The 139,118-nt window shown below is 43.7% G+C and overlaps 1 protein-coding gene and 2 pseudogenes across 12 annotated transcripts; 1 reads left to right on the top strand and 2 right to left on the bottom strand.

The window, feature by feature from the left end:
• The first annotated feature begins 3,540 nt into the window (after positions 1–3,540).
• On the top strand, positions 3,541–110,825 carry Rnf38 (ring finger protein 38). 12 transcript variants are annotated; one of them, XM_013119675.3, is made up of 13 exons: positions 3,747–3,829; positions 50,689–50,759; positions 80,720–80,869; positions 87,618–87,811; positions 90,463–90,676; positions 92,818–92,985; positions 94,004–94,174; positions 95,773–95,934; positions 96,711–96,817; positions 98,633–98,717; positions 101,949–102,070; positions 105,634–105,733; positions 107,405–110,825. In XM_013119675.3, exons 4-13 carry the CDS (start codon positions 87,705–87,707, stop codon positions 107,465–107,467), a joined length of 1,299 nt encoding a protein of 432 aa, XP_012975129.1. In that variant the 5' UTR covers positions 3,747–3,829; positions 50,689–50,759; positions 80,720–80,869; positions 87,618–87,704; the 3' UTR covers positions 107,468–110,825. The 12 variants fall into 12 exon arrangements, with proteins under 12 accessions (XP_012975133.2, XP_012975129.1, XP_021087951.1 ...); XM_013119679.3 differs by lacking the exon at positions 80,720–80,869 and having other exon boundaries at positions 3,541–3,829; XM_005078761.4 differs by lacking the exons at positions 3,747–3,829; positions 50,689–50,759 and adding an exon at positions 70,139–70,302.
• On the bottom strand, positions 65,882–66,469 carry LOC121137206 (annotated as a pseudogene).
• A 22,044-nt stretch (positions 110,826–132,869) lies between the features above and the next one.
• Positions 132,870–134,333, bottom strand: LOC101833346 (annotated as a pseudogene).
• Between the last annotated feature and the right edge of the window lie 4,785 nt (positions 134,334–139,118).

The raw sequence follows: 139,118 nt of genomic DNA on the forward strand, positions 1-139,118 counted from the left end.
TCTGAAAGAGCAGGCAAGTGAGACGCCTTAGCAGATAGAGGCACCACCACCATTCAGCAGCCATAACAGCTTGAGTTAGATCTTTGACACTGAGGAGGGGGAGCTAATTCCAGCAAAGTCATCCTCCTCTGGCCTAAACACACACACACACACACACACACACACACACACACACACACACACACACACGTGCACACGCGCAAGAATAAATAAAGAACAGTGCTCTTAACTGCTGAGTCATTTTTCTGGTCCCACCTGCCCTGTTGACTCTGCCCCTTCTGTCTGTCTAATCCTACCATCTGTCTTCAATTTGGATTTTCCTCACCTTTTGCCTAAAAGTTTTGTAGCCTGTTTTCTTGCTTGTCTTTTTGTTTCCTTCCAACCTAACTCCTAGATAGCAGCCAGAGTGTTTCCAAAGTATATCTTAATGATGGTGACTCTAACAAACTCCTTCACTTATTTTATAAGTAAGCTCAAAGGCCTCCTCAATATGGCACTCAAGACTTCATAATCTGACCTTATCTTTTAAACACATATTAATTATATATACTAATGGGGTATGATATACAAATTAGCCATATACAAATTAGCACAATCAAATTCAACCACCTATTTCCCACCCTTCCCAATGTCCAGTAATCACTATTGTATTTGCCTGTTGATTTTTAAGATCATTTTTATTTATATATTTACAATTTTAATTAATTTACTTATTTGTGCACAAAGTACAAGTTCTCTTTATGTAGCTCAGACTTCGTTCAAATCTGCACTGCCTTTGCCTCTTCTTTCCCAGGGCTAGCTAGGATTATAGGCATGGATTTCTCTCAGGTCTTTTATTTTTCTTTTTTCTTTTTTGAGACAGAGTTTCCCTGTGTGGGCCTGACTGTCTTGGAACTCACTCTGTAGATCAGGCTGGCCTCAAACTCACAGAGATCCCCCTGCCTCTGTCTCCCAAGTGCTGGGATTAAAGGCGTGCACAGCTGCCACCACCACCGGGCCTACTTTTTTTTTAATTAAAAAATTATTATTCTGGCCAGGCGTTGGTGGCACAGCCTTTAATCCCAGCACTCAGGAGGCAGAGGCAGGTGGATCTCTATGAGTTCGAGGTCAGCATGGTCTACAGAGTGAGCTCCAGGACAGGCTCCAAAGCTACACAGAGAAACCCTGTCTTGAAAAACCAATATATATATTTATATATTTGTGTGTGTGTGTGTGTGCCCGTGCTTGCACACCACAGAGTTTGTGTGGAAGTCAGAGGATCAGTTGGCTTGCACGAGTCAATTCTCTTCTTCCTCCTTGTGGGTCCTCAGATGGAGCTTTGGTTTTCAGACTTGGCCACAGGTGTCTTCACCTGCTGAGCCATCTCAATCGCCTATCAGGTCGACTTTGCAAAAATTCTCACACGCGAGAGAAACATGCAGTACTTGTCTTAACATAATATTTTTCAGTTCTACATATTTGGCTGCAAATGATGAGCTTTCCTCGTTCTTCACAGATGAATAACAGTGCCTGTGTAAGTATACCACAGTCCGCGTCCCAGTTTGAGCTCTCTGATCTCTGAATCGCCTCGGTTATGCTCCAACCCTATCACACCTGTGCTTTTCCTGCTCCCACGTTTGTCTCTCCTATTAACACCAATGGGGGACGGAAACTGAAGCGATCAGGGCTACAGCAGACAGGACCTGGCCGGGGCTCTCATTTGCATGTCTTGGGGTGTGGGCACTGGAATGTGGTTCTGGGCTATGCTGGCCCCTCTTCCTTATTTCGTTCCGGTCTCAAGGCATCCTTTGGAGGGTGCTTTGGGCTGACTACATTAAACTTCTGGTCTGCTCCTTTTCTTTTTAGGGCTGCCAGTTAAGGTCTTTGCAGTAATTTCGAGTTGTAAGAGCTGAAACTGGGGTGTGGACTCTGGGGATAAAAAGGGACTGAACTTTGCTCAAGACTGCGGAGACTCAGGACAGGAAAGATGTTCCTGAACAGCGGTTTACAGATGTTCTTCGGTGGGCATTGGGATGGAGGCCCCAGCCTGAAAACACGTTACCTGACTCCCCTGGAACAAGAAATTTATGGCGGGAATTCAGGTCCTTTGGTCAAACTCTCCCTGTGTTCCAGTACAGCTTTTCCCGGTCAGTCCTACCTGGTGAAAGAGATTTGTTTTGTGTTTTGAGATAGGTTCTGTGTAGCTCAGAAGTTTACGTGACCTTGAAGACCTGTGATTCAGCTTTCATCCTTAACTTGTAAGACTCTCTGACCTCCTAGCTCTTTGAAGGCCTGGACAATGTCTTCATTACCATCGTTTCTGCATTTCTGACGGTGCATCATGTAGTGTCAACATGGAGTGGAAATGTCTCTTTTCAACTGCAGTTGCCCAAGATCGTCCTCTTTGCCCTCCTCTCTTTGCTTTGCACGATGCAGGGAAAGGTTGAAGATAACATTTTATTAAAATAACCTAGCCAGCAGCTTAGCTGCACCCTTCCCCACATGCCTGTACTTGGAGGCACTCAGCACATGGTTGAGTTTATTTTGCTCTTCCATGGATAACGAGAGCCAGAGAAGGATGGAAAGGAAATGGGTTCAGTCGCCAACATCACATTTGCGAAAAAGGGGCAGGCAGGGAGAGGGGGAGACTCCGAATCCGTAGAATTCTTCCCCAAATCATAGGAAAGCTGTCGGTACAACCCCAAGTGTTTCCTCAGGTCAGAGCCTCTCCCTCTTCTGAGATTAGGCCCAGTTGCCGGGACGGCTTCCTGTCAGGGCTTCACCAACAAGGACTTTTAAAGTGAGAAAGAGGAAGAGAAAAAGGGGTGAGGGTCAGGGCTGAGCCCCACTGGGTTTTGCTGGGAATACAAAATGTGTCTCCAGGACCCAGGAAAGGGCGCGCATCTCCAACTTCTGTGTCTCCGCCTCTGCGGTCCTCTGGGGGTCCGCAGAGACGGATCTGTCACCAATCAGCCTCAGAAGCGAAGGGAGAGTTTCTTTCCTAAGTGTCTCAAAGGCACAAACTTTGAGGAAACAGCTGAGAGGGAGGACCGACGTGCAGGGGGCAGCAGCAGGAAGCAGACGGCGCAGCGCAGGCCGTGCCACGCCGGGCGGGCCGAGGCTAACCGGGACGGACCCGGGCACACTCCCCGGCGCAGACACCGCCCGAGGCGGCCGAGCGGCAGGGCCTGCGCAGCGGTCTGCCTGGGCCCTGAGGCCCGCGGCCGCGCCCCGGGGGCGGGCCGGGGGCGGGGCGGCGCGGGGTGGGGAGCGCGGATGCAGAGGGCTTCGGTCGGGGCCTCCCCGCCTGGGCGGGCCGCGGCGGCCGAGGATCCCCCTGGACGCCGCCCGGGAGCCGCGGCCCGGAGTCTGGCGCTCATTGGCGGCGCGGCGCGGCCTCCCCGCCCCCCGGCGTCCCCGCCCCCTCCGCCGCCGCCGCGGCCGGGCTCCGCCTTCTGGCCCGCCGGGAGCCGCCTCCGTCGCCGCCACAGCCTCCTTCGCCGCCGGCCCGGGCCCAGCCAGCGCCCGCCGTGCCGGAGTCGAGTCGCAGCCCGAGCTGCTGCCCGCGGCCCCGCCATGAGCGGAAGCGCCGCCGCCGCGGTCGCGGTCGCCGCCGCCGCCTCAGCTGCCGCCGCCGCCGCCGCCGCGCACTTCCAGCCACGGCCGTCGTCTCCCAGGCCGGGCCCCGCCGAGCTCGGGCCCCCGCGCCGCCCGCGCCCCCCGCCACCGCCACCGCCGCCGCCGCCCCGGCCCGAGCCTGCCGCCGCCGACCGCCTTAGCCCTCCGGGCCACGGGCCTCTCCGGACTGGGGCGCAGGGTGGCGGCGCCTGCGGCAGAGCGCCCGGAGCAGGTACGGGGTCCGCCGGCGGGGCGGGGCGGGGCGGGCCGGGCTTGCGGGGAGGGGCGAGGGTCAGTCCGGGGCAGGGGTCCCGCGGAGAGGGAGGAGCCTTGTCCGCCGCAGCTTTGTCCAGCCCGGGAGTCCCCGGGAGCCCCGGCGCCTCTGCCGAGCAGAGCGCCTCACAAAGCGTTTTCGCACCCGCTGGGCAGCCCCCTCCTGCGGGGTGGGCAGGGCAGGACCTCGGGAGGAATCGGCGAGGCCGGGGAGGAAACTGAGGCTTACCGGGGGAAATGACTTGCCCAAGGTCACAAAGCCAGCTAGAGTCGTGTCTTGGCCGGGAACCAGGGCCACCCTGGAGCTGGCGCGGGCCGCCAGCCGAGGGGGCTGGGAGGAGGCAGAGTCCTTAGCCCCTGAGAACTCGAGTGCTTGGGAGGAGGGGGCCGGGGCCTGCGCCTGCCTGGCACACCCACCGGGGTAGCTAGCCCATTTGGGGCCGACCAGGAGGGGTGGGAGGGGAAACGGGAGCTGCCTTGGGGAGCTTGGTGCCCTGGGAAGCTGATTTGGGCAGCTGGAGGAGAAAGACTCCTGCCGGGGGTGGGGTGAGGGGTGTATGTGCTCTGAGAGGGTTTTATTGAGGTGGTGGAGAAGAGCTTTGGAAACTTATCTCAGGGAGCATTGGTCCCCTCCAGGTCATCCTTCACATCGCTGCCCAGGCGAAGCCAGCCCAGCGGGAATGGGGAAGGAGGCCTGCTCATAGGGTGTCTCTTCCAGGAAATTGCCCGAGTTTTGTTCATGCCCCGAACAGAAATACATACCTGGCCCTGCTAAAAGCACGCATGCCGTAGAAGGCCATACGAGTTTTTTTTCCGATGGTCTAGACTTACCACGCTTAGAGAATTCCCAGAGGAAGAGCAGTTGTCCCAGGCCTGAAGGGGGAAGGAAGTTGGGAGGGTTGGGACAAGTCACTCTCCTGCCTGCTATACAATGCAGGAGAAATCCGTTTTCACTTGGGGTGAGTCGGTGAGTTGCTTTTACTTTGAGAGCATTTTAGAAAAGGAGGGAGGATGTCAGTTCCAGAGGCGAGGGAGAAGGCAACAAACGGATAGCAGGCAATGAGGAAAGGCCAATAGCAGCCGTGGAATGGGGAAAAGGAGAGGGTATGTAGTCAGTGTGGGGGAAGGGAGATAAAGGGATTGCTGAAGGGGAGGGAGGAGGGCATCTGGCTTGGAGAAAAAGATTGCGATGCTTCAAAGAGGGAGCAAAATATGATAAGTTTGAAACGAGTCTCTGCAAGCTGGATGCTGTCTACAATGTAGACTTTACCTATCGGTCTGACATAATTTCATGTTCTTTGAGTAAGGACAGTTGTAGTATTTTTATAGACGCATTCTGGCCTTAGCATCAACTACCCCTCCTCATTCTCACCCGTAAGGATACAGGCCCTGAAGTGCCTACGGTATTGTCTTGGAAGTACGGCTTGACAAAAGAGGGAAGAGAAAGACTAATTAGCAAACGAATTAATTAAGGCCTTTGTCCGGATTGACTACTTAAAGTCAGCTGTTTCTTTGCTGTCCTGCACTGTCCCTGAGCTTTCCATCTTGGCTGCTGCTGGACGGGTGCTTTGGGCTTGTAATCCCAGCGTAGGAAGACTGCTGTAGAGGATCAAGAGGCCCAGACCTGCTGGCCACCACAGCAAGTTTGAAGCGTGGCCAATTTAGGAAGATTCTGGGGTTTTGGTGTGTGTGTGTGTTTAAATATTTTTGTGTGTGATTATTTTGTGTACAGGTATGTATGTGCATCACGTGTGTGTCGTGCCCATGGAGGGCAGAGCAAAGTGTCAGATATTCTGGAACTGGAATTAGAGGCTGCTGTGAGCCTTCATGTGGGTGCTGGGATCTGAACCTAGGTCTTGTACCAGAGCAGGCAGTGATCTTAACTGCTGAGCCATCTCTCCAGTCTCAAGATCCTGTTCTGAAATGCAGTATGTCTGACATACTTCAGGCCCTGGGCTCAATTTTAATAGCACAAAGAAACCATGACTGTAAGAAACGTATTTAGCAGATATGTACACACACACACACACACACACACACACACACACACACACACACAGGAAAATTTATTTGTCAAAGACTTGTCCAGTCTGCATTTGTGTATTACAGCAGTACATGCCATTTCATACCTGTCAGCCAGACTGAAGGCAATGCTCTGATAAGTAATAGTAAGAGTAGGGATACACTTTTGTTGCTTTGTTGTTCTCATGCTGGGGATAGACCCCAGAGCCTCCCACATGCTACGCAAGCACTCCAGCACAAAACTATGCCTCCAGCTCTGGAGAAACACTTTTTTTAAAGACAGGATCTCACTATGTAGTCCTGGCTGGCCTGGAACTTGCTATGTAGACCCAAGTTGGTCTTGAATTTAACAGAGACCTTCCCGTCTTTCTGATTTCTGGGATTAAGGAACTGTTTACTTTTATATAGTGTTAGTGGGAATGTAAGTGGGTACAGCCACCTTGGAGAGTAGTAGCATAACAAATACCTAGTTAAAAGCTGGTTGACATACCTACCATCTAAAATGTGTATAGACAGTAATAAATAAAAAGAAGCGCTGGAATTCTATTCCAGCTCTGTGTGGAGGGCACCCATGGGGCCACACATAACTTTTTCCAAAGAGCCTTTCCTGCACAGACTGAGGAGATGGCTTTCTAGGTAAAGTGCTTACCTTGACAGTACTGAGACTCTTGCCGGGCGTTGGTGGCTCACGCCTTTAATCCCAGCACTCAGGAGGCAGAGGCAGGAGGATCTCTGTGAGTTCGAGACCAGCCTGGTCTACAAGAGCTAGTTCCAGGACTGCCTCCAAAGCCACAGAGAAACCCTGTCTCGAAAAACCAAAAAAAAAAAAAAAAAAAGTACTGAGACCCAACTTTGGATTGTAAAAGCCAGTTGGGGCAGTGTTTGCCTGCAACCCTAGTATGGTGGGGGGGCAGAGTGGAGAGAGAGGTACCCTGAGGGTTTAATGGCTAGCCAGCCTAGGGATAGATTCAGTGAGAGACTCTGCCTCAAAAATATGGTGGACAGTGGTAGAGAGATATCCAAACTGCCTGTAGCTCTGACATGAGCATGCATAGGCAGGAGTACCTGCAAATACACTCGCATCCACTCATACACCGAATACACACACCCAAGGCACCGCAAACGGCATTACATCGCTTCGAGAAAATGAATAAAGCAGCAATGGTGTCACATGCCTATAATTCTAGTACTCTGGAGGTAGAACAAGTTCAAGGCCAGCATAGGCTACTTAAAAACTGTCTCAACCCTCCACCCCAGTAAATTGTAGCTAATGCATTAAAAATGGATATATCACAGAAACTTGGTATGGATTGGAAAAACAAATCCCAGAAGAATATTTGCAGAATTTTTCCACTTGTATATATTGAAAACTCAGGACTATTTGTGGCTATACACATATATAGTAATGGAAGTACATGCCTAGGAACTACAACAATTCACAAGTGGTACTTATCTTTGGATAGAGAAGATGAGGTGTGGGATAAGACGGGTACTCAAGAGCTTTAATTATACTTGGTATTACTTAAATTCAAATCAGGTAATTTCAGATTAAGACTGGTTAATGTTGGACAAGGGGTATAGAGATTAAGTACATTATTCTAAATATTTTTCAGATGTCTGAAATATTTCTCGTATGAAAAGCAATGTTTATAGAACACAAAGTTTTATCCCATAACACTGGGGCTGTAACTGCAGCTTCTAGTCCAGCATCGTGTGGCAGGTGCTGGGGCTGCTGCTCCTTTTTTACCTATTCTGACCTGTAACCTATTTTTGCCATGAGTAACTTAAAAAAAAAGGCTTTAAAATGATTTTTAGTTTAAAAAATGTAAGTGTGGATGCTTTGCCTGCATGTGTGGCTGTGTAGCGCTGCAGGCCTGGTGCTTGAGGAGGCTGGAGGAGGGTCTTGGATCCCCTGGAACTGCAGCAACAGTTGTGAGCAGCTGTGCGAGCGCTGGGAAGGGTGGCCGGTGCTCAGCCGCTCCGCCGTTTCTTTCCAATTGCTGATGGACGTGGAGGATTTTCTGGTTTCTCTAAATTTTCTAGTGAACCTAGATCAGCAGTTTGAACTTCGTCAAAATGTAACTGCTGTTGCACACTCTGACCCACCAGGTAAAAGATGGGCCAGACACCTGACTCTGGTGCTCACTAGAGCTTAGGACTTGTTTTAGATTTGCTAGCGAACAGTCTCCAGGCTCTTCCTCAGTGTGCACTTTTTTCCTGCTTCATGTCTGCGTATGATTTGAACTATGCAGCACAGGCCAGCCTTCCACTCCTGAGTGCAGGCGTAGGCCACCGAAATGATTGCTAGCCCTGTGGAGTATGGGGAATGACTAGATAGCCCTGGGAGATGGTTCATGGTAACGTACTTGCTGAGCACTGTGAGTGCCAGAGTTCAGACTCCCAGCACCAAGCAAATGCTGGGCAGCTGCCGTAATCACAGTGTGTGGGCACAGGGAAGAGCACTGATTCCCAAGTAAGCTGGCTCGCCAGCCTAGCTAAATTGGCAAGTTCTAGATTGTTCAAGGGAGAGACCCAAGGTGGAGAATCATCTAAGAAGACACGAACCTGTGACTGCATTCACACCTGGACACACATGCATTCCCAACATGTGAACATGTATGTGTGGGCTTACATACTACACACATATACTCATTAAAAAATGTGCTAATGGTAGGATTGTATGCCATTATCCATACCCTGTTTTTCTTTCTTTTTTTTTTTGGTTTTTCGAGACAGGGTTTCTCTGTATTGTTTTGGAGGCTATCGGTCCAGCCCAGCCTCGAACTCACAGAGATCCGCCTGCCTCTGCCTCCCGAGTGCTGGGATTAAAGGCGTGCGCCACCACCGCCCGGCCCATACCCTGTTTTTCAACCACTTCCTACTAGAGGTAGTCTCATGTGTTTCAGGCTAGGATGACCCTGGACTTCTGATCTTTTTCTCACCTAATGGGAATGCTAGGATTGTATATAGGCCTGCACCTCCAAACCCATTTTGTGCTGTGTTGGGGTTTGGTGCATGCTAGGCTAAGCTTAAGTCCTTAACTAAGTTATGTCCCCAGTATTCTTTCTAGTTTTTTGAGTTTGCCAATTCCTCTTAGGCAGGTAGCCGAGGGGTTCACTTAAGACATTTTATTAGAATTTACAGGCTTCTACCTCATTGTCAACTATGTCACTTTATAGTTGGGAGAAGAACAAAAAGAAGTCTAACAGAAAGCAAACCCCAAAAGGTTAAATGTGCAGGTGTTTGGGCTGGGGCTCGGTCTCAGAGCCTTGTCCATGCTAGTAAGCATGGGCTCCACTGAGCTGTACTCCCGGCCCTCATGCCTGCCTTGTCTCTTCACACCTATTCATTCATTCATTCATTCATTCATTCATTCATTCATTATCTATTTATTTATTTTGTGTTGGGTGTAGATGCAGAGGTCAGAGGACAACATCATTTTCTCCCTCATGACGCAGGTTCCAAGGGTTGAACTCAGGTCATCACATGTGGCCACAAGTATCTGTACCTGGCGAGCCATCTCAAGTCTCCCTCACCCCTCTCTTAAGAGAAAAGTGCGGTTGATGGAGATTGTTGTAGCATTTCAGCTTATTATCAACACCTGAGCTTCAGCCATCTAAAACCATTAGAGTAGTGTTAGATATTAGGAAGCGACTACTTATTCCTTGAGTTGGAAGCTTCCTTTCCCAAATTCACAAGTTTTTCTTAGACATTATACTTTTGGTCTTGATCCACTTAAGAATTTTATATTAGCCAGGCATGGTGGTGCATGCCTTTAATCCCAGCACTATACAGAGAAACCCTGTCTTGAAAAACCAAACCAAACCAAACAAAAAACATTTTGTCAGGATGAGCACCCAGGGGCTTGCAAAAACGGTTCTAGTGGATAAAGTTATTTGTCACCAAATTTGGTGACCCGAGTTTGACCCTTGAGACACATGTGATCGAAGGAGAGAACCTACCCCTGCAAGCTCTTCTCTGGTTTCCACATACATACCAGGACATGCTCCCTCACTAAATGTATTTTAAGAGATGGGCACCTCATGCCCTCAGAAGGGCACCTATTTCCCAGTCTCACAAAAGTGAAGTGTCGCCTGGCCTGACCTGCCAGCTTTGGGCCTCTGGACTCTGTCACCCACACTTACTGTGGTTCTGTACTGAAGACTGTAAAGTGTGAGTTTTTCTTGTTTGTTTGCTGTTTTGAGACAGGCTGTCTGTCATGTATCTCAGGCTGGTCTCAGACTTGTCATTTGGCCTGGTCTGGCCTTGAACTTCTGACCCTCCTGCCTCCAGTGCCTGAGTGCTGGGAGTACGGTTCTCTTGTACTTGGTGCTGAACATCAAATGCAGGGCTTGTGCATGCTAGGCAGGTACTCTGGTTACATCCCCAATCCTTTCCTTGTAGCACTGAGAGTTGAGCCTAGCATCTCAATAAATGGTGAGTGAGCGCCTCACGGCTGATGTATATTCCCAGCTCTGCACCTGGATTTGTCATTAGAAGGATTTCAGTCCTGGCTTTTTAACACTACATGAACCTGAATCAAAGAATTCAGCTATATGTTGTAAACTATTATGAGACTAGAGAAATAAAAACAGAAAAAGCAAGAAAATGGTTTATGGAAGAACAGAATGAGAGAAATCCATAAGAAAGACAAAGGTGTTGGAAAAATGAAAGTGAGGAAGTAGCTGTGTACCATATTTGTGCTATAGTCACTTGTGGGGGATATAATGTTATTTTTCTACCTCTATTTCCTATCCATGCTATTGTAGCATTTCCGAATCTCTGAGACCTTAGGCTTTTTAGCCAATTAAAAAAATACTTACCCATTTATATTTTCCATTAAGTTGTTGTTTATGCTATCCGCTGTTTCATTTTTTTTTGTTGGAGAGAGAGGAAGGAGGAGTATGTCCCAAGGATGGACCGGACTTCCTACCGCTCCTGAAAATGATGGCAGAGTGTTTTTCACAACAGTTGTCATGGTCAAGTGATATTCCTGGTGGCTCAAGGGAGGAGAGCTGTATGTGAAATGGGTTCTGTTGACTTTTTTATTATTTTAGAACATGATTGAGATGGTGGATAGAGAAGTCCATTCTGCCTTTGTTAATGTCTGCAAGGAATTTTTGAAGAAATTATATGTAAATAGAAATGCTGAGGGGTGGAGAGATGGCTCTGCAGTTAAGAGCACTGACTGTTCTTCCAGAGGTCCTGAGTTCAATTCCCAGCAACCACATGGTGGCTCATAACCACCTTGAATGAGATCCGGTGCCCCCTAGTGGCACGCAGGCAGAAGACTGTATACATAAAAAAAAAAAGAAATGCTTAATGAAAATAAAATGGCCTTGTGCCCACATAAGGAGAATAGACAGATCTTAATTGTAGACCCCATCCAAAATTATTTAACTTTTTCTTTCTTGTTTTTCTTAACTGGATGTTAGTGCTGTTTTGGGAGAGAGCAGAAATTGGAGTGATGTTGGGTAGGTGTAGGGAGATGGGGCTTCACTGAATCTCTGTCAAGTCCTGATACAGAGAGCTATTTCTGCATTTTTCAATTTTGTGGTAAAATATAAGTGAGATAAAGGAGTGAGAATGTGTGTGTTTTCCTGAATGTAATAATTTGATTTGTTCAGACAAATGCAGAAAAGTAGTAAGAGGAAGAGATGTGTGTTTGAGGGAAAGAGTTGCTAGGTGGTAGGGTGCTCTGTGTAGGGTTTGGTGTGCTCCTGCAGTTGAAGAGAAGGTGCCTTTCCCATTCCGCAGTAGCACGCGGTAGCACTCCTTTCCAAGCAAGCTAAGGTCGGGTAGGCTGGAGGTAAAACAAATTTCATTTCATAGTTGCCTTCACAAATATCAAGGGGCTGAGATGCTTGTGATTGACGAGTGTTTTGTTTGGTTGGTTTATTGTAAGCTGTCTTGCTTATCAGAAAAAACTAGGTTTGTGTCCCTCTTGGGTTCTGATTGCTGCCCAGTATGTGTCTGAGCATCTCCCAGTAGTGACTGTAAAGCACAGTCTGAGCACTGGTCCCCTGGAGTGAGGGCCTTCATGTCAGCCAGTGCTGAGGTTCTGGGATGGGCACTTGGGGCAGGTTGCTTGCCTTTCCCTCCTCATTTGACTCCCTGAACTTCTGGGTTTAGTGATTGTGCCTATCTGTCAGGATGGGCTGACAGGATTCTTGATGGTCACCCACAAGAAAAACCCCCAAAGGCTGAGGATGATTGAAACAGGAGGATTGCTGGGAGTTTGAGGCCAGCCTGGACTGAATAGTATTATCAGGCCAACCAGAGTTACCTTGCAAGACTTTGTCTCTAAAAGAAAGAGAATGAGGGGTGGGGGCTGAGAAAAGAAAGCCCCTACAGACACTATCAAACCAGAACCAAGACCACCGTAGCAGATCCAGTTCTTCTTACTCCATTCCTGTTGGCCTGGAAAGCACACCCTTCCCGAAAACATACAAAAGAGGCTTTGTGCTTTGCGGATGTTCTGAGAGGCGGGATCACTGTGATTATAATTCCCTAAGCACAGCCGAGTAATGGGGGCAGGCAGGGTAAGATGGTATCCAAGTTCTTGTTGGTAAGGAAAAGTCAGGCGGGGATTAAAAATTATCTGGAGACAGCATCCAAAAGTGGATAATGGAGCGTTGTTGTAATGCTGACAAGAGTGAATCTAAGTGAATATATTTCAGAGTTTTAAATCTACTACTTGTAAGATACTTGAAGCTTTAAAAAGCACAAGACTGTGCCTGGGATATTTTTTCTGTTCTGAAATTATAATTGAAAAGTACTTCAGAAATGTGTGAGTATCTGTGTTTGTTTACCTTTCTGTTTTTATTGCTAGAGTGATTGTTCTAGAAAGCTGTATCTTGCCTATTAGAGATACTCCCACTAATTTAGTTTTAAAAATATTTATTGCTTTATTGTTTTTGTGTATGTGTATATGAATGTATTATACTTGTGAGCATGCCCATGGATGACAGAACAGGGCTTTGGAGTTAGCAGGTGATGGCCCTGAGCTGCCTGGGAACTGAACCTAGGTCCTTTGCAAGGACAGCAAGTGCTTATAACCACTGAGCCATCTCTCTCTCCAGCCCCTCTAGTGGAGTTTTGTTTGCTTTGTTGGAAATAGGCTTTCACTGTGTCATCCAGCCAGGCTTTGAATTTATGGTCATTCTGCCTCAGTCCCCTGAATTTTAGAACTACAGCCCTTTACCAACCAGCCTGACTTTCAGTTTTGTGGGCTTTTATTGTTTGTTTGTAGGCAGAGAAGTTGATTTTGTATTTTTACCACTAGAAAAAAATTAGCTAGTCTGGGATATGTGTTAATAAGTTGTTTTAAATTAATCAAGTATTTCTTTAAAAATATGTTTTGAGCTGGGGAAGGGTGGTGGTGGTGGTGGTGGTGGTGGTGGTGCATGCCTTTAATCCCAGCACCCAGGGTGGCAGAGGCAGGTTGCTCTCCATGAGTTCGAGCCCAGCCTGATCTACAGAGTGAGTTCTAGGACAACTACACAAAGAAACCCTGTCTCCAAAAACCAGAATTTTTTTTTAACCACTAGATAGAGACTCTGTGTAGCCCAGGCTTGCCTCAGATTTGCTGTGTAGCTAAGAGTGTGTGAACTTTGTGACCCTTCTGCCTGCACCTCCTCAGAGCTGAGATTATGTGATTGTGTTACCATGCCCGTTTAGGGCAGGTATTCTAACAGAGCCAGCCACAGCCCACAGCCTTGTTCTTTAACATCTCTTTTGTGTATGTGTGTGCATATACATCTGGATGTCAGATGACAAGTTTGGGAATTGGTCCTTTCCATCATATGGATTTCAGGGATTTAATTCAGGTCATCAGGCTTGGTGGCAAATGCCTTTTAGCCATAGAGCTGTCTCACTTGCCCCAGGTATAAACTCATTAGCCACCACTCAATTTCCTCATGGGCTTCTAAGCTTTGTTGTTAGTCATTTGGTGAAAATGACTTCTTTTTCCTTTTTAAACGTTGTTTCCTGACTATCTGCCTTTCCTTTAAAAGTGTTTTTGTTTTTTTTTAAATTATTTTATGTGTATGGTTGCTTTTCCTGCACCTATGTCTGTGCTCCATAGGTGTGCAGTGCCCAAGGACTCTAGAAGAGGGCACTGGATTCCCTTGGAACTGGAGTTACAGGTGGTTGTTAGATGCCCCCATGTTGCTAAGTTAGTGCTCTGAGCCATCTCTGCAGCCGCACCCCCGCCCCCTTTAAAACAGTCTACCCACCTACGTACCTACTCGAGACAGGGTTTCACTGTGTTGTACTGGGACTTACATGTGGGCCAGGCTGACCCTGAAATAGCAAAGCTTGTCTCAGCCTTCTGAAGGGGGGGGCGTGTGTGTTTGTGTGTGTGTGTGTGTGTGTGTGTGTGTGTGTGTGTGTGTGTGTGTGTGTGTGTCTATCCAAAAGAAGGCTTCGGATCCCCTGGCGCTGGAGTTCTGGGTAGCCATGAACCTGCCAGAAGTGGGTGCTGGGAATGGAACTCCAGGCCTGTGCAACAGCAACACATGCTCCCAAAACCAAGACATTTCTCCAGTCCCCGTCCCCCACCCTTTTTCCTTTTCTCTTTTAGAGTCTCACCATGTAGCCCAGACTTATCTTGAACTCTGAAACTTTCAAAACTCCTGAGTGCTGGGGTTATAGAAAACACTACCATATCCAGCCTGGTTTTTCTCAGCATGTAAGCAGTCACTGTATTACTTACTACTAGTATCTCAAACACATTGCTTTTAAGAAGAGAGAAAGGAATGCACCAAACACTTGTTTGTAGAGGTGAACTCAGTTGGTGGAATGGCTGCCTAGCATGTGGTAGCCCTTGGTTCTGTTCTTAGCACCCTATACACTGGGTGTGGTACGACACCCTGTAATCTCAGCACCTGGGAAAGGGAGGCAGGAGGCATTGAAGGTCACCCTTGACTATGGGAGTTGGAGACTAGCTTGATTACACGGGACTGTACTACCTAAAATGAAACAAAACAAAGGAAGCAAACCACTCCCGACAAGCAGCGCAATGGGCCACGGTAGTTTTAGGGAGAGAGTAGAGAGCCTGTCTGTCATTTGTACTGACATCTTTCTGTACAGGTTGGTAGCATGTACCTTATGAAAATGTACAGCTCTAAGCTGGCCCATGTTATTCCTGGAGTCAGATTCACAGTTGGACTCTGATTCTTGCTTTCAACATGATGAAAGGAAGCCCACCTTAAACTTACATCCACACAAATACTGCTGGTATTCCATTATTTATGAAGAGCCTGTCAAGGACCCACGACTGTAGCTCCGTTGGGAGAGTACTTCCTCAGCAAGCTTGAAGCTATAGGTTCAATTCCCAGTAAGACCCTGTCCACACAATCCTTGGAAAAGTTGGTATTGGCACACTCATAATTTCTGTCTCTCATGGGATGATTCCCTATGCCACCAAGGCACTCTGTCAGCAAGAAGGATATCATGAAATGCATCCCTTTAACCTTTGACCCCCCCAACCATCAGCCCAAATGAAAAAAATTCTTTTTTTTTTTTTCTGAAACAGGGTTTCTCTGTGTAGCCCTTGTTGCCCTGGAACTCACTGTAGACCAGGCTGGCCTCAGAACTCACAGAGATCCACCTGTCTCTACCTCCCAAGTGCTGGGGTTAAAGGTGTGCTCCACCACTGCCCTACTTAAATCCTCCACTGTTATCTAGACTGTTTCATTTATAAATATATGTTTCTTTTGAAAAATTACTTCTTGGCTGCTTCACTGCAGTCTGGCCATTAAAAGTGATGATTTGGGAGAATAGTGAGTTTATGGTGCAGTAGAGGGAGCTAGGGTTCCAGAGATGGTGTGGACATGCAGTAGCTCTTCTTTGATGGGGTCTGATAGTGGGCTAGCATCAGAACACATGTGTTTTAGGGGGCAGGACAAAAGTTACACTAATAGTAGTGACATGGCTGTCTGTGGTGGTGCAACCTCATGACCCCCACACTTGAGGGTAGAGGCAGGAGAATCGGGTTGCCCTTATAAATGGACTTTTAGGCTGCCCTCTACTACAGGAGGCCCTGTTTAAAAAACAAGCAGACAAGCAAACAAAATATGTACATTATGATAACCCTGATGATTAATCTTTTTAAAGCACATGATCTTATCACCAGAGATGGCTCAGGGGTTAAAGCACTTGCCACACAAGTGTGAGGACCAGAGCTTGAATATACCAGCACCCACATGAGTGCCGGTGGGTGTGGTAGCCCCCTGCAATCAATCCAGTGCTCAGGATTCTCAGAGCTAGCTAGTCAGCTAGATTAGACTAGCCTTAACATTGAGGTCTGGATTCGGTGGAGAGACCCTGCCTCAGTGAGTAGTAAGGTTGAAAGCAATTGAGGAAGACTCCTGATGTCAGCCGTGGGCCTCCACACTGATGTGCATACCACATGCCCCTGCACACATGTATCGTGCCCGTGTGAATATATGTACACATGCAGACATGCATGGCCACATGTGCTTATACAAGAGGGAGGATACTTATTTGAAAAAGCTTGGTTGGGATCAGGAGAGATGGCCCAGTGCTTAAGAGCACTGGCCAGCACCCACACGGCATCTCGCAATTGTTTGGAATCCAGTCCCAGGAGATCTGATGCCCTCATATGGCCTTCTCAGGTGTCAGTCATGAGTACAATGTACATATGTATATACTAACAAAACACCCATACACATAAAATAAAACAATAAAAGTTGGGGCCAGTCAGATGGCTTAGCAGGTAGAGGCTCCTGCCCCCAGCTTGTCAGCCTGAGTTCAGTCCTTGGAACCCACATGGTTCCTGCAAGTTGTCCTCTGACCTCCACACATGCATCTTGGTGCCCACTCCCCCAAATAAGTCAAAATAGAGTGAAAAGGCTGACTTTGTTGTCTGGTATTTAAGGTAGTATAGGTTCTACTATGCTTGTTTCACTTGGCATGCGTATTCCCTCTCACCTGATTTTCCAGTCTTCTTACCCCGCCCCCCCCCCCAGGTGTCATTCCTTAGGTGCCATCCACGGTGAATTTTGAGACGAGATCACATTGGCCTGGGCCTTGTAGATTAGGCTAGACTGACTGCATCAGCCTTTCCAGCTCTTTGATTATAAAACAGCCCTGAGTTAGTGTCCTGCATACTAGAATTGCAGGCTCGGGCCACCATGCCCATCATATTCTTAATTTCTGGGTAACACCGGCCAGTTAAAGTGTGCTTATGCTGTGAGACTCTATTGTAAGTAACTTACGTGGATTAATTAATTAATCCTTGTCGTAGTCCTTTAAGGTATATCCACTGTCATACATATTATACAGATGAAGAAACTGGAGCATGGAGTGGGTAAATACCAGTAGATACACACAGCTCTTAGCAGCGTTGTCTGTGGAACTGGGGATGTGGCTGAGTGGTAGAGTATTTGCCTAGCATGCACAGGGTCCTGGGTTGAAGTCCAGTGCAGCCCTCTATAAAAGTGTCATCTGGGACAGGACCAAGGCCACTGCCTTCTAGAATCTGTTCTTGCCTGGTATGCTTCATTGCATACCACTTATAGTAATTAGTTTTTGGTAACAAGACAGTGAACATGAATAAAAGTAAGGTATTTGAGCCGGGCGTTGGTGGCGCACACCTTTAATCCCAGCACTCGGGAGGCAGAGGCAGGCAGATCTCTGTGAGTTCGAGGCCAGCCTGGTCTACAAAGTGAGTTCCAGGACAGCCTCCAAAGCCACAGAGAAACCCTGTCTCGAAAAACCAAAAAAAAAAAAAAAAAAAAAAAAAGTAAGGTATTTGATATTTTGAGTCAGGGATCCTTTAGTTTCTGACTCTCCAGGGGATTACAAGTGTATACCACTGAACCCAGCAAGAATTTGAAGTCTTTATTTTATTTTTGTCCCTCCTAAAATTATATATATATATTTATATATAATTAAAGTTCTAAATTACACACGTTGAGATGTATGATTTTTCACTTCTCCTCTTCCCTGTTCCTCCCCCTTCTCTTCTCTTCCTCTCCCTCCTAATTTTCCTTTTTTTCCTCTTCCTCTTTTTCCTCCTTTCCTCTTCCTCTCCCCTACTCTTGCTCCTCTCCTCTCCTCCTCCTCCTCCTCCTCCTTCCACTCCTCCTCTGCCTTCTTCACTTTCTTTTTCTTGGAGATGGTCTTGCTGTGTGACTTAGGCTGCCAGGCTGCTTTGAACTCTTGATCTCCCTGAGGTACAGAGGTGGGTCTAACTTCATTATTTTAGAAGTGGGAATTGTGTATATGCCTGGAGTAAAATCAATTTGAATTAGGCATATTAAAATTGCTTTAAAAATTACTGGGAATTAAACTCAGGGCCTTGAACATGCTAGGACTGAGCTATGTAAGTCCTGAGATATCTTTATAAAGTCTCTCACATTCTGTGCTTACAGAGTTTTGTTTTGTCTCTACATAGTTCTGGCTGTTCTAGAGCTCATTATGTAGACGAGGCTAGCCTAGAAATCACTATATAGCTCTGGCTATCCTAGAACTCACTATGTAGACCAGGTTGGCCTCGAACTCACAGAGATCCACCTGCCTCTGCCTCCCGAGTGCTGGGATTAAAGGCGTGTGAGAGCATGCCCCACCTTGGTTCTCGAATCTTAACCAGGTGCGTGTTTGTCTACTTAAGCAAACTTGTGAAAGAAAAATGTGACTCTGCTTGTATGACCTTATGAGTGCTTTTTGTAATTACAGTACTCTAGTCATTGTGTGTCCCCTCCCCCGTTTGTGGTTTTTAACCCCAATTCCCAGTCCGGTGAAATAGCTTAGTGGGTAAAAGTTCTTGGCATACAGGATTCCTGGAAGTCACATAAAAACCTGGACCTGGTAGTGCATACCTGTGATCCTAGCTCTTCTATGAGATACTGGAATTGGAGACAGAATTGTCGGCAGACTTGCAGGCCACCTAGCCTGGAGTATACTGCAGGGCAACAGGACCAAAGAGGCCTTGCCTTGGAACAGGGTGGCAGGTGAGACCTTGACCACTCTATACACGTACACAAACCTCTTTAATTTCTCTGGTTAATTCTGGTTTGCATATGTTCAAGTACAAACATATTCCTTAATTTAGCAGCATAAGACTATGAAAATCTCAAGCATTAATTAGTTGGAGATCCTGGGATTGTATTCATATTTTAGACAGTGGGTTATTTGAGGAAGATAATCTAGCATAGTGTTTCCCAAATTGCTTGGAATGTTTGTTCATTCTCTATCAGTAGTTAGGTTATCAATGGTCTGATATAGGATTCTAGCATAAGTAAGTCTCCTTCTAAGTGGTTACACGCTGTGTTTGGAATAAGCTCCTAGGCAGTGGTAGGACATACTAGGAAACCATTTAGAAAATGTTCTGTGGAATTTATGGTCCAATTTAGGTGAAATACTTACAGACTTTTAGAAAAATGGCCCACTTTTGAGTTTTGAATTACCAACTCATCTTTTTACCCTAGTTTACTTGTGGATACTTATGAAAAATGAATCCTGCCTTTCAAAATTGCTGAATAATATGGAATTAATTCATACAAGGAAGGCCTTTCTCTTTGTATAGGTGGGGTGAGATATGATTAATGCAAATAATTGAGAACAATTGGAGGATACAAACTCATAACTGGTTTGAGTTTCTTAATAAACCTAGCCTCAGAATGCATCTAGAGCAGTGGTTTTCAACCTGTAGGTTGAGAACCCCCTTTGAGGTTCAAATGACCCTTTCACAGGGGTCGCCTAAAACCATTAGAAAACACAGATGTTTACATTACAGTTCACAGCACTAGCAAAATTGCAGATATGAAGCAGCAACAAAATAATTCTATGGTTGGGAGTCACAACATGAGGAACTGTATTAGTTCCCAAAGCTGCCACATTCGGAACGCTGAGAGTCACTGCTCTAGAGTGTACTGTTTGCACGTTCTTTTTTATTTTGTTTTGTTTTTGAGACAGGGTTTCTCTGTGTGTCCTTGGCTGTCCTGGAACTCAGAGAGATCTGCCTGCCTCTGCCTCTGCCTCCCATGTGCTGAGACTAAAAGGCCTGCATCAATACCACCCAGCTTGTTTGCAGGCTCTTAAGGACGAGGTTGTTGACTTTTTTAATAGCAAGGACATGAGCTAAGAACTCATGTGACCTTATTACTCAAGGCTTAAAGCTTTAAGACCACATGTATTATTGGGAGCAGTTAGAAATTATTATTGTTCAGAACAGGCAGGCAGATCTCTGTGAGTTTGAGGCCATCCTGGTCTACAGAGTGAGTTCCAGGACAAACAGGACTATAGAGAAACCTTGTCTCAAAAAACAAAACAAAATAAATGGTTATTGGTATGTAATGATGTCTGTAAGATTTAGATAAAAGCTGTACTAACTAAGAAAGAAAAACTCCGAATCCAAGACCAGCATGGTAACAAGTCAAAAACTTTGACTTGTTAAAATATTTCTGTAACTCTGTGGACTTGGTTTTGAGATCAAAACTGAAGTGAACATAGACTGTCAGTGATAGAGCATTTGGCTAGCATGTGAGTCCCCACCCCAAACAACAACGCCTCTCAAGTTAGAATTTGATCTGGAATGTTCAGGCAATGCTGTACATACTTTGAGTCTAAGTTTTGGTAGAACAAAATATTTCAAAATGAATTCTGAGCCAGTGTGGTGGCACATGTCTGTAATCCTAGCTCCTGGGAGGCAGACACAGGATGATTAGAAGTTCAAGGCCAGCTTTGGTTACATATCAAGTATGAGGCCAGTCTAGACTACATGAGACCTGTCCCCTCTAGCTACCCCTCCCCCAACCAAGAGAAGAATTCTTGTTTTAGCTTAATTGGCAGGCCTGGTAACACACATATTCATATGTTGAAGGCCAAGGCTGATGGCTGTCTTCCTGTCACTTTCCACCTTACCTTTTGAGAAAGGTTTCTGCCCCCCCCCCAGTGCTGAGATCACAGGTGTGCCCTTGCAGCTGACTGTTTATGTGGGTGCTGGGGACCCAAATGCATAGTGCACTCTTTACCCACTGGACCATTTCCTCAGTTCTGATTTTGTGATTTTTTTTGAGATAAAGTTTTACCAGTAGCCCAGGCTAGCTTCAAACTCAACATCTTTCTGCTTTTGCCTCCCCTGTGCTGGAATTACAGGTGTCTACTATTTGTACCTGCTTACAGATTTTTTTTTTTCTGAGACAGGGTTTCTCTATGTAGTTCTGGCTGTCCAGGAACTCTCTATGTAGACCATGCTGGCCTCAAACTCACGGAGATCCTCCTGCCTCTGCTTCCTGAGGGTTGGGATTAAACATGTGTGCCATCATGCCCTCTGTAACAAATATTATTTTTGTTTTGTTTTGTTTTTGTTTTTTGAGACAGGGTTTCTCTGTGTAGCTTTAGATCCTGTTCTGGAACTTGCTTTGTAGACCAGGCTGGCCTTGAATTCACAGAGATCTGCCTGTTTCTGCCTCCCGAGTGCTGGGATTAAAGGCAAGCACTAGCACCACCCAGCTAACAAATGTGACTTTTACAGTTTATTTTATTTTTTATTAAATTAGGACAGTAAGAGAGATGCTGGTGGGTAAAGGCACTGGACATGAAGCTTAGTGACATGCGTTTGATCCTTGGAACCCGCGCCGTGGAAGGAGAGAACCAACTCCTGCCAGTTGTTCTCTGACCTTTACATGAGAGTCTGCACACATACAGAAGCAAGAGCTGCAATCATAACGTTTAGAAGTTAGTGTGCGTGTGTGTGTGTGTGAGTGTGTGTGTGTGCGCGCGTGTGTGTGTGCGTGTATGTGTGTGCATGCTCGCGCATGTGTGTAGTGAATGTGTTACAGTGTTTGTGGTCAGAGAACAGCTGTGCAGAATCTGTTCTCCTTCCATCTCTCTGTGGGCTCTGGGGATGGAATCAGGTTGCCAGGCTTTCCTGCCAAGTGCCTTCGCCTGCTGAGCTTTTTCACCGGCCCCAGAAGGAATCTTGACAAACTATTCTGGAGCTGTTGGGGAAGTTTAAAGGGGTAAGACGTGGGTAGGAAGGAACTGCCATACCAGAATATTTTTATTTTTAATTCCATCCATCCATCTGTATATGTGTGTACCTGAGTTAGAGGATAGCCTGTGCCATGTGGGTCCCCAGGAGCAAACTCAGGCTTGGTGGCAAGTGCCTGTACCTAGGGAGTCATCTCACCAGCCCCATACCAAAATTATTTAATAACACAGTCGAGATATGAACATGTTTCCTTTTGAGATAAAGTCATTTGATAAATTGTTATTATTTTTCTTAATATTATGTAATTAAAAACAAAAGGCCCAAATTCATTTTAAGAGTATTAAACTCCTTTGTTTTATATGGAAGAAAGATTTAGAGATTTTAATTCTTAAGGTTGCTTTAAAAAGGGAGATGCAAATCAATTTGGGCCTGGGCCCCACAGTTTGCTTCCTGTGCCTGGGAAGCAGAGAGGGCCGCGCTGGGGTGGGGCAGGGCCTGCTGGGGCTGGAAGTGAGACTATGAGTGCTTCAGAAACAGGGTTAGTGCGGCGGGGCTGTACTTTGAAGCTGTGTGAGTGTGTCTTGAGCACAAGTGTGTATGTGGTTCACCCGCGGTCTTCTCAGAAAGTGTTTTGCATAGAGCATATTTGAGAGCATGGAGGAAATGTGGGAGGCAAAGGGAAAGATGGGGGGAGCTCAGGGTGCAGGTTTTGAGACAGCAAGAAATTAAAGGTAGAATGTGGTGGATCTTTGTCTGTAAGGGGGTGAGTAATACTTGGTGTTTTGGGAAAGTATGCTTCCAGCACAGAGGTTCCATCTCCATTGTTTAAGATGATAGGTTCCCAATACAACGTGAATTAGACCTGTTGGTTTTGTTATATTTGGAATTAAAGTCAGAATTCTCTTATTTTAAAAGAAAAATAACTTCTGATATAATGTTGTCAACCAAGAGGAATACATTTCCAAGGTGGCTGTCACACATGTGGCACAGCTGGCGTGCTCTAACTAGGGCGTGAGTGCTTCTGTCTTCCCAAAGGACTAGTGGTGGTAGGCTCACATTCAGAGACTAGACAGCTTCTGTCTTCCCTAAAGACTAGTGGTGGTAGGCTCACATTCAGAGATTAGACAGCTTCTGTCTTCCCTAAGGACTAGTGGTGGTAGGCTCACATTCAGAGACTAGACAGCTTCTGTCTTCCCTAAAGACTAGTGGTGGTAGGCTCACATTCAGAGATTAGACAGCTGCTCTTTTTAGCCTCACCCATTGCTTGTCCCCAGAAGCCTCTCGTAATCTCTGTGTGGCGGATGAAGGTCATAGGGATGGTGTTAGGGTTGTAGCTGAGTTAAGCCAGTGCCTCTCACCTTTACTTCCTCAAAATATGAAGAACTTGGGAACATTGCAAGGACCCTGGGCAGCAGGTGCAGTGGTTACGAATCATCAGGACTAGGGATGTGCTCGATTGGAGACTGAGAAGAGCCGGGCTGTGTAGGTAGGACTTTATGTATTTATTTGAGACGGGGGCCTGTGTATCCCAGGCTGCCCTGAACGCCATATTGTAATTCTAGTACTCCTGCATTCACCTTCCCGGTGCTGAGATTGCGTGTCCCACCATGCTGGTTTCTTGGACTTTGTGCGCTGGAGCAGGCACTCCACCAGCTCAGCCGCATCTCTACCAGGGCTTCCGTGTAGAGTTTCCTTCTGCTCATTCACTTGTCTCTGTTGTTTGTCCCCTCCTAGTCCAACCCAGAGCTTCACCAGGACGGGCAAGCACCCACCATGGAGACACTTCAGTCCTGTACTCTTTTTTTAAACATCTGTGTGTGTGAAGTACATATGTGAGTGCCACTGTACAATCATGCCACAGAACGTGTGGAGTTCAGAGGACACTAGTAGGAGTTCTTTCTTTCACCATGAGGGTCCTGGGGATTGAATTTGGGTTGTTGGCCTTGTGACCAAAACTTTACCTACAGATTGTCCTCTGCTTCCACACATGTGCCATGCTAGGCAGGAAATCTAGTAACTAAGCTACACTCCCAGATCATTGAAAGAAATGATTAACGCTTTCTCCTTACCGAGTCTTTTGCCTAGTGCCATGATTTCTTTATGTATTTTTGACATGCCATAGTGTACTATGGAAGGTTCGTAGTTTAATTCACATTTGTTAATTTTCTAATACTTCTACTGTTGGCTTTTGGTTTTTTGAGACAGGGTCTCTGTGTAACAGCTCTGATTGTCCTGGTACTTGCTCTGTAGACCAGGCTGGCCTCGAACGCCTCAGTTCTGGGATTAAAGGTGTGTGTCTGGTAGAAGAGGGAGTCGTCCCCACTGAGGATGGATTTACAGGTCTAAGTGAGCTGCCTGATGTGGGCGCTGGGAACAGAAGGGCATCCTCTGAGAGCATCTCCCCAATCCAGTCCTGAGGCAATTCTCAGCCAGGCCTGGTGGCTCCTTTAATCACAGCGTGAGGCAGAGGCTGGCAATTCTCTGTGAGTTTGCGGCCAGCCTGGTTTGCATAGTGAATTCCAGCATAGACCCTACCTCAAAAAACAAAATGAAACAAAAACAGAAGACAAAGACTTGAGACACTTCTCATGCCCAGCCTTCCAGGAGCTGGAATTATAGACATGCACCTGGTTGCTCTTTTGATAGCTACCCTAAGATGTGCTTGTGAGCACGGCAGAGTGTCATGGTGGGGAGGGTTTGGCAGTGTAGAGCAGCTCACGTGGCCACCGGACAGTAGAGCAGAGTCATATCACTATTTTTTAAATAACTACCTTTACTAATTAAAAATGATTTTAGGTGTGTTTGTGGATCTCTGTGCCTTTGATTATGCCATGGTTTGAGTGGGGACTCAGAGGACAGCTTGTAGGAGTCAGGTTTTTTTCTTTCACCATTTGAGTCCTGAAGATCAAGGTCAGGTCCTCAGGCTTGGTGGCAAATCCCTGTACCCACTGAACCATCTTGTTGCCCCCTAAATGATTATCTTTAAAGAATTTATTCTTTTTTTTTTTTTTGTTTGTTTGCTTTTTCGAGACAGGGTTTCTCTGTGGCTTTGGAGGCTGTCCTGGAACTAGCTCTTGTAGACCAGGCTCGTCTCAGAGATCCACCTGCCTCTACCTCCCGAGTGCTGGGATTAAAGGCGTGTGCCACCAACGCCTGGCTAAAGAATTTATTCTTATGATGCACCCCTTTAGTTCCAGCACTTGGGAGGCAGAGGCAGTCAGATCTTTGATTTCAAGGCCAGCCTGGTTTTAATAGCTAATTTCAGGCCAGCCAAGACCACATAGTCGGATTGTTTCTCAAAAAAGAAAGAAGAAAAAGAAGAGTCTGTTCTTGGCTGAGATTATGGCTCAGTGGCAGAGTGATAACCTAGAATGCCCAAAGCCCTTCATGTGTGCCCCATACAGCAAGACCCAACAAAATGACCCCAAACAAAACCCAACCAAATGACAGAAGCCTGCTCTTGAATCATTTCTATATTTCTGTTTACCAATTCATAATTTCTATTCTCATCCTTATTAAATTCCTTCACTATGCCTTCTTAAAAGTTTTTTAAGGTAGCACACCTTTAATTTTTAGCACTAGGAAGAGGCAAGCAGATCTCTGTGAGTTCAAGGCAAGCTTAGTCTAAATAATCCAAGGTAGCCAAGGCTACATAGTCAGACCCTGTCTCAAAACAAACAAACAAAAAAAGAGTCTATTCTTGGAGCTGGGAGTGTGGCTCAGTGGTAGTGTGCCTTCTTGGAACCCATGAGGGCTGCTGAGATAGTAGGTATTTCAATTTCTTTTGTGATAAAACACTCTGACCTGCACACACATGCGTGTAGATACACATACACGAATGCACAGTGGCATGCACACACCAGCAGCACTCACACACATAAAGTTTATTAAATGTATGCATTTGTTAAGCCAGGTGTGGTGGCGTATTCCTTTAATCTCAGTATTCAGGAAGCAGAGGCAAGTGAATCTCGAGTTCTAGGCCAGCCTGGGTCTACAACATAAGTTCCAGGACAGTCAGGGCTACACAGAAAAACCCTGTCTCAAAACAAACAAAAGGTATACATTTGTTGTCTTCTGGCTATAAAAATTAATATTGTCAAAAATTCTGACATCTGTAACATGGAAAACATTCTGTAGCAATCAGTAAGAATGGTTGTGTGAATATTCATGTAGTGCTGTTTTTGTAAACTCTGTGTGTGCAAGTTTACAAAAAAAATGGGGCCATACTATATTTGTTTGTGCTTAGGCTTGTGCTCAAGGCCTTCTGTATGCTAAGCAGGCACCATGCCATTGAGCCCAGTCTTGCATGTTGTTTTGAAATTCCCCTTCATATTTTTAAAAATCTTTTCCCAGGTTAATCTAGTTATCTGTCTAGTTACTCTTTTTAAAAATTAAAAAAAATACCTATTTTTATTTTGTGTGCATTAGTGTTTTGCCATGGGTGTCGGTTCTCCTGGAGCTGGAGTTACAAACAGTTGTGAGCTTTCATGTGTGTGCTGGGAATTGAACCAGGGTCCTCTGGAAGAGCAGCCAGTGCTTTTAACCACTGAGTCATCTCTTCAGCCCCTTTAAGAAGAGTGCTTCTTAAAAATCTTTGTTGCATGTATAACATATGCTTAGAAACATTGGCATTTTCCAAGTTTGCAACTCAGTAAGTCACCACAACGAGTAACCAAGCAAACAAACAAACGGAAAGTTAAAAGTACCTTAGAAGCTTCCCTCTGTGCACTGCCTCACTCTTAAAGTACTTAGTACTTGGGCCAGGTGTGGTGGCACATTTTTATAATCCTGACACTCAGAGGTTGAGGTTGGAGGATTTTGGGTTCTAGGTATACAAGTCCCTGTCTCAAAAAGCAGACAAAATGCAACAAACCAGTGTGCAAACAGTAGACTTTACCTTGGGCTCTCAGCCCCCACACCACACAGTTCACGTAGGTCGAGTGGGATTCGGGGTTGGTGTACTTGAAGTTTCTATACCTGTCACCCTGTCTAATTAGAACACATTTTCGCTGCCCAAAGAAGCTCCTTACCTAGCAGCTCTCGCTTCCCACTAGGGGCCGTCCTAGGCTGTCCTTAGGTTTGCCTATTCCATCCCTTCTGTGTAAATGGGGTCAGAAAAATATTCACTTTTATGAACAGTGTCAGTGCTTTATTCTTTATTAATGACCAGACAAAATTCATTATATGTACAAATCACATTTTATGCAGCACCCATCAGTTAACGGACATAGAGGTCACAGCACTGTTGGACTCTGGTGAATAATGCTACTGCAAGCATTTGTGTGGAAGGTTTACATGAATGTATGTTTTATTTTTTGTGTGTTCCTGTACAACCTACCTGGCAGTAAAGCTACTAGGTCAAGGTAATGATATTTAACCCGAGGAGCTGCCGGACTCTGTCAGCACATTTGTGCAATGTGCACTTCCCTTAGCAGCACATGAAGGTTCTGTTTCTCTTTCTTCTCAGTTTTCTGAGACAGGGTTTTCTGTGTGGCTCTGGCTGTCGCTCTGTAGACCAGGCTGGTCTCGAACTCACAGAGATCCACCTGTCTCCGCCTCCCAAGTGCTGGGATTAAAGGTGTGTGCCACCGCTGCCCCACTATGCCCCCACCCCCACCCCCACGCTACCACCTGGCTTTGTATTCTTTAATGACTAATGATGTTGAGGGTCTCGCCTTCGTTATTAGTTTACTTAGATGAAGGCTTTCTAAGTTTTTGTCATTGTTGGGAGCAGAGCTGAAAGTAATATTTTTATTCTTCATAATTTCAAGACAAGTGTTTTAGTGCGTCTCTATTTCTTTACTGTCTTTTATTTTTTTCCCTTTGTAAATATCATTTGGAGTTTTTATTTATCTTGTTTTTTTATGTTACATATGCTTTTTTTTTTGAAGATGAATTTTTAAATGCCTTGCAGCAGTATGTAGCCAGATTTACAAGTATTTGGATTCAAATGTATTTTAATTTGTTTTGATATTTCCTTTCATTCTTTTTTGTTTGTTTTTTTCAAGACAGGGTTTCTCTGTGTAGCTCTGGCTGTTCTGCAACTCACTCTGTAGACCAGGCTGGCCTTAGACTTACAGAAATCCTCCTGCCTCTGTTCCTCCCACCTTCCCTCTCTCCTTCAAGATAGAGCCAATGCAAAGCAGTCCATTTGGTAAGTACTGCATTTTCCAGGATCTGGCTTTCACAGAATCTTTATAATGGGTTACATGAAGAGTGATCTGTGTGACTCATAATCCAATGCAAAACGATCCCAAAGATATTATTAAGATTTGTATTTCAACCAGGTGTGATGGTGCCTACCTATAATCTCAGCTCTCCGGAGGTAGAGGCAGGTGAATCTCTTGAGTTTGCGGCTAGCCTGATCTTCATATTGAGTCCCAGGGCATCCAGATCTACACAGCAAGTCCCTATCGCAAAAAGATTTGTGTTTCAGTGACATAATTGAAAACATCAGTTTCTCATAATTTGGTGTTACAAGTTAACATAGTTTTTGCATGGTTGCCCTTGGAAGAACAGACCAAGAAAGGCCATTTGTAGTGAATGACTTTATGTGTTTCTTGGTGACTGGAGGGAGAACAAGGTTATGCAATTGGAAAGAACACCCAATCCCAAAGCATTAGCACATTTGCTTTTGTTCTGATAGAATGTGAATAAACCATGGCTAGGGATGGAGTGTAGCCAGGGAGAGTGCTTTTACCCAGCGTAAATATGGCCCTGGATTGGAGAATACTGTTTGAAGCATGAGGCTTGGTAGAACATGGCCGAGGTGAGATTATCTACCTGCTTCTTGGCTAAAGCTGGGGGGAAAATTGGCTAGGTCAGAAATAGGCTGTTCATAGTCTTCAGCCCTTTCTACTTCCCTGAAACTGCTCATTCAATGACTGCGAGTCACCAACTGAAGGAAACTAGTCCATTTCTCGCTGGATCTCCTGTCTGTCTGTCTGTCTGTCTGTCTGTCTGTCTGTCTGTCTGTCTGTCTGTCTGTCGTGTTTCAGGGTTCCTCTGTGTAATAGCCCTGGGTGTCCTGGAACTTGATTTGTAGTTTAGACTGACCTAGACTTCATGGAGACCTACCTGCCTCTGTCTCTCAAGTGCTGGGATTAAAAGTGTGTGCTACCACGCTATCTGTATGTATGCACACGTGTGCGTGTGCATGCGGAGATTAGATGAGAAGTTGCCGGAGTCAGAGCTTCCCACCATGGAGGTTCTGGGGATTAAATCCAAGCCATCAGGCTTGGTGGAAGACTGTTCCTACTCTTCGGACTCAACCTTTAATTGCCCTTATCCTCCCAAGTGCTGGTGTCAGAGGTGTTTCCCACCACATTCAGTCACTCTCTCCTTCTGTGTAAACTTTTTGATGGTCTCTTTCCCTAGTGCTTCGTCATCCTTAGGACTTGGACCTGTGCCTTCATCTCTTTTCTGTGTTCTTTTTCTAGAATATAGCATTTGTTTCCAGGGATATAAATGCCACTTATATGTTGAGAATTTTAAAATTTGTATTTTACAAGAAATTCATACTTAACATGTCCCAAACTATTATTATCCAGGCAGACTACCTACTTCCTAGTGTTTTTCATCAGAAAATGGCACTCGGTTGCTTAAGCTAGGAATCTGGGGATCGGTTTTGGCAACTACAATTTTCTTGTCTACCTGTCCTCATCATAGCATTCTCCAGTCCTTTTCATTCTACTTCCAAAATGCACCTCACAAGCCAGCAGGATGGCTTAGTGGGTAGAGGTGCTTGTCCCTAACCTGATGGCTTCTGTTGGATACCTGTGAACCTGTTGTGGTCGGAGAGAACTGACTGCCAACAAGCTGTCCTTAGACCTTTACAGGCACACATACAAGAGTAAACACCCAAGGGCTTGGTGATGTGCGCCTGCAGTCCCAGCTGGGAATGCCAAGGCAGGGAGATGGTATGATCCAGGTCAGCCAGAATTCCATGGAGACACAAAGTGTCTGTGTCCTTCCATTTCTTCCCATTGAAGCCATTCCATCTCTCTTTCTCTCTCTGAACTACTGTAGTTACCTTTTAACTGGTCCACACACCACTCCTCCCTGGGTTCTCTCTGCAGATAGCCAGGGAAAGCTTTTAAAAGAATGGGTCACATGCCTACTTAAGGGGTTCCCCATTGCATTTGAACTTAGCTAGTATTTTTCTGTTGTTCTGATTTGAGACCTTGGCTCTTGCTCATTCTTGAGCTCTTACCAGACCTCTCAAGACCCCTTTCCCCTTGCCCACCTCCCCACTTCCCTCCTCCTTGTGGTTCTGCGGATTGAATCCAGTGTCTTCTTGCCTGCTAGACTATGCTCTGCCACTGCTCTACACCCCTCGTCCTCATGTTTTCCCCTTTTCTTCTTAAGCAAGCAGTGCCTGGGAGAGCAGCGTATGCTCTTAAACACAGAGGCATTTCCCCGGCCCCTGGTTTTGTTGGATGGAAACGTGGTTTTTGTTAACCAGCATAAATAGAAGTTCTTGTTTCCTTTCCTGTTTCTGTGGTAAAATACCTTGATAAGGCAACGGAAGGGAAAAAGTTTATTAGGCCCACAGTTCCAGGGTACAGCCTGTGACGGTGGGAAGTCGAGGCAGGCAGCGGGAACTGAAGACTCTGGGCGTGCCCTGTTCACAGTCGGAAGCAGAGCAGAGTGAATTAATGCGCGCATGCACTTTCCTCACTACAAACTTCAGGATTCTGAGCCCCAGGGCATGGTGGTACTTAGAGTGGACACATGTTTCCACAGCCCCTTCTGAGGTCCTCTTCCTAGTTGTTTCAAGTTGACAAACAAAACATCGCAATATGCAATATGTAGATAGAGGATTTAAGACCAATATATAATAGCCAGAGATGGGTAGCAGATGTCTGTAATTGTAGGTTGAGGCAGAAGAATCCTGAACTGGAAGGAGAGCCCTCTTTCTCTCATCCTAAACTAGAAGGATAGAGCCCCCCCCCCGCCCCCCATACACACAGGGTGGGGAGTATTGATCTTTTATAAGGCATGAAGTTTTCCTGAGGAGTTGGTGAAATGCCCAAAAGGGTGAAGCTTCCTGCTGCTAAGCTGGAGGATCTGAGTTCAATCCCAGGACCTCTGGCCTGCGCCTGTGTCTCATGACATGCACACCTGCACTCACTGACACATAAGTACACGTGCCAGATAAATAAAATATACTAAACGTTATACCATGTCACTCATCTAGAAATATCTCAGTGAGTGTCTCTAAGAGCATATACTTGGCTATTGTGCTGTCACACTAAAAACATTTGTATGGCTGTAAAAGACAGACTAGTGTTAGCAAAGACAGAGTGAAATCGAAGCATTCAAGCTGCCTGTAGTGAGTGAAGTGACACAGCCACTTTGGGAAGCAGTTCAGAGTTCCTCAAGAAGTTAACAGTTACGGTATGACCCAGTAATTCAGCTCATAGGTGTGTACACAAGAAAATTGAAAGTGCAATATCATGTAAAAACAAATGTTTGCAGGATCATTCATTATTCATAATAGCCCAGATGTCTGTTAGCTAGTGACTGGGTACACAAGATATAATATGTCTGTACCATGGAATATTATTTATAAAACAAGACCTTTGATACATGCTATAGTATGGATGAATTTTAAAACTTGCTAAATGGAGGAAACTAGGCACAAAGACCCCTCTATCTTGTGTGCTTTTCTTAATATAAATAGTCTCAAATAGGCAAATCTGCTGTGGCAGGAATATCTGCTGGTTCACCCACAGCTGCTGGAGAAGGCAGAGAAGAGGTTGGGTGACTGCTAATGGGGTGTGACACTTCTTCTTGGGGTGATGAAAATAGCCTTAAATTAGCAAAGGGCCAGTTACAGACATGCACTGCTGTCCTGACTTACGTCGGCGCTGCAAGTCCAGACTGAGGCCCTCGTGCTTGAGCGGTAAGCACTTTACACATAGAGCCGTCTTCAGACTCAGTCGTTAGCGTTATTAGTGCATACATGTGCTTTATTTTTTATTTTTTCCTTTTTTAAAAATTTAAATTAGAAACACGCTTGTTTTATGATGTGCTTTGTTTTCATAGTACTGGGGAATGAATGCAAGGCCTTGCCCATGTTAGGCAGGTGCTGACCACTGCACTGTACCTCCGTACTTGTATTTACTATGCAAAGGATTTCCATACATTCATGGCTGTACTTTGATCCTCTCTACCCCTAGTTCCTTTCCCCTTCTCCCAGTCCCCAAGTAGTTCCCTCTTTACACTCATGGCCTTTAAAACACACATTCTTCATTTCACGTATGAGAGCAAATATATTTCTCTGAGGTTGTCTTATTTTGCTTAATATAATGATCTTCAGGTCCATCCATTTCCCCCAAATTAAATGATTTTTGATTAGGACTCCATGTGTGTGTATGCTTGTGGTTCCAAGGTTTACCTTGGGAGCCACCTGTTACTGGCTGGCTGGAAAGCTAATTCCAGGAATCGCCTTGTCTTTACCTCCTTGGTGTTACCCTCCACCGGTGTTACCTGGTGATAGATAGGATCTGGGAGTCAGACTTGGTCTTTAGATTTTTGCAGCAAGCACTTTACCAACTGAACTATCTCCTCACCTGTTTGGCCTTTGGGAATGATGTTAACTTTGTAGCCCATGCTGGCCTTGAACTTGAAGCAGAGAATACAAGTATAGGCCAACACACCTAGCAGTCTCACTCCATAACCCAGACTGGTCTTGAACACATGGAATCATCATGCCCTAGCTTTCCAAATGCTGGGCGTATAGGCAGGGCCCACCATGCCTAGTTTGTTTTTTGTGTTCTTGAGAATAGCCTTTGTGACTGGGGTGAGTTGGAATCTGAGTGTCATATTTTGAGGTCCTTTGTTTCTTGAAACAGGGTCTAATGATTGCCCAGGTTGACCTTGAGCTTCTAATTCTCCAGCCTCAGCTTCACCAGGCATGGATTCCAGGTGTGTGCTACCTTGTCTTGTTCCCAGTGAAGGCTTTGAGACGGGATCCTAGCTGCCTCAGTCTGGCCTTGACCTCTGGTCCTCTTGCTTCTATCTTCATAGTGGGGCTATGACAAGCAAGTGACACTGTGCCCAGTTTATACGGTGGAGTTCAAACATAGGGCTTTGTGCAACTAGACAAGCACACTGCCAATTTAACTACATCCCAGCCCTCAGCAGTTTGTTTGTTTATTTATTACATTACGATCCCAGTTCCCCATCTCTCCTCTCATCCTGCTCTCCCCTCCTTCCATCCCACCTCCTATCTGCTGCTCAGAGAGGGTAAGGCCTCCCCTAGGATGTCAACTCTGTCCCATCATCTCGTTGAGGCAGGACCAAGGCACCCCTCCCCATGTCTAGGCTGAGCAAGGTGTCTCTCCATAGAGAATGGGCCCCACTAAGTCAGTTTGTGCATTAGTGTTAGATCTTGGACACACTGCCAGTGGCTTATATACTGCCCAAGCCACGTCACTGTCACCTGTATTCAGGGGTCCCAGTGGTAGTTACAGATCTCCACATCTGCTTCCTTCTGTTTCTGGAAGAGGGGTCTAGCTTCCCTGGGGTTGTGGATTGTAGGTCCTTGGTGTAGTTTTTTTTTTTTTTTTGAAACTGTCCTGGAACTCGCTCTGTAGACCAGGCTGGCCTCGAACTCACAGAGATCAGCCTGCCTTTGCCTCCCGAGTGCTGGGATTAAAGGCTTGTGTGTGTCATCACCACCCAGCTGTGAATTGATTTTCCTGCGGTGAGGGATAGGAATCTAGTTTCCGTTTTCTTTGTATTAGTTTTCCCGCACTGTATTGAAGAGTCTTCCTTCCCGTGTATGTTTTTGCCCCTTCTGTTTAGAGTCCGTTGGCTATAGCTGTGTGGATTTATTTCTACTCCATTGATCCATGTGTCACCTTTTGTGCCTGTTCCATGCTGTGCTTACAGTTCTGTGATAAAATTGGAAATAAAGGTATTGCGTTTCTTCCAGCATGTTCTTTCTGCTCATGGTTGTTTGGATATTTGGAGTCATGTGTGCTAAATTATATGAATTTAAAGCTAAAAATTTAAAAAGCTGTCATGAAACAGACAGATCTAGATAAATAATTTTCCTGCTAAAGAAATACTTTAGAGTTGGACATATCTGTTATTCCAGCTTTTGGGAGAAGGATTTTGAATTTGAGGCCAGTTTGGGCTACATAACAATAACCTATATCAGCCTGGCGTTGGTGCACAACTTTAATCCCAGTACCCCAGAGGCAGAGGCAGGCGGATCTCTGTGAGTTCGAGACCAGCCTGGTCTACAGAGTGAGATCCAGGACAGCCAGGCTACACTAAGAAACCCTGACTCAAACCACAAAAATAAAAACAAACAAATCCCCCCCCCCCAACAAACCAACAAGCAATAAGCTATCCCAACAAAACAGAGGAATGGTGGTGTGTGCCCATAGGTTCAGCCTTTGGGTAAGAGGCAGAAGATGACGATGAAGGCCAGCCGCCCCACCCAAAACAAAACAAAAGCAAAGCAGAAAGGGCTCAGTGGTAGAACACTGATTAAGCAGACAACCCCTGGAATCAATCCCCAGTTAACTACCCCAATCCCTAAAACATTGGGATCATTTGGTACTAGACTAACACTTGTTAATTTTGATGATTATTAAGTCAGTGACATAGTCACTAGTTTATATTCCTTTTCTTTAAACATTTCCCCTAACTTCATTTGCTTAAAGTTTGTATGAGTTTAGTTATTAGTCTCTATTTTTATGTTATTCTCTTTATTTGCTCTGATGGTACTTGGAGTGAACCACATACTGCGCGGTCACTGTACTGCCGACGCATGTCCCAGCTTGTCACCATACTTACTGTAGGCTTTTGGAGGGAGCTGAAGGTTTCAGTCTGTAGCTGGTGTTACTATTCTAACTTTTTAGCAAAGGTAACACTGCCTGTGCGCCCTACCAGTCATGGGTAGCTATGACATTCTTTTGCCACCTGGTGGCAGCATATCATAGCTTGAAGTCTTTTGAAACTATTTTTTACTTAAAAAAGGACATTGTTAAGGAGAGAAGTTATTGAATGACACAGGTTTTCTGTGTGGGGTAATGAAAATGCTTTGAAAATAGCAGTGCAGCTGTTCACACACATGGATATAATTATACCCCTGTGTTATGCATTTTCAGTGATTAAAACGGTGAAGTTGATGTTATATGGTGTCACAATTTAAAAACAGGTACATAACAATGTTTGATAGCATATAAATACATGAGAGGATTGAATAGTGTGGCCTTGGTGAAAAGAAATAACATGTCTACTTCTATGTACTGTCCAGGGAGGAAAACAGACCAGGCTTTTCGTCAGTGACTTTCCCAGTATCCCTAACAGACGAACCCTTGTACATACAGCATGGCCATATGAGCATCCCTCTGACACAGTGAGAAGTTTGGAAAACTTATTGGCTGAGTAACTCCAGTCCACAGTAGGACGCATCCTAAATGTTTTGAACCATAAGTAGTTTCAGCAGCAGCAGCAGCAACAGCCATTTCTCTTTTGGTCCTGTCCCCCTCTTCCACATCACGTAAAGAATATATAGTGTTTCCTTATTTTATGTGTATGGGAGTTTTGCCTGCATGTATGCCTGTGCATACTAAATATACATATTAGTGCTAGGTTCGTCAAAGAAGTCTTCCATTAATATAAACACTCATTCATACTCCCTTCGTGTGAAGGGAATGTTCTTTGCACTATTGGGTGTTTAGTGGTGTACCCGACTGACTCATTCGCTAGAGAACAGGAGCATCCAGGTATGACAACCATGATGTTCCTAGGATGTAGCCCAACATAAATCATATCTATCTAATCACCTGATTGAAAATGATTTTCAAGGGCTGGAAGAGAGCTCAGCAGGTCAGGGAGTCTGCTACTAAGCCCAAAAACCTGACTTTAATCCCCATAGGGTGGAAAGAGAGAGCTAGAACTGACTCCACTGACTCCAGGTTATCCTCTGACCTCTACATGTACAGTACAGTGTGTGTGCATGTGTGTGTGTGTGTATATGTGTGTGTGTGTGCGTGTGTGTGTGTGCTGCATTTATATTTCTATTTGAAAATCAATACACAAATTACATGAATTGTTCATTTCTCTTCGTTAAAAATTTATGGCATAGAAATTCAGATTTGTGGGAGCCTTGAACACATTAATAAACTTTCCATTGACTTGCTTTACTCTGTGTTAAGTGAAATGTTCTTGTCTGGTAAGGCATATGTTGTTCTTTGACCTCCACACACGTGCTGAAGCATGTGCATGTCCTCCCATTGGAAATGCACGATAATTGTGAATAAAATAAAAAAACTGGTTAGTAAGTTCAGTAGAGTGATTTTTTAAACTTTGTTCTAAATATAGCTAATTTTTTTGCAGTGTTAAAAATCTGAGGCTTAGCAAAATGAAGGAGGCGCTGTAATGAATGGAGAAAGGGACTGGAAAGACACGTTCTTTGATTTCTCTCTGATTATGGATGTGATGGGACCCGCTGCTTCCCACCGTGATAGGTAGAATCACCTTTGAACTGTGAGGCAGAACAAACTCTAGTCTCCTTGCGTTTTCATAGTATTTTACCACAGCCTCAGAAAAGTAACTGAGGGGATGGAGTAACTGAGATCGCTTCTATTTAAGATTTGTTTTTAAGGTTCTCAATTGCATATGTAAGCGTGTGGGGGTCAGAGAATAACTTGCTGGAATTGTTTCTCTTTCCACCAAGTGTGTGCCAGGGACTGAACTCAGGTTGTCAGACATTAGCAACAAGTACCTTTACCATCGCAGCCATCTTGCTGGCCCTGGCAGCACCTGTCTAGGCAGGCTGTTAGTTAATGGGCATTTACTAGTGTTACATAGTTTCTCATGCCCGTATATTTAGGCCTTGAAATGCATAGCCATTGCTGCTTTTTTCAGGTTTCAGAAATAGTGTTTTGTTTTGATCTTCTAGCCACATATAACCACAAGAACTTAATCCGCATAACTTGACGTGTACTTAAACTTAGTAAACAATTAGCTTTCAGATTTTGATGTATTCATATTTTTTAATGTTGTTTTTCGAGAGTCTTGTATAGCTCAGACTGGCTTTGAATTCGTGATTCCCCTGCCTTGGCCCCCAGGGTTCTGTGAGTACAGATTTGTGCCACCATGCCTGGCTTTAATTATTTAGTGAGCTGGTGTTCGCGGTTACGGGGCTACAACACTTCACAAGGATCCAAGCGAAGGGCTAAGGACGTAAATGAAGGCAGAGACAGCAGCTCATTCTTACAAGGAGAAGGGCGTTTATTTTTGCAAGAGTGGAGCCTTATGTACCAGTGGCAGGCATCAAGGTCAGAAGCCTACTTCCCAGGGCCCTCCCGCAAAGGGTGGGCCAAAAACCCGAATTAGCATTTAGACCATAGGGATGGACAGAAAACAAGAACTTGCTTGCCTTACTGGGAGGAGGGAACGAGGTGTTTTGCTAAAAGTTCCTAGTCACAAGCTGGTCAGCAGACCTCCATGGGGAAAGGGTGCAACAAATTTTTAAGTATAATCTAAGAAAATTATTTTGTGCATGTGTGGATTCATGCATGGACGACTATGTGGATGCCTGTGTGGACGCGTGTGTGCTCGGGCACCTGTGGCAGTCAGAGTCTTGATGGAGCTGGTTCTTTCTTTCATCTGTGTTTTTCTGTCTCACTCAGGCTGTCAGGCTTGAGTTTTTACCAGCTGAGTTATCTGGCTGGCCCCAGCTTTTTGTTTGTTTATTTGTTTTTCAAGACAGGATTTCTCTATGTAATACCCTTGGTTGTCCAGGATCTTGTTCTGTAGACCAGGCTGGACTGGAACTCACAGCTTGCCTCTGTCTCCTGAGTGCTGAGATTAGTCATGCACCGTCACTGCCCCGCTCCTAACTGTTGTTTTTTAATTATTTACCTATTTTTACTTTATGTGCTTTGGTGTTTTACTTGCATGTATGTTTGTGTGAATGTGTACGATCACTTTGAACTGGATTCCAGACAGCTGTGAGCTGCCATGAGGGTTCTGGGAATGGAGCCTGGGTTCTCTGGAAGAGCAGCCAGTGCTCTTAACACTGAGTTGTCTCTCCAGCCCACACTTTTGTTTGTTTCGAGACAGGGTTTCTCTGTGTAGTCTTGGCTGTCCTGGAACTCACTCTATAGACCAGGCTGACCTCGAACTCACTGAGATCCTCTTGCCCCTGCCTCCTGAGTGCTGGGATTAAAGATGTGCGCCACCAACACCTGGCGTATTGTGCTACTGTTCACTGACTTTGTATCTAATATTTGTCATGGCGTGGGGTGCACCTCCTTGAGGCGTACTCTTGGAATAACGATGCCCTCTTGTGTTCCCTTAGTCAGTGTGAAATGACTGTATTTTCTCACTACTTTTGGTTGGAAGTCTGTTTTGTCAGAGGCTGAAAGACTGACGTCTGCTTGTTTACTTGGTCCATTTACTTGGAACTTTTTCCATTCTTTCCCCCAAAGGTGTGATACCTGCCTTTTGTAGTGACATCTGTTTCTTAGAGGCAGCAATAGATGGTTTCTGTTTTTTGATGGAATCTACTAGTCTGTGCCCCTTTTACCAAAGATTTATTCTTATTTTTAATTGTGTGTGCCCATGCCTACACGCTTACGTGTAGGTTTGTGCATGTGATTGAGGTGCTCGAGGGGCTCAGTGGGGGAGCCATGCATTTTGGTGGGGAATTGAGACCACCAATACTCAGTTATTGTTGCAAAGTATGTATTAATTTCTGCCAGTTGTTGATTTTGTAGTTTTTTCCTTTTTCCTCTCTTGCTTAACTATTATTCTCGTGTGATTTATTCTTTTCTGTGGATTTGTGGATGGATTTGTTGTTCTGTTTAGTCCAAAAGATTCCTGTATTTTCTGTGGCGCTGACTTAGTGGTCATGCATTCCTTTAGCCTATTTTTGTCGTAGGAAGTTTTTATTTTTCTTTCAGTTACTACAGACTGTTTTGCTGGGTTAGCAGTCAAGTCAGAATGTGAAATACATCTGCCCAGGCCCTCCTGGCTTCTAAACTTTCAGTTGAATAGTCTGCTCTTGTCTCATCAGGGCTGCTTATGGGACATGGTGTTACTTGCTGATGTTGAGATGCCATCTCTGTTCTGTGTGTTTAGTGTTCTAATTGTGACGAAGGCTAATTCTGTCTCTTGTTCTGACTCACTCTGTAGACCAGGCTGGTCTCTGCCTCCTGAGTGCTGGGATTAAAGGTGTGTGCTGCCGCCACCACGGCCAGTGCTCACTTTTTAAAATTTGTTTTCCTTTTTGCATGTATTGTTTTGGTGGCAAACATTTATTTATTTGCATTTATTGTTTGGATGCAGGTGAGAGGACAACTTGCAGTCTGTTCTCTCTTTCTACCATTGGATCTGGGACTGAAACTCAGGTTGTTGGACTTGGGAGCAACTGTGGTAACCGCTGAAATATCTCAACAGCCAAGAATAGTTTTTAAGGTTACAGTATGAAATGATGCTAAGTTTTCAGGTTAGGAAAAAGCACCAACAGCATTTGAAGGGGATGAAATTTCTTTGTTAATTCAGATCTTATTCTTTAGCTTTTAAACTTTTTTGTCCTGAAAAATGCAAGGAGCAGCTGTAGTGTTCTAAAGCCAGGGTGAATTTGATGTTTTAACTGGGACATATAGATGGCTTTGTTGCTGCAAGAATTTCTGAGCTAGAGGTTCCTTGAGTCCCCAGTGGCTGTGTACTGCAGGACTGTATTACAAAGTAGCAGCCTGTTGGCAGTCTCTTGTCAGCCCTTTAGTGATCGCTGACCAGCTGGTAAATCTCAGCGTTGTTAGTCACTCATCTCTCGATGCCCTCTTCCTTAGCTTGGGTGAGCTGTCTCGTCCTGACTGTTGGCTTGTGTCCCTTCTCTCTTGGGTTTTCTTTTTGTATGTTGAGCAGTGGCACAACTGGTAGTCATGTTTGCACATGTCTTATTTGGCGATCAGAGTATTTTGAAAATGTAGTTTATGGTAGTTGCTAATAATAAAAATGTAGTAACTCATGAAATATTTTGGGGAAAGGACCTGACTGTATTGGTGTCAGTGACCAGGGACACACACACACACACACACACACACACACACACTTGCTTGGCTTGATCGGTGTACTTCACTCATTTGTTAACCAGGTTAATTTTGTCTGTGTGCATGTTAGTTTATAGCCTGTCCTCTCTGTCAGTCATAGGTTCTGATGCAGGACCTTTCTCTCCATTCACTCTTCCTGAACATCTCTTCCCTGTGGAGCGAGACGTGGGTGCCGAGGCTGACTCTGCATGCTGGCTTCTCCTCCCTCATTCTCCCAAGTGCTGGGGTTTCATGCAGGTGCTTGTCACTGTGGGACCAGCTGCTTTTGTAGGTTTTTTTCTTCCAGTTTAGAGATCGTCTGACTTTCATTGTTGTATTTCTGTCATTCTTTCTGTTGCTTTCTGGTTTATCTGGCTTGATGGCTTGAAATATTTTTTAATTTACTTTTTATTTTATATGCTTTGGTGTTTTGCCTGCATGTGTGTCTGTGTGACGGTGTCAGATCTTGGAATTACAGACGGTTGTGAGCTGCCTCGTGGGGGCTGCGACTGAACCTGGGTCCTCTGGAAGAGCAGCCAGTGAGTGCTTTTAACCCACAGTCATCTTTTCAGCCCCAGCTCCTGCTTGAAAGAATTGTGTAGCAGTGTATGTTAATTAAGACTACCTACTTACAGTGAATTCCTAATTGTTACTTGAGTCTTAATGTGTCTCTGGAACTAAGTGGCTATTGTATTTTGTGTATAAATGATAGAGACAGACTTGCTTTGTTTCCCTTTTGATTGTGAACATGTACCGGCATTGGCATTTCCTCACACTGGGGACTCTTCCATTGCGTCCTCTCTCCTGGGGTTTGTTGTGTCTCACCCTTCACCCTGTTGCTGTCATTTGCTAGAGCTCCGCACACGAATATTTTTCCTGCCCTGCACCTCAGGTCATCGGGATTTTAGCATCTGGCTCATCTTTATCCCCACCCCCACCTCCCAGCCGCACCTGCTGCTCACCTTTGTGCCTGTGGACACTCCATTAATAGTCCACCTGATTGCAGCTTAACATGCACTTGGATTTAACGAACATAGGGAGCGAAACAGCCCAAACTTAAATAAAAGCATTAGATACCCCTCGGAAGCCCACGTTTGAAAATGGCTCGTCAGTGACAGAGCTGTTTTGTGAATGCAGATGCTCTTTTCTCCGTGTGTCCTCTCAGAGGGACTTAACTTCTTATATTTCCTTAGCCTTTCTCTGACTGGGGGCAAAGTGATTAATGGTAGAGAATTTGGGCTAGGAACTAAGCAGGGCTTAGCCCAGTCCAAGTGTCAGAATTTTTTCTAGGAACAGACTGCTGTGTGAGTGTCTGGTTTTCCAACTCTGACTGCTGGTGAATTTGTTTAATTCTACAGTGAATTTTTAGGACACCATTATTATAATGCATTTAAATTGGATTTCAAAAATATGTATTTAATAAATTTGGCAGTTTGACAACCATCTATTTGGTGGGTTTTTAGGGTCATAGTCTATTCCTTTTGTTGCTTTTTGTCTCTCTCTCTCTCTCTCTCTCTCTCTCTCTCTCTCTCTCTCTGTGTCTCTGTCTCTGTCTCTCTGTCTCTGTCTCTGTCTCTCTGTCTCTCTGTCTCTCTGTCTCTCTGTCTCTCTGTCTCTCTGTCTCTCTGTCTCTCTGTCTCTCTCTCTCTCTCTCTCTCTCTCTCTCTCTCTCTCTCTCTCTCTCTCTCTCTCTCTCTCTCTCTCTGTGTCTTTGTCTCTCTTTCTCTTCCAAGAGGACCAGAGTTTCCAGAACCCGTATCAGGCCTCATATAACTACTCGTATCTCCAGCTACGGGGTATCCAACACTGTCTTCTAGACTTAGAGGGTACCCACGCCTGTGGTATACATACATATAGACAAGCGTGCACACACATCTCTAAAGAGACTTCTACCTGTGCCTCCTGAGTACTGTGATCACAGCCCGTGCTACTATGCCTGGGCTTTTGGTAGTTATATGAATGAAGAAGTATCTAGTGAAATAACATAGGTTGGAACAGTTAGTTTTGGAATTAATCTGAAGTGAGGCATTCAATACTGAAGACATAATTGGCAGAGTGATTTAGTGACCCCGAACAGGTAAAATGCCTGTGAAACGTAGTGACTTACATTTAATGTATGAGATGATTTTCATGGGAAGCTTGGCTCTTGCACTTAGATAGTTGAAGTCACAATAGATGTCTTCCAGGCTGAGCAAGGATGGATCATTTTATAACCATAGCAGTGCCGACCACATAGAGAAAGGTGTGCTTTTCCCACTGAGCCTTCCCTCTGCCCCCTTGCGGTCCCGTTCTTGGGCATATGGGCAGTGTCCATCACAGCGCTATGCCACTAGCTCTCTGCAATGTGTTTCCTCTCCCGTTTCCCTCCCGCAGCTGGGCTCCCTCATCTAGCCGCTATGGCCTTGGCTGGTAGAACCAAAATTGCCTGCTGTGGGGTTTTCAAGGTGCTCAGATCATGAGGTAGGAAGGTTAAATTAGTGTCTAAGGTTACATAAGTATAATTATGCAATTAATATTTAAGGTTATATGATTTAGCTTTAATTGTATAAGAATAATATTCTTTTGTTATGTCCAGTTTTGTCTGTCTCTGTTTCTTTCTCTGGATGTGGGTGTGGTTGTGCCGTGGCAAGGGTGTGGAGGACAGCCTGGAGAATCTGTCTACACCTTGTTTAGGCAGTGTCTTTCCATTGATCTGCTGTGTGCTGCGCACACGGGCTAGCCGGCCTCAAGCTTAGGACAGTTGTGCTGTCATCAGCCTTGTCCCCCGCGGGATGGGTCTCTTCCATCCTTCTCAGTGACTGACGACACAAGTCAATCGTATGGTTACAAAATAGGAAACTACTACAGAGGGCTGGAGAGACGGCTCAGAGGTCCTGAGTTCAATTCCCAGCAACCACATGGTGGCTCCCAACCATCCACAATGAGATCTGGTGCCCTCTGCTGGCCTGCAGGCAGAATACTGCATACATAATAAATAAATAAACAGTGATTAAAATAATACTATAGAAGCATGTTGCTGTCCCATTACCCTTTTAAGGATAACGATAGTTACTTATCCTTAAATAGTTTGTATTTTCAATTTGTATGCTTTTTTTTTTCCTGAGGCAGGGTGTCTCTATGTAGTCCTGGCTATCCTGGAACTTGTTTAGACCAGCCTGGCCTCAAACTCACAGAAATCCTCCTGCCTTTGCCTCCCAGGTACTAAGATTAAAGGCATGCCCAGCTTGATTGTTAGTATATTTATTGTTTTGAAGTTTGCCTTTTTTTTTAAACTTAGTAGTCTATTTTGGTGGATTTTCCACACCAGTAGTTTTCGGGGGAGCTGTAAATAGTCCATAGGAGGGAACAGAGTTGCATTCAACCATTCTTCTGTTGATGATACCAGAAAGCTTTTCCTGGGAACAAACATGGCAGTTTTGGGAAACGTGGAGAAAGGATGTTGGTACTGCTAACTTTCTCCGTTGATACAGGAGTGACGCCGTGGGGCTGGGAGATGGCTCAGTGGGTAGGAACACGGGCTGTGTAGCGAAGTCTAACTTCAAATCCTCAGAGGAAAAACATCCTTAATAAAAAGCCTGGCATGGACCTGTAACCCTGTGCTGTGGGTGTAGACAGGAGGCATGCTGGCCACTAGACTAGTGCAAATCCTTGTGTCTCGGGGAGAGGGCCGAGAGTGATAAACATCCCTCTTGCATGTGTGCATGGAATGAGCACTGGCACCCACCCCCAGTAACTATTTGACTATTTCCATGCTAGACAGTGCTAAATTTTTACCTCATGCAAACTGTGTGACAACCTGTGCTGGAGGTAACATACCTTGTGTAGTATGTTGTATTGCTTATGTGTCATGCACATGTTACTAGAAGTGTTCTGTAACTTTCACTTAAGCTGATAATGTTACTCCCATTTTCCAGTGAGAGAGGCATGCCGTTTGTTGAGTGACTTTCCTATGCTTACACAGTCTGCAAATCTCCAACCTGCGTTTTGATAGGACTCCAAAGTGGGCTGTTCTCCAGAAGCAATTGAAAAAACCCTTCTGTATCGTGCTGGGATTGTAAAATGATACAGTCACTTTGGCAACTGATAGTTCCTCATGAGGTTGAATCGAGGTGTCATATGACCTTGTTTAACTGTGCCAACATGAAGAAAAGCATTTTGAGGAGAACTGTATCATCTGGACAGATATTAGCACTGTAGTAGGTCAAGAAAGATGGGTGTTCAGAATTGACCATTGGGTTTGCACTCAGCAGTCTCTGAACATGACTGCTCTGATGGCATCTGTACTTTGTGTTCCTATGTAATCCATGGATGAAAAGGCCGTCTGACGTTGACACCGGCTCTCCTGTCATTTTTCAGCTCTGACTTATTTGTGTTCTGCTCCTTCTCCCCTGGATTTTACACCTCTTTGAGGTCCTGGGAGTTGAAGGAGGTAGGCCCCATGACTGATAGACAGGTGCCTGAGTGATGAGCTGCAGCCCAACCCCCTTCACATGCTTTCTTTTTCCTATTTTTTATTTAAAAATTGATTTTTCATTTTACATACCAACACTAGTTCCCTCTCCCTCTCCTTCTTACACTGTCTTGCTCTTTACAAAATGCCATTTGCCTTTTCTCCTGCAGTGCCTCTGATCCAGGTTGTTCCTGTGGTCCCATCACCTGCTGCTTTCCAAGATGGGATTGTGTGTATTTGTACCTTTGACTCCTTTGGTTAAGCTTAAGAATGCTTGCTCTGCAGGCATGAGAACCTGAGTTCGAATCCCTAGTACCTACATAAAAAGCCAGACGATGCTTCACTGGCCTGAAACCCCACACAGCCCTCGGGTGGGGGGCTGGGGAGTGGGGGTGCAGAGACAGGCAGGTCCTGAGATCTCTGTGGCCAGGCAGGGCAGTAGAAACCAAGACCTCTGGTTCAGCAGTGATGTGAGGCAGTAAAGGAAGATGCCTGGCATCATGTGCATTCCCCAAATACACACAAGGAAAAAATTACAGTGTGTGTGTGTGTGTGTGTGTGTGTGGCCAAATGAGTGTCTGGAGGCCAGAGAGTGACTTCTTTTTTTAAAAGATTTATTTATTGTATGTATGTGAGTGCTCTATCTGCATGTGAGAAACGGGCCCCAGCTCTCATTACAGATGGTTGTGAGCCACCATGTGGTTGTTGGGAATTGAAGTCAGAACCTCTGGAAGAGCAACCAGTGCTCTTAGCTACTGAGCCATCTCTCCAGCCCGAGAGTGACTTATTAATTGTTCTCTACCTCAGTATTTGAGACAGGGCCTTTCATTGACTTGGACTTAGCATTTCTGCTACTCTGGGCAGGCAATGTCCCCAGCCAGCCCACCCATCCATTTCTGTTCTCTCGGTGCTAGGGTTACTAATGTGTGCTGCCTTGCATGGCTTTTATGCGGGTGCTGGGGATCTGAACTTGCATCTTCATGTTTGTTCTGCAAACACTTTACGTACTGAGCCTTCTCCCAGCCCTCAGAATAGTCACTCATCCACAATGAATTAGTTTTTTTTTGTGACAGATATAAGGTTTATGTCCAGGTTTGTTCTTACTTATTTTTGCATGTGAATCTCTGTTTGCTAGTTTGTTTATTCAGTGCTGTGGATCCAACCCAGGACCTCACACATGCTAGGCAAATACTTGAGCACTGAGCTATAACCACGGCCTTAATTCCATCTCAGTTTTTAGAAACAGGATCTCACTAAATTGCCCAAGGTGGCCACAAACTTCTGGGCTCAAGTGACCCTCTTACCTTAACATCTGGAGTAGCCCAGGTTGCCTTGAACTTTCTTTCTATTGGCGTGTGTGTGTGTGTGTGTGTGTGTGTGTGTGTGTGTGTGTTGCAGACATGGTTGTATGTGGAGTTCAGAGGGCAGCCTTAGGTGCTAGTTCTTGCCTTCTACCTTGAGATAGGGGTTCTTTGTTTTTCCTCTGGCCCATGAGCTTCTGGGTTCTCCTGTCTCTGCATCCCATCTCTATAGGAGTGTACTGTTACAGATGCTAGTGCTCCTTATCTGGTTTTTATGTGGGTTCTGGGAATTCCACTTCAGGTCCTCATGCTTGAGTGTCAAGCACTTTCGCCCACTAAACCATTTCCCAGCTCTGACTTTTAATTTTCAATATTCCTGTCTTATCCTCCCAACTGTCAGAATTCCAGCCTAGTTTTGTTGTTATTTTAATACGCTCTTTTAGATGAGATTTTCTAAATCACCTGTTTGAAGTTTTCATTTTCTTCAGGACTGATGGAGCTGAGGTTGTGCTGATGGCCCAGTTACAGTCATTAGACAGTGTTCCGCAAGGAGCTTCCAGCCATGTCCGATCTTTCTGTCAGGTTAAATACAGGAGATGAACTGTTGTCTGTCTGTTTTCTTTTTGAAACTACTTGGTGTGTGTGCTCATAACTGTCAGTTCTTACAGTTTTTTTTCCAGGCTAACAATATTCTGTTAATAAGAAACCAGGTGCAGGAGTGTGACTTAATAGTATTTGTTTGGTGTGAGGGGTGTTGGTGTGAGGAGTGTGTGAGGGTGTTGGTGTGAGGGTGTTGGTGTGGGGGTGTTGGTGTGAGGGTGTTGGTGTGAGGGTGTTGGTATGAGGGGTGTGAGGGTGTTGATATGAGGGGTGTTGGTGTGAGGAGTGTGTGAGGATGTTGGTGTGAGAGTGTTGGTATGAGGGTGTTGGTGTGAGGGTGTTGGTGTGAGGGTGTTGGTGTGGGGGTGTTGGTGTGAGGGTGTTGGTGTGAGGGTGTTGGTATGAGGGGTGTGAGGGTGTTGATATGAGGGGTGTTGGTGTGAGGAGTGTGTGAGGATGTTGGTGTGAGAGTGTTGGTATGAGGGTGTTGGTGTGAGGGTGTTGGTGTGAGGGTGTTGGTGTGGGGGTGTTGGTGTGGGGGTGTAGGTGTGGGGGTGTTGGTGTGGGGGTGTAGGTGTGAGGGTGTTGGTATGAGGGGTGTGAGGGTGTTGGTGTGGGGTGTTGGTGTGAGGGTGTTGGTGTGAGGGTGTTGGTGTGAGGGTGTTGGTGTGGGGTGTTGGTGTGAGGGTGTTGGTGTAGGGGTGTTGGTATGGGGGTGTTGGTGTGAGGGTGTAGGTGTGAGGGTGTTGGTGTGGAGTTGTTGGTGTGAGGGTGTTGGTGTGAGGGTGTTGGTGTAAGGGTGTTGGTGTGAGGGTGTTGGTGTGGGGTGTTGTTATGAGGGTGTTGGTGTGGGGGTGTTGGTGTGGGGGTGTTGGTGTGAGGGTGTTGGTGTGAGGGTGTTGGTGTGAGGGTGTAGGTGTGAGGGTGTTGGTGTGGAGTTGTTGGTGCGGAGTTGTTGGTGTGAGGGTGTTGGTGTGGGGGTGTTGGTGTGAGGGTGTTGGTGTGGGGGTGTTGGTGTGGGGGTGTTGGTGTGAGGGTGTAGGTATGAGGGTGTAGGTGTGAGGGTGTTGGTGTGGGGTGTTGGTGTGAGGGTGTTGGTGTGAAGGTGTTGGTGTGAGGGTGTTGGTGTGGAGTTGTTGGTGTGAGGGTGTTGGTGTGGAGTTGTTGGTGTGAGGGTGTTGGTGTGAGGGTGTTGGTGTGGAGTTGTTGGTGTGAGGGTGTTGGTGTGAGGGTGTAGGTGTGAGGGTGTTGGTGTGGAGTTGTTGGTGTGAGGGTGTTGGTGTGAGGGTGTTGGTGTGAGGGTGTTGGTGTGAGGGTGTTGGTGTGGGGTGTTGTTATGAGGGTGTTGGTGTGGGGGTGTTGGTGTGGGGGTGTTGGTGTGAGGGTGTTGGTGTGAGGGTGTTGGTGTGAGGGTGTAGGTGTGAGGGTGTTGGTGCGGAGTTGTTGGTGCGGAGTTGTTGGTGTGAGGGTGTTGGTGTGGGGGTGTTGGTGTGAGGGTGTTGGTGTGGGGGTGTTGGTGTGAGGGTGTAGGTATGAGGGTGTAGGTGTGAGGGTGTTGGTGTGGGGTGTTGGTGTGAGGGTGTTGGTGTGAAGGTGTTGGTGTGAGGGTGTTGGTGTGGAGTTGTTGGTGTGAGGGTGTTGGTGTGGAGTTGTTGGTGTGAGGGTGTTGGTGTGAGGGTGTTGGTGTGGAGTTGTTGGTGTGAGGGTGTTGGTGTGAGGGTGTTGGTGTGGAGTTGTTGGTGTGAGGGTGTTGGTGTGAGGGTGTAGGTGTGGAGTTGTTGGTGTGAGGGTGTAGGTGTGAGGGTGTTGGTGTGGAGTTGTTGGTGTGAGGGTGTTGGTGTGAGGGTGTAGGTATGAGGGTGTAGGTGTGGAGTTGTTGGTGTGAGGGTGTAGGTGTGAGGGTGTTGGTGTGAGGGTGTTGGTGTGAGGGTGTAGGTATGAGGGTGTAGGTGTGAGGGTGTTGGTATGGGGGTGTAGGTGTGAGGGTGTAGGTGTGAGGGTGTTGGTGTGGAGTTGTTGGTGTGGAGTTGTTGGTGTGAGGGTGTTGGTGTGGAGTTGTTGGTGTGGAGTTGTTGGTGTGAGGGTGTAGGTGTGAGGGTGTTGGTGTGGAGTTGTTGGTGTGAGGGTGTTGGTATGGGGGTGTAGGTGTGGGGGTGTTGGTATGGGGGTGTTGGTGTGAGGGTGTTGGTGTGAGGGTGTTGGTGTGGAGTTGTTGGTGTGAGGGTGTTGGTGTGGAGTTGTTGGTGTGAGGGTGTTGGTATGGGGGTGTAGGTGTGGGGGTGTTGGTATAGGGGTGTTGGTGTGGAGTTGTTGGTGTGGAGTTGTTGGTGTGAGGGTGTTGGTGTGAGGGTGTTGGTGTGAGGGTGTTGGTGTGAGGGTGTTGGTGTGAGGGTGTTGGTGTGAGGGTGTAGGTGTGAGGGTGTAGGTGTGAGGGTGTAGGTGTGAGGGTGTAGGTGTGAGGGTGTAGGTGTGAGGGTGTTGGTGTGAGGGTGTAGGTGTGAGGGTGTTGGTGTGGAGTTGTTGGTGTGAGGGTGTTGGTGTGAGGGTGTTGGTGTGAGGGTGTTGGTGTGGGGGTGTTGGTGTGGGGGTGTTGGTGTGGGGGTGTTGGTGTGGGGGTGTTGGTGTGAGGGTGTTGGTGTGAGGGTGTAGGTGTGAGGGTGTAGGTGTGAGGGTGTAGGTGTGAGGGTGTAGGTGTGAGGGTGTAGGTGTGAGGGTGTTGGTGTGAGGGTGTAGGTGTGAGGGTGTAGGTGTGGAGTTGTTGGTGTGAGGGTGTTGGTGTGAGGGTGTTGGTGTGAGGGTGTTGGTGTGGGGGTGTTGGTGTGGGGGTGTTGGTGTGAGGGTGTAGGTGTGAGGGTGTTGGTATGGGGGTGTAGGTGTGAGGGTGTAGGTGTGAGGGTGTTGGTGTGGAGTTGTTGGTGTGGAGTTGTTGGTGTGAGGGTGTAGGTGTGAGGGTGTTGGTGTGGAGTTGTTGGTGTGGAGTTGTTGGTGTGAGGGTGTTGGTGTGAGGGTGTTGGTGTGGGGGTGTTGGTGTGGGGGTGTTGGTGTGGGGGTGTAGGTGTGAGGGTGTTGGTGTGAGGGTGTTGGTGTGAGGGTGTTGGTGTGGAGTTGTTGGTGTGAGGATGTTGGTGTCGAGTTGTTGGTGTGAGGGTGTTGGTGTGGAGTTGTTGGTGTGGAGTTGTTGGTGTGAGGGTGTAGGTGTGAGGGTGTTGGTGTGGAGTTGTTGGTGTGAGGGTGTTGGTGGGATCTGAGGACAGCTTGCAGGCAGCAAGTACTTTTACTATGGAGCCATCTCACCAGCCTAATTTTACTTATTCTTATTCTTGTAAGGGAGATTGTTTTCTTGTGTTACTTTATTCTGTTTTTACTTTGAGAAAGTCTCACTGTATAATCCTGACTGGCCTGGAGCTCACAGAGAGAGTCACCTGCCTCCCAAATGCTGGATATAGAGCTTTTTTAAATTACCATTTTGCGTATGTTGTGAAGTAGGAGGTGATTAGACTTGTGTAGTGGTCCATGCCTATGGTCAGCTCGAAAGGATGAGCACAAGCTCAAGGCAAGCTTTGGTATCACAGAGACCCACAGATAAACCCCACAACAGCTATGTGTTCTAGTTTTGTTTTGTTGTATTTTGAGACAGGGTCTCATCATCTGGAACTCACTATATAGACCAGGCTGGCCTCAAATCTGCCGCTTCCTCCCAATTGCTGGGATTAAGCATGTGTGCCACCATGCCTAGCTACTTGAAATCTTATTTGACATGGACTTAAAAAAATAGGCTCTACTGTCTCAGAGACTGTCCTTTGTCCCTTTGTTCTTTGTCTTTGAACTCCTGGTCTTTCTGCTTCAGCTTCCAGAGTGTGCGTGCCATCAGTCTCGGGTAAACTGTATTGTATATGTTGAGTTTGTAGGGTGAGCTCAAAGCTGTGTGCACTGAGCAGGAGTGTAATTATGCTCTGCATCAGTGAGGGTTTGTGTTGCCGAAGGATGTGTTTGCTTAGCGGGTCTCACTGGAGAGTGCACCTTGCTGTCTTCAGAGTGGTGAGGCAGGAGTCTGCTAACCAGCCAGGTTCAGGGCTGCCTTCTCACTGGTGGGTTTTGTGAACCAGTGTCTGTTTGCTTCCTTCTGTGAAAAAGCTGCAAGTAGGGCCACTGGTTGCTAAGTGGGTGAAACAACTCTACCAAGCTTGGCCACCTGAGCTTGGTCCCTCGGACCCACACGGTGGGGAGAAGGAGAACCTGGTCCTACAAGTTGTTGTCTGCTAACTTCTGAAAATTGACAAATAATCCTGCCCTGCTGCTGTACAAGCTCTGTTTAAGGGTTAGGTGGGATAGTGGACGTAAGGCTCTTTAGTTGGTGAAGCAGTTTAAGGTAAGGAATGACTGCTGCTTAACTCTTCTTCCTTTTTCTCGTAGGTAGTGTTGGTGCTTCTTTTCAGTGCCAGTCCATCCATCACGACCACATTTGTCATGATGACAGTGACAAGGTGAGGTCCTTGTTGATGTCTGCACCGTGAAAATGCATGCTACCCTTATTGTACTGCTGGATTCACCTGTGTAACTCTGGATCTAGAGCTCCTGGTGTAACGTTGAGACACAGTACAGATGGTCAGTCCTCCAGGACACCTGCAGCTCAGCCTCAGAGGAGGTGACCTGGCTCCTGCCCAGCTCTCCAGGTCCCTTGTTGTGTCTCTGCCCTTCCTTTCTCTGCACAGGCCAGACGTAAAACAAGCGCTCTCTTAGCAGCTAACAACACCACAGACATTCCAAATTTGTTTCACCTTTGTATATAGTTGATTATACATTGTCGTCACTTTTTTCTTTCTTATTTGTGTGTGTGTGTGTGTGTGTGTGTGTGAACACGCAGACTTGTGCATGTCACTGTGAGTGTGTGAAGATCAGAGGAAACCTGGGGTGTTGGTCTTCATCATCCACTTTATTTGAAGCAAGATTCTTGTTCACCACTGTGTAGGCCCCATAGACATCTCAGCTTACCGTCTTGCTGAAGGAAAACTTAGATTGGAGACATATGTCTCAGTCCCAGCTTTATATGGGTTCTGCAGATTCAAACTCTGGGCCTCACTTTTAGGCACAGCAAATACCTTAACCATGGAGCCAATTCCTCAACTTTCTAGTTTGTTTCTTTGATATAGGGTCCAATGCCTGGAACTAGCGGTAGTCCTCCTCATGGACCACGGGTGTGTCCTCTGCACCTGGTTTTTTTTAATACTTTACCCTTACTTATTTCTGTTATGGCTTACTTTGTTCTTAAAGCCTAAACTTGGCTTTTGAGAATGTAACCTGATTCTTCAGAGTTGTTCATGTGTGTGTGTGTGTGTGTGTGTGTGTGTGTGTGTGTGTGTGTACGTGCACATGTGCATGCATACTACTTTGGGCCTAAGTTGTTTCATTTTAAAATCATGTCCAAATTAATGGTGGGTTTGTTTCGTTGTGGGTTGGTTTTGTTTTTGTTTTAGGCAAGTTGTCATTATGTAGCCTTGGGACTGGCCCGAGACTTGCTATGTAAGACCAGGGTTGGCCTTGAACTCATACTTCCCAAGTTCTGGCATTAAAGATATGAGCCATCTTGCATGGCCATTGTTTTCCTTTTGCTTGTGTTTTTTTTTTTTTTATCCATAATAAAGCCTGCTTTTTGGTTGGCTTATGGTGTATAGCTGTAATCCTGGCATTTACTAGGTAGAGGCAGGAGGATTCAAGGGCATCTCTGCTTCATAGCAAGTTCCAAGCCACTTGGTCTATGCAAGACCTTTATAAAATCAAAAAAAAAAGGGGGAGGGGGGGGGGGAGACCTGAGAAGCTTGCCTTGGGTGGCCTCTCTCATGCCCCTTCCAGCAGATTTCTGTGGTTTGGATGCGTTTGGAATGTCTGCTGCTGATCTGGGTGAGATTAAATTTAATTTTTCCCTATCAGTTCCCGAAAGCTTTTCCCATTTCCTGTGTTTCTGTGCATGCATGTGTGATTCCCTTGGCAGCCTCCAGGACAGACCAACCCCAGTGCTCTTCCTGATGTTGACCAGGAGCCTCCTCCACTGTTGGAGATGAGAAGTCAGTTAATCACTGAGATTTCCCAAATGTTTTGTTGTTGGTAATCTCACTGCTTCTGTCAGCTCCCACGGCATTCCAGACTCTCTCTTCCTATTACAGTCACCTAGAGCCACAGGGAGGTCACTGAAAGAGATTTTCTAAAATATATATACCAGAGTTCAGAGATGAACATTTGAAAATAAGAGTTACAAAAGCAGAAAAAGATGAAACCACTTTGTCAGTAGTAACAACAACATAAAGTTTCTGGCTTCTGTCTCTTTATTGACAGTATAGAAACCAAAGTGAGCTTCTTGGTCTAGAGTCCTGGGTCTGTCTCTCTTAAGTTCTTATTTTTCAGTCTATGTGACTAACTTTGTGTTTTTCATAATTAGGACCCCCCCCCTCCAATACATGGATGGAGGCAGGGAGAGAAGGAGAGATTTTCTTTGAGACAAGGTTTCTCTGTGTAACCCTGGCTGTCCTGGAACTCACTCTGTAGATCAGGCTGGCCTTGAACTCAGAGGTCCCCCTTCCTCTGCCTCCCAAGTGCTGGGATTAAAGGCGTGTGCACCACCACCTAGTGAGGAGGACAGAATGAGAGGGCTCTCTTGTCCGTGCACTGATGGTTTATTTTATTAATTGGAGCCAGCCTTGGTATTTGTTGGGTAGCTATGTTTCTAAGCATTAGGGAATAATATACAAGATGGATAAAAATTACTGTTTTTTTTTCATGTAACTGGGGAAAACAGACAATAAAAAGTAAATGTCAGTTATATATTATGTTACAATAAGATACAGTAAGAATTAGATAAAAGGAAAGGTAGGGCCAAATGTGATGGTATAACCTTTAATCCCAGCACTTAAGAGATAGAGGCAGGTAGATGGATCTCTGAGTTATAGGCCAGCTAGCTACATAGTTGGGACCCTGACTCAATTAAAAAAGGTTGATCTTTGTAAGTGGAATGATGTCCATCAAGAGGTGGATGATACAGATAGCAGCTTTTGATATTAATTCTTTCAATTTATTTGGGGAGGATCCTCTGATTGGGAGGCTCAGTTTTTATTGCTTACTCTGGCAGGGAGGGGTCTAGTGAATCTGGTCAGTTTCAGGAACTTCCTGAAGCTCTTTTGAGTTGTTTACCCACTTGCTTAAGGAGCTTCCTGCAGGTTGGAATGCTTCAAAGGAAACTGCTATACGGTACCCAGGCTGGCCTAGAATTTATAGTTCTCCTGCCTGTATTTCCCAAATAACAAAGTATGAGCCACATTTCCAATTGTTTTTCAGATTTTAAATAGTTATTAAGCATAGAAAGGGCACTAACACTTAAAAAATCAGATTTCTCTATTTGCATTAGTTCCTGACTTTATAACATGAATATTGGGGTCTTTGATGGCACACACCTTTAATCCCAGCACTCAGGAGGCAGAGCCAGGTGGATCTCTGTGATTTCAAGACCAGCCTGGTCTACAAGAGCAAGTTCCAGAACAGCTCCAAAGCCACAGAGAAACCCTGTCTCACAAAACTAAAATCAAACCAAACACAAACGAAAACAACAACAGCAACAAATGGATATTGGTTTTCGAGGATCAGAGTGAAATTGCCCTGCTGACCTTACTACACCCCCCGTTTTGTCTGTTCACTTCAACTCCTCTCCCTCCCCACTGCCTTTTCTGCTCTGCTCTGCAGTATAGGTGAACACTTTTGAAATTTATCTGACTCTGTCCTTAAGCATTGTTCCAAATATTTGAGGTAGTAGATTGAACAAAACAGAATATTTAGAAGTATGCTTTCTGCAAGGAGAGGTTAGATAAGAAATATATTATTAAATGGTTATTTGTTTATAATATACAGAATAAAGTAGAGAAGAGTTATAGGGAAATTGGAGAAAGATTGATTGTCTTCTAAAAATAGGGTAGTCATAGTATTCTTTTAAGTAGGGACTGCCTTATTTCTATTTTGTAGTTGAATATAAGACACAGATTAACAATTTGCCCAACATCACATTGTAAGTAGACTGGAGTTTAGATCCACATCGCTAGTTGATATCTGCATTCTACTATGTGAAAAAACAAAAGCAAACCCCTTTTCTTCCTTTCGTTTTACCAGGCTACTTGTGTTGTGCATAGCAGTGTGTGCATGTGGTGGGGGCTGTCGAGTTACAGTGAAGTGGAGTCAGTTGGTGGGCAGCCTTCAGTCTTTGCCTGCCTAGTCTTTTCGCCTTTGTCTTGTCTAGCGTGGGCCTAGGGACAAACCTGACTGGCTTTCTAAGGAATGAGGAACAGGACACACAGACAGAAAGCTGGGATCAGATGATCAAGCTCTTGGATGGAGAAACTTCAGTACCCCAGAAGCACAGCGTTTGTTATGTAGAGTTGAACAGAGAGGTTATTGCATACAGCTGAGCAAGGAAATAGTATACAGCTGGGTCAGGGAGACAGTTGAGCTAATCTTGGTAGGCATGGTCTCTGTAGGGGAGCAGCCGGCCTTCAAGCCATAAATAATGGGGGGAGCTATGATGGCCATTTTCTGCACACACTATCAATATCCATGCACAGACAGGAAGGGGAGGCAAACCATTTTCCTCTGAGTCTGAGGCTAGGGTCCTTGCATGGCGGTGCCCACATTACAGCACACATTAGGACCTTGTGCACGCAGGACTTCCCCCACTTCCCACAGGGTGTCACTCCAGGCTCCCTTTCCATGACAGCCTCTGAAGTCTGTGCTGCTTTGTAACAAACCCCATGTCATGCATTGCTGTGTTGCATCATTTCAGATGTGACACAGAGAGAGACAGAGACACAGAGAGAGACAGAGGCACAGACACAGAGAGATGCTTGTGTGTGAGTGGTGACTTCTGAACAAATCTCTTATAGTGACGCTGATCCACTATTCTGGGAAAAAGCACCTACCCAGCTTGCACAAAAGGAATCCCCAGACTGCCCTCAGGGAAGGGGGCATTTCTTTCTATATACTTCCTTTTTTTTTTTAATCTTCCAATTTTGTTAAAATAGCATATTGTGAAAAGAGATGTAGGAGTCCCTTCAGTTTCTCTCCCCAGAAATAATGTCAATTGGATATATTCATAAACACACATATATACATATATAAATACATATATCTACACACATTACACACATATACGTTACATGTATCTTTTTATTTTTTATTTATTTTTGAGACAGGGTCATGCTATGTAGCCCTAGGTAGCCTACTACTCACTTTATAGATAAAGCTGACCTCAGACTGAGATCCTCTCTCTGTTATGTCTGTGGTCCTGTAATGATCTGGTGCAGAGAGAAGTTTGAGGACAACACTTATCTGTGGGTTTAAGAACAAATGTTTAGAGTGTAGTTGGTGATTATGCTGGGTTAGCAAAGTGGCAGTTGTAGGTTCTCCTCCAAGATCCATGACTCTCCTTGCCCTGGGTAGTTGTCTAGCTTTCTAGGGCCAGGTGTGATGTTCCATTGTTGAGGGGTCTTACGTCCAGCTAGAGAGTCGTTGGTGCTTCCAGAATATTCATGCCTCTACTGTGCCATAGGGTATCGTGCCAGGCTGTGGTGCTTCTGAGGCATCACAGCTGGGTAGGACCGTTGGTGGTTTCCTTCCTTTGGAGGACTGCGTGGTATCTTTCGGTACCATGAAAGCCTGTCCTCCCCGAGGAGGGTCAGGCCAATTCCTCACAGGGGCCTCAGAGCCTGCATCTGAATGAATCCCATGGTTATCTTTAGAAACAGGGACTTGCCTTATGCCTCTGGGAAGCAGCCTAGGCAATAGCAAGTCTGTAATGTTCGGAGAGTCTCTTGAACCAAAACTCAAAAGAGGGCTTCTCATGCCTGGAGTTGGGGGATTTGTTAAATGGTCTTTGGGTCTTGAAGGGAACACTGTCAGCTCAGATGAGAAATTTTCATTTAAACTATATATGTGTATTTATGCACAGACTTGCATGTATTAGTTGCTTTTTATGCAGATTGTTATAGTATGATTCTTTATGACTGTTTCAAACATTCTTATGGTTTTTCCCCTTCTTTTGTATTTATTCCCCCATTTCTCCCATTTCCTGATCAGATCACACATACCCTCTGTTCCCCCTCTGTTGCTTCCCTCTCTACCTCCCCAAGCAGTGGTCCCTTTTTGCTTTCCTGGTTTCTGCACTTACTCTAGGATATGCACTCACATCTGAAGATTTGGAGCTGGGTAGTCTCAGATGAAGGAACGAACATTCAGGGTTTGTCTTTCTGGATCTAGCTGTCCTGGAACTTGCTCTGTAGACCAGGCTGGCCTTGAACTCAAGATCCACCTACTTCTGCCTCCCTAGTGCTGGGATTAAAGGCGTGAGCCATCTTTTCAAGTTTCATTCATTTACTTGCAAAGTTGATGGTTTTATTTTTCTTTACAGCTGAGTAGTAGCTTATAGCATATATGTACCACATTTTCATTAGATGTTTGTCAGTTGGAGGACTTTAGATCGTTTCCATTTTTAGCCACTGTGAACAGGTCAGCAAGGAACATGGCTGACTAGTATATGGAGTAGAATGGCAAGTCCTTTGGGCATATGTGTCACATATGTACAGCTGCCATCGTCATGTGGCAGGTTATTTTTAGTCTCAAGAGAATTCTCCACACTGATTTCCAGAGAGACTGGACCAGTGTATGGAGTGAGGGTTCCCATTCCCATACTCCCTTTAGCATTTGTTGTCAGTTATTTTGTTGATCTTTGCTATTTAGACTCTGGTAAGATGAAATCTCAAAGTTGTTTTCATTTGCATTTTTGTAATTTCTGGGGATGATGAAAAAATTTTGAGATATTAGCCAGTTTTTTCTTCTTTTGAGAACACTTTGTTCTCAAAAGTACTTAATATAATACTTAAATATAACTATTCTTAATGCTTATTCGGAACACTGATGTATGAACTCATTAAATAAACTGGTTCATGTATTCCATCTCAGCTGCCAGTACCTTTGCTTTTTTATTTCCTCCTGCCCTCCCCTTGCACGTGGGAAAAGAAGGGCAGTTAAGTGAGCTCACTGCGGTTGGGGACAGCAGTGGTGCCCGTCTCCCGAGGACTTCACTTTTCGCGTTGTTGTGTCTTTTGGTTCTTTGCTGTGTTTGAGTTTCTGCCTTTTCAGGTTATGCCACTTCTGTTTTTTAAAAAGCTGTTACTTGTCTAACATTCTAGGAAAACAGGATCTGTGTAACCAAGTGTGACTTCCAATGCCAGCCGTGCGATGGTTTGGCAGAAGTCATTTGGGGTGGGGGTGGAGGAAGGAAGGAGGGAGTAGTGAGGGCTTTGTGCTAGGACAGAAGTAGTAGATTGTTACATGTGGGGTTTAGTATTTCCTTTTAACCATCAGTATCCAAGCTTATGCTCTTCTTGTGGGAACAAAGGGCACGTCTCCAGAACACAGTCTAAAAACTGATGAGCTACTGTGCTCGCACTCCTCATTGAAGATCTTCAAAAGTCTCCCATGTTTTATACCCAAAGCTTAGAATTGCACCCCATTTTCCTTCACTTTCATCTCTATTTGTCTTCTTCCCTAGGAACATCCCAAGGTCTGACCAGTGCAAACCCTGCATACTCCAGGGTCTCAGTCTGAGCACCACTCACACAGCTTAGAGTTAGAAACCTGACTGGGGTGGCCAGGGAATGAAGAAAGGAGAGACACAGACAGAGCTGGTGGGCAGTGTGATTGTGAAAGGCACCAACTATGCAACAACCAGGCACATTAGTGCTTTTATTAAGGGAGGGCTTAGCTAGTCTCAGCAGGAGGTCACTGTAGGAGAACTGTCTCAGGCAGCCACAGCTGATAGTTTTTACACATGCTGGTCCATGCACTTGGGCCAGAGGAAGGCTTTGCTTTGCTTTGTCAGTCCCATGATTCTGAGGCTTTGGAGTCCTCGACATGGCTGTGCTCATGTCATAACACACATTACTCACAGTTTCATCTATGTTCACTCAGAACTCCGTCCCTCCTTACACAGTCACTCAGGGCTTCCTTCGCTTTCTACATCATCTTGGCAGGTAGCATTTTTTGTTGCTAATTAACACAGCCTCAGAAATGTTTTTAATGTGACTTTTAGGGTACTCGTGATCAAAATAGGTTGATAGTGAGAAAACCTATTTGGGTTAGATGGTGTCTGAAGTTCACTCTAGGTGTAGTAGTTCTAAATGAAAGGAACTGATGATATCTAGACCATGAGGCCACTTGCAGACTGGAGCACTAGTCAAGGAACAACAATTTCAACACAAAGAAAATTGTTTTAGGGACTGCTTCTTAGGGACATGTGTGTTGGTCATTTATCTTGACATTAATAGAGAAAGTTCCATTAGCTTAAAATAAGAAATCAATTTTGAAAAATTCAAACAGTGTTGATCTGTTTAGAAAAGCAATTAGGAGTAGGGTAGATACCTTATCTGAAGTCATTAGGACTGGAAATGCTTCAGATTTTAGAATATTTCATAGAGTTCCTCCTTGAACATAGTTAATCCAAAATTAGTAACACTGTAAACTGTGTGTACATTGTGTTTTATTTACAGTGTGTGTGTGTGCATACCAAGGCACATTTGTGTGCCAGATATCTTTTCCCAGTAAGCCATCTCGCTGTCAGACCCTTTTGTAGTACATCAAAAAGTTTGTGGTTGGGCACGGAGAGATGGACAATGAATGAGACCCTGAGTTTGTTCCACACCCATTTAAAATGACTGGTGTGATAGTGCATGTCTGTGATCCCCTCCAAAGGAGAGCCCCAACATTTTCATGGGACAATTGTCCAAACGCTCTTGAAATAATGTGTCAGAAAAAAGAACCGACCTCAAAACAAAGAACTGAATCCCAAAAGTTGTCCTCAGCCTCCACACGTGTACCTTAGCATGTGTGCTCAGTTGTGCCCCCCATAGCACATACCCTAGTCACTGTCACACATACCATACCCAATCCCACACACAGTCACACCGAAATCACGTGTATACACACCCCAACCACTCACACACATTCACATACTCTCATACACAACAACCACTCACCCACCAAAACACTCTCTTACACACACACACACACACAGACACGTAAATAACTACCCCCCAAAAGTTTCGGATTTTAATAGTATTTTAGATTTTAATGTAAAGCTGCTAAATACAAATTGTAGAAATAAAATGTATAATTTTAGGTCAGAAGAGGAATAGGAAGCCTTGCTTATAACGTGCAGTAAGGGTTTAAGAGGTGTGTGGGACACGGGTAAAGGCAAACAAAATAAAATACTGGAGTAGAGTTAATTGGTTATAGAAAATGTGAATGTTAAAGTTACCTGTTAAATAGCAAACTTGGTTACAGAATAACTTTCCAACCCTGTGTTTTATACAAGAAGTAGACGTACAACAAAGTGGAACAAGACTGAATAACAGGTGAGCAAGGAGTCAGAGATGGGGACACATGTGTGACCCAGCACTCGGAGGCACAGGCAGGGTGACTGGGGACTGAGAAAACAGCCTGTGCTCCATGAGACTGGCTCACAAAGACAGGCAAAGAAAACAATGTGGGTGGCAACACACGGAAATTGATTTTTTTGGTGGGGGAGGACAGTCTCTGGTAACATAAGTCAATTCCTGAGCTTTCTACCTCAGTCTCTCAAATGCAGGAATTAAAGGTGTCACCTGACCCAAATAGAAGTGACATTTTTAGTAGAATTCAGATCATACATTATTAATCTGTACAAGAGAGTCAAGAGGTATAATGTGTAGTTAATGTAGGATTGTGAACAAAAATATATTTGATACTATGTACATACTTTTTGTCCATGGTTAGTGGCTCATAACTAACTCCCCAAAGCATGTCAGAAAATTCTAATTTTGTTTCTGCCTTGGAGCTGTCCATAAAGGAATTTTTTGACCTACTTTGTATGATACAAGTGGCAAGGGCCTTCATTCTCCAAATCCATGAGGAAGGGATACTAAAGAATCTGGGGTATGTTTTCAATTAGTAGTTCCTCTTCAGATATACCTCACCGGCTATGGCACTGTTGCTCCACAAAGTAAGGCGCACTAGAGAATGAACAGCCAGGTCTAGACCCAGTAACAGATATGGTCATCCCTCTACAGCGCTAGTCCTGTGAGAATCCAGGTCTAGACCCAGTAACAGATACGGTCATCCCTCTACAGTGCTAGTCCTGTGAGAATCCAGGTCTAGACCCAGCACTTGAGTGCTTCCATTTAGAATGTTTTTGTAGAGGGTGTACCTCGAGAGGGTAACGAAACTGTGTTCCCTCCCTCAGCCTCAGACTGCCATTCATCTCTTCATCGTATTCTTGGTAGTGTCCTTTATAGTGGGCAGCTAAGCATGTGTTTCCCTGAGTTCTGTAATCCGATCAAGTAAATTTAGCAAGCCTGGGAGGGGATTGTGGGAAACCTAGTGTATATATAGCTAGCTGTTCAGAAGCACAGGTCATAAATTGAGGCTTGTGTTAGCATCTAAAGTGAAGGGAGCTGAGTATACACCTGTCTCAAAGCAATCAACCCCTCAAATGCCAAGACAGACATCAACAAAATATGTAAAGAAAGGTTCTCTGCTGGGGGCTGAGCCCTACGCCTGTGGGATCTGCCTCTGTCTCCACGTAGACAGACAGAACTGAGGTCCTCTAGCCAGTAGCTGGATGGACAGACATCCGTGTGGCTGGAATGACACCCATCAAAGGTTGCTGCAGCCTTGCATATTTTTTGGCAGGGAAAAGCCTTACCTTTTAAGAAGTCTTACGTGTTAACATTTGTGTTATTGAGAGCAGAGAAAAAACAAGTTTGTCCTTACTCAACTCCCAATATTTAAGGCCAAAACCATTAAGAGTAGGAAGAAAGTAATAAAATTCCAGGAATAGAAGGTATTCTGATGCTGTAGGAGGATTGCCACTATATGTTAGCATGCTGACAAGCAGATACAGCCGTCTACAAAATATATTGCCTTAAAGACTTTTAATATGTTTATTACCTCTTCCTTTGTGTGGCTAGGAAGTATAGGATAGCTAAATGGTCTAACAGTGCTGTATTCTCCTTAGGAACCTAGTTAAGGAAGATCTGCTTCCACCAGTGTAGCATGATAAATAAAAGAAAGACCCAGAGACAGATATTGGGGTTCAAGCTTCAAGCTGAAGATCAGAGCGGCAAAGCAGCTTAAGTCAGTGGATCTTATCCCTACCCAGCTGAAGTGGCAATCCTGTCCCCACAAATCCTCAGAGGCAAAGGCTCTCAGACCCTGTCTCCTCCTCCTCATATTCCTTTCTCCACCCAGCCATGTCCTCCTGTCTCCACCCCCCTAGTGTGGAATTAAAGGCATGTGATCCCAGATGCTGAGATCACATGTGTGTGAACTGTTTCTTTTAAGACTGGATTAATTTCGTGTAGTCAGTGTGGCCTTGAGCTAACAGAGATCTGTCTACCTCTTAATCCTGAGCCCGAATTAAAGGTGTGTACCACCACTGCCTAGCTCTATGGCTGCTGGGATTAAAGATGTGTATTACCACTGCCTGACCTCCATATTTTGAGGCTGGCTTTGCTTTCTGAATCCTCAGGCAAACTTTAATAAATCATAAACACTACACCACCACACTCCAGGTTCATTCAGGTTGTTGACCAAGCTCATTTTCCTGTAGCTGTGACTGAGGAGCTGAGCTCCTGCTTGCCTCCAGCCAGCAATAGGTTCTAGCTGCCCACAGTCCTGCCATGTGACCCTTTCCATAGGCGGTTCACAGCGTGTCTCTGCTTCAAGAGCAGAAGGAGACTCTCTAGACAGCTCAGATGGAGTGTTATGTAATGCACCATAACTGCAGGAATGACATCACCTCACTTTTGCCATGTTCTTCTAGCTGGAAGTCACTCACAGGCTTCTAGTGTACCTATTGGAAGAGGACTACACAAAAACAGTGACTCATTAGCAGTTACCTCGGGGTATGTCCATAATAGAAGGGAGAAATAGATAAAGAGAATTTGAATAATATAATTAGCAAGCTGATTTATTACCTTTAAAGTATATATATGTGGTGTTTTGTATCTTTAATTGTATTTATTTGAGAGAGAGAGAGAGAGAGAGAGAGAGAGAGAGAGAGAGAGAGAGAGAGAGAGTGTGTGTGTGTGTGTGTGTGTGTGTGAAGACAACTTGAGTCGGTTCTCCCCTTTAATCATGTGGGTACAAGTATCAAACTCAGGTTGTCAGACCTGGTGGCAAGTCCTTTACCATTGTCATCGCATTAGCCTGCTTTTTAGGATTTCAAAATACTATCTTTACCATTTAATTTTAGAACATCCTCAAAACCCATCCCTCTACCCCCCCTCAAAAAAGCCCCAAACCTGTTCCAAGTAGCAGTCACCTGCCATTCATCTCCTCAGTCCCTAACAACCATTTATCTTTTGTATACAGCTCGCAGAACTTGGGCATCAGTGTCTTGTTGGCTCTTTGCAGGGAGATGGTTTATTTTCCAGAGTCCTGTGGATGGAACCCAGGGTTTTGTGCATACCAGGCAATACTCTACCTCAGCTACACTACAGCCCTGAACTTTTACATGTATTTGCTTTTTGGTCACATGATAGATTTTTGTTTTAACATTTTTGGGAACTAAAAGTTTCCAAAGTGCCATAGCTTATACATTTCCATCAATAGTGTATGAGGGTTCACATTTTCCTGACACATTTATAATGTGTTTTAAGTTCTTGTAATTCTAGTGTGAAATAACATCTAGACAAAACACTTCTAATTTTTCATCAAAAGAAAACTCTGTTAAACAACCACCACCAAAAAATAAAAAATACTAGCCAGAATAGGGGAGCAGGTTTGTCTTGGAGCTTAAATTTTTTTATTTGCCCCATAAAAAGTTACACTATTTTAAGCATTTTTTATTTAAGGTTTTGATTTGTGTTGATTAGAATTGTACTCAGGGCACATATTTCCTGAGCTGGAGCCTTGAAAGGTCTGTAGAGTGTGGCATAGACAGGTACTGCTGGCTTTGTGAGGATGTAGTGTCTCACAAATGTCCACAGTCACTCAGCATCGACTGCATTATGAAGATTATCAGTAGCAGTAGCTACTGCCAGTTTATTAAGTGGGCAATGTTACATAGATACACGATACTAGGAGTCTCCACAGCAGTGTGTGTCAGTTGGACTCATGATTATGCGGATTCACGAAGTGCACTAGGATTCCCTAGAGCAAGCTTGTTTCTTCTCAAACACAGTGCAGTAACAAGGTGTTCATGTGGTCCAGTCAACCAAGAACATGTAGTATGCCTTGCATCCAAAGTTTTTTAAGGCTCTCATGTCCACATATTCCTTTTCAGTGATTACTTTTTTTTTCCCTGGTCATCCCTGAAATGAAGGAACTTATCTATGCTGTTCTAGCCCTTAATTTTTCTTTAAACCAGTTTTATTTTTTTGAAGCATTTTTGTAAATAAATTAATTTTACTTCCTATTTCACTGGCTTTGATTACACTTCTCCTTAATTTCTTGTTGTTTGTTAGCTGCAGCTGGCTAGTTTTATGCCTCTCCTCCCCAGATATTTCTGGAACCCTGTGTGTGTGATCTAAGGGTTGTCTTCTCAGCAGGTCCTTTAACCCCGGCGTCTTTAGCTTTTACAGCAGGCTGCTATTCATGTTGGTCCCATGGGTCCTTTTAGCTTAAGTATGAATCCAATTCCTAGGTTACTACAGGTCATAAAAACCATAGTAAAGCCTCCGGGATTTAACAGATGGGCATTTATAACAAAGAGAACTTATAATTTGTCTATGAAGTGTCACTGTTCTCAAAGTAAAGTGGCTTCAGGGCTTTTCTCTTCCTGCTCTAGTGCTTGGCTTGCTGCTGTCCCTGGAGTTATCCTTTCTTTCCAAGGCAGTACCCTTAAATAAACACTGCTGTTTTCTACCTCAAAATAGACTCTAAACTATTTGCATTTACTCTTGGTTGCAGTAAAAAAAATGGCACAATCTTTTAGGAGCAATTTAGATTATATCTAGAAAAAAGTAAAGCACGTATTCTTTGCATAAGTAATTCCACTGCTACAAATTTGCCTTTATGGATATATTTTCAAACGTATGCCAAACTACATTTTACAAGAATTTTCATGATTAAAAGACCATCCCTAACAATAAAAATACAGGATTTGTTGGAAAGAATTACAGATCTGTGCTTAGCCTTTTCCTGTGTCTGGCTGTACAGTGGACTGACTGGTCAAAGCTATGTTGTTATGATAGAATACCCCTAAGATTAGGTTTATAGAGTAATATATAATGAGAGTTATAATTATAGTTGTAGCTGAGATGCTCTTTGTTATGTAACATCTCCTGTTTTTAAAGGTATAAAAGGGCTGGGGAGATGGATCAGTGGGTAAAGCTTGCCCAAGCATTCAGACCTGAGTTTGAATTCCCTGAACCCACATAAAGCTGGGCATGATAGCATGTATTTGTAATCCCAGTGCTGCAATGGGGAAATAAGAGGAGACAGGAGAACCCCTAGAAGCTCTTGGGTGAGCTAAGCAGCAGCAAAACACAACACCTGAGATCATCCTCTGGCCTCAACACATGTGCTGTGGCATGGGACTGCCGTGTCCTTGCATACAATCAAATTTGCAGACACTCAAATGGAGATATACTTTTAAAAGTACAGGCAGACAATAGAGGAAACCTTATTGCTTCAGGGTCAGTTCCTGCCTGCACATCCTGTCCTAGCGAGGAGTATGCTGCACCATGCATGCTTGTGCTCCTAGCTCCGTGTCTCAAATGCTGTTTTCCTGTTCTGACTCTGTTGGTCCTGGGCATGCTGATTTAGTAATCTTTGGAATTCCTTGGTTGACTTTGCAGCCTATATTTTCTTTCACTCCCTTCTCATCTTGCTGGCACGTTTTTCCTCTATTATTCCACTGTCTGTGGTCTTACCACTGTAGTCTCTCACTTGCACAGTGGGAACAGCCGCTTGACCACTCAGCTGCCACAAAGCCCAGTCGTTAACTGCTGCTAAGGAAGACTGTCAGTGGGCTTAGATTTGGATGGACCTTTGCTGCCCCCTTCTGGTTCTTAGCAGCTGTAATTGGAAGTTTGGAAGTTGGTGCTAATTAAATCTTCCTGTGGACAGGTGTTCACATTTCTTGTGAAACTGTATTATGTGGATTGTTTGTAGTGGATGCAGTCTTGGCCTGCTTGTAGTGGAAAAATTCTTTTAGGAAGGTGAGTGAGAAAAGCAAGCTTTATGAAAAGTTTTGAAGTATCTTGTTGTTGGGTTTCCCCCCACCTCTTTGCCCTTTTCCTTAACTCTTAAGAGAGTTATTTGTTTGTTTGATTATGTATACAATGCTTTGCATGTATGCTTGGAGGACAGAAGAGGGCACCTGATCTCATTATAGATGGTTGTGAGATCTGGATCACCTGTGCTGGTGGAGCTGTCACCATGCCTCTGGCTAGAGACCTATTACACCCTTCCTTGGAAGAGGACAGACTTGGTAAAACTTGAATAATTAAGACAGAGAACTAGCACAATTAAAATTTGCTTAACATTTTTTTTCAGGGAGAATACACCACACTTTAAGAAAAACACTCTACAGTCCAGGTTCTTTATTTTATTTTATTAGTACATTAGGCCATGAATTCATACGGAATGGGCTCCAGCAGCTCAGGCTCCTTCCCATTAGTCCTCACAAAGTGTGCTGGGAGGCTCAGGCTGGCGCTTCAGCTGAACCCAGGCGCCTTCCCTTTGGCTCCCTTTTTCTTCTGGTCGTTTTCCTTCACCTGTTTGAGGAAGCCGTCTCTCCTCCCAGAGTGCTTGATGCACTCAGTCATCACATTAATTCTCTTAGCAAGAATCTTGTCCTCAACTTGCTGGTTTACAGTGATGTCCACATCATGCTGGGTGACACTGTAGACCCTTCCGGTTTTGCCATGGTAACACTTATTCCTTTTGAACAGTGGCTACAATATCACCCTTTTTGTAGATGCACATGTATGTGGCCAAAGGAGCAACTCCATGTTTCTCAAAAGGCATAGAGAACATATCAAGTGCTCTCCTCTTTCCCTTTGGCGAGTTACTGGAAGATGGCTGCTGAGGCTAAGACAAGTGATTCATGTGCACTTCCTTCTTCCTTCCTTCCTTCCTTCCTTCCTTCCTTCCTTCCTTCCTTCCTTTCTTCCTTCCTCCTTCTCCCTCCTTCTCCTTCTCCCTCCTCCTCTTCCTCCTCCTCTCCCTCCTCCTCCTCCTCCTCCTTCTTTCTTCAAGATAGAGTTTTCCTGTATAGCTTTGGAGGCTGTCCTGGAACTAGCTCTTGTAGACCAGGCTGGTCTCAAACTCATAGAGATCCCCCTGCCTCTATTCCCAAGCAGTAGGATCAAAGGCCTGTGACACAACCACCCAGCTGCATTTATTAATCATCTTTTAATGTCTTAAAATAGGAAATGACCTTCTTTTCCATCTTTGAACCCTTTTTGCCTTCCAGCATACCTCCAACATGGTCATCTGTGATAGACAAGTAGAACCATGAACTTCCTTCAAAGAGCTTAAGTTCAATCAGGGAAACAGGCATTTAATAAGCATTATTTTACCATAGAAGAGTTTAAATAGATAATACAGCCTGTAGCCTTATAGCCTTCCTTTTCATAGAACAGTACGTAAGATAACAATTACCTTGATAATCCTTAGTATGTAGTAAAACAAATCTGAAAAACAAATTTTACAGGTGTGTGTGGGGGGATGTAAGTCAAGGCCTTCAGCATACTAGATAAGAGTTTTAAAATAATGTAACAGCAGATCAATACCAAACCATTAGTTATAGCTAAAAACTTAAGGGTGGACAAAACTAATGGTGTGTTAGTGTTCTAGTAATGTCCCAATACAGAGAAAAATATGATGGCATGAAAAGAATTGTCAAACCCTTGAGAAAATGAGGATAGACTCAGAATTGGAGTGGTGTGAGTTTTCTCAGTTGACTGCCAAGTGTAAAATCTTTAATGGTTCCCTATAACCAAGATTTTTAATGACTGCTATAACTCCTTTGCATTAGAATGTAACCTACCTGGACTGATGTCAATAAATAACTACCAGACACATTTTTGAAGTATTTTCCTGTTTTTTTTTTTTGTTTTTTGTTTTGTTTGTTTTTTTTTGAGACAGGGTTTCTCTGCGGCTTTAGAGCCTGTCCTGGAACTTGCTTGGTAGACCAGACTTGGTCTCGAACTCACACAGATCCACCTGCCTCTGACTCCCAAGTGCTGGGATTAAAGGCATGCGCCACCACCGCCCAGCCCAGTATTTTCCTATTTGATAGGCATTGATTTGATAAATTTTTTTCAGTTCATTATCACCATGGCAGGGAGCATGGTGGTGTTCAGACAGACATGGTGCTGACTGTATTTTTTTATTTATAAAATTATTAATTGATAAAATTTTAAGGAACTTAAATGTATACTTTAAGAAGTTTTGTTGTCCCTCACAATTTCCACCTGTCATGAAAACCAGTTGTTAAAAGGGCGGGGGGGGGGGCTTGGAGTCAGAGTCAGAATTCTCAAGAAACTCTTGCCACAGCAACAACTTTTCTTTCAGGTGCTGTATATACAACTCTAAAATGTTGTTAGTTTACTAGCATGTACTAGTTACATACATCCCAAGTGCCATGCCACATGAAGCTAGTATCTAGCTAATGACCTTCTGGGCTGTGCAGATGTAGAAAATCCCCATTACAGAAAGTTTTGTTTTGTTTTTTAAAGCAGCTCTCCGGGGCTTTTTGCCATTGTGGAAAGACAGCAAGTAAAGCTTAGGTAGACTACTGTTCACAACTACTCAGATATAAGTTTCAGCCCCACCACATTAAGAGTCGGCTGTCTCTTATCAAAAGCATAACGATTACTGTGTCTTTATCAGTATCAGATTTGGGGGCTAAGAAGACATTTACAAGCGTTGTGTAGTGTTGAATGCCTCTGATTGACTTTAATATCAGCAGAGGCCGGCAGATCTCTGATTTCGGGGCCAGCCTGGTCTAAAGTGTGAGTTCTAGGACAATGAGGACTACATGGTAGGAACCTGTCTCAAAGAAAGGTGTGGGGGGTGGAGAGAAGAGGGGAGAAAGAGGAGAGGGAGAAAGAGGAGAGAGAGAGAGAGAGAGAGAGAGAGAGAGAGAGAGAGAGAGAGAGAGAGAGGAGAGAGAGAGAGAGAGAGAGAGAGAGAGAGAGAGAGAGAGAGAGAGAGAGAGAGAGAGAGAGAGAGAGAATGAGAATTTAGAGAAGGTGCACCCACTATATGCACCCAAAGGCTTGTTTAGGACTTACAACTTTCAATGTTGTCTCCAAACTGCTTTATAAAACCGGCAGAGGGTGTGTGTGTGTGTGTGTGTGTGTGTGTGTGTGTGTGTGTGTGTGTGTGTGATCAGCTACATATGGGAGTGTAGAACTGCTGTGAGGGGATACTTCACAGGGGCCTGCTATCTCATTCCAGCTTCTTTGTGCTAGAATTATTGCTAGAACTTTGATTCAGTAGTTGCTAAACACCTGAAATTGTGGGCTTGGAGTTAAGACTCACAATAGAGCACTGGTGTTCAGTCTGATACTGGTGACAAATGTACACAATTACCGTATGGCGTTATTAATCAGCAGAATGGATAAGGTCCAAAAATATCCTGAAACATTTTCGTTTTGTTTACATTACCTGACGTCACTGAGACTCGGAAGGAGACTAAAGAAGTATTGCTTTCCTTTCTCTGTCCTCTTCCCCCTCCTCCTACCCCCACGCTAGGGCTTTAACCATTAGACCAGGCGGATCTCAACCTCTCAGAAGTCTTTTCTCAGCTTACCCAGTGTGTGAGCCCACCACGCCCTGTTGGGTCTGGATTTTCTGCTTCTTGTTTTGTAGTTTCACTTCACATTTTAAATATGAACTTTTAAAGACTCTTATAATTTGCTTAAAAAGTCCACCGCTTCCATAATTTACAATGGCATTCTGCGATCTTTTTCCTTGTGTTTATTGCGCCATTATAGGGTTTGTCTTCTCTATTGGGTCTTGAATTCAATCATGAACCAACCGGCTTTAGCATTCGAGCTTATTTCGTATCAGTAAAGTCAGAGAATCTCAGACTCGTCCTGAGGGGTCGGACAAGTTAGATTACAAACCTGCTTGTTCTGTTGTGAGACCCTTTGTGTGCATCAGTAAAAAGTCCTACTTCTTCGGTCAAGTAAATACATATTATATTGTGAGGTTTTCTGCTCCACTGCAGTTTTGGAGTTGCTGGCTGGAGCGGAAGCTGCCACTGCTGTTAGGTACGTCTGCTCTGGAAGGCGCTGCCACGCACCTCTCCACCTTTGCAGCTAGCCCGGGCCGAGCGAGTGAGCTGGGCGGTGCTGCGCAGCGGTGCTGCGCAGCGGCTCTGTTGCCGGAACTGGCCTGAGCGGCCTGCATGAGCAGCCCCGCCCCCGCGGGTGGAAACAAAGGGGGCTCGGCGCGGGGGAAGAGGCGGAGCTCCCTGGCGGTCCTGCGCTTGGCTGGCTAGGTTTGTGCGGGCGAGGGGAGGGGCGCGCGTCCGGATCCAGAGGTGGGAGGCCCTTACATTCCGCGGCCGGAGACCTAGCGCCCGGGTATCGCTTGCGCGCGCAGCGCAACCTATTGCGCTGGCGCGGCCGGTGCGGGTCCGCGAGCGCTGAGGCGGAGTGCCTTGGGGCGGGGCGCGTCCCCCTCGTGCGGCGGGCCTCCGGAGACCGGGGCGGTTGGGACTCTGGGCGGAAAGGATGGGTCTTCCGAGGCGCTAGCCGGCTCCTGCAGGGCTGGACGTGGAGCCGTGGTTTCCTGGCGAGGCCCGTGTGATGGTGCCTGGAGGAAGGAAGCGCGGTGACAGCGCCTCAGTCGGAACCCAGGTTCCGGGGGCGAGGAGGCCCGGGGACGGCGGCCCTGGCGAGCTGGCCGCTGGCGGGGCGAGCGGTCACAATAGGAGGCGGCGGCCCGGCCCGGAGCGGTGGGAGCAACTCCGCAGGGCGGAGCCTCCCCTCGCAGGTACTGGCCGCGGCGGCCGTTGGCTCCCGCGCGAGGGCGGTACTGGTCGCGGGAGGTGGGGAGCCGGCGGGCCGCGCTTGGCCGACGTTTCCCGGCAGCCCGGCGCTCTTTGTTCCCGCCGCGGCGGGGGGCCGGCCCGCCCCTGCCAGGCTGAGACGCAGGTGAAATGATGTCACCTGGGAGAACTCAGAACCCGGTCGGAGGGGTCGCCTCTCGCGGCCTTCTGACTCCGCGGGTTTCTGGACGGCTCCGTTTTAGTTCTTAGTGGATGGAAGTTTTTCATTTCAGGGCTGAAGAATGAGAGAGGTTGGTTTTTGAAACGGGAGTTTTTCGGGTTATTGAAGGCAAGCCAAAGAGAACTAAGTTGTTTTCCTGTGTGATTCGGCGTGGACAGCGCTTTTGTGTTGCAGAAATGGTGTGTGTTATTCAGTAAAGTTGAACACGCTAATTCTACCATACATAGAGTTGAATACTTATAGTTACTGCTAGCATCGTATGAATTGCGTTTTATTCTTTTCAAAAGCTGTGCACCTTGACATGTATTTCGGCTCACACACAATACTTGCTTAGAATTCTTAAACCTGTAGTTTTGCCTGTTTTCGCATAGTGTTGTAGGTAAAAGTTAACACAGTTTCTTTCAGTAGCAAACAGCTTTGTAACTATATTTTTAAGAATTCCAATCACAGCCGGGCGGTGGTGGTGCACTCCGTTTATTCCAGCACCCAGGAAGGCAGAGACAGGTGGATCTCTGTGAGTTCAAAACCAGCCTGATCTACAGAGGGAGTTTCAGGACAACCAGAGATACACAGAGAGACCCTATCTTGAAAAGAAAAAAGAAAAGAAAAAAAAATCAATCACATTTGAATCTTTGTTTTTTAAGTCGGAATAAAGTAAAAGTTTTGTTCATTTTGGGAAACACTGGCTAATGGCTAAATCCAACTTACGAAAGAAAAACAAACACAAGATCAAAAAGTGTTAGATCTGGTGCAGAAATGTCGACCACGTAAAAGACGACAATTTTGAATGATAATTCTTTTCACTGAATTGTCCACTTGCTGTCATAGCATAATGTATTTTTCCTTTTGAAAATCTGCTCATCCTAATCCTATTTATTTAGGCATCTACTTTAAGTTGATTCCTGTGATTTCCTGCATGAATTACTCTTACAAGAACTGGAGGACTTAGAGGCTGCTATTAGGTTCTGCCCCCAACAGGTCTTTTGGGCTTCGTGTCCTCTGCAAGCTATGAAAGAATGTTGTTGAATACTCTGATTTTTTTTCCATCAGTGGTGTCTTAAAAAAATAGTTTGTGTTTCTACACTTGTTAAAATTTGATTTATGACCGTTTTGATTTTTTAAAAATATTAAAAAATAATTTTATGTAGATAATTCCCTTAGTTTGTTCTGTGCTTCTGCCTCGTGGCTTCAGAAGTTGGTACTAGTGGGACTTCACAGCAAACACCTTTACCTGCTGAGCCATTCCCCCAGGCCTATTCTAAACTTAAGTTGGCAGATGTAAAAAATCCAGGTAGGTACAAAGACATTTCTGGAGAAGATTGAAACGAAGCAGTGCTTAAGGAAGTTTGCAGGCATCTTAATGGAGGAGAATATAGACCTATTGTCTCTCCCTTTGCTCTTAGTGTTGGATAGGGCTTTTAATTAACTTGTGTTAACATTGCCAGGTTATCTGTGCTTATATTTTTGCTTAGGTTAAGAAGGGAATGTGGGCCGGGCGTTTGCGGCGCACACCTTTAATCCCCGCACTTGGGAGGCAGAGGCAGGTGGATCTCTGTGAGTTCGAGACCAGCCTGGTCTACAAAGTGAGTTCCAGGACAGCCTCCAAAGCCACAGAGAAACCCTGTCTCGAAAAAACCAAAAAAAAAAAAAAAAAAAAAAAGAAAGAAAGAAAGAAGGGAATGTGGGTGAGAAATCCTTAAAATAAAAATCTAGAAAATGGTTAAGTACTTGAGTGTTGTAGAAAGGCCATTGGTCAAGATGTTTTGTGCTGCCTTTAGTTTGGTTTGGCAGCACTGTTTTGTAATCCCTTTTACTGGGAAGATAGTTCTTGATTTAGTTTGATTTTTGCATGGTGTCTAGGGCTCCTTTCAAATACTGTTTTCAGATTAAGTGCATGTATGAGTATAGTTTTAACTTGTATTTTGCTTTATTCCTAGCTTGCTTTCATTTTCTCTGTAGGGAACGCAGGCATTGTAAAGTGTTCATTTGCATCATGTAGTTCTGGTTCTGCTCCATCTATCAGTAGATATTAAATACCTATTATGACATTGTGTAAAGAAAATAAGTGAATTCTGTGTAGTAAATTAAAGAGAAATTTAAACAGATGAAGTATAGGGGGATATACACAGTCTCATTTTCTCCAAGCTGCTTTGTATCTATTACTTAGTTGGATGTGTCTCACTTCTCTCTCATCATTGTGCTGTGGAACTCTCGACTGGGGAAAGGACAGGAAGCAGTCTTCAACTTTTTAAAAACCAATCTTGGGTTTGAATGTTTCCCCAAAACATAGATGCACTTAGATTGCCTTAATTCAAGAATGGGAATAAGTTTTACTTAACACATGAATTTCAATGCTGAATAATAGTGATCACCCTCCCTGAAATAGATTATTGCTAGTTTTAATACAATTAGTGCCTAGTGACTTTTCAAAAAATGTCCCACATAAACATGCAGAGTTCAGCAGACAACCTTAGGTATTCATCCTTAACTTCTATCTTGAGACAAGGTTGTTTACACCCTGCTCCATACACAGGCTAACTGGCCGGTGCTGCTCATTTCACCACAGAAGCACTGGTATTTCAGATGTCTGCCAGGCTTTATATGGGTTCTGGGGATTGGAACTCAAGTCCTCACGCTTGTGCGACAAGCAAATTACCCGATGGGCCATCTTACAAGCACCCCAAGTTATTAGTTTCAATCTAAACAGATTCATAGTAATCTTGTGACTAGTTTGGGATATTGTTCTTTTAGTAGATTATGTCTTGTAATACACACGTCTAGGTAATAGTGACACAGCGCTAAACATAGTATATGTGTTTTCTAAACTAAAATTTATCTCATTTGTGATGTTCCACATATTTAACCATAACTTTTTGTTTTGTTTCAGTTTAGTTTAGCTTGTTTGTTGAGAAGGTCGCCTACAGACCGGACTGGCCTCATTTGCCATGTAGCTAGGTTATTTGCACTTCTGGTCCTTCAGAGTTCAAACAGTTACGTGCCACCATACTGCAATTGTGATGTAACATTCCAGGGTTCCATAGTTTTGACCCCCCCTCCTCTCACTTCAGAGCACATATTTTAATTTCAGTAATTTTTGGTTTTGGCCTTCTATTCTACAATGTATTACATTTGTTTATTTCCAGGGTTAGGGTTAGAAGTTGGTGGAACTGGGGGAAAGCATCATATGAAGCAAGTTAAGTCAGAGAGACAAATAATGGCATGCTTTCTCTGAAGAGAGACCATTAGTGAAGAGAAAACAGAGTGGGGAGAGGGGAAGGCAAGCATAAAGCATAATTACACATATACAGAAATGCCATAAACCTAATCTGTACAGTTAGTATGCATCAATGATTATGATAAAAAGATTTATTGAAAGGATTCCAGAAAATAAAATTCACCAAGGAATATAAAGCGATTAAGGAAAGAAATTACCAATACACAAATATTGTAATTAAAAAATACATTTATTTTATATGTATGTCTCATCTGTACCAGGATGCACATGTGAATCCTAGGGACTGAGCTTGGGTTTCAAGCAACCTAATTTGTAAAAACCACAGTATTTTGTTCTACCTGGCTGGCTTTTGTGGTATACATCCTTAGTCCTAATGGATCCCTACTGAGGAGCCTGAGGCAGGGTGATTGTGAGTTTATAGCCATCCGTGTGTAGAAAAAGGAAAAGGGAGGGGGGGCACAGAAGAGTATGAAATCTCTGCTTTATTCATTTTTATGAAAATAAAAACCAAAGATAAAATACAGTAGAAAGCTACCATCAGAAACAATTTTAGAAGGAACAGTGACTCCTCAAATCCTTTTATTTTAGCACAATAGCTCACAACTGTGTTAATCTCCAAGATAAGGATTAAATGTTGATGTTCTAACTTTTCAAACAGAAAAGGGCCCCATAAACAGGAAGTATCATAAACTACTAGTGCATTGGCACTTAGTAGGTATATGTAAACATTAGTCTTCCAGTTACACTCAGTGAATTAGTCAAGTAGTTACATGTAAATAAACATAAAAAAACAAGAAGTTGTGAGGTTGCAGATTTACTTCCCTCTCCAGGGGGTTCTGTGGCAGATACAAGCTGCATCCTGACCTTAGGCTCCGTTTACCAAATATCGGTAATGCTCAACCTTTGCAGCCTAGAGACCAATGGAATCGTATCAGTTTAGGACTGTGGTACAACCTTAGGGTCACCCAAGGAAAAATCAGTGGAATTGTGCCTAAAACAATTTTTACAAGATAAAAGGTTGATTTTTTTTTTTAATATTGATTGATTGTTTTTTTGTCAAGACAGGGTTTCTCTCTGTAGTCCTGGCTGTCCTGGAACTCATTTTGTAGACTAGGCTGGCCTCAAACTCACAGAGATCTGCCTGCCTTTGCTTCCTAGGTGCTAGAATTAAAGGTATACACCATCACCATGTTCCTTTAAGGTTAAATTACAAGATAGGTTAGTGAATTAATAGATTCTAAGGTTTAAGGTCCTGTTTGGTCTTTCTGAGGTGCATGGTTTTAATCAGTTCAGTTAAATACATGCTGTACATGTATGAAGATCAGAAACCTGTGATAGTTTGCTTCCTATTGCTGTGATAAACACCGTTCACAAAAGAACTTCGGGAGAAAAGTTTCTTTCACTTATATATAGCTTACAGTCAGTCCCTCATGAAGGGAAGTTAGGACAGGAACTTGGAGGCAGGAACTGAAGTAGAGGACATGGAAAAACACTACTTACTACCTTGCCCAGCATGCTTTCTTTCTATTGCAATCCTGGACCTCCTGCCCATGGATGGTACTGCTTGCTTATAGTGAGCAGGACCCTTCTACCTCAGTCATTAATCAAGAAATGCTTTACATAGACCTTTAGAAATGTATATGTTTGTTTTATCTATTAGAGATAAAGTCTCACTGTGTAGTTCTTACCAGCCTGGAACCCATTATATAGAGCATGCTGGTCTTAAACACAGATCTTTCTGCTGTATTAAAGGTGTGTGCTACCATGCCCATTCTATCGGCCAATTTTATGGTACATTTTCTCTATTGTTCCCTCTCCTAGATGAGACTTTACCTTGTGTCAAGTTGACAAAAACTAGTCAGCACAGGGCCCAATTTCATTTCCTGGCATGACGTTAGCCACTACCAGGTTGAGATTTTATTTGATTGTAATATTGTTTAAGTAGAAATATCCTTGGATTGGGGAGAGAATCTGAGGAATCAGATGTAAGGTCGTGTGCAAACTACGCAAGTGCCCTACCACTGAGTAATACCCTGGCCCTGTAAAAATGCCTTAGTTTATGCTTTCAGAAAGAAAGTTTGAGTTTTGTACGTGTTCTTTTAGTTGTGTACACTCAGATGAACTATGGTAGCTTTCTGTTGTGTATGTCAGACTACCTGGAATCATAGTTACAAAGTCTATAATCTTAAATTTAGCTTGTACAAGGCCAGGCATGGTGTCACAGGACTTGAATCCCAGATCTTTGGAGGTATCTGAGTTTGAGGCTAGCATGACCTGCTTATGAGTTCTAGGACAGCCAGAGCTACATAGTAAGACCCTGTCTTGAAAAAAAACAACCACCCTGGAACGTTGTATGAGACGTCCTGGTATGCATTAGCTCCGGGGTCTTCTGTTCCGTATTTTTCCTGGCTGGAGCTCAAATGGATAGAATGTGGTATTCCCCATCTACTCATTGTCAGCTGGTAATTGCTTCAGTACCTAGACTTACTGTCCTCAGTTCTCTGCTCTGTGGCTTCCTTCTCTTTCCTCACAGAGTTGCAGTGTAGTTTGAATGGCTAAAGGAGAGTTTCTCGAGGATGACTCAGTTCTGTTTTTAGAACTTCCTCTGATTAAGTCAAGTCCTCTTATGATGATCTCCCTCCTGGTTAACATAAAGCCCACCATTGGAATCTTGATTACTCTGAAAAGCATTCCCAGTTTGCCCCCCTCCCCCACATCAGTAGAATCTGCTCTATCAAGTGGAATGGGGAGAATTAGAGTGGTGAGAATTTACAATGATATCTTTTATAGGAAGTTTATCATATATTACACACAAATAAAATATTTCTGTGTACTAATGTGAGGGTCTGTGCTGGTTTTGATCAAGCCCAGCCGTGGTTTTTATCACAGATACTATAGGATTTAGTTTCTGGCAGAAGAAAACTACTGTAAATAGGAAAAGATACATGTGAAAGCTATTATTATGACAACAGGAGCCAAGGGTGCCAGTTTTTTGTTTGTTACTTACGATGAAAAAATTTTTTAAAATATTCCTTTTTATTTTTTATGTGCATTAGTGTTTTGCTTGTATGTATGTCTGTGTGAGGTTGTTAAGATTCCCTGGAACTAGAGTTACAGACGATTGTAAGCTGCCATGAGGGTGTTGGAAATTGAACTCATGTCCTCTGTAAGTACAGTCTCTGAGCCATCTCTCCAATCTTAAAATCTCCAAAGGATCAAAGAATAAAGCCGACTCTCATTCCTATTTTACCAGCCAGGTACTTGTACTTGTGATTTGTAAGACTGTTTAGGCATGATTGTTGACAGTAAATGACTAATTAAAACACACTGCAGTTAAGAGCCCTGCTCTTGCAAAGGACTTGAGTTCAATTCCTAGTACCCACTTGGCAGCTCACAATTTTATGTAATTCCAGTTTACGATTTCCAGTTCCCCTTCTAACCTCCAGGGGTAACTGGTATGTCTTTTTTTTTTTTTTAAACAATTTTTAAAAATTAAATTAGAAGCTTGCTTAACATGTCAATCCCAGCTCCCTCTCCCTCCCCTCCCCTCCCCACCATCCCTCTACCCCATCACCCCTCTGCTCCCCAGGGAGGGTGAGGCCTTCCATATGGGATCTTCAAGTCTGTCATATCATCCGGGGTGGGGCCTAAACCCTCCCCCGTGTGTCCAGGCTGAGAGAACATCCCTCCATGTGGAATGGGCTCCCAAAGTCCATTTGTAAGTCAGGGATAAATACTACTATCTGAGGCCCCATAGATTTCCGAGGCCTCCTGACTGACACCCACGTTTAGGGGGGGTTTGGATCAGTCCCATGCTGGCCTCTCAGTCACCAGTCAGCTGCCTCTGTGGGTTTCACCAGCTGGGTCTTGACTCCTTTGCTCATCACTCCTCCCTCTCTGCAACTGGGTTCCAGGAGTTCAGTTCAGTGTTTAACTGTGGGGGTCTGCCTCTGTTCCATCAGTCACTGGATGAAGGCTCATGTTTGTTTTTTTGTGGCTGGGTTACCTCACTCAGGATGGTTTATTCTAGTGCCATCCATTTGCCTGTGAATTTCAAGATTCCATTTTTTTTTCCTGCTGAGTAGTAATTGTGTAAATGTACCTCATTTTCTCTATCTGCTCTTCAGTTGAGAGGCATCTAGGTTACTTCCAGGTTCTGGCTATTACAAATAATGCTGCTATGAATGTGTGATGTGGGATAATGCTCTTGTACACTGTAAAGATTTTTCACTCATATTGGTTTAGTAAAGCTCTGATTGTCCAGTAGCTAGGCTGAGCATGTAGATGGGGCTACCAGATTAGGAGAATTCGGTATAGCGTGAGACTCTTAGTCTTGGTTGTGGATTCATGTCCCACAGTGGGTGCCAAATGAAGGCGGGTTAAAGGAATGACAGATACTTATTTGTGGAGCACTCACACAATGATAGTAAATAACCACCCTGGTCTTCTGCCCCTGGAGGCGCAAGATTTGCAATCCAGGATGCTGAGACCACAACCCAAGAGAGCCTCAGTGAGCCCTTCTTCCTTACAAGGGGTCATTGTCCATACACCGAAGCCACACCCTAAGGCAAGTCTATTGGAGGAACAGGATGCCACTACATATGTGGTTCACAGACAAAGCAGCCATATATTGCAAAGTTTATTTACTGTGAAAATAAAAAGCCTAAGAGAATTGGTTACAGGTAGAGTACAAATCTGGCAGAAGGAACAGCTCATTTGGGGGGAGTTTGTTTGTGAAGTTCCTTATTGAATGACAAGAATACAAATACACATAATCTGCTTTGGATTTGTTTTGTTGTTTTGAGAAAGGGACTTGCTGTGTAAGACTGGTCTGGAATTTGTTAACAGCCCTATCTCAGTCTCTAGAAAGCTATGACTATAGGCAAAGCTACTTGCAAGGCTGAACTTTTTCTTTCTTTTGCTATGCAGGGAATCAAATCTACCTTTCATTTTCAGATCAGTTATGTTCTAGTATTTGTTTGCTTTATAGTATTTAAATATCATTGAAGTAGGCAACTTGCAGCTGTTTCATCAGTGCCTTTTTCACATTTATTATCTACTGATGGTGGTGTGTTGGTGCACATTCAAACCATGGCACATGTGGAGGTCAGAAGACAAACTCTGGGAGTAGGTTCTCTTTCCCACCCACCAAATGGGTTCTAGGGATCTAACTCAGATCATCAGGCTTGGTGGCCTTTGCTTCTTAATTAAAATAAGTTCATTGGGATTAAAAAAAACTTTATAGCTTAGTTCCTTAACGTGTGTGTGTGTGTGTGTGTGTGTGTGTGTGTGTGTGTGTGTGAGCTTTTGGAAGAGAGAAAATATTCCTTTACTCAGCAATATGTACTCATAAAGGTGAAGAACATTAGCACATTGTGTTTTCAATACACAGATAAACTATAGTTTATATCCAAAGCATTTTGTGTAGTAAACAAACAAGTACTTTTTAACTTCTGGGTGGTGGTAGTGGACCTTTGGCAGTGTTTTTGTTCTTATCACTAACATGGATATGTATCAGGTTTATAACGCACCAACGATGAAGTTACAGATGGTCTAGAGACGACTGTAGCACGTTTTCTAGTATTCAGTGTCATGATGTCCTATGCTTTCCTATCTAGCATCTTCTTGTAGTCCACCAGACTGAAAATTGTCAGTTTCCTCTGCCAGTTATCAGATCATAGAGCTCAGTGTCTACTGTTATCAAAATACTTGCTGTGCAATGATTTACTTGTTTGTTTTTCTTTTTTCCTCTCTTTTCCTTCTCCTTTTATAGCATTATACTTCTTGAAGGTAGGAAACCATGTCTTTCTTTTTGTTTAGTGCCTGTCACCAAGGAGACTCTTAAATCTAATGCTGAGGCAGTGACTGTAAAAGCTGGGCAGTGTTGAGCACATGATTTTTAGTGTGAGGACAAACAAGTCCTTAAACTTGGAGTCACCAAGGAGAATTTCATTGCCACAACATAGTGGAAGAGTGATGGTCCTGCTTCTAAAATGTACAGATTAAGTATATTCATAGGAGTTTAAGGATATTTAACCACAGTCTAGCATTTTTAAGCAGCAGTTGTACGTTCAGGCTTATGAGTTTGTCTTTGGTTCTTTAGGAAAGCCTCTACTTTTCCATTGTTTCTGTTGTTTGTCCTTTTGTTACTGTTTGAAGGCTTCTCTCTCTCTCTCTCTCTCTCTCTCTCTCTCTCTCTCTCTCTCTCTCTCTCTCTCTCTCTCCCTCTCCCTCTCCCTCTCCCTCTCCCTCTCCCTCTCCCTCCCCTCCCTCCCTCCCTTCTTCTCTTTCTTTCCTTTCTGACCTTCCTTCCTCTGTTTTATTTATTTACTTTTTTTTATCTTGAGAACTGGGCTTGGTTTCCAGCCCAGGCTGGCTCAGCTTCCCTACTGCACAGCTAAAGTTTGCTGAAGTTGAATACTCTGGAGATGTTATCCCCAGTTAAATAGAAGGTTACTGTATGTTATATGTTCTGCAGCCTTACAGCTGAGAGTATGGACATTTTACCATAAGTATTGTCAAATCTTATCTTTGTCACTTGTAAGGTTGTGAAGTTGTAAAAATACACTGAGGAAAAATAAATACAGTCTAGGCAGACATTCATCACTATTAAACTTAGGTGATTTTTCCTCAGGTCTTCTTACCATGAAACCTGACCATTAGGGTTTTAGAGTTAATACCAACAAAAGAGATAATGAGTAGAAATTTGAGGAACAAGGACTGAAATTCTTGAGCTTTTATCTCGTCTTTTTGTGCGGGAAGCTCCATTGCTAGAGACTGTCTCTGCCTCCTGTGTGTTTTTATGTTTAAAGTTACTTCCTCCCTAATCTTTCTGCTGACAGAATTATCAAATGCCACAAAACCCAGACTGTCCTTCATAGGCTTGGTTCTCCTTATTGGTATGGCTAGCCATGAACTATCCTTTTCTTCTCCCTCTTTTTCCCAGATATCTCCCGGGGCCAATTCAGCACCTCTGCCTGGCCATCCTAACAAGGTGATTTGTGAAAGGGTGAGACTTCAGAGCCTGTTCCCTCTTCTCCCAAGTGATCAGAACACTACCGTTCAAGAGGATGCTCACTTCAAAGCTTTCTTCCAGGTTCTTATATGTTTACCCTTTCCCTACACAGGGCTAAAAGCCACACATTCTAACTTGTTTCTAGGAAGGCTTACCCAAACTTCTCAGTAGCCTCTTCGTTTCTGTTGTATGTGGGAATAGATGCTCTTCTTAGAGGATGTCTTCAGTATAACTTTCAGCTTTTCTGAAAATGTCTTCTCTTGAGCTACTGTTCATTATTTGACCACTTAATATTCTGTTTTTTAAAAAATCCTTTTTGTCTTAATCATTTGTCCTAATCATGTGTTTTAAGCCATCACTACTTATTTGCATGGTGCCTGGAATTTTATAGTGATACATATTTCTGAGCGGGTACATAGGTATTTGCTTTCTGTAACCCTTGATAAAAATTTTAATGTAAGATGAAAACCAGTACACATACAAAACCATCACTAGATTAGTGAGATTACTTCAATCTGCTCACATAAATCTCTGGCTTCTGAACTTTGACTCCATACTTCTAGAGAAACATGCTTTAATAACGGAAACCAATATTGTTGTAACTACAGAGTAAGCCACATCTATGGAATGCTTTCAGATGGTGTGTGTGCCTGTGTGTGTGTGCCTGTGTGTGTGCGCGTGTGTGTGTGTGTGCGCGTGCATGCGCGTGTGTAAATCCTGACCAGAGTACTGACATAATTGATGACCAAAACTAAATGTTTTCAATGTAAGCACTCATTTTTTTGTTTTCTTTATAAGTGACAGGTTGGCACCTAGAAAGGGATATATTAAGTTTGGCATGTGTTATTTCTGTTAGTACCTGTAGGTGATCCAGGGTGCTTCAGTCTGGTATTCCTTTTAGAATTTGTTCTGGATTCTCTTATGTGTGTATTGTGTTATGTTTTTAACTCTCAGAATAAACTAGGCATCTTGTTCTAGGTAAGGAAATAGGTTTTTAAAAAGTTCACCAAGGTGCACAATTCATCTGATTATTGGTAAAACAAGGGATTCATCTAAATCTGGCTGTGTTGTGTTTTCTTTATCATACTGCCCTTTAAGTATCTACATGCATTTCTATAAACCCATTTTGTAAGTATTTAATACATAACTGTTTGAGGAGGCCTAGTTGTCTGTGAATTGAATGACATATTGACTACCATTTTAGTTGTAGGATTGTCTGTACACAGAAATTCAGTATTATTAGTAGCTGACCGATACTGAGGAAATTTAAAGCCAAGCTTTGTAGTAAGCGCCTTTAATCCTACCACTCCTCAGGCTGATTGATGGAGGTGGATTTCATCTATGTGTATTGTTTGGTCTACATATTGTTTGATCTGTATATTGTTCCTGGACAGCCAAGGCTTCATCGAGAGACCCTGTTTGAAAAAACAAACAAATAAACCAAACCCAAAGGAAGGAAGGAAAGAAAGGGAAAGAACTGACTTAAGGCTGGGTATGTCTCACATGCCCTTAATCCCAGTTTGGGAGGTAGAAACAGACAGATCTCTGAGTTGAAGAGCAGCCTGGTCTACATAGTGAGTTTCAGACCAGCCAGGGCTCTTTGCTATCCGAAAAGAAAAAGAAAAGTCTCTAAACAATACACTTAACTACTGCCACTAGTAAATAGTAATTTTTCTGTGCTCTCTATATTCCCTTGAAGGTTTGGGGGTATTAATAGTATTAACTTTAAACTTAGTAATTAAAAATGCAGTAGATTAAACCCACATTTTAAAAATAAAACAAAGTTAGTGCTGACTGTGTTTAGTGTGTGTGTTTTTTTAAGTTGTTGGCAACTGAACCTAGAGCTTTATCCCTGCTAGTCATATCCTATAGTCTCTATTTAATCATATGTTACATCATCTAAGTAGTTATAGGTGTACCCTCCAACTAACTAGTCATATTACTCCCTCTAAATAGTCATGGTACACTCTAATCCCCAGGGTTTATTGAAAAGCAAAAAACATTATAATTTTGCTTCTTGTGCTTATTTTATTTAGTTGTCCTCTACCTTTAGAGCAAGGCTTTCACTGTTGTTTTCTCCAAGGGAAGACCGGAGATTTTCTCTGTTCAGTTACTGCTCTGTAGGTTTTCTGGGTGAGAAAGTAGATGAAGTCCTGAGGAGATACTGATAGATTAGCTAATTCTCATGTCAAAATGAGTGTCATTTGTTAGTTCCAGCAATACTTCTCTCCTAAAAAACCTGGCTGGCTGGCTGCAGGCATTACTCAACATTCTCAGTGGTTAAGAGCACTTCCTGTTCTTATGAGCAGTAGGGTTTGGATCCAATACCCACTGAAGACAGCATACAAATGCTTATAACTCTACTGTAAGGGACTTGAACTCACACTTCAATAAATATAAATAAGTAAGTATAAAATCTGGTTACCACGTGAGAAGGAAATCCTCAGAGTCATTCCCTTACTGTGTTTTCTTGTCTTTGGCTTTTCTTAGATAACTGCTTTGTAACTTTTTAATTTTTTTCTTTTTATTCTTTGGGAATTTCACATCATGCACTGAAACTCATTTCCCAGCCCTTTCATGTCCTCCTCCACCCCAAAAAAGTCTCCCCCCCAAAAAAGAAAATTGAAAACATTTTCGCTCCTCTGTCTTGCCTCTCCATCATATTGGGAGCTGTAGTGTATCATGCCCTATACCCTTTTGTCCAAATAGCTTTACTTGCAAATGTTCCTTGCAGTGAATTGTTGGTCTTGTTTTGGTGCATCATCAGTATTAGACCTTACCAGAACTTTTCTCCTGCTGTTGCCCCAGTCGTGGATGGCCCCTGGAGAGTTACAAGCCACCTACCTGGGTAATGGGAGTCAAACTGTGGAGGAGCATGTTGTGCTCTTTCGTGCTAAGCCATCTCCAGCTCTGCCTTCCTTTGTTGCTGTTTTTGTTTTGTTGTGTTGTTGTTTGGGTGGGCTATATTTTGTTAAAATTTTGAGACAAGGACTTGCTAGATTGTTCAGACTAGCCTTGGATTTGTGGTGGCCCTGTCTCTACTGCCAGCTTTTTTTTCTTCTCTTTCTCTCAAAGCCCCTCTCTGTTTCCTAGGTGAATTTCCCATTTTCCAAGAACTCCCCTGTAGCCTTCTTTAGGTGAAAAATAATTATTTTTACTGCAAGCATGGAGTTGGATATAGGGTTCATTATATTAAAACAATTTGTTAGAGGAAGTATTACTTTGATTCCTTAATCTTGTTTCTGACAGTTTTCACTAACATGGAGACAAGCAGGCTAGGTTGGCAGGGGCCAGAGTTCCACTGGTCTCTGCCTCCCAGGCACTGGAGGTCCACACATGTGCACCATGCTTGCCCTCTTAAAGTAGTTCTGGGCTTTAAACCCAAGTCCTGAGGTTTATAAGCAAACACTTTAGAGACTGGGCTGTCTCCTTAGCCTCTCCCCAGTGTTAATGAAAAAAACTTTACCAATTTTGTTATCCTTGTTCTTGTTTTCTTTGTGTTGATGCGGAGGTCAACCTTAGTCCTCTAGTGCTTGCACCTTGCCTTTTGACTTAGGATCTCAGTGGCCTGGAACTCAGCACATTAGGTTACACTGGCTAGCCAGTGAACTTCAGGGACCTTCCTGTCTACCTTCATCCCCAGTGCTAGGATCAGCCTTGCTTTTTATGTGGCTTTTGTAGATAGAACTCAGGCCCACATGGCAGGTGTTTAACCTACTGAGCCATCTCCCCTACCTGCTTCCTGTTTCCTTTGCTTGTTTTATACTATACCTTTTAGTTGCAAACAAAGCAAAGCAAACAGAAAACTTCATGCTTCAGAATTTTTGTGCATTGTTGACTTTTTGTAATTATGTATGTGTTATCTGGTTGAGAACTAGGGCTATATAATGAAATCTTTTTTCATTCAAGAGTATCAGAGCTATACATCAAAATACCTGTCAGGTGAAAGAGAATAATTTAATACATGGTATGTAAATAAGGGATAATTAGCCTTACCAAGAAAAACATATTTTAAGTATATCTGAGCATAGTTTGACTTAAGCTTGTACAGCATTAAATGAGATAAAATGTAGAAGTCATTTTGTAAACTGTATTGTGATCTGAACAGAAAATTTCCTACTTTCCCAAGCTTATGTTTTCATCCATCGCAAAATGTAAAACAAAAAAATAAGTAAATAAGTTACCCTTTACTGGCAAATTACCTTTCTGTATTACTGCATTTTCTGCAGCACTCACATGTATGTAGGGTAGATAAAAGTAAGTGAGTTTGTTGTTCCTGGTGTATGTTCAATAGACTTTTTTTTTTTTTAAGGTAAAACCAAAACCTCATATTTTGTTAAACCAAAACCTCTACAAGTCTTATCTTTTAAAGTCTGGGAGTTTGAAGGAAACTTTTAGATCATGCTAAGCTTGATTTAAGATGAAGTTCTGAATAAAACTGGAGGAAACCTAAGTTTCTTTTCTTGTTGCTTCAACAAATTACCTGACTAGGTCAGGCAAGAAACCTGCTTTTAGCTCACCGTTTGAGGTTAAGTCCATTGCGCCAGTAGGAACATGAAGCAGCGGGTGCCCCGAATTCAGAAGTTTCTTCCTTTTTTGGTTCAGTCTGAGACCCACGCCCATGGAATGGGACCACCATAGTTAGGATGGATCTTTTCATTTCAGACATGCTTACAGGCTTGATTCCATAGTCATTCTCAACCCCCAGCAGTCAAGATGAACCTTTACACCTCCCAACACAAGCTGATTCTCTCTCCCTTGGGATGAAATCTTGGAAAAGTAGAGTGGTTGCTAACATCAGGCACAGTTAGTCCTCAAGCAGAACGTGGGACCTGCTGCTTCTGTGATGTTCATTGTTAAACTACATGTGTGCCCTCCTGCCTCCTTCCTTCCGTGAATTCCTAATTTGTACCAATGTTCTGTACAGTAGAGACAGTAACAATTAAATTGTTGACATCTGGTACACTGAAAAGTTAGCCCACTGTTACAATAAAGAATTCTCTTTGAGAATTCCAAACAAAATTTTATTCAAAAAGACAGTCCCTTCTATCTTAATTCAGTGTTTTGGGAATTTTGGTTCTAGTAGTATCAAGTATCACTGGGAATCATATATCAGAAATAGGAATTCTTTCTGAGTAAGTGGGGCACACCTTTTTAATCCCAACATTCAGGCGGTAGAGGTAAGTGGTTCTCTGTGAGTTCAAGGCCAGCCTGGGTTACTTAGACACCATCTTCAAAAACAAAAATGTCTGTACTGGGGTACCATATAAACTGGGCCTGTAATTCCAGCATTCAGGACAAGGAGGCAGGAGGACTAGAAGTTCAAAGTCTTTCTTAGCTATACAGCAAGTTGGAGGCCTGCCTGGGATACTTGGCAGTAATCTTGCTTTTGTGCATGCTTAAAGTTTGGGGACTATCGGAATGTAAAAAGTGACTCTTATTAAAATAAAATTAAAACAAGTATATATAAATAATATCATTAAGACAATATGGGTTAGGTGATATTTTGGTGATGCACCTGCTAAATAATTGGAAAGGTCAAATGTAACTTAATCTCTTTCAGAGTATGACATATGGGGCTAGAAAGGTGTTCACCAGTTGAAAGCAGGTGTTATCTTGCAGAGGACCTAGGTCCAGTTCCTAGCCACCCACACGACTGCTAACCGTTTGTAACTCTAGTTCCAGAGGACCAGCTGTCTGTCTTCTTCTGGTCTGCATAGGCATTGGATGCACATGGTGCCCAGACACTCAGGCATAACATCCATACACATAGAATAAAGATAACCCTTTTTAAAAAGTTAATATTGTAGTATGTATCCCTGTGTATTTTGCTAATGTTTGATGTACTTGTATTTACCTCAAATAAAACCAAATTATTTTGAAAACCAACCGAAAGTACTCTAATGCCCAATAATTAGAACTTGGAAGTGTAGATTAGAAAAAGGAACAGTTCTTCCAAAAAACATATCCCTGGAGCCGGGCGGTGGTGGCGCACGCCTTTAATCCCAGCACTTGGGAGACAGAGGCAGGCGGATCTCTGTGAGTTCGAGGCCAGCCTGGTCTACAGAGCGAGTGCCAGGACAGCCTCCAAAACTACACAGAGAAACCCTGTCTCGAAAAACCAAAAAAAAAAAAAAAAAAAAAAAAAAAACCAAACATATCCCTGTCAGATTCCAGCTAATTTGGAATTTTGTCAGTTTTGGTGAGACTTAATTGGTTAGGGAATCCTGAAGTTAGTAACAGTTACATGACCATGTGACTTTTATAGCTATAAATCTTATACTGTGACCTTTCAACATTGGAGGATACTCCCCAAGTGCTAGGACATTCTAAAAAAAATCATTGATCTTAATCAGTTGACTCTGCTTTATATAAACTTTATTTTGTCCATGTAACTGTCACAGAAGTATTAGTAACAGCTCAAAAAAGAATGGTAGAGATGTGTGATTTAGCATCAAGTTTGGGGCCTACTCAGGAGGAAGGGTTGGCAAACTTGACACTGTCACTACCTAAAGAATAATGACATGTCTCAGGTAGACTAGGACTTCTAGAAAGTTAGGTATTATATAAAAGTCAGCTGCTCTGTTCTAGACACTACATGTTGTTATCTAGCATGTTGGTTTTTGAAACATTTCATTTTTCATGTGTAACCCTTTTCTCTTTGCCCCTGCCCCTACGTTTCTTAATTTAGGATTTTTAATTTGGATTGATAGTGCAATGTATATCCTTTACTTTTTTGTGGCAAATATATTTTTAAAAACATATTGCATATGCAGTAATGTGAAATTCTTACCTTGTTTTTTGTTGATCATTTTTGTTGCATTGGCAGAGTGAAGATAGTCCAAGTCCTAAGAGACAGCGCCTCTCTCATTCAGTCTTTGATTATACGTCAGCATCACCAGCTCCCTCACCACCAATGCGACCATGGGAGATGACATCAAATAGGCAGCCCCCTTCAGTTCGACCAAACCAACATCATTTCTCAGGGGAACGATGCAACACACCTGCACGCAACAGAAGAAGGTTAGTGAATGGATTATTGTTTATTTCCTTCCTTTCACTGTAGTCTTGTGAATATTTTTTGTGAAAATTTTTTTAGTGTCAGAAAGCATAGTTTATGGACACTTTATAAGCATATCAGTACATGCATATGGGTATATTCATGCATAAAATTATTAAAAGTTGTTTAGGTGCTTATCTTAGTTTATGAAGAGTTTACTAAGCTCTTCAGAGACTGAAAGAGATTAGAGCTGTCTAAAGTTAATCTGTGCCATTACATATACATTTAGCTATCTTGTGATTTAGGAGTGATTATGAAGCTAGACAACAGTTTATTTACCGAGTATCCACAAAGTCCTGCATTCAGTCAGTACTCTCCAACACACAACATGCCCTTATGGGCTAGCCTAAAATCTAGATAACTGAAAAAAATGTGTTCTATACTTCAGGACTGTAAGAATACATTAGAGCATGGGGATGATCTACTTCTGCCTGTCCAGTATTCTCATATCTTAAGAGCTGTTTTTTGTTTGGATTTTTGTTGTGTTTTACAAAATAGGTGTGACGTTAGGATGAAATTCAGTTCATCTTTTCAGTAGAACTTCGTCCTTGCCTTTCCTTCTCAGAGGAGCTAATTTCTTCCTCAGCTCCTTGTCCTTTAGCCGCCAGAGATCACTCTATTATTCCAAGGAAATCTGTGTCTCATTTGGACTGAGGTACCTGTTTCAATGTACACAATAACAATAATCAGAGAAATAAATAAGTTAGGAAAGTGTTATGAACTATAAATGTTTTTTTGTCCCTATACAGAAAGCTCATGTATTGAAGCTTTAACCCTCATTATGGTTGTGTTTGGAGATGGGATTTCTGAGGAGGTTGATGAGATTGACTGAGGTCGTAGGATTGAGCCCTTGTCTAATAGGGTTCATATTCTTATAAATAGAGGCATCAGACAACTCACCCAGCCATGTACCGACATGATAATAAGGCACAGTGTCTGCAAGCCAGAAGCAGCTCTTATCAGAACATCAGATCAGTTACACCTTGATCAGAGACTGGTAGCCCTAGAACTTGAGGTAATAAAGTCCTATTTGAGACATTCGGGTTATGATGATTCTGAGAAGATTAAATAGATCTTCAAACCATCATTGACATCCTAAATCAGCCAAAATAAATCCATGTCAGAGTTATGTTTAGACAGTTAACATCTTTTAAATACCCAGTACTATATATTAGGCAGTTACATGAAAATATGTAAGTAAAGTGATGAGTGGATATCGTGCAAATTATTTTATAGCTATTAAATATAAGTATGGAGAAATAGGATTGTCTATAAGCATTATAGCTTAAATACCTGGCTGTATTATAGTCTTTTCCTATTTTATGGTGTACTGTTTGTTGTGCATTCAGAACATGGAAACAAATGTACAGTCAAAAGAATAACATGTACCAACTCCTCAGTTAAAACTGGCCTCTCATAAACTGCCCATCCACCCTGCCATCTCAGGCCTTCTTCCTTCCAAGGGAATAAATTGGTAGTTTATGGATCCCCTGTTCATTGTAGTTTATATATATATATATATATATATATATATATATATATATATATATATATTCCTTTTTTTTTTTTTTCGAGACAGGGTTTTTATGTGTAGCCCTGGCTGTTGTGAAACTCACGCTGTAGACCAGGCTTGAACTCACAGAGATCCTCCTGGAATTAAAAGCGTGTGCCACCACTGCCCAGCAACCTATATATATTCTTAAAACAATGCAGTTTGGGGTTTTGTTTTCATTTAGATGTGTTCTTCTTTGACTTTGTTAAGCATCCTGTGTTTATTGCTGATGGAAACATTTATTTTTGTTGGTATAATTTTACATTAAAGTATGACAATTTATCCACCTAAAGCCATGTCTAGTTCATTATTACTATAAAGAGTACTATTAGGAACCTTTGTACAAACATTTCATTTAAAGGTACAGAAGTTGCACCAGATAGAAACCTAAGATAGGAAATGGATGGCAGGGTATGTCTACAGATGAGATAGTAACTAGCTATTGTTTCTAAATTGCAAAAGGAATCATGTTCTTCTCTCGTGGCCATACAAAGGAGGCATGGAGGACACTTAACACCCATAAAAACAATACTATGAGTCGCAACCCAGCAAGTGCACATGATAAACAACTAAGTAAATAGATGAGAAGAAAGTGCTTACTCGAGTTGCCAAGAAAGCTCAGAGTGTAAGAGTGTTTGTTGCCAAGTCTGATAACGTAATTTGATCCCCAGGACCCACATAGTAAAAGGGAAGCATGAACTCTCAGAGGTTGTCCTCTGATCTGCACAAATACACTGTGACATGTCGCACCACCTCCCCCCTAATAAAAAAGAGGAATGGTAACTTTTCCTTAAGGAACAATTCCCATTAATAAGTGTAGAAACGAAGGTAATAGGAAATACCCATGAGTAACAGTGATCCCTGCAGAACCACACATGTTAAAATTTACTGGTGAATTTTATATTTAAATAGGTTGGTTTTTAAAATTGATGGGAAACCATAGGAATTATTTATTACCTCAGCTTACCTTATTGTATATTATTTATAGGTAACAAATAATACAGAATCCTGATTAATAAACATATAGTAATGGCCTTCTTTTTGGCATTTACCCTATTATAGTCCTCCTGTTAGGCGTCAGCGAGGAAGAAGGGATCGTCTGTCTCGACATAATTCCATCAGTCAAGATGAAAATTACCACCATCTCCCTTATGCACAGCATCAAGCAATAGAGGAACCTCGAGCCTTCCACCCTCCGAATGTATCTCCCCGTCTGTTACATCCAGCTGCTCATCCACCCCAGCAGAATGCAGTCATGGTTGACATACATGATCAGGTATAGTAACAGAATGCCATTCAATGGGATTCACTGATTTTTGTTGTAGGCTTCTTTAGTTCCTAAAATGTAGCTAAGTTCTCCATTCCTTTTAATGAAGGAAGTTTAACCAGATGTTGTAGCACATACCTTTGATCCCAGCACTCACCAGCAAATCTCTGTGTTTGAGGCCAACTGAGGCTTCAGTGAGACCTTGTTCCTAAAAATAAATGAATAAATGAAAAATTGTTAAAATTCTACATTTTTGAGCATGGGGCTAGAGAGATGGTGAAGGAATTGAGTGCTTTCTGTTCTTACAGAGGACCTGAGTTTGTTTCTTTTAACACCTAATTTGGATGGTTTGAAACTGCCTGTAACCCAAATTGCGGGAGTTCTGACAACCTCTGGCCTTCACAGACACTTGTACACAACCTCAGACAGGCACACACATGCACGCACACACGCACACAAAGGATAAACAAATCTCTTTTTTAAAAATCAGAAATATAGTCCCATCTCTTTCCCAGTATAGTTTGAAATAAGTAATACTACTACTAATATAAAACATCATGATGATTTTTTCATAGTTGTGTTTGTATTGGCAAAAGAGTAATGACAGTTTGAGTACCTATATCATGAAATATGCTTGAAATCTCTGGTTAACCTCAAAAAATTGAGGGGAAGGCATAGATGGCTACAATATTAGGTGAAAAGGGGAAGTTTGGCATTACTTATGTTTATGGTGGGTGCTGATAATTGAATCCAGGGCTTTGAGCAAGCACACTTACCCTAAGCTCTGTATCCCCAAGCCAAATTTATTTTTTTAATACCACCCTTGTTTCACCCGTTGCAACTAAATAAAAATCTTTTTATATTGGATGTGAACAAACAAACACACACTTTGGGCTAGAGAGAAGACTCATCAGCGGAGAGCACTGGTTGTTATTGGAGAGGGAGGACTCAGGTTCAGTTCCAGCGTCAAATTGACAGCTCACAGCCATCTGTAACTCCTGTTTCAGGGGATCTGTTGCCGCCTTCTGGCTTCAGTGGGCACTGCACTCACATGGTCCACAGACAGAACACCCATACACATAATTCAAAAACAAAACAGAATAAATCTTTTTAAAAACCACAGCTTTCATTTTTATAAAAGATTTGTTTTTAGGATTTTTGTTTTACAGGTAGGCTGAAAGAGATAACATACAGTCAGTTGGGTTTTTTTTTTTTAAGATTTATCTATTTTATACACGAGTGTTTTGCCTGCATATATGTATATACACCTCATGCATGCTTGGTGCTGGTGTGGAGAGAGTGCTGGTTCCCTTGAAACTAGAGTCATGAATGGTCATGTGGTACTGGACACAATCGGAGTCCTGCAAGATTAACAAGGCCCCTAACCCCTGAGCCATCTCCAGGCCCTTGTTTTCAGTCGTTTTGCCGAAGGGTTTAACTAGTTCTGTGAGGATAATGCATAATCTTCATAAATTATCTTTCCTGTACAACATTCTCGTTGAAGCTACTGGAGGAAGCAAGGAATGGCATCACAACCTGTAATCCCAGCCCTAGGGAGGTGAAAGCAGGCAGGGTCGGGAGCAGCACAGTGAGAGGTTAGCTTGGACTACACAAAGCTCAAGTCTCAGGAAAGAAGAGTGTGGAGGAGGAAGTACATTGTGAAACTCTGCAGCAGACAGGGAAACCAGGAAATGCTTGTTTGGGCAGGGTCTCATTTGGTCCAAGCTTTCTTTTACTATACACTGTCCAAGTTAAAAATGACCTTGAATTTCTCATCTTGTCTCCACACCCAGTACCAAGATTACATGTTTGAGCACCATGCCTAGTTTGTGTGGTGCTGGGGTCAAGCTCGGGAACTCATATATGACAAGTACCCTACCAATTTATCTGCCTTTTCAGGCCCTAAATGCTAATTTTTGTTTTTTGAGACAGGGTTTCTTTTGTGTAACAGCCCTGACTGTCCTGGAACTTGCTCTGTAAACCAGGCTGGCCTTGAACTCAATTCACTGAGATTCACCTGCCTCTGCCTCCCAAGACCTGGAATTAAAAGGCATGTCCCACCCCACCAGACCTTTTTTTTATTTTTTGACAAATGTTAATTTTTAAAATAGGTAACACTTTCTCAAAAGTTCTACTTTCTTTGCTAAAAGCTCCATCAAGGAACAGTTCCTGTCTCCTACACGGTAACCACGGTGGCACCCCATGGGATTCCACTCTGCACAGGCCAGCACATCCCTGCTTGCAACACACAACAAGTCCCAGGATGCTCTGTGGTTTTCAGTGGACAACACCTCCCTGTGTGCAGTGTGCCTCCTCCAGTAAGTCTGCTCCTTTGTTCTCACTTGATCTTCCCATTTAAAATAGCATGCCAACTGGCTTTTGTTGTGACTTACAGATATGATTTAAGAACTGTCTTTGTAGCTTCACTTCCAAGTAAAAGGTTTAATTCACTGTCATGAAAATCTCAGCACAATTATAGTGACCATTAAATAAAGTTATCTTTAAATTATGATACATTTTATTTACAGTGATTAAAATATATCCATTTAAGTGTCTTAAACCATATTCCTATATATAAACAGTTTATAATTAACCCTTAATGAAGATAGGCTTAGGCTTAGTACTATAATATTCAGGATTAGCAATCTCAGCCCTCACTGGGACTTCAGAGGGTATGAGTGCCAGTCTTTTTTACCATGAGAAACCTGTTAATGAAAATGTGGTTATTCCCAATTTCTATAAACTTGATCTAGAAGGTAAAATTACTTGCTTAATATCATAGAGAAAACGAGATTCAGACTACTAATTTTTCCCTCTAAAGCTTTTTTTATCTTGTAGTACTCTGACCCACAGTTCCACTTCCTTACAAAACATGAAGGTGGCTGAGATCAGAAGATCTCTGCCTGTCCTCAGAGGAAAGCACTGAGTATAAATTTAATCCCCTGATCTACAGTGAGGTTATAGCACACTGTGCATGCTGATTGCTGTTCAGCAATTCAGTGACCCAAACTGGTGTCTCAGAAAAGGGTGAAGCATTGTGCTATCTTATCAGCTGACATCATGAGAAGATTGTGAGGAAGAGGCTCTTTTCCTGCATAGTTGCCCCTCACCTTCATTTCATTTGTTTTAAAAATACCTGATTTGGAAGAATTATAAAGTATACACTACACTGTTTGCCAGTTCTTACTGATAGATATAGAAATATTCTAGTACTTACTATAAGTTAGATATTTTTGTATGAGTTTGGGGAGGTGTGTCAATTTGATTCATATTTTTGTCAAGAAAAGTTTATATTCTAACATTTTTAACCAAAAAGTCATGCTCTTTTCCTTACAGATGCTTCAGGCATGTTCAGTTCAGCACTTGCCAGTACCATACGCTGCGTTCCCGCCCCTTATTTCTAGTGATCCATTTCTTATACACCCACCTCACCTTTCTCCCCATCCTCCTCCTCACTTGCCACCGCCAGGCCAGTTCGTCCCTTTCCAAACACAGCAGTCACGATCGGTAGGTGTTTATTTCTATTCATGTTTCTAGCTTCTCAGAATGTTTAGGGTGATGCCATTTAAGCACTATAACTTTGGTATTCTTACAGCTCTTAAAAGAATGAAAGCAACCTAGATATGTAAATGAGTTTAAACATACTCTTGAATTAACTTTTTTTTTTCCTTAGTTATTTTAGAATTACCTAGGTAAATTTTTATTCCTTCATATCTGCAGTCTTTCAGGCAGTTAAAAGCAAAGAAAAATTCCTACCTAATTGGTATTAGTTTTTTTTTTTCATTTTATGTATTCTAATGATTTTTTAAGACTATTATGTGTGTGCATTCTGTAATTGGGAGTGAGGGAGGGGGCATGGCACATGATTAGTCAGGACAACTTTGTGGAGTTGGTTTTCTTCCACCTTTTATGTGCATTCTAGAACTTGAAGTCACGTTGTCAGGATTGCTCAGTAAGCACCAGTACCTCCTGAATTTCTAAATTGAAAAATGGAAACCTTGTAATTGTCAGTACTTTGTTTTTTTAGAAAAGGGGGGGGGGAGAGTGTGTATATGCACCATGTGTGCAGGTACTTCTAGAGACCAGAAGAGGGCGTCAGAGCCTCCTAGAGCTGGAGTTTCAGTTTGTTGTGATTCACCTAATACTGGTTGGTACTGGGACCTGAATTCTGCCTGGTGGAGTAAACCTTTTAGCCATCTCTGCAGCTCCAAAGAGCTTTTTTTCTTCTTCCTTTCCTCCTCCTTCTCCCCTCCCTTTTCCTTTTTTCCCTTCCTACCCCCTCTTCTCTCCTTCCTTCTCTTCTTTTCTTGGCTAGTATGTTTTTTTTTTTTGAAACAGGGTCTCCTTTAAACCAGGTTTATGAGACATTATAATCAAAAGAAGCTTGCAACGAGGGCACTTATTACACATTTACCTTAAGAAAACACACGGCATGCTATGAAGTACAATGTGCTTTATAGTCGTTGCTGACTCAGTGTTGTTGTTGATTCAGTGTTTACGAGTTGGAGACTCCCTGTGTGTCCCAGGCTGCCCTCAGTCATTCAGTCCTCCTGTCTTCACCCCAAGTATTAAGATTATAGGTATATGCTAACATGCCCAGCCACAGTACATACAGAATTAAGAGTATGTCAGCTTTGTAAAAAAGAGTACTGATACTTACATTATCTAAAAGTCACATGTTGACACTAAAACTCATGACTTGTATTAGAGCGAATTTCCATTATACCATACCCCACTGTGCCTGCTTCTGACTTATACATACACCATATGCTAGTTCATCAGGGGAGGCTCTGTGTCTGAAAATTCTGTTGATCAGGGTGTTGCGACAACTCAAACTTGAACTTCCATATAATCAATTTACTGTGATGTCTTCTTTCATTTTAAGAGAGAGTTTGAGTAGTAAAAGACATATGTACTATAATGAATAATGGAAATGCTTAGTCTGTAATTAACACAAACTAAAATTCCAGGTGGGAAATTTTGTGTCCACCTGTATTTTAGTTTGATGTGAGTATCAAGACAGTCTTGGCCTTGAAAATATTTCTTCATCGTTTTATTATTTAGAAAAGCATCAGAAGTATATTGATTTCTTTTTCCCTTCACAGCCTCTGCAAAGGATAGAAAACGAAGTGGAGCTCTTAGGAGAACATCTTCAAGTAGGCAGTTTCACTTATCCTCCTTCGGCCCATCCCCCAACATTACCTCCATCAGCACCTTTGCAGTTCCTGACACATGATCCTTTGCATCAGGAGGTGTCCTTTGGCGTCGTAAGTTTCATGCATTACTATGTTCATTTATTTGTTTGATAGCTTATTCTCTTTGTTTTCAGTGTGACACTGAAAATGTTCAGAACTCATGTAATTCTTAAAATCACATGTATGTGTATATTGTTTTATCTATATTAAGATTAAAGAACTAGTTAATGATACTAGAACAGTAAGTTTAAAAAAAGAACAAGTAAGTGGCAGTTGGGCATGGTGTCACAGGCCTGTAATCCCAGCGCTGAAAAAGTAGAAGAAGGAGGATTGTTGCAAGGCCAGCTTAATCTACAAAGCAGGTTCCTGGCCAGTCTGGGCTAGATAGCAAGACCATACTGTAAAAAACAATGGGGAAGCCGAATGTTCTGGCACATGCCTTTAATCTCAGCACTTGGGAGGCAGGCAGCTGTATCTCTGTGTGTTGGAGGCCAGCCATTGTACATTGTGAGTTCCAGGACTATTAGGGCAATGCAGAGAGACTGTCTCAAAAAAACATAAACAACAAAAACAATAACCCATGCTGGAACTAGCAAGGTAGCTCAGAGTGTAAGGGTGCTTGCCATGTAAGCCTGGCAACTTGAGTTCCATCCTAGAATTCTCACAATGATAGGAGGAGAGAACCAACTCCATAGACTTGTCCTCTGATTATCACATGTATGCTGTAACATGTACAACTACACACATCATGCACACACAACAACTTTCTTTTTAGTTAAAAAAAAGTTCATTATTTGATATTGTTTGTAATCACAGAATGATCCTTCTCAACTTTTGCTCTCCTACAGCCTTATCCTCCGTTTATGCCTCGGAGACTCACAGGACGTAGTAGATACCGATCCCAGCAGCCAATGCCACCCCCGCCTTATCATCCCAGCTTACTGCCATATGTGTTGTAAGTTCCTTCAACTGAATTCTCTTGAGTTTGCTTTATGAGTGCCTTCTCTACAGCCTGTGACCTAGTAGTATGTGTTAAAAGATGTTAGGTGGTTGTGGGGCTCGAGAGCCAATTAAGGAAGAAGTGGGGGAGGGAAACAATCTGAAACAAATTGTGTAGCAAATTACAAGGTGGAAAAATTTAAAGTGTTTGCCACTTATACAGTTAGAATCACTTTTTGTGTGTGTGTCTTGTATACCATGTGTGCATGCAGTGCCTGTAGAGAGCAGAAGAGGGCATTGGGTCAGTGGAACTGGAGTTACAGGTGTGAGCAACGATATGGGTAGTGAGAATTGAACCCGAGTTCTCTACAAGAACAGCAAGTGCTCTTAACTGTTGAGCCATCTTTTTAGCCTTTAGAGTCAATTCAAAACATAAAACCCTTTCTTTACATTTATCATGCATGGCGTAGGGGAGCATATGCATACAATGGCTTGTATGTGAAGGTCAGAGGACACCTTGGAAGGGTCTGTTCTCTCTACCACTTGAATTCTAGGGATCAAACTCTCAGGTGATCAGGCTTACTGGGAAGACCTTTGCTGAGCCATCTCTTAGGCCCTAGAATCACTTTTGATGGGGTTTTCTTGGAAAAGACAAGTCATTTCTGTATTTAGAACTAGGCTGTTAGGATTAAGTTTACCTGTATTGCACATTGTGGGTTAAACATGGTAGGTTTTTGTTTTCATTTTTGATTTTCTTTCTGACATCACGAAGTATAGAGATAGGCCATGTTCAGGTTGGTTTGTATCTATGGGAATGGATTCTTCTGTCCTTAATTGTAGGGTATGCTCATGAGCCTCAGGCTCCAGCCATCATGTCAGTAAACTAGGTAGTCGGAGTGTGGGGGCACGCTGTAATCCCAGGAGTCAGAAAACCAAGGCAGAAAAGCTATTCTTAAGTTCAAGGCCAGCCTGTTACACAGAAAAAGTACCAAGCTAGGCAGGGTTACATAGCAAGACCCCATCTCAAAGAAATGAAAGTTAAAAAGAAAACAGATTCCTCTGCCTACCTGCTTCTCTTGACAGCATTGCCAAGAATGGAACATATTACCATTGTTGCTACTTTATCGCCTGGGACTTAGTCCCCTGTCTATAATTACTTCTAAGACAAATGCCTTAAATCAGATGAATCTTTAAACTGCAAATTATTTTTCCAATCATTTTAGCTCCTCCTCCTCCCCCTTACCACATACCTCCCTCTCCTGTCTGTTTGTCTTAAAATAAGGTAATATAACCTCCCAACTTAAAATCAGCATCAATTTTGTACTCAAAGACATAAAAAGCTTAATGGAGTTTTGTGTTCAATCCATAGATTAATATGGAGGAGGAATACTGATAACTAGTTTTTCTAGTCTGTTTATATATTAGTGTTTATCCTAGCAGTTTTTATTTTATAGGCCTTACATGTTTTATTAAGTCTTTCCCTACATTTAAAATTTTTCATTACATTGCATTTTTGTGTCAGTGTGTGCACATATGCCTTGGCCCTTGTGAAAGTCAAGGCAACTTTGTGGGAGTCAGGTTTTCTCCTTCCAGTGTGTGGGTTCTGGGGATCAGGTTCAGATTATCAGGCTTGAGAGAGCTCCTTTACATCTCTGGCCTTCACATTTATCCTTGTTATGCTATTGTAAATGTCATGTTCTGTTCCTAGTAAAGTCACTGCCTTTAAAGTGTTGCCACTGAGTAAACACTGACCGTTCTTCATCCATGTAATTTGCCTTTGTTCTTCTGCCGTTTATTTGTGTTAACATTTCCTTGGTGGTTTTCTTTATAGATCAATGCTTCCAGTACCACCTGCAGTGGGCCCAACTTTCAGCTTTGAATTGGATGTGGAAGATGGAGAAGTAGAAAATTATGAGGTTAGTAGATGAGTGTGGATTAGTTTAGGGAGTGCTGTATATAATTGTCCTATACTTTCACGTGAACATTTCTTAGTTAACTTTGTATTTTAAGATACAAATAAGTCATAAAATTGTTACACATCCCTAGAATATGCTGTCATTTTCCACATACCTATTACAGTAAGTAGACTTCTTCTGTTCAAGTTAAATTCCAAAGAGAGAATGCAAATGATGAGAAAATGGTGGGTTTTGATTAGGTGTTCAGAAAAGATTTGTGGAAGCAAAGACGTTTGAGCTCAATCTTAGGGATTTTATTTTATGTTTGCATAAGGTTGAGGAAGGAAAGTGTTATACTACATTGTGGTATGTAGATTACGATGTGTAGCTAAAGTGAGAGGAAGAAAGTGGACCTGGTGGGGTGACACATGCCTGTGATGCCAGCACTGCAGCGGAGGAAGCACAAGTATAGCAAGTCTGAGGCTAGCCCAGGTTACATAGTAACACCTTGTCTTAAAAAAGAAAGGAGGAAATGGAGATTTGAGATATGATAATGGGATTGGTGCTTTGTAGTCTGAGTCACGAGGGTCTTGAGTTCAAGATCAGCCTGAGTTGTAAAAATATACAACCTAATTGTAAGTTAAAGTAGATAAGTAATGAGCCATTAGAAATTCAAGAAGAATGAAATACTAGTGTAAAATCAGTAAACATAGTTGTAACATCCTGTGATACATCATGTTTTAAATATTATTTTATGTTAAACTCTTGTAAAAACCCAATTCATTGGTCTTTTTTATCTTTTTCTTTATATACTACTGGGTACAATTTGGTGTGGGGAATGTTACTCGTTAAAAGAAAATTTCTTTGAATAATGATGAAATTAGTATCATTTTGCCAGCCTTAATGAATTAATGACATCACAGGTTCCTGAGTACCTGGTGATTTAACTATTGGACCTGACAGGCCTGATGAATAGAGAAGAGTCAGATCTTTCTGTGTACAGAAAATACAGTGGGCAGGAAATGTGCTGAACCAAATAGGTCAGAAGTGGAAAGTCATTAGAGTCACATTGGGAATGTCTGTATTTTTGTTTGCTTTTTTATTTTGAGACAGGTTCCCCATGCTGACCTTTAACTTCTGATTATTCCTGCCTCTGTCTTTTAAGTGCTGCTATTAATGGTGCCACCATACCTCGTTTGATGGTGTGCTGGGGCTGGAACCCAGGGTCTTGTGCATGCTAAGCAAGCACTTCACCAACTGAGCTACATTGACAGCCACACATTGGGAATTTCTACAGGTCTTTGACTTTGTTTTGTCAACAAATATAAGGATTAAAAAGAGACTTGAGGGACTGGAGAGATGTCACACCATTACTTCGTGCTTTGCCAAAGGACTAGAGTTAAGATCCTGGCACCCATGTCAGGGGGCCCATAAACAACCTGTAACTCTAGCTCCAAGGGGTTCAACATCTTACTCCCAATCTCCATTGGCAAACATACAAAGATACATACGTGGAGTAAATATATTTTTAAAAGACTTGACATATCAAACCATGGTAGTATTGGATCCCAATTTGAATAAAATACTTGTTTAAAAAAATAATCAATAGTATTTGAACATTAATTGGATATTTGATGTTAAATTTCTTGACACAATTTTATGGGTATGGATTTTTGCCTGCATGTATGTTTGTGCACCATGTATGTGCCTGATGTCCTTGGAGGCCAGAGGAGGGTGTCAGATAGTTGTGAGTCCCATGTGGATGCTGGGAATTGAACCAAGATCCTCTGGAGGAAGAGGCAGTGCTCTTAACTGCTTAGCCATTGTCTTAGGGTTTCAATGAAGAGACACCATAACCATGGCAATTCTGATAAAGGAAAACGTCTAACAGGGGAGACTTACAGTGTTAGAGGTTTAGTCCATTACCATCATCATGGGACATGACAGTGTGCAGGCAGACGTGGTGCTGGAGAAAGCTGAGAGTTGTACAACTCGATCAGCAGGCAAGAAGTGAACTGAATCCACACTGGATGCAGCTTGAGCATAGAAGACCTCAAACCCCCCCCCCACAGTGATACACTTCCCCCAAAAGGGCCACCCCTCCCAGTAGTGCCATTCCCTGTGAGCTTTCGGGGGTCGCCACTTACATTCAAATTGCCACAGCCATCTTTCAGTCCTGTTGTGTTCTTTTGAAAAGTCTTGTCTTTAATAAATTATGTAGTAGATGTGATCCACCTCCCTTTGGCTCATATAAGTCAATCATTTAAACTAATGTCTAAACTATTGTGTACGTGTCTGTCCATCCGTCCATCTGGGCATGCACTTTTGCCATGAGGTGAGGTAATGTGTGAGAGTTGGTTTCTGGAGATTAATTGAGCTAAGGTTGTCAGGCTTAGTGGTTAGTGCCTTTACCTGTTGTACCAAAGCCATTTTGGTTAGAGCAGCTGTCTCTGTTGCATATTCATCTCTGTACTGTATTAGAAATGGGTCTGTCTTTGATAAAAGCACCCAGTAATTCTTAAGCAATTGTTTATCATTCCTATGGTGGCTGTGCCCTTCCTCTCCTGAATAGAACCATATAAAACAGATAAAGGAGAGATTGACTTCCAGACTGGACATGACTGTTCTTGTAAACATAGACTTACTGAAAGCAAATGTGAGAAACCTTAAAAAGTCAGGGTGTAGATCAGAGAAATATGAGAGGAGTCAAGTTAAGGTTGTTATCCCAGGAACCCCACTCAGTTCTAGTGTAAGTATGTGGGGTTTTCTTTGTAAAATAAAAGGTGTAAGTGTGGGCATATTGGTACCTGAGAGGCCAAAGCAGGAGAATTGCCATGAGCTTACAGCTAACCTGAGCTACATACTGAGTTCTAGGACAGCCTAGGTTACAAAGAGATCTTGTTTCAAAATTAATTAATTAATTAAAATAAAAATAGAAGTTACTTCAGAGGATGGCTGAAGAGAAAGCTCAGTGAGTAAAATCTCTTGCCACTAAGCCTTGATGTTCTGAGTTCAATCCCTGGGACCCACCTGATGCAAAGAGAATCAGTCTCCTCCCAACACACACACACACACACACACACACACACACACACACACACACACACACACACACACAGTCCTCTGACCACTACATGTGCTCCATGGTTCTGTGTGTGCATACACGTACACATACATGAGTAATTACCACGATATTACTTAAGTAGAAAATGTAAAGAAAGATGAATATCTGTTTCCTTTCCCTTCCTTCAGGCCCTGCTCAACCTGGCAGAACGGCTTGGAGAGGCAAAGCCTCGGGGCCTGACTAAAGCAGATATTGAACAGCTTCCTTCCTACAGGTTCAACCCTAACAACCACCAGTCAGAGCAGACTTTGTAAGTGTGTTTCTGTGATGCTCTTGTTCATGGTTTTCTCTTACTTTTATGAAGTACAAGTGAGTGTCAGGAAATGTGATAAAGGTAAGTTGCCATTCTGGGTCTGTGCTGACCAGTAAGGTAGTTAATAGTCATATGGACAATTTATATTTCTTAGTCTCAATAGCAAGTGACTGTCATTAGGAGGTTTAACTATGGCATGAGCTGAAATTCATAAAGTTCACCTGCTCAGTGTTTTCAGCATGTCTATGAGGCCGTGTAGTATCACCACTTAGACCATTTCACTGCTGCACAGATTGGTCGTCTCTCACTTGCAAGTAGCTATTCCCCATATCTTCTCAACCCTCTTTCTTCATGCCTTATCTCCTGTGTCTCTAAACAGCACATATCTGGACCTTTAATCCAGTTCCTCATGTTGTGGTGACCCCCCAACCATAAAATTATTGTGTTGCTACTTCATAACTATAATTTTGCTACTGTTATGAATTGTAATGTAAATATTTAACATTGCAGGATATCTGATATGTGACCTCAGTGAAAGTGTTCTTTGACTCCTCTCCCCCAAGGGATCGCAACCCACAGGTTGAGAAACAGTGCTATAATACTGTAATCTTCAGTCTACCCAGAAAGTCCAATTAGCATAACTTTTCCAGGTCCATGTAGAGCAGCTTGTATCAAGTGTTCATTTTTATGGCTAAAAAATACTCCATGGTTTAGATATACCATGCTTATTCTTTCTATAGTTGATGTACATTTAGGTTGTTTCCATTGTTTGACTCTTAAGAATAATGCTACTTGGAACATTTGTATAACATTTTTCTGTGTGTTTTTGTTTTCATTTCTCTTGGGAAGAAGTGAATTGCCTGGAAGTGAGTTGCTAAGTTATGTTCATAGCCCTCTGTTTAACCTTTTGATAGTTGTCACAATTTTTCCATTTTGCATCCTGAGAAAATGCACAGAGATTTCAGTTTCTACATTTTTAGAACATTCTTGTCTCTGGGTTGTCCTGCTGTGTTTAAAATGTTAGCCTACTGAGGTTTGACTTTACTTTTACTGGAGGGTGCTAACATTAATCATCTTTTCTTGTGTTCATTGGCCTGTGTGTGTGTGTGTGTGTGTGTGTGTGTGTGTGTGTGTGTGTGTGTGTAAGTAATTTTTTGAGAAATACCTTTTCCCAGTCACTGTCCATTTTCATTTTGTATTGTCTTTTTTTGTTGTTACTAAACTGAAGAAGTTTCTTGTATATTAAAGATAAAAATTCCTTGTCAGATAAAAGATGTTCAAGTAATGTCCCCCATTCTGTGGACTTAGGAGATGGATTGGTCTTAAAAGTGCTTGTTGAACAAGTGTGAGGACTTGAGTTCAAGTCCCAGCACTCATGTTCAATGGCCAAGTGTGGCAGTGGACACTTATAATCCCAGTGGTGGTAAGGCAGGGGTAGGCAGATCCCTGGGGCTTGCCAGCCCAGCCTGTTTGGAACGTAAAAGACTGTCTTCGGTTATGTAGTACAAATTGGCCATCTCTGATAACATGCATATAGGTAACATAATGTAGATTGATCCGCCTGTATTTAGGGATGTATATGTATGTGCATATATGCATGCAATAACAATTAGTGAAAAAAGACCATGGACTTGAAAGAGCAAGGAGGGCTATATGGGAGTTTGGAAAAGGAAAAAGGAAGGGAAAAAGATCATAATGACAATCTTACAAAAACAAACAAGGTTTGGCTAGGAGATAACTCAGTGGATAAAGTGCTTGCACAAGGACTTGAGTTCAAGCCCCAGAACCCACTTTTAGTTGGGATCAGGGGGCCAGTGCTGTGCACTTGTGTAATCCCAGCACTAGGGAAGGAGAGACAAAATCAGCAAGTAAGAGGCTCTGTCATAAACATAAGTTAGGTCAGGGCTAGTGAGATGGCTCGGGAGGTAAGTGTGCTACAGGCAGTAGCCTGAGCTCCATTGCAGGATCCACATGAACGTGCTATAGAACTGAAGGAAGTGGAGAGCAGTCGAGGAAGAACCTGATGTGGAGCGCACGCCTTTAATCCCAGCACTCGGGAGGCAGAGGCAGGCGGATCTCTGTGAGTTCGAGGCCAGCCTGGTCTGCAGAGTGAGTTCCAGGACAGCTAGAGCTACACAGAGAAACCGTCTTAAAAAAAAAAAAAAACAACCAAATAAAAACCACATTTCTTAAATTTTTGGTGAGGTTTTTTTTTGTGGTATTGAGGATCAAATAGGACCTTAAAACATGCAGTCAAGCATTTTACTATTGAAGTGTGTATCCCCACCTTATTTTGATTAATCTGTTTTAGTTCCTTTTTGTTGTTTGCTTTCTGTTGATGATGGCATTTTCCTCGTGCCAAAAAAATTTTTATCTACTTTTAGATCACAAAAATTGACTTTTTTCACTTAATCTAGAACTTTGATTCATTGTTTTAGGTAAATTATTTTGCATGTGTATGTGTTTGTTGTGTATATACAGGTACATGTGTATTTGTGTACACGTATAGGCCAGAAGTTGATATCAGGTGTCTTTTCAACCATCTCCACCTAATTCTTTTAAGGCAGAGTCTCTCACTGACTCGCTCAACCTTGTTAATTGACTAGCCAGCTTAACCCAGAGATCCCAGCTTTTTTATGTGAGTCCTTTGGATCTGAACTCTGGTCTTCGTACTTATGCAACAAACTTTACCCACCAAGCCACCTCCCCAGCCCTAGTTAATTTTTTATATGGTGTAAGATTTATGGATCTACCTTTATGCTCTTTCATGTGAATATCCTACTATTCCAGTAGCCAGCCTGTCTGCCTTCTTCCCTTCTTCCTTCCCTCCCTTCTTCCCTCCTTTGTCCCCTCCCTCCCTCTTTCTTCTTTTTTTTTTTTTTTTCTAGACAGTGTTTCTCTGTAGCTTTGGATCCTGTCCTGGAACTTGATCTGTAGACCAGGCTGGCCTTGAACTCATAGAGATCCGCCTGCCTCTGTCTCAGGTACTGAAATTAGAGTTGTGTACCACCACACTCAACCTTGGTATTGTAGTTTTAGTTTTCAGACTAACTTGATGTTATGTCATTTATGATGGATGTGTTATATTTTAGAAGGTAGACTATGTAGTACCTGCATGTGAGTGGTGCACAAGCCTGTGCATTCACAGGACATTGGGTGTTTTCCAGTTTATTTTCTCTCACTAAGCTCCTTTGCTGTTGCTTCTAGACAGGCCAACCAGGAACTCTCAGACTTCCCCATCTCTGCCTCTGCATGTCAGAGTTACAAGCACACACAGCCATGCCCAACTCTTTAAATGGATGCTGGGTCTTCAGACTTAGATCCCATACTTACAAGTGCTATTAACCACTGAATCATCTCTCTAGCTCCTTAACTAGAAATGTTTTGATAATCTTTTAGCAAAGCAAAGAACTCCCAGTAAATCCCTTAGCATCATCATTTTCAGGAATACTGGTAATTTAAACAAAGTTAAGTAATGTTTTGATAATTGAGCGTGTCTTTGTAATCATAATCATCATAGCAAATAGAAAACCAAAACTGACCTTTTTGCTCTTTTCCAGGTGTGTAGTGTGCATGTGTGACTTTGAGTCAAGGCAGCTTCTTAGAGTCTTACCCTGTAACCACGAGTTCCATGCCAAGTGTGTCGATAAATGGCTTAAGGTAAAATGATGACACGTGTAAAGAGAATAACTGTTTTGTATTCTTATTGACCATAGGTTCATCTGAGTAAGGCCATGATTTTGGTGGGAGGCAGGGTATGGGAAATAAATGGAAGCATACCTTTTAGAGGAAGCACTCTGGAAAGTCCAGTGAAGAGTAGACTGGAGGTAGAGGCTCTGTGTGTGCTTAGCTTGGGTGATTTCTGGGGTCTACTTCCAGCATTGTTTAAAAAAAGAAAACTGCGGCCATCAACATGGTGACAGCGGGGAGCAGACTGTTTGTCCCTATTATCTGTGTTCTTGAATTATATCCTGGTGTAGTTCAAGACCTGGGCTCCTTAGTTAGGATTGAGATTTTTTTTTAATCAGAGTTTGCATGGAACCTCACTGGGGCTTTCTTTACCACAGATCAAGAATAAGCTTTTTACTTAATTCTGACTAGTCTTTCTCTTTGAGCTTGGAAAAGCTCAAAAGTTAAGAATAACATAGCAGTGTTTGGGCTGGAGAGATGGCTCAGCACTTGAGAGCACTGGCTGTTCTTCCAAAGGTCCTGAGTTCAATTCCCAGCAATACATGGTGGCTCACAACCTTCTGTAAATGAGATCTGGTGCCCTGTTCTGGCCTCTAGCCTGCAGGCATACATGCAGGCAGAACACTGTATACATTTAAAAAAATAAAAGAAAAGAATAGTAGTGCTCTGTGAGAGTGACTACTGAGGCTTCTTGTCCTTTTCAAGTTTTTTTTTTTTTTTTTTTTTTTGGTTTTTTACGAGACAGGGTTTCTCTGTATTGTTTCGGAGGCTATCGGTCCAGCCCGGCCTCGAACTCACAGAGATCCGCCTGCTTCTGCCTCCCGAGTGCTGGGATTAAAGGCGTGCACCACCACCGCCCGGCCTTTTCAAGTATTTCTTTGGATAGTCTTAATTATGTGAATAAAATATAAATAAAATAGAGAGATTCTGCCTCAAAAAAACAAAACAAACAAACAAAAAATATTCATGAAGGCTGGAGCCAGGCTTTTGGGATACACTTGCATTCCTAGCACTCAAGATGTGGGAAAGGGAGAGTGAGATCAAAGTCCTGTTTCAGAAAAAAGAATTAGATTAGTGTGTATGACAACCTTGCATTTGTTCTGCTGGGATGGTGGGGTAGGGAGGCACAGAAAGCAAGGTTTTGATTTTAAGTTAGTTACTGAGTTTTTCCAAGCTAGTGAGCAAATCATGTTTATGAGTTTAACACAGTATGTCTTGGAGATTTGTGTAGGTTGTCTTGCTTTGTTTTGTTTTGTTTTAAAACAGGCTTTCCTGTACCTGAGGCTGGCTTGAAAATCTTGATCCTCCTCCTTCCACCTACAAGCATTGGAATAACAGGCTTGTACTGCCACCCTGGCTTAGGAGGCGGTTTTTTTGGGGGGGGGGTTGCTTGTTTGTTTGTTTTGGTTTTTCAAGACAGAGTTTCTCTGTGTAGCTTTGTAGACCAGGCTGGCCTCGAACTCATAGAGATCCATATGCCTCTGCCTCCCAAGTGCTGATATTAAAGGTGTGCACCACCACTGTCCAGCGGAGATGTTTGTTTTTAGAGGAACAGAATTTGAAGACTATATGGAAGTAACCATAGACCTGGCACTTCACTGTATGAGGCACGACTACAGTGAGCTTTCTCTTGTTTTTCAGGGAAATCGTACTTGCCCAATTTGCCGAGCTGATGCTTCAGAAGTGCATCGGGATTCAGAGTGACCAGCCGAAGAGCACAGATTTAGTTTGGGTGTTCCTCATCACGTGTATATATGGACTATCCATTGAACTTAACCTGTGTGGCTTCCAGCCCTCCCTTTACCAAAAGGGTCAATGGACCTTTCTTTGCACTGTGTGACTTAATCAACTATAAAAGCTTACAATTAGTCTTCACAATTATGGGATTGTTATACTAACTGTGTGATTGGAACTCCAAAGATCTTTTCTTTAGCTTAATTTCGTGTGCACTAACATTCCCTGGTTTTTGTGTGATCATTCCGAGTGTTGCTGCAAGATTACAGTGGACGTGATCTTTTAGCATGTGCTTTTATAAAAAATGGTAGCTCCAGATGATATAGCAATCTACCTTATATAGAGCCTTCAGAAACTGTGAGTGGAAATGAGTGCCGTGTATGACTGTTGGTGATAAGTGAATCTGTGTGAGAGAGTGTGTGCAACTACATGTGTGGGGGCATGGTAGCTACTGTGTGTATGAGATCCTATATACCAGCATGTACCAAGAATGTGTGTGTAGTTTTAATTATGCTGCAATGTATAATCTGGTGTGTTATTTAAACAGCACTAGTACTGTACACTGGTTTTCCCCTTGTGTTTGCTGTTGCACACTGATTGCTAAGGGTGCATCAATTCTAAGCATTGAATACTCCATCCCTTTCCCTCCCAATGAATGGAATGAGAAAAGCCTTCTTCTTTTGCTTCAGGCAGCTGTCCCTTCTCTTCCTTTGTGACCCTAAGTGGGGCACTTAAGAAAAAAGTGTCAGATTCTCACTCCATGACCTGATTTTTTTTTTCAATTCTGTTGTAAAAGAAACTTTGAAGTCTCTAACTTGCTATTTCCAAAAAGAAGGTGCAATATCATACATCGTCATTAGCAATATTAGCATTTCAATCAGTGATCTGAGTGTTGATACTTGTTTTTCCTTTACATTTCCAGTAATGTCTTACAGAAAGGACCTGCGCTTTTATTAATGTGTAGATTTGTAGTCTGTTCCTGAAGATGTTCAAGTAATATATTTTCAAGAATGCCACTGGTCCCATAAGTCTTGCCTCCTTGACTTCCACCAGAACAAAATCTGTTACCTAACTCAGCCTGATTTCTGGTGTGTGTTCTTTGCTCAGGCCTCTGTGGGCAACTAAATTGTTTTAAGAGAACGATTTCTGTTGGTGTTAAGTGAGTTCCCACACTCCGGTCCTGGAGTTCTCATTGAAACCTTTGTTTCAATGGATCAAGTACTGTGACAGCTTATTCCTTAGGCCTGGTTTGCTTTGATGTCTAAAAGTAGAACAGGTACCCAGAATAGTTACAGTGTAAATGAAGATTGGATTTTTGTATAAAAAGAAATAATGCTGTCAAACAGGAATTGACCTTTATTTAATCTGGCATGATACATAGCTGTGTAAAACAAAACAGATTCATTGACCCTAAATCAGATTGTTGGAAGTCATTTATCAGTAACATTGGATTCCTTTCTCCTTCTCTCAGTGTGCTCAGCCTTGCCTGCCTCTTCGTGAGTTATTGGCATCTGTTTGCAGCCTCACATGCTGCAGCCTTTCCGTCACTATGTGACATCTCGCTGCCAACCTCACTCAACTCGCAATTGGCACTGGGCCTATTTTTTTACTCTGATAGGGAGAGTGTTCAACTACTTGTTACTGCCATGATTCTTGCCCTCCCTTCAAGACTCTAAGCTCATCACAGCCTAGAGTTCAGGAAAGTCAATTCACACAGAAGCACAATTTTTTCTTCTTCCAGACACTGTTGCCTCTATCTAGTCAAATAGGATTTGACCTACTTTCTGTTTGCCCCTAGATTGTGTTTATGTCAGAAATACACTGAAACAGTGGTTACTTTTAAATCATTAGGATACCCCCTCCTGTTGCTAATGAATAAAAAGGCGTGTTAAAAACCAAAATTATTGACATAGCAGTCAGCTCCAAATCACATACAGTTTAATCTTTTTTTAATTTGAAGAAATCATGTTTAAAATGGCAAGTCCATATTATATATACACTTTTATATAGCTGCAAAAACTTTATACCTGTACAGCTCTAGCGTAACACTGTTCCACTCAGTATTTGTTTCATTGATGCACACAAGGGAAGCACTTTCCTAATTTATACAGAGACACTGAATACCCAGGCACATTGTGCTGATGACTGGAAAGTAGCCTTTCTTTATTCTATGGATGTTTGCCATAAAGTCCCCTTTCCAGTAGATTTTTTAAAAATAGAGGTAGTTGGCGATTTAGAAGGCATCAGGTCTGTCCTGGTGAGACTCTGGTTTGCATTTCTGACTGCGGTCTCCTTGGGGGTGTTTTGTCTTAGCACAGCACTCTTAGAGATGGTTCAGACTTTTGTTCTCTGAGTGGTTAGTGTATTTTAGGAGCGCGCTTGGTGTGATGTCCAAGTAGCCATGGTGGGCATCTTTGTGGCCAGCAAATGAGAAAGTGCAGTTGACTCTGCCTAGCTGTCACTTTGGGGAGATGTACCAGGTGACAAATGCATATTGGTAGCCTTCATCCTCTCTGCTAGAACAATATTGGCCTTTACTGTCTTAACTCAGCTGTGGGTTTTTGTTTGTTTGTTTGTGCTTTTTGTTTTTGTAGTCTTTAGTTTTGGGTGTTTGTTTTTTGTTTTTGTAGGTTTTAGTTGTGGGGTTTGGGCTTTTTATTTGTATTTTGGTTTGTGTGGGGTTTGGTTTGTTTGTTTTTTGTTTTGTTTTCTGTGTTTTGCATGAATCACCATATTTTGTATTTTTTTAACTCCAACCTCCACAAAACACCTCAAGGCCTCCAAGTATCAAGATAATCATACTAAGATTTTTCTGTCCTGAATTTTTTTTAGCAGAATCTGAAATTGTGAAAGCATATTAGATTTATATACTCCCTGAACTATAATTTGCTAAAATTCTCAAATTTGGGGTCTCTTGTGATAATTGCAAGTGTGATCTGCCTGCCAGCTTCTGAGAATAATTTTCCCAGTATCTCTCTAGGCCTTCTTCAGAAGTCTGTCCTTCATAGCGCATCTGGTTACCTCATGTTGCTGTTTGTTAAGAGTATGAAAGTTCACAGGGGTGTTTGTTGGAATCATTTGCTGAGTCATTTCCTCAAATCATATTCCATTGTATCAGTTAACATACAGTTTTAAATGTATGTATTATAAATATCTGTAACCAAATCATTTGAAGGCTTGATAAATTTTTAACAAAGTTTGTACATTTTTTATGAAAGTTACTAGTAATGCTTTACTAAGTAGTGCAATGAATTTTTATTTTTAATCCCTGTGCCCAATTTTGGAGTTGAGAGGGTTGTTGGTAATAAATGTATGATGTACACTTAAATTATCTTGTTGTGTTTCATGTTAGGTGTGTTTTGAGGAGCTGTGTTTACAAAGGGGTGGAGGGGTGATGGGATGCATGTAGCAGGGTAATAGAGCTGGGTGGAGGTGCTAACCACTAAGCTTAATCTTTCACAGTGTATTCTTTGACAGTGGTATAAACAACTAAGAGTCACAATGAGCAGTGTAGCATAGGTACCTACTTGTTTCTTTAAGAGGCCAAGCAAACAGCAGAAAATGTAACCACACATGGGTTCATGCATTTCAAACAAGCTACAGGTGTAGGAAACTAAGTATCTCTTCTATCTGTACCACTGTGCGCCCACCACCCATGAACCATAAGATGCAGGAAATAGACTGTGTAACTGGGAAAGCAAGTGTTCATTAGGGACAGTTTACATCCAAGTTGCTGTCAATATAACAAGGGGAAAGGACCCTGTGTTTACTGTCATGCATGATTGTAGAATAGGTCTCCTTTGACTCAAGATGTAAGAAATCTGCTGACCTAGTTACTTGAGCAGGTAACTGAGTCTGGTATCCTACTAGCAAAAGCATTGAGAAATCCTGAGTTGCAAGTCGTTACTTGGAAAAGAGCTGTTGTAAAAAGCCATCGGATCCTCAGCAAATATTTCTTTCAATAGGAAATGGAAGTGTTGCTGCTGATGCAGTAAGGGCTTCGTCTTTGCTGATTCTTTCTCTTCTTTTGACAATTATCTACCGTATTCTCCTAAGTAGACTTTAGTGGTATCACATCTCAAATGTGCCAGCAAATATCACTGGCTACAATGTTTAACAGCAGAAGCTCCTATTTACACTACAGAATACGATTCTGATAAATGTGGTCAGGTCACAAGTGTCTTCTGGCAATACTGTCTGATAGAAGTGTGGTATTGAGACAGCTTAGTGGCCACATCTAAAAGCAGAATTGGTCAGGTAGTCCTGGCTTCAGTCCCCAAATGGAAGAAAAGAAATGTTATTCAATCCAGCACATATCCTTTCAGTACATAAGAATGAGATACTTAGTATTTTCTCATCCTATATATTATAGCACATCTGAGTTGGCCACATTCTAAATGTTCAGTAACCACATAACGGAAGTGGCTGTCATAATGGATGGCTCAGGGTTAGACCACTGTGCCATATTATCTGGTTTCTAAGGAACTGCAAGCTAAAGCTGGGTAGTGCCTATAATTCTGACACATGATACATGAAGGTTACTGTCAGCCTGGGCTGTGCTTGGGACCCTCTTTAAATGGACCTCACTCTCTTGTCCTTAACATCTTTTGTGTGTATGTATGCAGAGGACAACTTTGGATGTTACTCAGGGTGTTCTTTGAGACAGGTCTCTCACTGGCCTGAAATGTAGCAAGTAGGCTAGGCTGGCTGGCCAGGGGGCCCCAGAGGTCCTTTGTCTCCATCTCCTTAGCACTGGGGTACAAGTATGTGCCACCATGCCCTGTTCTGTTTTTATTTTGTTTTAATGTAGGTTCTGGGAATCACACTTTGGGTCCTTGTGCTTGCAAGGTAGGTCCATAACTGGCTGTCTCCCCTGACTCAACTTGTTTTTAACAGAATAAATTATATAAAGTAAAATGGTATAAAGTCAAATGATATGGTGCTTGGACAGTCGTCCATAGCTCCGTTCCTACTGGTCTACCTAGACTCACCAGTGTACACAGAAGACATTAACGAGCTGCCTTCTGGCCTTTCTCAGAAGTAAACATTGGCAATGTAGAAGCCTCCCTTTTCCCATTGCCCTACGTAGAGCTGTGTCTTGGTTATTTTTGTAGATGGGAGGTTGTGAATCCTGGATTTGATTCCGGGAGTACATAAACTGGGCATGGGCACAGGGTAACCCTGATGCTAGGGAGGAGGTGGCAGGAGGATCAGAAGTTTAAGATCATTCTTAGCTACAGAACAGATTTTGAGACCAGTCTGTGTACATGAGACTTTCCTTGTCTTGGAAGAAAGATAAATTATATTATGAAACCTAATATTAGAGTATGCCTTCTAGTAAGTGTTCCAAAGTATAGAGAGCTTTTCTGTAGTAAGTGGAACTAGGACTCACACATTGGACTTGCCTCTGCTGATGTTGGATGGTAATATCAGATTGCTGCTACATCAGAAGAAACTGTTCTGCCCAAATTAAGCTAGCCTAACAAAGGAGAAATGTGCTATTATCTCTCACAATTCAGTGTTAGAAAGCCCTAGTGTGGTCACTGGCAGGAAGGTAAATGGATTGGTTATGTTAATTTCAGTATCCCAGGAGGGAATGGGTTTTCAGGTCCAAACTGCCAAATTTTACTTGGGGAAGACAAGCCAGCAAGGAAAAAAATACCACTTGAGCCTAGACCTTCTGAGGCAGCCTGGGCAATATAGCCAGGTGCCCCACCTCAAAAGAATAAAAGCATCGAGGTAGTTCAGCAGGTATAAAGCACTTGTTACATAGCCCTGTGACCTGAGATTGATACCCAAATCCACCTAAAAGCATAAGGAGAGAATCAACCCCACAAAGTTGTCCTCTGACCATATACATACCTGCGTATACACATATGATATACATGCAAAATACAATTAAGAGAATTAAAAATAAGTGGTTGTGGTAGCACATGCCTATAATTTCAGCACTAATTTCAATAGGATTACAAATCCTACGTAGGAGGACCCTGTGTCAAAACAAATCAGTAGGCACTGGTCCAGGTATGAGTGTACAAGTCATTAATAGTTGCATTCAGGCCAGCCTGCTTACAGAGTAAATCTAGGCCAGCCAGGGTTTTCAAAGTGAGGTCCTGTTTCAACAAATAAAAATAAGAATAGGTACCACTCACCCACAGGCACTGTTAGAAATGGCCAAGGTAAAAGCAGTCCCAAAGGCTGCAGAGACAGCTCAATGGCTGCGAACACTGACTGCTCTTGGAGAGGATATAGGTTTGTCTCATTACCATCTGTAACTTGAGTTCCAGAAGATCTGGCATCATGGCCTGGCCCCCATGGACACCAAGCACACACGTGGTACACAGACATGCATATATGGAAAGTACTTGTACACATAAGTAAAAATCTTTAAACTTTCCCCTTTCATTCCAATGTATTTGTACTTCAATTTAAAAGATGAGAACACTCTGCAGCCAAGGAAATAGGCTAGCTGTAGATCTTATCTCTTCCCTCTTCTCCAAGTCCAGTCTCATCCCTAGCTCTGTAATAGACTGTAACGGGGCCCCAGGCCTTAGCACAACTCACCCCATGGTAAAAGTACCATCAAGGACATAGAACTCAGCACATGGACAGTCCCACCTGCCAGAATGAGAACAAGACCTAGTCAGTCGAAGTTCATAGAGCTAGGGCAGTCTCTAAATGTGCTAACTTTGCCTTTTGACTTCTGTAGCTCTGCTTCTGCCTAACTATTCTTGTTAGCTGAAGTGTGTCAACCCAGAATGGATTTTTATGCTTAAAAACTGACCCCGAGAAAGGCTTGGGGCTACACTGGGATCTCAACCCCCCCCCCCACCGTGTAGTTGCCAGCCAGCTAATAAAGATTTTTTATTGGCTCAAACCCATGTCTGAGCAGTCTTCTCTGGTAGCTATCCCACAATATTTCTGGAGGCCCCAACTAGATCCTCAGAGACCAGAACTTGAGGCACTAGGAGTCTCAGATCTCAGAACAGGGAAGAGTGTGGTGGTCAAGGTGCTCCTGGGGGGTACACAACCTGAGATGTTCCAGGTTCCAGGATTCACTTTGAACAATTGCTGCCTAACTCTTCAAAAGAGAACAAGTTAAAAAGATGCCTCATCTGTCACCTTTAGTGTAAGTCTGCTTAAGGCACCTTCTGTTTGGACACACAGGAGAGGTCAGACACAGCTGCTGAATTCTCTGTCTAAGGCATAAATGTGTGGTAGCCACCCCTGGTTTTCTTTACTGTGTGTGTGGCTTTCTCTGTGTTTCTGCCAGTTCTGTTTTCCTGTATTGATCAGTGGCTTTCTCTGGTGTGAGACCCCACCCCCTGATTTAAGACCTGTGTCCCATCCTGTTGTCCCAGATACTAGAAAAAAAGTTTTAAAAAATTACAGGTTTAAGTAGGGCCCAGTTGTTGAAGGTAGCTCAAAAGCATGTTTGACAACAGAGGACTGGTTGGGACAAGACCTTTTGCAAGTCACCATCACCTCTGACAAAGGACAAATAAGACTTACAGATACCTGTCAGGTTTGATGTTTTACTCTGTCAGAAGAAAATGTCCTAACTGAAAGTCCTGCCTCCAACCAGAAGAGATACAGTTGGACTATCCCTCAGATTGACAACAATGTTCCTGGGGATACAGGCAGAAGCCAACCCCCCACCACCCTCGGGACTAACCCAACATGTGTTCCTATAATTGTTCAACTAACCAGTTGAACTACCCCCATCTAGATTAAACAATACCCAATGACCCTGGAAAAAAGTCCATATTGCCTGGCTTGGAAAGTGCTTTGCCATTCACCCTGGAATATAGCTTTCCTGCCTGTGAAGAAACCTGGGGCCTCTGGTTCTCATGAGTATGATTGTTCCAGAAAAAAACAGGTGTACACTGTCATGGGTCAGAAAGATGCATTCTTCAGCTTCCTTTTGGCAGAAGTGAGTCAACACATCTGGACAGACCCAGAGGGCAGTTACAGTGGGCAACTTACATGGGCCAGACTGCCCCAAGGATTTAAAAATTCTCCTAATGTTTAATGAGACAATAAATGCTGACTTCCTGCCCTACTATCAGAGGTTTTCTGGGAAAATAGAATATAAAAGGGCCACTGAAGAATGGCTATAAGAGTCAAAGACCTTGGGCTACAGAATGTCAGTTAAGTCCAGCTTTGTTCATCAGAGGCTATGTGTGTTGGCTACCAGATGAGGGGAGGCAATAGGAGCTTGTCTATGTATAGGATTGCCACAGTACTTCAGATCCTAACTCCAGAGACTAAGACACTGTTTCAAGTGTTCCTAGGTACACCTAGGTATTGCTGCCTCTGAATACCAGTTTGTGGAAATAGCAAGGCCTCTCTAAACTAATACAAAGAGGGGCACTGAACTCCTAATCTGAACTGAGACTAAGCAAAAAGCATTTGAGACTTTAAAAACAGCTCTGACTTTGGCTCCAGCCCTAGTCCAGATGTCGCAAAACCTCAAAAGGTGTTTAAACCCAAACTTTGGGGCTATGGAAGTACCCTGTGACATGCCTGTTCAAATGATTGGACCCTGTAGCCAAAGGATTGGCCGCCTGTCTAAGAAAGATGGCAGCTACTGCTGCTCTAATAAAAACAAAGAATTTATCTCTGGGTCAAGATTACTCACAGCACCCAATGCCATTGAGCTCCCCCCTTCCCCCGCCCCATGCTGGCTGTCTAATGCCTGTGTGACCCAGTACCAGATCCTACTTCTAGACCACCCTTGAGTCCCATTTGAGAAACCCACCACTGTCAGTCCTGCTACCCTTTTGCATGATGATGACCTGTGGCTGCTCATCCATAACTGTCACAAAAGATGGAACCAGGTATGTGGGATCTGCAGCAGTTGCTTGAACTGAAATGATTTGGGCCCAAGCCAGGTACTTCAGTCCAGAGAGTAGAAATGATTGATCTGACCTAGGCTCTCAGATGGGAAAAAGAAAAATCCACCACCACATACACTGAGCTGCAAAGGAAAAGAGCTGAGTAACACATACAGGCAGACCTATCAGAATTACACCTGACTTCTCAATGAAAACAATGAAAGCCAGAAGGTCCTGATCAGGTGTTATACTAAGAGACCATGGATACCAGCCCAGACTACTATATCAAGCAAAGCTTTCAATCACCAAAAATGGAGAAAAGATATTCCATGACAAAACCAGATTTTAAAAGTACCTATCCACAAATCCAGCCCTACAGAAAGTGCTGGGAAAACTCAAACACAAGGAAGTTAGCTACATCCACAAAAACACAGGCCATAGATAATCCCACACCAGCAAATCCCTAAGGAGAGAAACACAGACACAATACCGCCACCACCACCAAAAACAAAAATAATAGGAACTAGCAATCACTGGTCATTATTATCCCTTAATACCAATGGACTCAATTCACCTATAAAAGGACACTGGCTGACAGATTGGATACAAAAACAGAATCTATCCTGCTGCTGCATACAAGAAACACACCTCAACTACAAAGACATTACCTCAGTGTAAGGGTTGGGAAAAGATTTTGCAATCAAATGGACCTAAGAAACAAGCTGGTGTAGCTATCCTACCATCTAGCAGTAAACTTCAAACTAAAAGCAGTCAAAAGGATGGAGGTTATTTCATATTTGTCATAGGAAAAATCCATAAAGATGAAGTCTCAATCCTAAATATCTATGCCCTAAATACAAGGGCACCCTCATCTGTAACACAAGTATTACTAAAACTTAAATCACACACCAAGCCCCACACACTAACAGTGGGAGACTTCTGTATCCCACTCTCACCACTGTACGGGTCTGCCAGACAGAAATTTAACAGAGACATAAAGGAACTAACAGATGTTATGACTCAAATGGGCCTAACAGACATCTATAGAACAATTCCACCAAAATACAAAATATATTTTCTCAGCACTCCATGAAACCTTCTCTAACATTGACCACACACTTGGTAACAAAACAAACATCAACAGATTAAAAAAAATTTTGAAATAACTACCTGTATCTTCTCGAATCACCATGGCTTAAAGTTAGAATTCAGCAACAACACTAATTGCAGAAAGCCTACAAACTCATGGAAATTGAACACTGCTCAACTGAATCAAGGAATAAATAAATGCTATCTAGAATTCAATGAAAATAACAGCACAACATACCCAAATTTATGAGACACAATGAAAGCAGTGATAAGAAGCAAATTCATAGCACTAAATGCCTACATGAAGAAGCTAGAGAAATCTCACACTAATGAATTAATAGAACAACTGAAAGCTGTGGAAAAAAAGAATCCAAGTCACCCAGAAGTAGTAGATGGCTAGAAATAATCAAATTGAGAGTTGAAATCAATAAAATAGAAACAATACAACAAAAGAGACAAAATAAGGAAGAATGAGACAAAAGAGTTGGTTCTTTGAGAAAATCAACAAGACAGACAAATCTTTATACAAACTAACCAAAAGACAGAGAGAATATCCACATTAACAAAATCAGAAATGAAAAGGGGAGCATAACAGTCACTGAGGAAATCCAGAGAATCATCAGGCCATTCTTTGAAAACCTGTACTCCACAAAATTGGAAATTTTAAAAGAAATGAACAGTTTTCTGGATAAGTACTACATACTAAAATTAAATCAAGACCAGATAAACAAATTAAATAGACCTATAAGCCCCAAGGAAATAGAAACAATCATCAAAAGCTCCCAACCAAAAAAAAAAATCCCAGGGCAAGATGGTTCAGTGAAGAATTCTACCAGGACTTCAAATGCTAATATTCCTCAAATTGTTCTACACAATAGGAACAGAAGGAATATTGTCAAACTCTTTTTACAAGGCTACAGTTACCCTGATACCCAAACCACACCAAGACACAACTAAGATAGAGAATTATAGACCACTTTCCCTCATGAACATAGATGCAAAAATAATAAAATATTGGCAAACTGAATCCAAGAACACATCAGAAAAATCATCCACTATGACCAAGTAGGATACAGGGATACAAGGAACATACCTAAACATAATAAAGGCTGGGCTGGAGAGATGGTTCAGCCATTAAAGACTAGGCTCACAATCAAAAATAAAGGCAATATACAATAACCCAACAGCCAACATCAAACTTAATGGAGAGAAACTCAGAGATCCCATTGAAATCAGGAACAAGACAAGGTTGTCCACTCGCTCCATATCTATTCAGTATAGTACTCAAAGTTCTAGCTGGAGCAATAAAACAACAAGAGGAGATAAAGGGGATACAAATTTGGAAAAGATGTCAAACTTTCACTATTTGCTGATGATATGATAGTATACATAAGTGACCCCAAAAATTCTATCAGGAAACTCTTAAACTGATAAACACTTTCAGCAATGTATCAGGATACAAGACTAATGCAAAAAAAAATTCATGAGCCTTCCTATATACAGATAATAAATGGGCTGAGAAAGAAATTAGAGAATTACAATAGCCACAAATATAAAATATCTTAGGGTAACTCTAACCAAACAAGTGAAAGACCTGTATGACAAGAACTTTAATTCTTTGATGAAAGAAATTAAAGAAGATATCAGAAAGTGGAAAGATCTCTCATGCTCTTGGATACGTAGGAGTAACATAGTAAAAATGGCAATCTTACCAAAAGCAATCTACAGATTCACTGCAATCCCCATCAAAATCCCAGCACAATTCTTCACAGACCTCAAAAGGGCAATATTCAACTTCACATGGAAAAAAATCCAGGATAGCCAAAACAATCCTGTACAATAAATGAACTTCTGGAGGCATCACAATACCTGACTTCAAGCTCTACTATAGAGCTATAGTAATGAAAACAGCTTGGTATTGGCATAAAAAAACAGACAGGTGGACCAATTGAATCACACTGAAGACCCTGATATCAGTCCACACATCTATGAACACCTGATTTTTGACAAAGACGCTAAAATTATAAAATGGATAAAAGAAAGCATCTTCAAGAAATGGTGTTGGCATAACTGGATGACAACATGTAGAAGATTGCAGATAGATCCATATCTATCACCATGCACAAAACTCAAGTCCAAATGGATCAAAAACCTCAACATAAAACTAACTGCATGGCACACGCCTTTAATCCCAGCACTTGGGAGGCAGAGGCAGGCGGATCTCTGTGAGTTCGAGACCATCCTGGACTACCAAGCCAGTTCCAGGACAGCCTCCGAAGCCACAGAGAAACCCTGTCTCAAAAAACCAAAAAAACAAAAAACTAACTGCACTGAACCTCATAGAAGAGAAAGTGGGAAATAGCCTTGAACACATTGGCACAGGAGACTACTTCCTAAATATAACACCAGTACCACAGACATTGAGAGCAATGATTAATAAATGGGACCTCCTGAAACTGAGAAGCTTCTGTAAAGCAAAGGACATGGTCAACAAGACAAAATGGCCACCTACTGAATGAGAAAAGATCTTTACCAACCCCACATCTAGCAGAAGACTGATCTTCAAAATACACAAAGAACTCAAGAAGCTAGACATCAAAAGACCAAATAATCCAATAAAAAATGGGGTACAGATCTAAACAGAGAACTCTCAACAGAGGAATCTCAAATGGCCAAAAGGCACTTAAAGAAAGCTCAACATCCTGAGTCATCAGAAAAATGAAAATCAAAACAACTCTGAGATGTCATTGTGACATGAAAAATAAAAGACCCAGAGATTGATATTGGGGTTCCAACCTCAAGCTGAAGATCAGAAAAGCAAAGCAGCTAGTCATTAGCTCTTACTCTACCTCACAATGAAAGGCAATCCTAGCTCCACCAAACCTCAGACTGTAACCTCTCCTCAGCATGGCTGGAGAATCCTGAGATGCCAGTGTCTTCCTATCCTCAATGTGGCTGGAGAATGAATCCTACTACCCTCAATGTGGCTGGAGAATGAATGCTAGCTCTGAGACCTTGTGCCTGTCTTCAATACCTTCCTAATTCTGGGATAAAAGGCATGTGTTCCCAGGTGCTGGGATCAAAGGCATGAGCTCTATTACTCTTCACTCTTGTGTAGGTCATGGTGTCCTTGAACTCATAGAGATCGATCTACCTCTTAATCCTGAGTCCTGGGACTAAAGGTGTGTGCCACCACTGCCTGACTTCTATAGTTTGTTGCTGATTTTGCTTTCTGATTCCTCGGGCAAGCTTTAATAAATCATAAATAATATATCTCCACATACCATCTTATACCTGTCAGAATAACCAAGATCAAAAACTGAGGACAGCTTATCCTGGAGAGGCTGTGGAGTAAGGCGAACACTCTTCCATTGCTGGGAGTGCAAACTTGTATAGGTGCTTTGGAAATCAGTATAGCAGTTTCTCAGAAATTTAGTAATCAACCTACCCTAAGACCCAGAAATACCACTTCTGGGCATATACCCAAAATGCACACTCATACCACAAGGACACTTGCTCAACTATGTTCATACCAGTATTATTCATAATAGTCAGAAACTGGAAACACCCCAGATGTCCCTCAACCAAAAACTGGATAAGGAAAATGTGCTACATTTACAAAATGAAGTGTTACTCAGCGGTTAAAAAAAAAAAAAAAACCAATGACATCTTGGAATTTGCAGGCAAATGGACAGAACTAGACAAAGCCAACCTGAGTGAGGTAACCCAGACCCAGAAAGACACAAATAATATATACTCACTCATAAGTGGCTATTAGACATAAAGCAAAGGACAACCAGCCTATAGGCCACAACCCCCAGAGAACCTAGGTAACAAAGGAACCCTAAGAGAGACATACATGGATCCACCTAGAAAAGGGAAAAAACAAGATCTCCTGAGTAAATTTGGAGCATGGCGGGCAGGGGTAAGGTGGAAGGGGAGAGGGGAGGAAGGAAGGTGATTGAGGAAAATGTATAGCTCAATAAAATAAATATTTGTTTTTGGTTTTTTGAGACAGGGTTTCTCTGTATTGCTTTGGAGTTGTAGACTGTGGTGCCCGTGCCACGAGCAAGTATAATATATTGGGCAAAAGCCTGGAGATTAAACTGAAAGACAAGAGGTAAGGTCGTTTGTGCTAAAAGGTCTCTTTTTATTGTAGAGAGGGAGCAGCCTTATATATAGGCTTACAGGACAGTGGAAAAACCCCAGGTGGAAGACATCGTTATTTCCTCCTGCTAGATGTTGATGTCAGCGGGGCAAGGCTGGGGCAGTAAGCCAGGACTAGAAAACAGGATGCTCTTGGACTGGGAAACAGGATACACTTGTTGACTGACCATCGACTCAGAGAGACCCCATGGGGGCTGGGGCCCAACAGTAGACCAGGCTGGCCTTGAACTCACAGAGATCCACCTGCCTCTGCCTCCTGAGTGCTGGCTGGGATTAAAGGCATGTGCCACCAACACCCGCCAATATTAAATAATTTTAAAACACACACACAATAGCCAGGATAATATGTCTCCACTCGAGCTCAGCAGCTCTGCTGCAGTAGTCCCTGAGAAATACAGATCAAACACAGGACAAGGTCTTCAAAACAGCCTTTATGAAAAGGATAGAGCCCCTAAAGAGGAAGAGACCCATGAAAGAAATCTATGAAATACAAACAGTGGATGAAATGAAATGAATAAAACCATTCAAGACATGAAAGTGGGAAGAGAATCAATAAAGGAAACCCAGACTGAGGGAAATCTGGAAATGAAAAATTTAGGAATCTCAGAGGCAAGCTTCATCAATGCTAGAAGAGATAGAATCTCAGGCATAGAAGACACAATAGGAGAAATGGATACATCAGTCAAAGAAAATGTTAATTCTAAAAACATCCTGGTAAAAATAGTGTACTAGGAAATCTGAGACACTCTGAAATGACTGAATATACAAATAATGGGAATAAAAGGAGAAGAAACCCAAGTCAAAGGCACAGAAACAATATTCAACAAAATCAGAAGAAAAATTTCCTAACCCAAATAAGGACATGCTTATTGAGGTACAAGAAACATTAAGATCACCAAAAATAGACTGGACCAGAAAAGAAAGTCCCCTCAGCACATAATAATCAAAGTGCTAACTGTACAGAACAAAGAAAGAATATTAAAAGCGTCAAGGGAAAAAGACCAATCACATATGAAGATAGACCCATTAGAGTAACACCTGACTTCTCAGTGGAGACTCTAAAACCCAGAAGCTCCTGGACACATGTCCTGTAGACTCTAAGAGACTACAGATGCCAGCCCAGACTACTGTACCCAGCAAAATTTGCAGTCACAGTAGATGGAGAAAATAAGACACTCCATGATAAAACCAAACTTAAGCATTATCTATCTACAAATCCAGCCCTACTGGAGATGCTAGAAGGAACACTCCCACCTAAAGAGGTTAACTGTGCTCAAGGAATAAATGATCCTGACTGGCAAACCAAGGAGAGGGGCACACCAAAACAAGAAAACAGCAGGAATCAACAAACACTGCTCATTGATAACTCCCAACACCAGTGGTCTCAAGTCCCCCAACAAAAAGACGCAGACTCACAGAATGGATGCAAAAACAGGATCCATCCTTCTGTTGCATCTAAGAAACACACCATAACATCAAGGACAGACATCATCTCAGGATAAAAGGGTGAAAAGAGAGATTCCAAGCAAATGGACCTAATAAGCAGCCAGTATAGGCATTTTAATATCTAACAAAACAGACTTCAAATCAGAATTAACCAGAAGAGAGAGGAAAGAACACTACATACTTACCAAAGCAAAAATCCACCAAGAGGACATTTCAGTTCTTAACATCTATGCCTCAAACACAAGGGCACCCAAGTTCATAAAAGAAACATTACTACAGCATCGATCACATATTGACCCTCACACCTTGATGGTGGGAGACTTCAATAACCCACTCTCACCAATATTCAGGTCATCCAGACAAAAGCTAAACAGAGAAATGCTAGTTTTATAAAATGAACCTAACATATTTACAGAACATTTCCCTCATGGAAGTTTCTCCAAAATTGACTGTAGGGGGGAAAGTGCCAGATAAAGAAACCCACCCTGATCCTGAAACTAGAACCAAAGAAACACTTTGGCCCTGGAACCAGAGCCAATAAAAGAAACACCCTGGGCCTGAAACCAGAGAGCTAAAGAAACACACTCTGCCCCTAACCAAATGAGCACAAAACCAACAAACCCTGAGCAGGAAAACCAACCAATCCCTAAGCACAAAATCTAGCCAGTCTCTGAGTTTATTCAAGCTCAGGGGATTGAAATTTGACCAATTTTCACCCTGAAAATCTCCCTTGGAAAACCCGACCCCTAAAAAGTCCTATGTAAGCTCCTATGCCTGTTGAGTTGGCAACTCCTCTTCTCCACCCTGGCAGAGGCAGCTACTCGCCTGGATTCCTCCCTCCTAATAATTCTCTTGAAATAGTTTTAGGTGAAGAAGACTTTCCAGAGTGGAGCAGAATCTCTGCTGGGAACCTCCTTTAGGGGAGTGGAGCAGAGCTCAGCTGTAGTGGCTGTCTTGGAGAGGAGCAGAAGTGCCACATCCTGCAGGGAGACCATCCCCCACCAGAACCCAGCTTTGGGTATAGCCTGACTTCCTGAAAAGTCAGGATACCTTTCTCCTCACAGCTGTAGGTATCCAGGATACCTCCTCTTCACAACTGTAGGTATTGCAGGACTTCCAACTGTCAGAGTACCTTTCCCTCCAGAGCTGTAACACTTGAATTGACCACATACTCAGTCACAAAGCAAGTCTCAACAGACAGAAGAAAACTGAAATGTTACCATGTATCCTATTTAACAGTCAATTAAAACTCCATAAAACTGGATATTAACAACAACGGAAAACTTACAAACTCATGGCAACTGAACAACTCATGACTGAATGGAAAATGAATCAAGACAAAAATTAAGAAAGAAATAAAAAACTTTCTGAATGAAAATGAAACGAAAGAAAACTCAAACTTGTGGGATGTTGTGGAATATTACTTAAGTATGTGAAGGTGTGTTACATTTGTTTACACTGCATTTTTTAATTATGTAAAGGTGTGTTGCCTTTGTTTCATCTTGCCTGCCTAAGGCACCTAATTGATCTAATATGCTAAATGGCCAATAGCTAGGCAGGAGAGGGATAGGTAGGGCAGTCAAGCAGAGAGAATAAGTAGGAGGAGAAATCTTGGCTAGAGAGAGGAGAATGAGAAGGGAGAGAGAGAATGATATTCCAGAGGCTAGAAACCAGGCAGTCACTAGCCAGCCATGGAGACAGCAAGAAGTAAGATGTACAAAAGGAAAGAAAGGTAAAAAGCCCCCAGGCAAAATGTAGATGAAGAGAAACAGAATAATTCAAGTTAAAAGAGCTAGCAAGAAATAAGAGCTAAGATAAGGCTGAGCATTCAAAACTAAACTAATAAATTTTCATGTCACGATTTGGGAGCTGGTTGGCAGCCTAAAACAAAAAGTCTGTTACAATGGACATGATGAAGGGGGCTCTGAGAGGCAAGTTCATAGCACTAGGCATCTACATAAAAAACTGGAGATCTCTCATTATAACTACAGCACACTTGAAAGTTCTATATTAAAAAGAATAAATCACACCCAAAAGGAGGAGATGTCAAGAAATAAACTCAGGACTGAAATTCAGTTCAGTGTTTTTATGGGATTTCTAAATGCAAGTGAGTGAGTCTGTATTTCTTTTGCCCTTTCTTGGACCCTTTTCCTTCTGTTTGTTTTGTTCAATTCTGATATGTTAGATTTTGTTTTATATTATATTTAGTTTTACTAATTCTTACATTCCTGTTTTCTAATGAGAAGCAGAAAGGGGGTGGATTTGGATGTGAGGCAGATGGGGAAGAACTGGGAGGTGTGTGTGGGGGACCATAATCATTATGTGAGAAAAAACATCTATTTTCAATAAAGAAGTTGTTATTATTAGCCCTGGCCCCAGTCCAGGTAGTGCTGCCCACATGTGAATGGATGGGGGCCACACACTGGAGCATGTACCTGTGGCCACATCCCCAGGACACAGCGACCCTTCCTTCCTCAACCACCATCAGCTGCCCATAGCTCCACGATGGGAAGGAAGGCCTTGGCTTAGTATTTCTCAACCCATGTTAAAATTCCAACTGGCTGAATCAGGTGGCGCTGCACACCTTTAATCCTACCACTCAGGAGGCAGAGGCAGGTGAACCTCTGAGTTCCAGCACAGCAAGGGCTACACAGAGAAACCCTGTCTCAAAAAAAAAAAAATCTGTCTGGCTTCACGTCATGCTGCCTTTCTGCGGAAGCTGAAGCTGGTGTGCATCTGCCGCGTCATGTCAGGAAGACACGGTTTCACGGCCTTCTCCCGTGGATCTTACACCTTTTTTCTGCCTATTCCTCTGCAGTGCTCTCTGAGCCTTGGGTGGGAGACCTTCGTAAGGGCGACGCATCTGAAGTTGGGCACCCTCAGTTTTTGTTATGAGAAGACTGGGATTGATGTCATGGAGCGTGTGTTGACAGATTATGTTGACAAATTAAAAACAGCTATATTTTACTTTGAAGTGTTTATTTTGAATTCTGTAACTAATGACAAAGATTTTAATAAACTAGTGTGAAAATGGGGGTGGGGGGATAAACAGATGTTTCTAAGTGCCCAGGCTAATGAAAGATACTAATTCATGACATATCCACCAGGGGGCGCCATTATACACTACCAAGTGCCAAGACTAAACTTTGCACAGGTCAGGATTGACGTGGTTTTAAAAGGCTAAGTGGGGTGGGGCATTGTGGCACACCACCTGTAATACAAGCCTTTGGGAGGCAGAGGCAGGAGGATCACAAGTTTGAGAGCAGCTTGGGCAGGCACATGATGTGAGCTGAAGTTCCCAGAAAAAAAGCCGTACCTAGGTTAAAGATTCTACAAATCTGACGGAACTTTGCGACTGTGGAGAGCTGGTATGCCGCAGGTCTGGGGTCAAGTTACATAGGCTCCCTTCATAGGTAGCCATATTCGTTGCCCACCTCTGTGTCTGACCTAATTCTTGTAACTGTCAGGTAAAACTTTTCAGAATGTACTAAATTCACAAACCACTAGCTTCCACCAACCAAAAATGGAGACTATTAGGATAGCCCCTGAAGGCTACAGCAGAGACACCCCTACCTACTCGATGTTTCCACCTATGTACATGGAAAGTGATTTATGTTCTTACACAGTAGGACTGCAAGAACGTCACAGAGTCACTTTCACAGAGAAAATGCTACTCTGGGGTCTCTGAATCTGGGGTCCCGAGTCACTGGCATTTGTCGAGAACGGACTAATTCTGATTTCCTTTAAAGCGAGAGCTGGTTTTATCTGAAAAAAGCCCAGCGAGGCTCAGCTGGCAATATTGTTTGCCTAGTTTACACAAAGCCCTGGGCTCCATCTCTGTTACTGCACGAACCAGGCATGTTGTCACAGGCCAGCATCCAGTCTTCAGGAAGTCCAAGCAGGAGGATCGGAGATTCAAAAGTATCCTTGGCTACACAGCTAATTTAGGTCAGCCTGGACTACGTGGGATCATTTTCAATAACAACAAACCCAAACCCCAGAGGGGGGAGTTGGGTGGGGAGATAGACCGCTCAGTGAGTGAAGGGAAGGGCTTGCTGTTTTCAGCCATGAGGACTGACATTTGAATCTCCAGTTCCTATGTAAAAAAGCTGTGGATGGAGGCTGCAAATCCATAATCCCAGGGCTGGGAAGACCCTGGAGGATCCCAGTGCCCACCGGCAGCCAGGGTCACTTCACCCACAGGGGCCAAGTGCAGAGAGCCCCTGTCTAAAGCCTCAGACAGAGAGTGATACACATGGATACCTGCTTTGACTTCTGGCCGCCACGGGAACAAGCGCGGGTGCGTGCACACGCGCACACACACACACACACACACTCTCTCTCTCTCTCTCACACACACACACATACACACAGGACCACACAATTTCACAAGCATCCCTCCCTGAACATCCTGCACACCCAAACTCACTCTATATGAATATGAGCTGCTTCCTTTCCTAGCCAGCCTACCTCACACCCAGCTCCCCAGAAGATGGGCACCATCCTAGGCCTGCTCCTCTCTCTCTCTCTCTCTCTCTCTCTCTCTCACACACACACACACACACACACACATTTACTTTGCACGTGTGTGTGTGCTGGCGTGTACTCATGTGTGTGGTGGGTAGAAGAGGACCCTGGGAGGAGTTGAGTTCTAAGGATCACACTCAGGTCATCCACCTTGGTTTGTTTGTTTGTTTTGAGACAGGGTCTCACGTAGCCCAGGCTGCCCTCAAACAATGATTCTCCTGTCAAGTGCTGGTGTTACAGGCCTGTGCCATCACCTGTGGGTGAATGGGCCTTTGTCTACCATTCTTCATAGCCCTCATGGTGGCTCTGTTTTCCAGGCTGTCAAATTCCCGCTCCCCTACTTTTCTCTCAAGACAGGGCTCACTATGTAGCCCAGGCTGGCCAGGAAAACTTCATGTAGCCCAGGCTGGCCTAAAACAAAGCTAACTGCCTCTGCCTCTAATGTGCTTGAATTAAAGGTGTACCACCACACCTGGTTGTCCCTGGACTCATAACCAAACTTTTCATGGCTTCCAAAATGATCTACTTCAAACCAAACCCCAAGTCCTTGCTGTCTCTCTACTACCTACAGGACAAAATCCCCTTCCCCTGTGTTAGATGGCCTCTCCCTGTCTAAGCATCTAACCTGCTCCAGGACACCTCCAGTCTCAGCTCTGGAGAGCCCTGTGCCTCAGCCTGCTGGGGGCACCCTAGCCCTTTTTTCTCTTGTGACTCAACTTCTGGTCCCCTCATCCTGAAAGCCTTCCCTGACTGCTGGCTGGGCGCTCCAGTCCTTCTGACTGAGAAGCCCTTGCTGAGCGCGGCTTCTCCCTGGAGTATGTTTTACACTAGCCAGTGAGGCCCCTTGAGCCTGCTCACATCTTTACCTTAGGGCCTAGCAATAGGCCCCACTCAGGGTAGGGCTTGAGTAGACGATTCTTAGACCAAAGAATGAGGAATAACTCCTGGGCGTGAGCGGCTAAGCTGCTGGGGACAGTCACCTGAGGAGTGAACCCTGGAGGTGGAGCAGGGGGTTGTGAAGCAAGGGGAAGGGCGAGGGGAGTGTGCTGACATCCAGCGGATGTGGGGCTGGTCCCTTTTCACTCAGAGCCTCACTGTAGCCGACTAGTTGAGATCCTTCTGCCTCAGCCTCTCAGGTGCCGGGATTATAGGCACCACCGTGCTCATATTCCCACAGACAATTTGGACGACAGATGGAGTTGAGAGAAGTGTGGACCCTGGGTGTTAGGAGCATTTTCACTGTGGCGACAAGGCTCACTTTGAGGCACAGCACCAGTAGGCCTCAGAAAGAGACGCCTTCCTGCAGGTTGGATCCCAGGCCAAGTCTTCTTAAGAGAGGCCCTCAGGGGTGCAGATGGGTTCCCGGAGGGATGGTTGGCTCAGGCCTGGGGTCAGCCTTCCACAGGAACTGGAGCGTGCTGTTCTGGACAAGGGTTCATGGCTCTGCGTGGCTCCATGCCGGACAGAAGGTCAACAGACACCGCTTAGGCGGATGGGAGAGAGGCTGGGACCACAGCGGTGCTGCAGGCTTGGGGGCCGGATGGCCTTTCTCAGATGGGTGGGACCAGCAGTTAGGTCCAGGTTAGTGCTAATCCAGGTGGGGTGAGAGCCACACCCACACACTCAGCAAGGTCCCAAAGGCACCGAGACAGGAGCCAGTGTGGCCTGTGCAGAGGGTGTTCATGCTGTCAGCTCTCTCATAGCCTGGGCTCTAGCAGAGGCCACTGCCCCAGAGACCGTGTGTATCCCAACCCCAACGTGGTTTCTTCCTATAATACACCACCCAGATCCCACCCGGAACCACAGCCGTGCCGGAAAAAACACCCCAGATTTGTCTCACAAAGATGGAGTTAAAGCGTGGTCAAAGGGCTACTTAATCAGCGATCCCCGATCACTCGGTGACCTGCACAGTGAACAGCCTGGGGCGCTGCCTGGACAGATGACCATGAAGTCGGAGTGGGGGTGAGGAGGGTGGCAGGCAGGAAGTACGGCCTCTAGGCTCCTTCCCAGCAGTCCTAGCTGGAAGTAGGCAAAGGAGCTCACATGGCTTTGCTCCCTGTGGCTGGCCTTCAGAGTCAGTACTCTCAAGGGTTAGCCGTTCAGTTCATGCTGTCCACTCAGAATGGGACCAGAGCAGCACTCACACACTCGGCACACATGGCTAACGGTGTCTCCTACCGAATGGAGTGGAGTGGAGGAAGAAAAGACAGTGACTCCAGTAAGCATTTTCTCCCACAAATCAGAAAAGCTGCCCTCGAAAGAGAAGGAAGCCGAAACAAGAGGGCCAGGCGTGCCTGGCCTGCAGAAATGTCTGCCTTCAACCTCCAGTATCAACAAAAAACTTTGAAAGGTCTTTTCTGGCTGTTCAGTGATGCTTGGTGGCTCATCATGTAATCCCAGAAGTTGGGAGGTAAAGGCAGGAGGGTCAGGAGTTCAAAGTTCACTTCAACTATGTAGAGAGGTCAAGACCAAGATGTTCAAAGTTCACTCCAACTACGTAGAGAAGTCAACACCAAGATGGGGTTACAGGAAATCCTCTGGGGGCAGGGAAAGAAAGGGAGACCCTGAGCGAGGGATAGAGGCACAAGGCTTGGCCTCAGGCTGGCTCCTGTCTGGCCTGCATCCCTACCCTGGAGCTCCTTGGATCCTAACACAAATTCCCCATGTTATGACTCAGCTAACTTAGCTACGGTGGGAGAATCCTGAAGAATCCTGTTGTTTAGCAACAGGCCTGTACAAATGTGCTGAACTCCAGGTGCCATTGCCTCAGACTTCTGCTGGATGACGGGGTTCTGTGCAGCATGACAGGGTTAGCATTCAACCGGGACAGATGACAGTGGTGACTGTTGAGTCACCCCTACATCAAGCTCCGGCTGATGTCTGCCAGCATAGACACTCCCTAAGAGGACAGCGTCAGACCCTGAAGGTCTGGGTGAAACTCAGCGATGAGTGAAAGATTAACTCCCCCATCCCTAAAAGAGACGAGAACATTCAGTGTCTCCGATGAGTAGGATGCTGAGGGACTGAGCACACAGCTCTGCTGGCCGAGTGTCTGTCAAGAAGCACGAAACCTGGGTTTGCTCCCCAGCGTCTCAGGAAACCAGGCATGGTGGAACACAGCTACAAAGCCAGAACTCAAAAGGTGGAGGCAGGAGGGTTGGGGGTTCAAGGTCAGCTCCAGCTAGACAATGAGCTACATGAGACCCTGTCTCTAAAAGTAACTGTATAAATAAGCAAGCAACATCTTATTTGAAGGATTCTTCCATTGTCTGTCATGTATCCATGCCCTGAACCCCTCTTCCTAAAAGCTCCCGGGCACTTTGTCCAACGCATTACGTGTTAGGGGGAAACGCACCCCAAGCCTGGTAGCTAAAGATAATGAGGCAGCCCTGGGCACAGCCAGGGCTCGGGGGCCACCTCCGAGCTACACAGGGCAAATGAATCTTCTAAGATCTACTTAGGATGTTGACCCAGAATTCTTTTGCTCTCTACATGCAAACATAATCTTATACAACCCTGATGGGTACCTATCACCATCTTTCATGAGCGATGTCGCCATCCAGATGCTACTGCCAGCATGGAAACACAGGAGGAGGGGAAACGGTGGACCCAACCCTGCTCCAGGCACTGAGGAACCCAGCACCTGTGCTTCATCTGACTCAGGGAGCCAGCGGAGCACCTACGTCGGTACGTCTGTCCGTCTAGCTTTCTGTAACGGGCAGAACAAAGTCTCATAACTGACTTACATCATCATGCAAATGTCCCGGGAGGCTGGTGCTTTCAGAAGTAGAAGCCACCTGGTTAAACAGTGTCCGGTATGATGACAAAAAGCCTAGAATCCCAGCATTTAGGAACCCGAGGCAGAGAGGTCACATTGGAGGCCAGCGGACTGCGCAGCAAGCCCCTGTCTCAAAGCAACAGCAACAGAGCCTTGTATTCACCAGAGCAGCTCTACTCTGACATAGACAAGCACTTGCTCGGGGCTGGAACTCTGTGGGTAGAGTGCTTGCCTGACATGCTGGAGGCCTGCCTTACAACCCCCCACAGCTCAAACCAAGCATGGGGCTGTAACTCTAGCACCTGGAGAATAAAGGCAGGGGAGCAGCTCAAGGATATCCTTGGCTAATAATGAGTTTGAGGACAGCCTGAGGTACAGGAGATACTGTCTCAGAGGGAGAGAGGCAGAGAGGGAGGAGAGAAGGAAGGAAAAAAAGTCTGTCAAGATGGCTTAGTGAGTAAAAGCACTTGCAGACAAGGCTTACAATCTAGGTTCGAGCCCGGAGAGCCACATGGTGAAGAAAGAGGACCAACTGCACACTGTCTTCCCACCTCCACACACTCATGATGGCACACACACACACACACACACACACACACACACACACGACCAACTGCACACTGTCTTCCCACCTCCACACACACATGATGACACACACACATACACACACATGACCAACTACACACTGTCTTCCCACCTCCACACACACATGACGAGACACACACACACACACACACACACACACACACACGCACACACGGATGGGTGAATTAATAAATAAAATGTAATAAAATGGAATCAAACCTTTTCCTCAGCCAGAGTCCTTTCTGGAAGGTGACTCCGCTAAACTTTTGACTTAGCTTAATAGGTCAACAATACCCAAGTCTCCAGTCCCTGCAGCCTCTGACTGGAGTGAATGCCGCCCAGCTCAGCATGTCAAGACCTGCACTCAAGCTCTTCCCCAAACCCAACCCCCATGCTCTCGGCAGTTCACCCACCTGCTTCGCTGAACCAGTGCAATCCCATGATGCTTCATTTCCCTCTGGCTTGTATTAAAACCACCTGGGAAGAAATCCTATTGGTAGCTGCTGCTTCCTTTCTTTCTTTTTTCTTCCTTCCTTCCCTCCTTCCCTCCTTCCTTCCTTCCTTCCTTTCTTTCTTTCTTCCTTCCCTCCTTCCTTTCTTTCTTTCCTTCTTTCTTTCTTCTTATAAAACAGTTGTGTATTGTGGAGAATGTGGCAGCTGGATTTACTTCAGGATAATTTTTTTTTCCTGGTACCACTACCACAATTTACAGGGCAATATACCTGATAAAATGAAAAGAAAAAGACAAAGCTACAACAGGTAAAAGACCTCAGGAATGTAATCTAATTGACACTACAGTGCATTAATCAATAGCCGCACCTTTTGCAAACAGTGCCTATGACACTCCTGAACAAGAAGGGTTTCCTGTTTAAGCGGCAGTAACTTTTCTGACTATGGATCATTGTTCCTTCTGTGGCAGATTTTTACAGTTACTCTAATGCATTTAGGACAACTGTCTCAAAGTAACCTGCAGCTTTCCTGACAACTCCTCGCTCTCCTGGTGAGAACTGCAGCTCTTTTCTGCTGTATTAAAAAAAAACCTTCTGTTACCATATCCACCACCAGATCCATAGTCACCACCACAGGGACTGCCTGAGCTGCTCCCACCAAAACCGGGGCCCCCTTCCATGGGTCCATTATTGATTTCTGCTGTCCACCATAATTTTCAAAGTCATTATAGTTCCCACCACCACCATAGTTACCTCCACCAAAATCTCCTCCTTCACTGTAACCATCGTATCCTTTACCACCACCACCCTGGTTTCCATATCCTGTCCACCACCACCATAGCCTCCTCTACCCTGTAACCAGGACACCACCATAGTTGCCACCATCACCTCCAAATCCATTCTATCCACCATCGCCGCCTCCGTAACTGCCTCTGCTGCCACCACCGGCACCACCATAGCCTCCTCTCCCATCAAAGTTTCCACCACGACCAAAATTACCTCCACCACCTCCAACGTTTCCTCCACGACCCATAAAGTTGCCAGATCCACCTCCACGACCTCTCTGCGACCCAGCAGACTGCATCTCTTGTTTAGAAAGAGCCTTCTTCACCTCACAATTATGCCCATTAATAGTGTGGTATTTCTGAACAACAATTTCATCAACGGTGTCATGATCATCAAAAGTTACAAAGGCAAATCCTCTCTTTTTTCCACTCTGCCTGTCTTCCATGACTTCTATGGTTTCAATCTTGCCATACTTTCCAAAGTAGTCTCTCAGATTATATTCTTCTGTATCTTCTTTAACACCACCAACAAAAACTTTCTTCACTGTTAAATGGGCCCCAGGCTTTACAGAATCCTCTCTAGAAAGGCTCTCTTTGGTTCCACCACACGCCCATGAACCCTGTGTGGCCAAGCACACATTGCAGCGTTCACCTCTTCAACACAAGTGTAGGTCACAAAACCAAAGCCCCTGGAACGGTTTGTTTGGGGGCGTCTCATTGCCACACAGTCTGTAGTGTGCCCCATTTCTCAAAATGTACTCTTACACTATCATCTGTGGTTTCAAAGCTCAGACCACCAATAAACAGCTTCCTCAACTGTTCTGGTTCCTTTAGATCATGGCCCTCCAATTTGAGACCGGACTCGCCTCTTCCAACTGGAGTTCAATATGGGACCGAGAGGAAGACCAGGGTAATGTTGTTTAAGAGGGAAAAAGGAAAAGAGGGAGGGAGGCCAAGAGAAAGGCCTCTTTCTGACTTCTCCAGAGATGCTCTGGTCACCTTTGGCACACTGGCTGCCAGGCTCTCCATCTGGAACCGTCCTCCTGCCGCCATTGCTTGTTCCAACAGGATCTTCACAGAGTATCTGATTCCTGACAGCGATTGCAAGCTGTGGAGCAAGTCTGTTCCTGGAGGCAATTGTCCCTGGGGTTTATCTGTCTGCTTTTTCTTCATGTCTGGCTGCCACTTTGACGACAGATGGTACCCTCCTACCCCTGTGGATGTCATGCTGTTCTCCAGTGCTCCCAGGGTGCTTTGACAGGGTGCCTTGAGATGTGTTACTATGGCAGCCAGCCTCCAAGATGCCCCTCCCCCTGTGATTCCAGTCTTCGGTGTCCACATCCTGAGCAATTCCAGGGTTGGTCTGTGTGACCAGTAGCATTTGTCAGAAGGGATATGTCTTTGTATTTCCACTGCTATAGCAAACAGCAGAAACTGGGTAGCTGATAAAGGTTGGGGTTTACTTAGCTCACAGAGCTGAAGGCACGGCCCTGGCCTGTGCCAGGCTCTGGTGAGGGCCCCTCTTTCCATCATAACATGACACGGGGTAGCTCATCGAGTGTGCCACCTTGGGTCTTTTCTCTTTTCACAAAACTACTAAAGTCCTTGTGGGCCACATCTAATCTCCTCCCTATCTTAGTGAGGGTTTCTATTGCTGTGAAGAGACACCAGGACGAGTGCAACTCTTCAAACGGAAAACGCTTAATGGAGGCGGCGGCTTACAGTTTCAGGGGGTCGGGCCATTATTATCACAGTGGGACATGGCAGCGTGCAGGCAGGCACGGTGCTGGAGAGGGAGTGGAGAGCTCTGCATCTTGCAGACAACGGGAAGGAAGGTGGGAGATAATGAGTTCACTAACCCGAGATAAACCACAAATGGGATAATGAGTTCACTAACCCGAGATAAACGACAAATGGGATAATGAGTTCACTAACCCGAGATAAACGACAAATGGGTGTTTTGTTGGGGAAGAACTTACACAGGTAACAGTGGGGGCTTCAGTGGCACAGCACTTGCTTCTCTTCTACCCTGTGGCAGGAAGGGTGACAGCATTTGACTCAAATGAGGCCCTTCCCTTCCGGGTTTGAGAGCTGCTGCCTGCTTGGGTCCAGTCTGCACCTCATTTGTGTGTACGCACAGCCAATCAGGGCTTATCTGCATCTATGTAACAGGTTGCCCAAGAGCTTCTCACAGTTCAGGTAGCTGAAGGGGGTGGGAGACTGCTAAGGTACTCTAGGAAGGAAGAACACACAAGACTTATTGGAGGGCTGGGGAGACGGCTCAGCAGTTAGGAGCTGGTGGCTCTACAGAGGGCCTGCTTCAGTTTCCTGCACACTCGTGGCAGCTCACAACTATCTGTAACTTTAATCCTCGAGGTCTGGACAACCTCTTCTGGCCTCCAAGGGCTCAAGACACCGCGTGGTACAGAAACATAACACGCAGTCAAAAACACCCCTGCACATAAAATATGAATGAATGGATGATGGTTTGGAGACTCTCCAGAGAAAGCCCCTTGGAGAAGTCAATATCTGCAGCTTCAACTGCAAGAATGGAGGGATTGCCCCAGCCCTAGAGACCCGCCCGGAGAAGGGGAACTCACAGCTCTACCCTTCACAGATCTGCACCCTCGCTCTGGGGGCTGTCCTTGGGTGGAGCTGTGACCTGTGGCCTTGGCTGGGCATCTTGAAGCCTGCTGAGAACACTGCCAGCCTCTCTTGATTGGTTGACATTCTGTATCCACTCTCCCGCTGGGCCCTCACTCTCTGGCTTAAACTGCTCCTGCGTGGCAATCGACAGCCCCCCCCTTCCTTTTCCCTTCACTGCCAGCCCACCCACTCCATTCTTGAAGTAAGGGCAAGGCAAGGAGCTGACTGGAGAATCAGCTGTCTTAATGTGAGGGTGAGATGGCGTAGGAGGAGCCCTCACAACTATCGGAGCCGGTGGCCGCAGTAGGACAGCCTCTGGCTGCTCAGGAACAGGTGCAAAGATCCCGGTGCGCACTGTCAATCCCCCTCCCCCAGTCCTGACTGCCAAGTACCCATGCCCCTGCAACCACCACAGTACCAAAGGAAATAACGTCACTGATCTGTCTGAGAATCCACCCCAGTTATGAACGGCTTTAGCATTCTCACCCGGAGCTGATAAGTCCTCTCCTGATTGGTCCTTATTCTTCACCTCATCTGCATACACACATCTAACCCAGCAGAGTCCTCAGAACTCCTATAAACCGATGGGCAGAGCAAGCACATCAGTTATTCTGGCTCTTGGCCAGATGGGGAGAGGGGAGATTCTCTCGATTGTCAGTCAGACTCTGAAGGACCTCTCACTGGACAAGGAAGAGGGAATGACTTCTGCTTTTGAGACCCACTGGAAACAGACACTTCTGAGACCTGCCATTCCTGCTGCAGACAGGGGACACATTCCTGCTTTGGGAGAAGACCCTACTGCTCTTGCCTCGGCAGCCTACTTTCCAGACTTGCTCCTCAAGGACTACCCTCAGTCGCATCCCCAGGCCTCCTGAGAGCGCAGAACTACAGCACTGCCAAGTTTCTTAGCATCCCATGGCTTCCAAGAGCTCAGGGCTTCTACTCTTCCGCTCCTGCAGCTACTCCACATGTCGACCTTGTTTGCCTGTTCCAATTGTCCTCTCCTGTCAATGAGATCCTCCTGGATTTTTCACCCTTAACTCTTTACCGACTTCATTCTTGAAGAGGGCAAGATAAGAACCCCATCTGAAACACGAGAACCATCAGAGTGTGGCCTGGGGGTCTGGCACCAAAGACCTAAACCACCTGATTTCCCCCTTGAATTCATCGATTAACAATTGCTGCATTGTTCCTTTCACCAAAACCATTAAGTAAACACGAAGCTCTCATAGCCCTGAGGCGTACGCTGAACTGTGCAGCGGCAAGTTACTCCCAGGGTGACAAATGGGGATGGGGAACCTGTTCAGGGACTGGTTAGATAACTGAAGGAGGACGAGGTGACAGAGTTTTTTAAGAATGAGCGGCTGAAGCAGAGAAATCCAAGCATGAGGAATGGCTCGTTTGTATGTGGCTGGACTTGCATGCCTGAGCCCTCCCTTCCCGCTGAACCCTCAAGTCTGAGGCTGCCTAATAGGTACTTGGCTCCCCTATGCCCCAAGGAAGGGGCTGGGCCACATTTGCAGGATGTGCCAAAGTATACGAAACCAGACCTGCTGGCAGCCCTGTCCCACCTGTGAAACAACAGGATCGGATGGGCTGGCAGACAGCCGAGGCTGACTGGCAGAGGGGCCACTGGGCCAGCGCTATGGAGCTGTTGCCTGGGGAGCTACACCGTTCCATCCTTGGGTAAGCTCATAAAACAGAGGCGGCTACAGAAGCTCAGGGCTTGGACTGCTGTAAAGCTTACTAAGTTCAGGAAGCTCCAAAAGCTGCAAGATCCCCCGTGCTGGGGCTGCCTGCAAACCCTGCAGGCAGGAGACTGTAGGTAGACCAGACCAGACTGACCTCCAGCTTGGCAATCCTCTTGTCTCCCCCTCCCAAGTACCAGGATGCTGTAGGAACATGCCTCCACGTTCAGCCTTCAGATGTTTTTAAAGTTTGAATTTTTCACTAATCATGTTTTATTTTTAGAGTCAGAAAAAAGTGTGATAGCATTTTAGAAATAAATGGACTAATACTATCATGGGACCAGCTTTCCACTCCCCTCCTCCTCAGACTTCAGCCCCACACAGACCTAGGGTCATGGCCTCTAAGTCTTCTCCCCTAAGGAAAAGCCTGAACACAGGAGAAAGTCTTGCTGTCCTTGGCTCTCCGTGCCAATGTGTGACACACTCAAGCCAAAAACAAGGGAACTTCAACTCACAAAAATCAATGTGAAGAAATAAATTCCTTGACTTCAGTGAACCTTGCTTTCCTCTTGTAAAAACTGAGTTCAGTATTCCTGCCCGCTGTCACAGGTGTGGGGGTATTCCTGTTCACTGTCACAGGTGTGGGGTATTCCTGCCTGCTGTCACTGATGTGGGGTATTCCTGCCTGCTGTCACTGGTGGGGGGTATTCCTGCCGACTGTCACAGGTGTGGGGTATTCCTGCCCCCCTGTCATGGGTGAGGGGGTATTCCTGTTCACTGTCACTGGTGTGGGGTATTCCTGCCCACTGTCACAGGTGTGGGGTATTCCTGCCCCCCTGTCATGGGTGAGGGGGTATTCCTGCCCCCCTGTCATGGGTGAGGGGGTATTCCTGCCCGCTGTCACAGGTGTGGGGGTATTCCTGCCTGCTGTCACTGATGTGGGGTATTCCTGCCTGCTGTCACAGGTGTGGGGTATTCCTGCCCCTGTCACAGGTGTGGGGTATTCCTGCCCCTGTCATGGGTGTGGGGTATTCCTGTTCACTGTCACTGGTGTGGGGTATTCCTGCCCGCTGTCACTGGTGTGGGGTATTCCTGCCCACCGTCACAGGTGGGGGGTATTTCTGTCCACCGTCACTGGTGTGGGGTATTCCTGCCCACCGTCACTGGTGTGGGGTATTCCTGCCCACCGTCACTGGTGTGGGGTATTCCTGCCCACCGTCACTGGTGTGGGGTATTCCTGCCCACTGTCACTGGTGTGGGACATTCCTGCCCCCTGTCATGGGTGTGGGGATATTCCTGTCCACCGTCACTGGTGGGGGGTATTCCTGCCCACCGTCACTGGTGTGACATCTTTAACTCCTCCACCAGTAATATCATGTTTGCCTTTCAGCAAGTCAATGGGTTTTTGTTCTTTTACGACACTAGATTCTGGAGGGGAACAGGCTTATACTTCCTCTTTACTTGACCCTATGTAAATATCAGCTTCACCAAATAAGAAACCCAGGGGATTCTGTTCACAGTGCAGTCTCCCTACAACCTCTGCTTCTCCTTCAGATCATCTTGGGGTTCCTAGGCAAAGGTATCTGATGCAGGAAACCTGGCAACAGAGCTCTTGGGCTAAGTC

Source organism: Mesocricetus auratus, unplaced genomic scaffold, assembly GCF_017639785.1.
Source record: "Mesocricetus auratus isolate SY011 unplaced genomic scaffold, BCM_Maur_2.0 Super-Scaffold_6730, whole genome shotgun sequence".
Lineage (NCBI taxonomy): Eukaryota > Metazoa > Chordata > Mammalia > Rodentia > Cricetidae > Mesocricetus > Mesocricetus auratus.

Coding starts and splice junctions, on each gene's coding strand:
- Rnf38 (XM_040739182.1), top strand. CDS start 70,116: ATGGTGCCTGGAGGAAGGAAGCGCGGTGACAGCGCCTCAGTCGGAACC. Junction 70,464..87,617: donor CCTGCCAGGCTGAGACGCAG/GTGAAATGATGT, acceptor TTGCATTGGCAG/AGTGAAGATAGTCCAAGTCC. Junction 92,986..94,003: donor TGTGCAGTGTGCCTCCTCCA/GTAAGTCTGCTC, acceptor TTTTCCTTACAG/ATGCTTCAGGCATGTTCAGT.